Source organism: Physella acuta, unplaced genomic scaffold, assembly GCF_028476545.2.
Source record: "Physella acuta isolate Inbredline_101_S28 unplaced genomic scaffold, ASM2847654v3 ptg000820l, whole genome shotgun sequence".
Taxonomy (NCBI): Eukaryota; Metazoa; Mollusca; class Gastropoda; family Physidae; genus Physella; species Physella acuta.
In genome coordinates, this window is record NW_026732338.1 from 422,364 (window position 1) to 541,168 (window position 118,805).

General features: G+C 35.7%; 4 protein-coding genes across 7 annotated transcripts; 2 read left to right on the top strand and 2 right to left on the bottom strand.

Annotated features, from left to right (window-relative positions):
* Nucleotides 1-1,060: 1,060 nt before the first annotated feature.
* LOC131951679 (mucin-like protein) lies at nt 1,061-56,913 on the bottom strand. Its single transcript, XM_059314035.1, has 33 exons — nt 56,744-56,913; nt 34,997-35,561; nt 33,768-33,878; nt 23,979-24,107; nt 23,269-23,384; nt 21,951-22,100; nt 21,425-21,583; nt 20,868-21,027; nt 20,262-20,407; nt 20,046-20,134; nt 19,443-19,573; nt 18,498-18,588; nt 17,500-17,575; nt 17,109-17,258; nt 16,696-16,893; nt 16,343-16,483; nt 15,935-16,058; nt 15,670-15,816; nt 15,091-15,297; nt 14,831-15,004; nt 14,534-14,650; nt 14,052-14,171; nt 13,788-13,900; nt 8,012-8,097; nt 7,697-7,902; nt 6,204-6,338; nt 5,665-5,790; nt 5,365-5,446; nt 5,144-5,199; nt 4,923-5,019; nt 4,614-4,628; nt 1,947-2,091; nt 1,061-1,521 (listed from the first exon to the last, which is right to left on the bottom strand). Exons 2-33 carry the CDS (start codon nt 35,415-35,417, stop codon nt 1,405-1,407), a joined length of 4,335 nt encoding a protein of 1,444 aa, XP_059170018.1. The 5' UTR covers nt 35,418-35,561; nt 56,744-56,913; the 3' UTR covers nt 1,061-1,404.
* A 4,300-nt stretch (nt 56,914-61,213) lies between these two features.
* LOC131951667 (small ribosomal subunit protein mS27) lies at nt 61,214-65,696 on the top strand. Its single transcript, XM_059314018.1, has 3 exons — nt 61,214-61,410; nt 64,241-64,386; nt 64,586-65,696. The coding sequence occupies exons 1-3, from the start codon at nt 61,246-61,248 to the stop codon at nt 65,676-65,678; spliced, it is 1,404 nt and encodes a 467-aa protein (XP_059170001.1). The 5' UTR covers nt 61,214-61,245; the 3' UTR covers nt 65,679-65,696.
* A 2,577-nt stretch (nt 65,697-68,273) lies between these two features.
* LOC131951681 (signal transducer and activator of transcription 5B) lies at nt 68,274-86,094 on the bottom strand. Of its 2 annotated transcripts, none has more exons than XM_059314040.1 (22): nt 85,949-86,094; nt 79,500-79,648; nt 79,132-79,288; nt 78,527-78,613; nt 77,992-78,096; nt 77,715-77,796; nt 76,698-76,831; nt 76,307-76,461; nt 75,846-76,007; nt 74,990-75,124; nt 74,171-74,306; nt 74,002-74,043; nt 73,727-73,807; nt 73,538-73,630; nt 72,538-72,673; nt 72,368-72,417; nt 72,170-72,264; nt 71,956-72,077; nt 71,485-71,643; nt 70,368-70,422; nt 70,108-70,209; nt 68,274-69,105 (listed from the first exon to the last, which is right to left on the bottom strand). In XM_059314040.1, the coding sequence occupies exons 2-22, from the start codon at nt 79,622-79,624 to the stop codon at nt 68,994-68,996; spliced, it is 2,325 nt and encodes a 774-aa protein (XP_059170023.1). In that variant the 5' UTR covers nt 79,625-79,648; nt 85,949-86,094; the 3' UTR covers nt 68,274-68,993. The 2 variants fall into 2 exon arrangements, with proteins under 2 accessions (XP_059170023.1, XP_059170022.1); XM_059314039.1 differs by lacking the exon at nt 85,949-86,094 and adding an exon at nt 80,725-81,165.
* LOC131951680 (condensin-2 complex subunit G2) lies at nt 81,148-116,011 on the top strand. 3 transcript variants are annotated; one of them, XM_059314037.1, is made up of 18 exons: nt 81,148-81,287; nt 86,245-86,304; nt 107,672-107,803; nt 108,063-108,216; nt 109,755-109,912; nt 110,161-110,295; nt 110,472-110,566; nt 110,740-110,809; nt 111,068-111,160; nt 111,287-111,379; nt 112,199-112,324; nt 112,558-112,653; nt 112,787-112,870; nt 112,984-113,739; nt 113,929-115,148; nt 115,452-115,549; nt 115,655-115,736; nt 115,844-116,011. In XM_059314037.1, exons 3-18 carry the CDS (start codon nt 107,762-107,764, stop codon nt 115,884-115,886), a joined length of 3,345 nt encoding a protein of 1,114 aa, XP_059170020.1. In that variant the 5' UTR covers nt 81,148-81,287; nt 86,245-86,304; nt 107,672-107,761; the 3' UTR covers nt 115,887-116,011. The 3 variants fall into 3 exon arrangements, with proteins under 3 accessions (XP_059170020.1, XP_059170021.1, XP_059170019.1); XM_059314038.1 differs by lacking the exons at nt 81,148-81,287; nt 86,245-86,304 and adding an exon at nt 87,868-87,948; XM_059314036.1 differs by lacking the exons at nt 81,148-81,287; nt 86,245-86,304 and adding an exon at nt 99,746-99,845.
* Nucleotides 116,012-118,805: the final 2,794 nt, after the last annotated feature.

Genomic DNA, 118,805 nt, shown 5'->3' on the forward strand with positions numbered 1-118,805 from the left:
CAACAGTTCCAACTCCCCCCCCCCTCACCTTCCCAATACTGTAATCCTAACCTAAATTTATCTTTAAGAATTACAAAAGTGGGGTATAATCATCACCACCCTATAGTTCATCATTATGACATACAAGTTAGAACCCCCTCAGTGCATGGTGTGCTGTATGAATGATGGAATAATTCTAAATTAATTAATTTGCATTTCCTGCAGCTCTCCCCTGAAAAAAATGTAAAATGTGTATTATAAATATAATATGTCGATTCAAATGTAAGCATATTTTTTGGTTCAGACAATAAAATAATTTTAGAAGTTCAGTAATATTGACTAAATAAGTTTGGATGTTTAGAAATTTTAGCAAAAGGGTAACAAAAAAAAAACAGAATCCTAAAAACTAAAGTACTTGCATCTAATTTTTATATGGACATTTGTTAATATGACTGTTGACATACAAGCAGTTTAAAGTTAATTAATGTGATAGATGAGATTGTTACATCTTAATTTTGTAAAACAATACCACATACACAAATGAAACAAACACAACAAACTAATGTATTTGGTATATGTCACATAAACATAATAATAAAGAATTTTTAAAGTTGTTTTGACTTGATTTTCTTTTTAAATTTAAAAACACGTTTTTTTAAGAAGATGGATGTTTATTTATTTATTGTTTTGCAAAAGTTAAATAAAAACCATTTATTGTGTTTATTTCTTAAGATTTCATTAATAATTAATGGGTTAAAATATATTTTGATTATTTATGCAATCATACAACATTTAAATAAACATTTTGGATTAAGTTTAACAAAAAATCTAAAAGCAGTTAAGAAAGCCAAATTCTACTTAGTTATTAAAAAAATATGTCATCACAACTAGAAATTAATACATGCCATGTTATGGTCATCTTTAAAAATATTTTGTTTAAACAATTAACCTATTAAAAAAGTAGCTTTATAGAACATCCTTCTGTGTTTCTTTTGCTTTGTAATGCACATTTTTTAAAAGAAAATATTTATTTTCATTCACCAATCGATAGTTCAACATAGATAATATAGTAAAACATTAATGAAATTCTCTAGAACTGATGATTTTAATGAGCAGCTGGGCCAGGTTACCTTAAAAAACTTTACATTTTTTTTCAAAAGTATTTAGCACAACAGATTAGGATAATACTTAATTGAATGGCATCTCACATCATTTCTTCAATTAAATTTATAAAAAAACCAATGCTCATTGACAGTCTCTTCAATCTTAAATGCAAATTCATTTATTTTCACCCACCACACATTCACAGTTATTCATCATTTTACAAAAAAACTTTTAACATCTTTTATTTGTAACATTGTACAGTATTTTTTTTTTAATTTACCATCCATACTTGTTTATTCAGAAGCTTCATGCACACTTTTTTTATAGTCTTTCTTGGACAACTTCATTATTTTCATAGGCTTTATTTGTAAAATGTTTGGCTCCCTCCTTATTGCCTGGTGCTGGAGCATGTCGTCCAAATGATGTCCTTTTGTCATCCTAAACAACAGCATAAAAATTGTTGTTTAACTGATACAGCATAGTTTTAATAAAATAATAGGATAAGGATGTTATTTTAAGTAAAAAAAAAATACTTAAATACCTATACAACATAACTTAAATAAAACAAAAGGGTAAGAATGTTATTTTAAGTTTAGAAACTATAATATATAATTTGAATAAAATAATAGGATAAGGACGTTGTTTTATTTTTAAAATATAAAATATTATTTATCCTCAGCAATATAAAACTAGTAAAATGTAGTTTGATTAGGTTATTTAATTTAAATAACCAAAACTAAAAAAAAACAGTTCAAAATTTCATACTTTTTATGTCCATTTTCTATTAATAAATGCAGGCATAATTTAAAGCTGCATAATGAATGCTGAAGATTTTCTACCCACAACTATCAAAAAATACTTACAGAATCCAATGACTCATAATGGTTGCCGTGTCCATTTTCTGCCATTTCAGTCCCGTAAGTTTGGCTAACTCCTTTGACCTTAGGACGTGGCACACTTTCAAAATCCTTGTAGCGACTGTTGGTATAAGTGTGACTATCTAATGTCCTAGTAAATTAGGAGGATAAACTTAGTAAGCATTAGTAAGCGTTTATTAAATATAATAGCAAGCTTTTTAATAGTGGTTACAGAACTTATTAGCTAAGTGTGTATATCATTCAAATCGCACATTAATGAATTAAAACAAATGCAATGTACAACAAACTGTTGAAACTATTTGCAACAGAATGAATAAAACAAATTATGTAAGTCCACTAGTATGTTAATTGCTTATATATAAGACACTAAATTAGCTGCATAAAAGTATTCAATCTAGCTCTAAATAAGAGGATTGAAATAGTAAAGCGAAAATCTACAGCTGTATGCTATGACAGCTGTTACTGGATATTTGTTGTTTACATTTAAGAATTTAAGAGATTTTCTATCTAAAAATTCAGTTTCAAACTACTAATTAAAAAAGACAAACAAAAATGAAAAGAAAACCATTATCATGCATCTCCATTACAGGTAAAAAAAAAATAAAAGAAGAGTATTTAAGTTTTTAAGAAAAAATGTAGCTTTAACTAAAATCGGCAACAAAAATACCATGCATTTAAAAGGGAATATATTCGGAACTAGTGCACTGAACAATATCAATCAGAATTTTTTTGTTTTATTGAAAATATATTAGTACTTTTTAACAAATCTGATGTAAACATAAGCATACAGTAACAACATTTTACAGGAGAAATATTTACAAAGATGTTGGATTTATTTCAAATTTTCATAAATACTGCTCATCATGTATAAAAAAAATAATTATATGTATCAAAATTACATTTATACGTTGAAAGTAGTGGTCATTCTTTTTTGAAATGATAGTGTTGTCAATTTTATCGATTTTTAAAAATAGTTCTGAGCATTGTCTTTTAAGTCAATGAATTTATAGTCAAAGACAAACTTTTGATTTATTATTTGGACATTTTTCTTTTCCTGTTTTTTTTTGCAAAATGAATTTCAAGTTCTCTTATGCTCCATACAGCCTATAAATTACCATATTTAAGTAAAACCCCAAATTCCCTGAGTATTGAGCATTTATTATTGTTTTACATAAGAAAAGATCAATTGATCAACATTACATATATATATATATATATATATATATATATATATATATATATATATATATATATATATATATATATATATATATATATATATATATATATATAGATGGTCCTTATATTCCTAATATTGACTTTTTAACGGAGCACCCCAGAATGCTTTCCTATGTGTAAAGAAAGAAAATTATTTCAAGTATACTTTTGGTTTTTAAAACAGATTTGTTTTAAAATAATCTAGGTGAACATTGAGTTTAATAATCATTTTCTACAATTTACAAAAACAGCTCATAAAAAATGTAAAATAACAACTAAATCTTAGTTTCTAAAATTACTTTTAATGCAAAATTGAGTTATTGCCCAAGGCTAAGGAATAATGTCAAGTAAAAGAAACAGGAAACAGCGTTGGAGATCATTTAATACTGAACATACCCAAGTATAGGATATGATTACTATAGAACAAGACAGACAATCATCTAAGCCCACATTAATGTTTTCAGTCATCACCAAAATATTTTGGTCATCACTAATACAAGACAATTTGTGTACTAGAAATACAGGTTAATACTGCTGACAATTTGTGTACTTGAAATACAGACAGGTCAATACTGCTGACCATTTGTGTACTAAAAATAAAGACAGGTTAATACTGCTGACAATTTGTGTACTAGAAATACTTTTCACCACCTTGTACTGCTCTGGCTGAGTGAAGAGCATGTTGTGACAGGGGAAAGAAAGGTTGTGACAGGAGAAATAGTTGATTGACTTTTGACCTTTGTAACTGAATTAGAGGCTAACCATTTTGTTGCAAATCATTGAAGAATATTAAAAGCAAAAAATTCAAAACAAGCAAAAGACTAATGTTAAATTAAATATTTTACATGAAATTTAAATCAACAAGTTTGTATTAAATACAAATATAACTATACTGGCATTATACTTGCATTCAGTAAATCATTTACAATTGTACAAAGCATTTTTTTAAAATGAAGTGTTAAAAAGTCAATATTTGGACTTTATGATGAAACAATTACTTTGTTAGGAGACTCTAAAATGTAATATTATGTGCGAAAATTTTTATCCAAACTAAGGGGTACTCTGCTTCAATATTTTTAAATTTAAAAAAAAAATGGAATATAAAGACCAACCTTATATATATATATATATATATATATGTCACTTTTTGAGAACTATAGACCTACTACTTATACATTTTCTAAAAAAAACATATAGAACACGACATTGTTCCAATGAAATACTTAGTCTAATTCAAGTACAATACTAAATTTGACAACTAATTTCTTAAGTACAATACTAAATTTGACAACTAATAAGTAGAGGCCAATTTTATTTTAAATTTGAATAATTAATTATTTACATATATTTCATTGAAATAGTTAGTTCTATTAGTAATTTAGATATTACGTTTAGCGTACACTGAACAAAAAAGAATTTTTTTGAAAGTATTACCAATCAGACCCCTTCCTGGAAATGGCATTATTTTAAATAAATAAATAAAATAATTCTTTACATTTTAGTAATAATCACCAATTATTTTTTAAGACGTTCATAAAACAGTAGCATTAAATTACAATTATGAATTTATAGTTTATCTGGAATAAATGCTATTCATAGCTTTAATATAATTTTTTTTCCCCTTACAAAGCATTTTATTATTTAAAATACATAAAATAAAAAGTAATCATATGTGTGTCCCAAGACTAAAAGAAATTATAGTTTATTGCTATTTTAGAAAATAACCAAAATTAAAATTTATACCTTCGATTTCTTACACAAACAACTATCAGGATGATGATAAGACACAGGCACAAAAATCCCAAGATGACACTGATACAAATAACTGCAATCTTCATTTCTGAAATGTAATAAACCAGCATCTTGATGTATTTTGGCATCTAAAAAAAGAAACTTGTTGCACAAAATTAAATAGCCATTTGTTTTCACACACAAAAAAAAAACCACATTAATAAAATACTTACTCCTAGCATCAGTGTTTTCATCACTACAGGTTGGCCCATCCCACTCATATGTACACCTGAAAAATTAAGTCTTTAAAATAAGTAACTTTCATAATAATGTTAGTTTTTTGAAGATATCACAAAGAAATGTTTAGAAGAAATTGCTTAAAATATGTGTATTTTAAATATGTCATGAAAAGATGTTTAGAAGAAATTGCTTAAATATTCCAGCTTGCAAATACCTGCACAAATAACCAGATGTCTCTAGTGATGATGTGTAACAAACTCCATCATGTTGGCATGGGCTAGAGCTGCATTTGTCAGCTATGGATGAAATAATTTATTGCACTTTGTTAGTAGGCCTAATTTGTAAGTAACACTTTGGGAGCATCCATATTTTGACATAAAAATTGACATTTTATATAAGACTGACTTTTTAAAAGATAAATTTACTACTAACTTTGAGATTGACTCAAGCACCAGTTTTAAACTTTACTTATGTGTAGAGATTGACGCAAGCACCAGTTTTAAACTTTACTTACGTGTACACTTGGTTATGGTTTTATCCCACTGAAGACCTGCACTGCAGATACATTCATAACTTCCAAAGTTGTTTGAACAAAACTCTGTCACATTGCAGTTGTTTACACCAGTGCATTCATCAATATCTAATAATTTCAAGATAATTTAATAATAGAATAATTGAAAATATATAATATTTTAAAGATTATCTAATAATATAAATGGAATAATAATATTTAATAATAGAATTAGGGCCTAATAGTTTAAAGATAATCTAATAATGTAGACTGTTTAATAATAGACCTACTATCTGATAATTTTAATAATAGAATTAATATCAATATACAATAATTTAAAGATAATCTAATAATAAAGAGTGATTAATATTAGACCTACAATCTAATAATTTTAATAATAGAATTATTAACAATACCTACAATTTAAAGATAGAGACACGTTTTCATCTAACTGCCATTTGTTCTTGGATATAGCCTAAAATTTCTATTTATAAATGGTGTGTGTTTTGTGGTCACAGCTTAATTCTAGTTCCAGTTTTTACCTTTACATGAGTAGGGGTCAAGATCATCTGCTGAAAATCCTGTTTTGCATGTACATGACATAGTTTGATTTCCTGTCTGGCATGTAGTTGTAAGGGGATCACACTTCTTGTTCATAGGCTGCTGGCACAAATCAGCTATAAAAAAGTTATGGAAATATGTGTGTTTATTCATATTTCATTTTAAAACAAAACTCAGTTTCTGATAAAAATACTGGCAGGAAAATACAGTATGGTAATGTTTCAGCCTGTGTTGTTGCCTGGTTTAAAATTAGGCTAGCAATACCAGAAAACAATGGCCTTAATACCAACTCATTGGTTTTAAACATAGCAAAAATTTAGTAACGATAAAACCACATGAGTATGGTAGTTACCACAAAAAAGATAATTTCGTTTCATAAAATGTATTTTAGAATATTAAAGGGGTTTAATTGCCATGTAAATTCTGATTGCCCAAACAAATATATTTAAAAGTTTTGAATTATTTAAAACTAATTACAAGTATTGAATTATTCCAAACTATTAATTAAAATATATTTAGTTTTTTGAAAATAAATGTAAAATACTTATTTTTAAAATCTGCTATTAAAACACTAAAATATTTTCTCACTTGTTAATTGTATTTCAAGTTTTTTTTTTAACTTTTCAAGACCACTTTTATATTAATGAACTGTAATTTTGTTTTAATTGGGCCAATCTGCTGTAGCCTAGAGGCCTAGAGTATTTCAAATCTTACAATATTTTAATATTTTTAAAAACACCTTCCATCTTTGGCAGAAATGCCTCCCAGGGTATCCAACCTAAGACATGTAGGTTTTATTTAATCAATTAAACATCACTACGTTAAAAGAATATATTTATTAAATATTGCTAGTAGAATTGAGGGGGGGGGGGGTAGATAAAAATTAAAAAGCTAATTTTAAGCTGCAGCATTTAATTATACAGTTAAATTAAAGAAAATTAATGCCTACACCTCAGCATAACTGTGGTCACAAGCTAGATACATCATAAGCCTCACTGTCAGCACAACCATGCAAACAGGTGCAGGGTTGTTTGTTATGAAGTAGCAAAAGTAGAAAATTTTATTATGATTCTTTAAAAAAAATTTGCCGTTTCCTTCTTAATTTTTGCCCAAAAACATGGATTGACAGAAAAACTTTTTGAATTTCTGCCTTTGGGCAATTTGTAAAGATCCAACAGTGTGGTCAGATGGTAGAGTTGACAACTGTTAACTGGAAAGTCTAGTGTTCAAATCCAAGATTGAGGTTGTAAAACAACCTTGAAATCCAACTATTTCTGACTCATGTTAGGGAAATAAATGCAGCCTGCAAAGTGCGGACCACAATTTTTGCTGAGGTTATAATAACAGATTAACTCTACTTCATCTCCCCCATGTATATTGGGCACAAAAGGTAAAAAAAAAAAATGATGATAATGATGATAGACCCTGTGCGTGTAGTTGGTCTATAAAAACAAGTTCAGACAAATCTTCTAACCTGTGGCATTTATTGAAGGTGGTCCTGAGACTATTAAACTAGGTGCAAACAAACAATTCTGTTTGCATGTTCCATCACCATAATATGCTTTACTTAAGGCAGTATTTACATTATCAGGTGGTAGGTAATTAGCTGTGCGGATTTCATAGGTAGCTACAATGTCAGTAGCCGTTGTCTCTCTTTTTCTTCTTCCACCTGATTGTGCCCTAAACATAATAAAACATTCATTATCAAAGTTCTTAGATTTTATTCCATTGGTACTGCAGCTTTACTTTTAAATGTACTAGATGAAAATGTTGTAGTTTATTTACATACCCACTTCCCTTTGTCTCGAATGACAGCACATCAACATAAAATGTATCATTGTTTAATTGTAAACGGCTTGTCAAAGCTTGCTTGACCTAAACATTTTTTTAATTTAAAAAAATTATTTTAAAAAAAGCTAAAAAGATAGGTTTTATCTTCAAGACTTAAATAAATCTACATTGTAAAATTAAAAAGTTAAAAAATTGCTATATGAAAAAAAAATCCATTTTGAAATTCTAAAACAATCTCTCTCTCTCTCTCTCTTTCTCTGAAATTTTATTTTATTAACAACTCTTTATTTGTTTTTATATCTATCATTGAACACCATCAAGTCTGACAAACAAGAAAATAAATGACAGAATTAACAAAATATTTGTCTATTAGTTTATAGTTTGGGAAAACCAAGCTAATGAAAGTAAAAGTCAAAAGTGCTCTCAAGACTTTTGCGAATGGAGCAGAGCTAGAAGTCGAAGGCTTTAAGTACCTCGGCTGCTATATGAGGTAGATTAAGAATTACACAACGGAGACAGAAGCCCTTAACATGTAAACAGCTTTAATTGTTAACCGGCAAGACGGAAGTGACGAGAGACACAAGTAAGGGACATCACTCAAGATAACAATATAAATATAATACCAATACAATTATCTCAATCTATTACATCCCTTTACCCTTAGAACACAATAACACATCTCTCAATAGAACAATTGATAGTATCCTAAAATCACCAATTATATTGTAACATGAACACTATGGTAGATTACATCCTTACAAACAATGCACAATATGCCACAACATAATCAAGATACAAAACAATGATGTCAAAGTCTTTTTGACCCTTAAAATCATAGGTCTAACTTATTTGGGACTTTGATTGTCCTGCTTGACCTTCTCAGTGGCTTTTGATTTGGTGACTCAATATTCTGACCATCTGGATTCTCTATCTCAGGAGGTCTAGGATTTAAATCATTAACTCCAGAATTTACATTTTCTGACTCCAGACAACTTGGTTCACTCATATCAACAGAACTTGGTTGTGAAACAAACTGAGTTGGTGTGAACTGATCAGACTTGGTGGGATTGACAGATTCACACTTATTATCTGCACAAGTTATTTTTAACTGGTCTGCATGTCTACGGACAATAAGTCCATCATTTGTTTTTACTTTATAAGACACAGGTCCTGTACATTGAACAATTTGACCTGGTATCCATTTTTCCTTTCTCCCATAATTTCTTAGATACACATTATCATTAACTGCAAATTCTCTTTCAATGGATGATTTGTCATGATTTACTTTTTGTGTATGTTGATGTTGGGAAACAGACCTTTGAACAGTTGGATGTAGTAGGTCAAGATGAGTTTTAATTTTCCTACCACATAGCAATTCACATGGTGCAACACCTGTTGTTATATGAGGAGTTGTGCGGTATTTGGTTAAGAACCTGTTTACTCTTTCTCTAAGAGAAAACTTGTTACCGGTATTCATTTTTACCATAGCGGTTTTGAATATGCCTACCGCTCTTTCAGCCAAACCATTCCCAGCAGGATGATAGGGGGATGTGGTTATATGCTCAATACCATTTGCCACACAAAACAGTTTAAACTCATGAGCTGTGAAACTAGGCCCATTATCTGAAACAATTTGATCTGGTAATCCATGAGTTGAAAATATTTCCTTAAGTTCTATAATGGTATCATTTGCAGTGATTGTGTTCATGATTTTAACTTCTAACCATTTAGAATGTGAATCAATAACAATTAAGAACATTTTGTTCATGAAAGGTCCTGCGAAATCTATATGTATACGTTTCCATGGTTCAATTGGCCAGTCCCAGTTTTGCAAAGGTGCTGTAGCTGGTTGATTTGAATGTTGTGCACAGCTTGAACAAAGTTTTACATATTTTTCAATATCAGCATCCATATGTGGCCACCAGAACCATGATCTTGCTAGACTCTTCATTTTGGAAGAACCAAGATGAGTATCATGTAAAGTTCTTAAAACTTCTTTTTGTAACATTTTGGGGATAATTACTCTTGACCCCCATAGTATACATCCATCTTCTAGACTTAACTCTGTTTTTCTTATTTTATATGGCTTTAAGTCCTCATTCACTGACTCTTCAGGCCAACCATTCTTACAGTACTCATATACTTTTATTAAGCACTCATCTTTTTGTGTTTCTCTCTTAATATCATTCACCTTTATATTGGAGTTATCCATGATAGTGAAGAGAACAAATACTTCTTCTGGTACATAGCTCAGGCTTTGGTTTTTTAAAGGTAATCTACTCAGACTATCTGCACTATTCTCAGATCCAGGTTTGTATTTCAATTCATAATTGTATGCAGTTAGTGTGATAGCCCATCTTTGAATTCTTGGTGAGGCATGCTCAGGTAGGGTTTTGTTTTCTCCAAATAAACCTAGCAATGGTTTATGATCTGTAAAGATGGTGAACTTCCTACCAAACAGAAACTTATGAAATTTCTTAACACCAAAAATGATGCCTAAGCCTTCCCTATCTAACTGAGAATAATTTTTCTCAGCCTGGTTCAAAGATCTACTGGCAAAAGCAATGGGTCTGTCACCCTTCTCATCCATGTGGGACAAGACTGCTCCTACACCATCTGGTGAAGCATCACATGTTAATATAAGTCTTTTCCCTGGGTCATAGTGAGTTAGTAAGGTGTCAGCAGACAAAGCCTCTTTTGCTGTATTAAAAGCAGCTTCTTGTTGTTTACCCCAGTGCCAAGTTGCATTTTTCTGTAGCAGCTTGTACAGTGGTGATAGTTTACCAGACAGATTTCCTATGAACTTTGCATAGTAATTTATTAAGCCCAAAAAAGCTCTTAGTTGTTGGGTATTTTCAGGTTTGGGTGCTTCTTTAATGGCTTTTGTTTTCTCAGGTTGAGGTCTGATGCCTTGTTTGCTCAATATATAACCAAGAAAACTAATTTCTGTCAACATGAATTGACATTTATCTTTGTTTATCTTTAAACCTTTTTCACCAACAATTTTCAAGACTTTATCAAGTGTTTTAAGATGTTCAGTGTCATTCTTACCAGTTATGTACACATTGTCAAAGTAAACACAAACATTTGGAATATCCTTAAAAATACTGTCCATGACAGCTTGGAAAATTCCAGGGCTAGATGATATGCCAAAACATAGTCTTTCATATTGGTAGAGTCCTTTATGTGTGTTTATTGTCGTATAGACTTTTGAATCTGGATGCAGTTCTAGTTGAGTGTAAGCATGACTAAAGTCTAATTCAGTGAATTTGTCTCCTCCTGCCAAATTCAAAGAGATTTCCTCAATGTTAGGTATAGGGTACCTATTTAGCTCTATTTGCTTATTCAGTGTAGTTTTATAATCTCCACAAATTCTTATAGAACCATCCTTCTTTAACACTGGCACAATGGGTGTCGCCCAATCGGAATAGTCTACCTTCTTTATAATGCCATTAGATTCCAATCTACTTAGCTCATTTTCAATTTTATTCCTCATTGCATAAGGTGGAACTCTAGCTTTGCAGTATCTTGGATTTGTGTCTTTAATGCTTAACTTCACTGTTCTATCATTTAGTAATCCTGGATTACCAAAAACACATTTATTTTCAGATATAACTTTATCTAGTGAAGTAAGACTAGATTCTTTTACATTCTTCAATGAACAAATACTCTCCCAATTTAACTTAAGATCACTTAACCAGTTCCTACCTAGTAATGGCGGTCCATTTCCTTCAACCACAAGAAGAGGAAGTTTAACACTTTGACCATTATAACTTACATGAACCATACACTCTCCTATTACCGGAACATTGTCACCAGTGTATGTTGTTAGACACTTGTGACACGGCTGTAGAGACACTGATCCTCCTATGACAGCGTCAAAATATTTCTTTGTTATGACTGTTAGAGATGCTCCAGTGTCAAGTTGGAAGCTGATGCTCTTACCGTTGATATAAACTGGTACATTGATGGGAGCATGACTTATTGATTTCACAGAGAACAGGTTGAAATCCGGCTGCAAATCAATTTGAGCATTTTCACAGGTAGAGTGGTTCATTGGTTGGGTTAGGTAGTCTTGGTGAGAGTTAACATAGTGCTGCCTTTGGTTGCGGTACTGTCTTGACTGGCTAGATTTAGCAACAGACGAAGACTTTGCAAAGCAGGCCTTGGCAATGTGACCTTGCTTACCGCACTTATAACAAGTTGCAGATTTGAACTTGCACCGATGAGATGCATGGGGACCTTTGCATCGATGACATATTTGATAATTATTACTAGATTTAGATCTAGGATTTGAACGAGCAGGCTGTTTAGCATAAGTTGGAATGCTCTGATGGGGTTGATGTTTATTGACTAACCTGCTGTTTACTGCATGGATCTCTGAAGGTGCTAAAGATCTCGCCGCATCTGATGACTGCTGGAATGACATTGCAAGTTGTATTGCTTTTTCCAATTTTAGATCTGACTCGAGCAGCAACTTTCTTTGAATATCAGGGCTGTTTACACCTGTCACAAACTTTTCACATAATCTGTCAGACAGCGTGTCTCCGAATTCACAAAATTCACTTAAATGACGTAAAGCAGCAACATATTCTGGTATTGACTCGTTTGGTTGACGAGTCCTACTGTCAAATCTAGCTCTACATAGAAACTTTGATGGGGTAGGCGCATGGTGGTCTGTTAGCAATTTGCTCAGCTCGTTAAAGCTCTTGGTATTTAGACTAGCTGGTGCGCATAAGTCTTTTAGTAGCCTAAATTGTTGAGGCCCTATGACTGTTAACAAAACAGCTCTCTTTTTGGCTTCTATCGTCACGTTGTTAGCCTCTAGGTAAAAGCTTAACCTCTCTAGGTAATCTTGAATGATTTCATCATTCGCATCAAATTCTTTTATTTGGCCATACAGCGCCATAATTCTAGAAATAATTAGCTAATAAGCTCTAGCAAACCTCTTTTTTGCGTAAGTAGGTGCTCTTTCTAGTAGATGTTCATCCTCGTCGCCAGTTGAGGTAGATTAAGAATTACACAACGGAGACAGAAGCCCTTAACATGTAAACAGCTTTAATTGTTAACCGGCAAGACGGAAGTGACGAGAGACACAAGTAAGGGACATCACTCAAGATAACAATATAAATATAATACCAATACAATTATCTCAATCTATTACACTATATATCAGCAAATGGCAGCATGGAGAAAGAAATGGCCACCAGAATAGCAATGGCAGCACAAGCTTTCAACAGACTTGCTAAGATCTGGAAATCATCCTCACTGCAGCAGAGAACTAAAATAACGATCTACAAGTCTAATGTACGTTTTGTACTCCTCTATGCTGCAGAGTCATGGAAACTAAACAAGAAAGGAGAGAGCCGACTCAGAGGATTTGAAAGAGCATCCCTCCAACGTATCCTTAGAATAAAGTGGGACGACAAAGTCCCGAACAAGGAAATATGGCGAAGGACAGGATTAAACGACATTGTCTCAGAAGTTCAAATGAGGAGATGGAGATGGCTGGGCCATGTCCTACACATGAGCAAAAGAAGACTCCCCAACATGGCGCTGAAGTGGACTCTGCCTGGAAAGCGAAAGAAAGGAAGACCACTGGGAACATGGAGGAGAGAGATGGAAGAAGAAGTACAGGCTACTGGCAAGACCTGGCATGAACTAAAGTGGATCGCCCAAGACAGAGTGGAATGGCGGAGATTTGTTGCTGCCCTATACTCCACAGGGAGTGATGAGGATTAAGTAAGTAAGTAAGTAATTAGTTTATAACTTACTGCTGTTTTTATTTTATCTGCTAAAGTTGCAAATGTTAAAGAAGATTTTATTGTCAGCTCATTTGTCCATTCTTGTCCTACAATTACAAGTGTACCTAGATATATGTAGGGAGCTGGGGAAAACACATAACACATTTTGTTTTTAATACTTAAAGAACAATTATTCAATCAAATGGTAAATACAATGAAATTTTAGACTAAAAACCCACACATTTCCTTAGAGAGTAGCCTAGGATGAATGCTAGTAACTAGCTAAAATCTGACCTCTGATGCAGTTATCACCAACAAGTCCAGGAAAACAGAGACAGGAATAAGATCCTGGGCTATTGCTGCAGTACTTGTTAGACATTCCACAAACAGTGAGATTTTCACACTCATTCACATCTGCAGTATTAAAAATCAGAATGAACATTAGCAGGTAACCATTAGTGCTTTCAAAATTCAATAATATGCTTAAGTATTTAGTGTGATTATTTGTCATGCAACCATAATATAAATTCTTGAATACATGTTTATCCATTAAGAAATGGAACCACACTTATTTAAAAGCTGGTAGAAAACATTTTATAAACTATTTTTAATAAATACATTTAAATTTGAATTTCTTTCTAGGCACAACATTTTGAGAGATCAGATATTGTTTGTAGTTTATATAGAATGTAGAATGTAATTAATTGTTTTAACAAGCTGAAACTATTGATGTAAACTATTCAATGAACACCAGGTTTGGCAACAACTTTAATTACCTGTACACGTGTTACCATTCTGGAGAAATCCTGCCTTACATCCACACAGAGAGGACCCAGCTAAATTTGTACAGCTTTGCTCACATCCTCCATTGTTGTTAGCACATTCGTTTATATCTTCATGTTTTGAAAGTCATTTTAATTATAAAAATCAACATAACCTTTAAATAAAACTGATTCTTTTCAACAATAATTTGTACATTATGTGCTATTTATTAGAAAGTTTTATTATCACAATTCTGTTTAGATGTTAAATTAAAGTGATAGCAATTTATACATTAGTATTTAAAGATTTACCTGTGCATGTTTTCCCATCACCTTCATAGCCAGTTGGACAAGCAGAGCAATAATCAGCAGCTGTTTGATTACATGCTGATGTGTTGAAACAGTTTTCACAAACATTAGCAGCTATCTCACAGTACTGTCCCTTGGATCTCTCATCACATACACAAGCAACACTGTGTACATTACCTGGCAATAAAAACGGTGGGAAAAGTTTAGTAAAGATTGTGACAGCCTGTTGGCTTGTATGAAAGTGTTTAGCTGAAAGTGTTTACCATTGAAGTCACCAGCTACATCTGTGTAAGGGGAAAGTTCATAGTTACACTGGTTTTCCTTTTCACACAAACAAAGTAGAATACGAGGCTTATATTGTCCTGTATTGTTATTTGCATCTCTGGCTGTAATGGCTAGTGTTTTGGGAAATTTATAATTTCGCAGTGATTCCAACTCTAGACTGATATTCCAAGTGATGGTCGTATTTTCTGAAAGATATATTTTAAAAAGAAAAAGATATGCATTAATAATTTACAATCAATTACTTGTTGAAATTTATAATTCCAGGTTTTAACAAACAAGTAAAGAAACAACTTTAATTTGTAAAAACATACTTCAATTTTATAATGCATTTCTATATCTAGTATGATAACAATATATGAAGATATGAGAGGAAAAAAACTAACTATGATAATACAATTTGTTTCTGGAACTAAAAATTTTAAACAGTTACATGATTAGGAAAGAAGAATAAAAATATTTTTATATTTTCTGTTTAACTCCAATCTTCTTCACTATATATTTTAACCATATAATTTTCAATAAAGTTTAACATACTTTTATAAATTACAAATTTTTACCTAAAACAAGTCCTTTGCTGCTTTCAAACCCATCTTTTGTTAATGTCACTGAAACATTTCCTTGAAACTTCAGTTCCACTGTCAAAGCTTTAGAACCATTTATTCTGTATTCCGTCATGTTATTAGCAAACACTATTGTTTTAATTTCTGTAATGAAAAAACAAAATTACAATACTTTTTTTTTAAATCAAGGCTTTTTAAGATTGGACTTTTACCTTAGCTGCTAAAATTAGCACTTTTCTTTACATAAAGTTAAAAAACTTACCACTCTCCTCCTTAATTGAATCAAGGGCTGCCACTTTATTTTGTGTTTCTAGTGCTGTACTATTGCTATTGAACGCAAAATAATCTTGCAAACAGAAAATTTCTTCTTTGCAAAGTTGACTTGCCTGGCAAGAAAAATGTTTATCACAAGTGAAAACCTGAGTGTAGCAACAGTTATATTAGTATGTTAACATTTATTATATCTTGTTTGTTAGTGATGTTTATTCAGTTCAATATCCAGGATAATACCAATGTTTTCTCACACCAACCTGGCTAGTTAGAGTTTTTATCAAAACAGTCTAAAAACTTTTCTTAAAGGCTATGATTCTGTTTATTGGAACAGGTTTAACTTGTAAAAATACTCTTTTAAAGTTGCACTTTATAATTATATTAATCTATGTGAGGTTACCATTGCTTCTTCATTGCTGTCATTAAACATTTTCAACATATCTTCAGCTGAAGTTGGGAATTCCTCTGGTTCATAATTGACCACAGTTGTTCTTTTTTCAAAAGATGACACATTTATTTTCCCTTTTGAAAAAAAAAACAACTTTGAATTCAAAAGTACAAGTGTTTTTTACTTAATTAATTTTTCATCCTGAATTCCTTCTATAAACTGTAAATTGCTTTGAGTAACAATAAAGTAACATAATTTTTTATATGGCACTTATAGGATAGTTATGTTTATAAAAAGGATTTAATCTTTACTTGTAGGTATAACATGACTTTTTAAATGTTGACAATTTTTTTCTATTACAAAACTTCTTTCTTACATGACTCCACAAATTCATTGATAGTTTTAGTACTCTGCTTTGAAGCTGTGCCAGAAATAGTTGTCCCATTTTGGAATTGAAAATCATTAGAAGCGTTATTGTCAAGAGTGCCTAATAAACCAGATGTGGTCAGGTTGCCATTGTAAACATATACTGTATATGACATAACATTTCCATTCAGAGAGACCTGGAGAAATGTGATGTTTAGATGATTAATCGCAGTGATCTTATTCTTATCCAGTATTTTAAAATTTTGGATTCAGGTAAACAAAGAGACTAAAATCTTGCAATTATAAATAGTTTTCAAAGTTTGAAAACAGAAGAAACAACAAAAAAGAGAAAACATTTGAAAGACATAAAAATCACACATCAATTAATCATTTTTAAAAAAAACCAAATTACCTGTAAGACCCAATTGACTGTTGAGAAATTGACAATGGTATTTGAAACAGGCTGTACATGATACTGAAGCCCATCTGGCAACTGGTTTCCAGCCCACTTTGCTAGCAGTTCTGCATTAACATTGGTATACACAAAACTTGCATTTTTCACCTGAGGGAAATTAATTATTAATTTAAAAAATGGAAGCTAGAACCTAGAATAGTAATGTAACAGAGGACTGTCAAGAAAAACCATAGACCTAAGAGCAATCACATCAGCATGGATTGAAATTGTAGAAGCAGATATGATTGTGCAGGTCAAAGCCCTAAATGGGTAACAGCTGTTTATATTGATGGATAGCTTGATCTGCTTAAAAATTATATTTAAAACAGTCATAAAAGTAATAGCTTACTTTAATTGCAAAAGAAGTAAAGTAAGTTGTATTGACACTTCCATGTTTCTCTGTACGCCCTTGTAGTTCAACATCTCTGTAATGACATTTTTATTCAAATGTTTGATTCAATATTATGTATTATGTTTTTAAAAATTTACAAAATCATCAGAGAAGGATTTTATGGATAAAAGACATGTAGAGCTAAGATTTTAAGCAATATAGAGGAAACTTTTTATCCCTAAGGTTCAAAGTTCAACCTGAAGTGGTGTAGCTGTGACATGCATTAGGTTGTATGATAAGCTGGTAATACAAACTCTCAGTAAGTCCTGGTTGGAGATTATTTTCTCAAAAAAACTAGGTTTAAACTAAGGTTTATGGGAGATGGCAAGAGTGGGAAAAATCAGCCTGTAGGCTGTCAAAGATGATTTAAATTTAGAGCTGTATGTGATGTATAAAATTAACTGTTTAATCCCATAAGTCTAATGCAGGGGTCTCCAAACTATGGCCCGCGGGCCGGATGCGGCCCGCGAAGTCCTCTCATCCAGCTCGCTGAGATCTTTTTGTCCAAGGAAAAATCGTTTGTTGGTGATGGTTGAGGAACTTTGCCCAGAAAAATCAGACATGCCTGGAAGAAACTGGCCCCCGAACTGAAATTTGATGGGTAATGCGGCCCTCGGACTGAAAAGTTTGGAGACCCCTGGTCTAATGTAATGGTCTTTCACTCTCACTAATGTTAAACTATAGAAAATTAAAAAATATTTATTAGACTAATATACTTGTATTTACTTTTTACTACAGTAATGGTAGCTTCTCAAATTGTATAAATAATACAGACCCACATATTACTCTTAATATAATTGTGTCCATATTTAACAATGTCATCATCATTTTTTTCTGGCTCCTAAGAATTATTTTTATCTGTAATCAATTACCCCAGTCCTAGTTTTTAACATTTGATTGTCGTTATAAAGTAACAAAAGATAACAACTGAAATAATACTTAAGGATTAGACTTACCCTAGTTTAAGAACTATAAAATCCCCAATGTCATTCAAGGTATATTTGTTGCCATCAAAAGTTTTTAGATGAGAATATCCATATCCCCAGGCTAGAGATAAAAGTTGTTTTAACACAAAAAATAAAACTTGTTAAAAAGTCTCAAAACTTCTTAAAACATTTTAATAACTCTAAATGACTAACTTTATATGTATAAAATTGTTCTTGTTTTCACAAGAACATCTTCACAGACGTCTCAATACTTTAACTATTTTTTTAGACACAAAGTACAACAGCTCTTCTTAACCCCTTTACCGTGTGTCACGAGTTAACTCGTCATATAAAATCTTGGGCTTAACCGTACATCACGAGTTAACTCGTCTTCAGATAAAAAAGTCGTCTGTGTGCCGTGCGTCCCGAGTTAACTCGTCTTGATACGAAAATAGCATTGGAAATCAATAACAATGTAGAGGGAGGCTAATCTAACAGCCAATTCAACAGCGGATGATAAAAATAGGTCAGGACAACATAACAAATCAAATAATGAAAAAAAAACAATTACACGGTTTCCAAAAAAAAAAAAAAAAAATTTTCCACGGTAAAGGGGTTAAAATGGAACCTTTGAAAACTGAATTTTATACTGCAGAGCTGTATAAAAGGAGTAGTTGAATGGTAGAGCATTTGACTGCTAACCCAAAAATCTAGAGTTCAGATCCCAGGGGCTCGAGTTCATATGACATTGCTGAGCTCTCACTGCTCTGATGGGTACCTGACTCACGTTAGAGAAAGTAAAGGCACTTGGGCTTAGTACTGTGCCACACTATCCCTTCATTTGCTGAGGTCAAAGAAAAAGGTGGACTCTACTCACCTGCTCCATGGACTGTAAGGTTTAAAAGGGTACTTTACTTACTTAGTAGGCTTCAAATGAGACGTAACATTTGTACCTGTGTTTATTTTGAGTTTTACCTGTTTGTAGCTTGTAAGTGCATTCAGGTAACTGAGCCTCTGATGTCAGCCACTTACAGGCTGCAGGTGCATCCTTACAGCACTGAGATAACTTATTATTCAGTTCTGCGCTTTTGAAGAGCTGACCAGATCTTAAACATCAAATAAAAATTATTTTAACATTTTTTTAAGTCTAGGTTTGCTCTTTTATATTGATAGGAATATTTGTTTAGCTCAAATTTATATTCATTTTTGTTTTGTTTAAACTAACATTTGAATCAAGGATTTAAACAACTATATCATCCCATACAGTGATTGTACAACAGAGTGCATAGCTGCTAACATGAAAGTCTAGAGTTCAAATCCCAGTCTGTTTTATGTCCTTGAGTCCACCCAGCTCCGATGGATACCTGACTCACAATAGAATAAATGAAGTTGCTGGCATAGTGTTGATCACAGTATCCTTTCATACACTGAGTTTACAGAAGCAGGTCCTCTACTAAGGACATATAAGGTACAACTACTCCCCAACCATTTCATCCCATGAAAGAATGTTTCATTTGATGTAAACAAAAAATGTCATTATTTCACTAATCACACAAATTGCATCCAGTCATTACTCACGTGTCATAACAACAATGAGCATTTATTGTAGGTACTTGACTGGTATAACAGTTATTTGATCCAGTTGTAAATCTTAAATCCATTTTTGACTGAAATTAATAATAAGAAGTTGTTACTGTCAATAAATTTCAACAAAATGTTGCATTTGAGAGTAGCTCAAGTACTTCCAAGGACATCAAAACTTTATAGAAGATAAGTTTAATCAGATTACTTTACCTGATTCAAGTTACAAGGACATTTGTTCTCAGATGACTGATTGTTGTATTGTGAAATAGATGCCTGTAAATCTTTCACACAGTTCACCACTGAGCTGATGTGTTGTTGTTGATCAAAAGCAAGAACATCAGCACGAGACCAGCTTACTGAAAGAAATAAAGAAGACACAAATGTTACACATTTCTCTCAAGCAGTATACAACATTGCTTGCTACTGATTTTTTTAAATTGGTTTAATAACATAATATACAAAATATTTAAATTAGTGATGCTTTTAGTGGCAAAAAAAAGATTTTTAAATGTAGAACAGAAAATACTTATTTTGTAATCAGAATCTATCATTCTATAAAATATTTCTAGTGTATCTATTAATTTTATCTATGTATTGTACAAGTGAAAGAAAGTATTTTCAATCCATATTTTCAACAAAATATTTTTGTTTACTTTAATACATTTTGGCTTCTAATTTTTGTTTCTGCCTTGTAGTTTTACAAATATTTTTTAAAATATATATTTCTGTTAGTAATGTTAATATTAAAATCTACACTTCCATATAATAAAGTAAAAAAACATTGAATGATTAGTGTTTGATTAAAGTACAACTTACCAGGAACTTTATCTTGTGTCAAAATTGCATTCTTCCATGTATAGGTCTGATACACCAGAGGTCTGCCCACAATATTTATATTGTTCCACAAGGCAGCATAGTTTTTTATTGCAAATGAATTCACCCCGTCGGTAGCAAGGATTAGCTGGAATGTTGCTTTCTGTGATGTAGTGAATTAAAAAGACCTTTTAACTTTTAAAAGCTTTACTTATGTGTAATTATAATCGTAAACATTCATGTAATTATAGACATTTATGAGATTATCAAACTATAAATGTTAAAAAAGGTACTAAATAAGTTTAAAAAATGTAATTACATGCATCTGCATTTTGAATACTAATAATAATTAAGTGTTGTTGATTACATGCCTGTAATAACATAATTACATAGTTAATATTGAGACAGTCTTTAAATATGTGTTTAAATTTTTATTTTGTACCTGCAACTATTTTACAAATAATAATAAAAATTTATGATCAATAAAATGAAGGTAGAACATGTATACTTGCAATCACATTTTAAACTTATACACTTGAAAACTAGGAAAAATTACATACGTCATTAGGGTATTTAGTGGCAGGATACGGCTGAGCACCGTCCCATGTTGCAGCAATAACATACAAAGGTTGAAATGATGAATAAGTTGATGAAAGCACTTTCTTCACAAAAGTTGACAATGAACTGCTTGTATCCAAACTACTAGCATTTGGCTTTTCCTTAAAAGAAGTATGTAATACAATAGACCAAACACTGATTTTGTACATATGCATATATATATATATATATATATATATATATATATATATATATATATATATATACATATATATATATATATATATATATATATATATATATATATATATATATATATATATATATATATATATATATATATATACATATATATATATATAGGTGTGTGTGTGTGTGTATAAGAAGATTAGGTTAAATGAATTAAACCTGTTGGAAATGTTTAATTAATGAATTTTGTCTCTCATTATCATTATGTATTTTAATTGAATCAATCCATTGCCCATAAAAACGCCTTTTTTAATATACAAAAGAAGTTTTATAACATACTTCATAAACGTACAACCAAGTTTGATTCTGTATACTGAGATTTGCCCAGTAAACTCCCAAGTAAATTGGAGACAAGGGCCAATTTGCTTTCAGAGGTGGCTGTTCCAAAAGAAGTCCATTGTCTAAAGATGCATAGCCGTTTTTGTAGATCTGAGGATTTATTTAGTACACATTCATTGTTTGTGAGGGAAAATATTGATTTGTTAACACATTCATTATTTGTGACAAAGTGGATTGGCCTTAATTTTGTATTTTTTGTCACAAGATGCTAAAAATTAAGATTTTAAATAAACCGGGAGTGATCTCCCCTAAACTTTCTCTAATATTCCTATACGAGATAAATCCCCCGTTGAGGGAGAGATACAACGGGCGCTAGGTTGATAATGTTGTCTTATTCTCTAAATCGAAACCAAAAACAAGATTACCACCTCAACTTCAAATTTAACTGGAAACGAAAAATGTCATTGAAAACGGATTTCTGACCAGAATCGGCTTTTTAACGGGAATTAAGCTAGATCTACGCGTAGTTACTGCATATTGATATTAAACATAGTCGAAGTCATATCCGTAAACCTTGCATCTAATCTCAAACACGGCACACACCCTAAACACGTCTACCGTCCCATTCAACGAAATATAATTTTTATAGAAAACAGTGTCCGCCCCCTTCCAAAAAACTTAGTCCACCCTCACACCCGAAAATTTCAAGTACCCCCCACCCCTGAAAGAATCACTGGTCGCATTTGTAGATCATACAAACTAAAGGTAGAGCCTACTTCTATAATAAAGACCTGTTTCCTACTTTTCGCTGATACATTTCACACAGTGTTCGTTTCAGGCTTTTTTCCGGGGGGTAGGGCACTTGAATTTTTTTACACTGGTAAAGTATATATTTTCTATATAAATTATACTAGGTTTTTTTTTGGGGGGGGGGGATTAGACGTTCTATCGTGGGGGGGGGGATTAGTCGTTCTACCAAGGGACGGGGCTGGGGAGGGACTTCGCCCCTAACCGAAAAGATGCATGAAAGAAACTCTTCAAGCAAAACACTTATATCATTAGACACATAATTTAGGCCGTAATGTCAGTATTTTTATTATAAAGAATCGATGACGTGATTTTTTTGCCCGATTAAAATAAGTCCTCTATACTCCAGATATGATGAAGGACTGAGGTGTAAAACGGTGTAAACTGTCAAAATTTCATGTGATTTTTGTACACGATTACAATACTTTCTCTTTACTCTGTGTACGAGACAGTAAAAAGGAAACAGTACAATGTTTAGATAACGTTTATTTCAAAATATGTCAATACTTACAGAGATTTGATTGAAAATTCTCCCATAATAGGAAAATGGAATAGCTGTGCTGATACTGCATACAGTTGTATTACACTGTCTTGTATAGTTTTTGTAGTCTTTCCACAAGGTATCAGCTAAATTACATTTAATATAAAAATATTTAAAAACATATGCTGAAAAACTGATATATTCATAAATTGTGTGTATATATATATATATATATATATATATATATATATATATATATATATATATATATATATATATATATATATATATATATATATATATATATATATGTATATATATATATATGTATATATATATATATGTATATATATATATATATATATATATATATATATATATATATATATATATATATATATATATATATATATATATATGTATATATACATATATATATACATATATATATATATGTGTGTGTGTGTATATATATATATATATATATATATATATATATATATATATATATATATATATATATATATATATATATATATATATATATATATATCCTACATAATAATAGACACATTTATAAGAGAGTGTATATATTAAGCTCATTTTTTTTTACTTCTAAATCTGATCTCCTCTAGACCTACACATTTTTTAATAATTTGATAACTTGTCATTGTTAGCAGTTTATATGAAGTAGGACTGCAGACATTACAAGCACATTAATCTCAAGTAGCCTCCCTTACCTCTACAGACGCCGTCAACATCGAGGTATCCATCAACACACGGACACGTGTAGGAGCCGGCTGTGTTGACACACGTTGAATGCTCACGGCAAGAGACAGGTTGAATTTTATTCGCACACTCATCAATATCTGTTGACACAAGTGATCTATGAAACACTGATAGCATTATAAGAGTTATATCTATTGTATTCTGGCGCCTCTTCCACCCCAATTCAGTGTATCAGTATCAGTCTGTTAAGACAAGCAGCAGTCTATTTTCTTTAACTTCGACTGTGTAGAATGCAGTAATGTTGCTCACAACGAGATATCTTTTTTTTCTAACCCGTTTGACGTCAGAGTTTCTTTCAGGACCACCGCACCCCCGCCAGTTTTTTCTTTCAGACTTTTTTCTCCACGGGGGCACTTGATATTTTCGGGGGGGGGGGGGGCTCAAAGAAATGCCTGGAAGAAACTCTGACCCCGCCTTCCCTCCACCCCTGAACGAAAAAGAATTTATGTAGAAAATATATACTTGTACCAGTGTCCGCCCCCCCCCCCCCCTCGAAAATTTTAAGTCTGGAAGAAAAAAAAATGTCTGGAAGAAAAAAAAATGTCTGGAAGAAAATAATGTCTGGAAGAAACACCGTTTGGCGCCCCCTCGGGACGGCCGCCCCACCTGCCCTCTGTTGCTTACCACAATCCTGCTGCTATTTAGCCTAAATATTCATACACAAAAAACCTTCAGTGGACTAATCGTCAGTGTTAGCTAAGTCACCTGCCTTGTGCACTATCATTTGCCGGAAGGTTTGAACAGCCTAACTCATGGTGTAATGAAATAGCTCTCTCTAGTTTTACTAATACCATATCATAAAGGCTACCATCTTATTTTGTATGTCTTATTTATTGAAGTATAATATAGCTAAGCGTGTGTATTCTGAGCTTTTTATTATATAGCTTTATATAGATTTTGCGTCATTATGACGTCTACACAAACATAACGCAAATCTTTTTTATGCTTCTTACACGCCCTTCTTCAGCCCTCCCCCCCCCCCCCTCTCCTCAAAGAAAAAAAAACAGCCTATATAATTTAGATAGAAAAAATAAAAACTTATAAATATAACTAGTGTCAGTACCCTCCTTCCCCCACCCCCCCCCAGAGGCGTAGCGACCCAAACTTTTCTATTTGTCCCCCCTCGAGATTTCCATTTGCACCCCCCCCTCAAACTTTCGATTTGCACCCCCCCTCGAGATTTCCATTTGCAACCCCCCCCTCAAACTTTCGATTTCCACCCCCCCCCCCCCCCTCGAGATTTCCATTTGCACCCCCCTCAAACTTTCGATTTGCACCCCCCTCAACCTTTCAATTTATTTTTCCAACCCATTTTGGCGCCCCCTAAGGTCGGCGCCCGGGGTCATATGTCCCCCCCCCCCATATCGGAAATTTATGTCCGCCCCTTCCTCCAGCTGAAAATTTCGATCCCCCTCTCCTCCCTCCATTCCGGAGAAAAATGTCTTTAAGAAACCCTCGTCCTTGCGGCATACATTTCAGCGCATGTATGAATTGTGTGAACTAGTTTTGTGCTAATCACAACCCTAAAGCTGAATATGTCAGGGCTATATCACAGTAAAATGTTTACACTAATCACCCAGCTGATACTACTCGATACTAGCGACAGCTAGTCTCTAGTACACTGAAGTGTATATCAAGTCCTTTGATTACTTTTATCTTTCAGACCAAGCGATTTCTGCACTATGTTGTGTAACAAAATTGAGAGAAAATCGGTTGACATTCCCTCACATAAGCATCAATATAGAGTTAGACTTTCAGCTTTAAGGTCGATACAATCGTAATTCTTATCATTGTGTTACTCTAAATTTTCAAACAAGAATCAAAAAGGAATTTATTAGACTAATTAAGTACCTACAACAGTGGCGTAACTAGGATTTTCGGGCCCCTATGCAAAAATTATTATTAGGACCCTTGATTAATTTGTAAATTGTGTATTTTATACGTCCATAGTTGTGTATTTATACGGTATTATTATGTAGTACCCAGTAGCGTAAAATACCTTTGATTTTATTTTACTTTTATGAAAAAGCAAACTAACAAATTAACTGTAACCTTGTAATCTTTAAGTAACCTAACACAGTAGCTAAGCGAGACGGGGGCCTCACAATTTAAGCGTTACACCATGACGAAAACTCGTAAAATTTACTGTCAAAACTATGTTTTATTCAGTTACAATAACACAATATTAAAGAGAGGGGGTAACACTCCAATGGAAATGCAAAAGTGTTTGACGGGGTGGGGGTGACAATCACTAAACGCACAGGGTGATATCAAACCTTATGACGCCACTAACCAAATACACATTTTTAAAAGTTGCTCATGATTTATTTAGATTTGTGTTTTTTTCTTTCTTATAAGTTTGCAAAGTCCATTTTAGGCCAAGTTACTGACCCAAAGGGCATATCTACAATTTGTTTAATAACATCATCATAATGGAGAGACTTGGTGCGCCCAACTGTATATTACTGTCGAGGCGGCTGGAGGACACTTATTTTCTTTAGCCATTGATTATAGTAGCCCTCTGTATCCCTAGGGCATAGCGCTCATTAAAACAAGTATATGTGCCGTAGTGCTCACGGGGGGGGGGGGTAGCCCGGGGCGCCGGCTGGTGCACCTGTGCAGTTTGATCGTTAAATAAAGTAGTAACCCTGACAACTTGTGCAGGACACCCAATCAACTGACCCCAGGTGCTATGAAAACCGATTGGAAACTCTGGGTGGCAAACCGAACCGTCTTACTGTCAAAGGGCCGCTCTCCGAACGAAATTTTTAAAAATGTAATGGCAGAACAATGAGACATACAAAAATCTTTAAGTAGCGGCATATTGATTAGAGATAAATTAGATCAACAAAACCAATTGTGATTAAGGTTAAAACTAGAAAAACAGTTACACATTTTCGACGTAGCTTGTTGTAAAAACACTGTCCACTGCTGTTATTTTAACAAATCGCTCAGTTGTAATCATAGATGGATGGAATTTCGGTGAGGACAGAGAGTTGAGAGGGAGGGGGTGCAGGTTTGTGGCAGAGGGGTAGAGAGTTTTTAGCGATGCGTATATATTTGCTGGTGCCGGATGCCAATCTCACAAAAGAGTCAATGTTCAAGTTTGTTTATAGGCTAATACTCTTAACGGCATGCCAGACAATGCATTGATGCCTATAGTGTTATTAATACCGATGGGCCCTGTCCAAACCCTCCCCTGTAAGAAAGGTTTGGGGGGGGGCCTTTTTTAACTTTTGATTACTTCTACAGTAGAAAAGAAATTGGATTTCTGTTTTCTTTTTAAAATTATCTTTATAAAACAAATATTACAATTCTAATGTACACGTTTTTTTTAATTTTAAGAGGGAAAAGGGCCCCTATTTGCCTTGGGCCCCTATGCCTTGCTTACGCTAGCTTTACGGTAGCTACGCCACTGCCTACATATGTGGCACTTTACCAATGCTTCCCGTATGGTATACGTGTGACAATCATGCTTCAAGTACCGTATACATGTGTGACACTCATACTTCAAGTACCGTATACATGTGTGACACTCATGCTTCAAGTACCGTATACATGTGTGACAATCATGCTTCAAGTACCGTACATGTGTGACACTCATGCTTCAAGTACCGTACATGTGTGACACTCATGCTTCAAGTACCGTATACATGTGTGACACTCATGCTTCAAGTACCGTTCATGTGTGACACTCATGCTTCAAGTACCGTACATGTGTGACACTCATGCTTCAAGTACCGTATACATGTGTGACACTCATGCTTCAAGTACCGTATACATGTGTGACACTCATGCTTCAAGTACCGTACATGTGTGACACTCATGCTTCAAGTACTGTACATGTGTGACACTCATGCTTCAAGTACCGTATACATGTGTGACACTCATGCTTCAAGTACCGTACATGTGTGACACTCATGCTTCAAGTACCGTTCATGTGTGACACTCATGCTTCAAGTACCGTACATGTGTGACACTCATGCTTCAAGTACCGTATACATGTGTGACACTCATGCTTCAAGTACCGTACATGTGTGACACTCATGCTTCAAGTACCGTATACATGTGTGACACTCATGCTTCAAGTACCGTATACATGTGTGACACTCATGCTTCAAGTACCGTACATGTGTGACACTCATGCTTCAAGTACCGTATACATGTGTGACACTCATGCTTCAAGTACCGTACATGTGTGACACTCATGCTTCAAGTACCGTATACATGTGTGACACTCATGCTTCAAGTACCGTTCATGTGTGACACTCATGCTTCAAGTACCGTTCATGTGTGACACTCATACTTCAAGTACCGTAAATGTGTGACACTCATACTTCAAGTACCGTAAATGTGTGACACTCATGATTCAAGTACCGTATATATGTGTGACACTCATGCTTCAAGTACCGTATACATGTGTGACACTCATGCTTCAAGTACCGTACATGTGTGACACTCATGCTTCAAGTACCGTATACATGTGTGACACTCATGCTTCAAGTACCGTATACATGTGTGACACTCATGCTTCAAGTACCGTACATGTGTGACACTCATACTTCAAGTACCGTACATGTGTGACACTCATGCTTCAAGTACCGTATACATGTGTGACACTCATGCTTCAAGTACCGTACATGTGTGACACTCATGCTTCAAGTACCGTATACATGTGTGACACTCATGCTTCAAGTACCGTTCATGTGTGACACTCATGCTTCAAGTACCGTTCATGTGTGACACTCATACTTCAAGTACCGTACATGTGTGACACTCATGATTCAAGTACCGTATACATGTGTGACACTCACGCTTCAAGTACCGTACATGTGTGACACTCATGCTTCAAGTACCGTATACATGTGTGACACTCATGCTTCAAGTACCGTTCATGTGTGACACTCATACTTCAAGTACCGTACATGTGTGACACTCATGATTCAAGTACCGTATACATGTGTGACACTCATGATTCAAGTACCGTATACATGTGTGACACTCATGCTTCAAGTACCGTACATGTGTGACACTCATGCTTCAAGTACCGTTCATGTGTGACACTCATACTTCAAGTACCGTACATGTGTGACACTCATGCTTCAAGTACCGTATACATGTGTGACACTCATGCTTCAAGTACCGTTCATGTGTGACACTCATGCTTCAAGAACCGTTCATGTGTGACACTCATACTTCAAGTACCGTACATGTGTGACACTCATGATTCAAGTACCGTATACATGTGTGACCCTCATGCTTCAAGTACCGTACATGTGTGACACTCATGCTTCAAGTACCGTTCATGTGTGACACTCATGCTTCAAGTACCGTTCATGTGTGAGACTCATGCTTCAAGTACCGTACATGTGTGACACTCATGCTTCAAGTACCGTTCATGTGTGACACTCATGCTTCAAGTACCGTTCATGTGTGACACTCATACTTCAAGTACCGTTCATGTGTGACACTCATACTTCAAGTACCGTATACATGTGTGACACTCGTGCTTCAAGTACCGTACACGTGTGACACTCATCATGCTTCAAGTACCGTATACATGTGTGACACTCATGATTCAAGTACCGTATACATGTGTGACACTCATGCTTCAAGTACCGTTCATGTGTGACACTCATGCTTCAAGTACCGTACATGTGTGACACTCATGATTCAAGTACCGTATACATGTGTGACACTCATGATTCAAGTACCGTATACATGTGTGACACTCATGCTTCAAGTACCGTACATGTGTGACACTCATGCTTCAAGTACCGTTCATGTGTGACACTCATACTTCAAGTACCGTACATGTGTGACACTCATGCTTCAAGTACCGTATACATGTGTGACACTCATGCTTCAAGTACCGTTCATGTGTGACACTCATGCTTCAAGAACCGTTCATGTGTGACACTCATACTTCAAGTACCGTACATGTGTGACACTCATGATTCAAGTACCGTATACATGTGTGACCCTCATGCTTCAAGTACCGTACATGTGTGACACTCATGCTTCAAGTACCGTTCATGTGTGACACTCATGCTTCAAGTACCGTTCATGTGTGAGACTCATGCTTCAAGTACCGTACATGTGTGACACTCATGCTTCAAGTACCGTTCATGTGTGACACTCATGCTTCAAGTACCGTTCATGTGTGACACTCATAAAGTACCGTATACATGTGTGACACTCGTGCTTCAAGTACCGTACACGTGTGACACTCATCATGCTTCAAGTACTGTACATGTGTGACACTCATGCTTCAAGTACCGTACATGTGTGACACTCATGCTTCACGTAACGTATAGTGGTGTAACAATGTTTCAAGTACCTTATCAGTACGAAATTGTATAAACACAAAGCCTATTTAAGCCCCCCCAGCCTGTCGGCACTCGGTAGTTGGACCGTTACACCCACACGGCGGTGTAAACATCCATCGATTTATCTAGTATTGCGTCACGTGCCCCAGTAGGCTCTAGGCTTATCATGTTGATGTTGTTCAGTGGGCTCTAGGCTTATCATGTTGATGTTGTTCAGTAGGCTCTAGGCTTGTCATGTTGATGTTGTTCAGTAGGCTCTAGGCTTATCATGATGTTGTTCAGTAGGCTCTAGGCTTATCATGTTGATGTTATTCAGTAGGCTTTAGGCTTATCATGTTGATGTCGTTCAGTAGGCTTTAGGCTTATCATGTTGATGTTGTTCAGTCAACTAAGCCGTGCTATAAATACATTTGTTCTATTTTTAGGTCGAGGTGCAAATACATTTTTAGTTGCTTTAAAAACTTTGAATGAATATGTAACCAACAAACGGAAGTTAAATTTTGCAATCGCTACTGTCCTGGCTTATTAGCTTTATTTTTTTCTGACTGTATCATTCCGGTTGTTTGTTTTAACTGCATTAACGACGCCCCTCACTATATGGTATAATTTAATTAGGAACGGTTTTAAAGCGGAGGTGGTGTTGATCCGTGACTAACGCATGGCGGCCATTAAAAATAATGTTTACAACTTTGTTTATCGATTTAACTTCTGCGTTGTTTTTTTCGGTCACGTTTCATTATTTCTGCGTGGTCTGACCTCAACTTTTACCTTTGCTTCATTGGGTGTGTGTGTGGGGGGGGGGGGGGGAGGGGTAGTCTGATAATTTTTTAACACAGGCCATAGTGACTGTCTGTGGTCTTGAGCGGCCGCTCCCCCCCCCCCCTGGCCATTTTCAGCAAAGTGGCGCCTTTTTTGGAAACTTTTTAAACTCAAAGTTTTAAACAATGATTTTTGTTAAAAAATTATTTTTGGTCGTCGTCTATGTAAATCACAAGATTTCTTTTCATGCAGCAATTAAGCAGAATAGTACTATTCCAGTATCGTCTACGTTTACAACACATATTAACAGCTGTATCAAGTTTGTCATTCTAAAAATAACCATGTAGATGCATTGCAATTTTAAAAAACCTCTACGGGTAGTACCACTTGGCAAGAGGGGTGTTAATTTTAAGGCAACTGTATAATGTATTTGCTTAAGAGTAATTGATCTTGAAAATAATATACATACATCTTCACACATAATTACTTTATATATACAGTTTGAATCGTGTAATTTTTTTTAAAAAATTACAATACAGAAACAAATACAACTGATGTGGCACCTCTATTTAAATTTACTTATGGGCAAACTGCTTAGTGGTGGGGAAATTTTGACAAGGTCAACAATGTCATCATGATGAAGTAGTAGTATTATGACAGTTGGGCGATAGTGATTACGATTACAAATTATATGAAACAGTTACAAACCCCCTCCCCCCATAGACCCCTCTGTAAAAAAATAGTGTCCTAATACCACTGCTACTTATTTAAATCTATTTCTGAATCAGTATATATGTGTAATTGAATATGTATGTTTAGAACAATCATCTAAAAACTGACGCTATGTTCACTCTGTTAACCACACACACACACACACACACCTCACCACCACAATTGTGTAGAGCGACATTAATGTCACACCCAGGTATACACTGGGTTGGATAATTGACCTAAAGTGACTGGACAGTGGTGAATGAAGTTGAACCCCCCCCCCCCAACCCACCGCGAACTGATCTGTTAAGTACATTTGGGAAAACGCGTAACGATGTACCAAAGTACCATGCCGCCAGAATCATAGCTTTTGAATCAGGTAAAACTCTGTTAATATTGTTTTTGCTATTACCAGTAAACGTGATCTAACCCATACCTGATCACTATGTTAAAAAATGATCTTTAAAGAACACAAAAAGCAGTAGTTAATTAAAAGATGTATGATCTGAACTAAAAGACCGATAATTTAGTTAAATGTAAGCTATTATTCCTGATGTTTTTCTAAAACATTTAAAGCGTGTTTTTATACCAACCCTGATTTAAAAAACTATAATACTTTAGCATTTATGATGACGATATATTTATTAATTCTGATTGTAGAAAAAAAATTGAAAACACGAATACTGTTAAACAACTATATTACATTCTTAAGTAATTATTGATTTGTTTTGACATTTATAATTAAATATGTAGATATATACATATTTATATTAAGAGCGTGATTATTTCCCCTATTTTGCATGTCTTAATTAATGTCCCAGGGTTGTTTTTTTTTTAATTTGTTTTTACAGGAATTACAAAACAGATTGTGTTGCGTTTATTGTTTTTGGTTGTAGTGTATATATGTATTGGTTCTAGTGTATATATATATATATATATATATATATATATATATATATATATATATATATATATATATATATATATATATATATATATATATATATATATATATATATATATATATATATATATATATATATATATATATATATATATATATTGTTTACATTGATACATTTTTTGTTTTGTCGGCCTACATTGTGTGTTTTTTCTTATTTCTTCAAGTGCTACTTACAACTTATTTTACATCATAGCGAAGTAATGACATACGGCTAGTAAATATATATATATATATATATATATATATATATATATATATATATATATATATATATATATATATACGTATATAGAACGTGTTAAAAATCCGGCGCCTTTTTTTGCTCATTTCGCTCCCCCTACAACGAAAACCTGGATACGCCTCTGATAACCAGTGTTTCTTCCAGACTTTTTTTCTCCTGGGGGAGGCATTTTAAATCTTAGGGGGAGGGGGGGGCGGACTAAAATTTCCGGAGGGGAGGGGGGCGGACACTGTAAAAAGTATATATTTTCTAAATAAATTCCATTTCATGGGGGGGGGGGGGGGGGCGGTAGACTTTCTTGCTGTTCTGGTTAACTTTAAGTCGAAACTTTTTATATAAACTTTAAGTCGAAACCTTTTATATAAACTTTAAGTTCACAATGTCTATGTGGGGGTTTCGTGGCAAATCTTTCCAGATACAATTGTCCCCAATGACAATACCAGAATATCTCATTTTTAATATAATTAGATAAGTATTAATCGCTCATAAAATCTCTTGTAACAAATTTTCGTATTTTTAAATTTTCAGATCAATAAAAGCTTCCTTTTTTGTTGTTGCTATTTTGCGTGTTGCTTATTGCATTAATTTATAAACCAGTTTACTTTGCTAGTAGCCAAATGATAAATCACCAGTATCTGATTTGTCACTAATCTAGTCACGGGTTGTCATTAATTTTCCATCAATTGTCTCCCCTTAATTTTTTTAAATCCAGAGTTTTCTCCCTTGAATTGCTCACCTTCCGAACAGTTTCTGCCGGTCCAACCTTCATCACACGTGCACCAGTAGCTGGTTTCGTTGGCGCTACACACTCCGTGCTTACACGGCACACTGGAGCAGGGGCCCAGGGCTACATGGAGGTCATCAAACAGGATTAGACATGGAGGTCAACATGATTAGACATGGAGGTCATCAAACAGGATTAGACATGGAGGTCAACATGATTAGACATGGAGGTCATCAAACAGGATTAGACATGGAGGTCATCAAACATGATTAGACATGAAGGTCATCAAACATGATTAGACATGAAGGTCATCAAACATGATTAGACATGGAGGTCATCATGATTAGACATGAAGGTCATCAAACAGGATTAGACATGGAGGACATCAAACAGGATTAGACATGAAGGTCAACATGATTAGACATGAAGGTCATCAAACAGGATTAGACATGGAGGTCATCAAACATGATTAGACATGAAGGTCATCAAACATGATTAGACATGGAGGTCAACATGATTAGACATGGAGGTCATCAAATATGATTAGACATGAAGGTCATCAAACAGGATTAGACATGAAGGTCATCAAACATGATTAGACATGGAGGTCATCAAACATGATTAGACATGAAGGTCATCAAACAGGATTAGACATGGAGGTCATCAAACAGGATTAGACATGAAGGTCATCAAACATGATTAGACATGAAGGTCAACATGATTAGACATGGAGGTCATCAAACAGGATTAGACATGAAGGTCATCAAACAGGATTAGACATGGAGGTCATCAAACATGATTAGACATGAAGGTCATCAAACAGGATTAGACATGAAGGTCATCAAACATGAATTAGACATGGAGGTCATCAAACATGAATTGAACATAACACAGTTACAAACTGATACAAGCACGATTAGATAAACAGTTACAGATACAAACAAAATTAGATAGAAAACTGATACAAACTCCCTTAATTAGAGTTACGCTGTTAAAAACGTGTGTGGGCGTCGTATGAAGACCATGACAGCATGAATGTTGTCGATGGGGGGGGGGGGGAGAGAGAGAGATGGAGTCATACAAAACATTTTTGATGAGACTATTACATTTTAAACACCCACAAAAGATAAATCAAAATTTCCGTAGGATTCTCCTCTTCACTGGGATGTAGTTTTAATGTTGCCAAATGACTGACTTACCTCAGACAAACACTATCTTCATCTAACGACAAAGTGACTTACGTTTGACTGTAGTAGTCGTGGTGGTTGTGGGCGCTGTAGTAGTCGTGGTGGTTGTGGGCGTTGTGGTAGGCATGATGGTTGTGGGCACTGTTGTTATGGGCGCTGCTGTTGCTGGTGGTGTTGTTGGGGGCGCTGCTGTTGCTGGTGGTGTTGTAGGGGGCGCTGCTGTTGCTGGTGGTGTTGTTATTGGCGCTGCTGTTGCTGGTGGTGTTGTTATTGGCGCTGCTGTTGTCAAACTTGACGATGCTGTGGTAAATGCTGTTGTTGCGTTTACTGCGTCAGTACCGTTGGATGTGGAAGTTCCATTGTCCGCAGACGATGAAGTGTTGGTCTGCTCGGTGCCGGAGGCCTGACTGGTACAGCCTTGTGTCAGCAGCACCAACACCACAAGCACTGACAGAAGATGGGCGCGCGCTGACATTTTTATCTGGCACCGTCTGTCAAATGATGAAAATAGTCCAGAAAACTCCCCAAGTTTGAATCAACAAACACACATCTCCAACTCAACAGTATCGTCTCCTTGTGTGGCTTCAGCCAATCTATGAGAGCGGAATTCTTTGTTTAACTGAAAAGAAAAAGCGTTCATAAGTCAAGTGAAATCGTCGACCTAGATCTAATAAACCTAGCGAAGTTTACTGGACCTAAAATTGTAACATTAAAAAATATTATGGACCGTGTGTGAAGACCACGTTCAGAGGTAGACACCAAAGTTATGGCGAACTGAATGTGGTAGACACCAAAGTTATGGCGAACTGAATGTGGTAGACACCAACGTTATGGCGAACTGAATGTGGTAGACACCAAAGTTATGGTGAACTGAATGTGGTAGACACCAAAGTTATGGTGAACTGAATGTGGTAGACACCAAAGTTATGGTGAACTGAATGTGGTAGACACCAAAGTTATGGCGAACTGAATGTGATAGACACCAAAGTTATGGCGAACTGAATGTGGTAGACACCAAAGTTATGGCGAACTGAATGTGGTAGACACCAAAGTTGTGGCGAACTGAATGTGGTAGACACCAAAGTTATGGCGAACTGAATGTGGTAGACACCAAAGTTATGGCGAACTGAATGTGCTAGACACCAAAGTTATGGCGAACTGAATGTGGTAGACACCAAAGTTATGGCGAACTGAATGTGCTAGACACCAAAGTTATGGCGAACTGAATGTGGTAGACACCAAAGTTATGGCGAACTGAATGTGGTAGACACCAAAGTTATGGCGAACTGAATGTGGTAGACACCAAAGTTATGGCGAACTGAATGTGCTAGACACCAAAGTTATGGCGAACTGAATGTGCTAGACACCAAAGTTATGGCGAACTGGATGTGGTAGACACCAAAGTTATGGCGAACTGAATGTGGTAGACACCAAAGTTATGGCGAACTGGATGTGGTAGACACCAAAGTTATGGCGAACTGAATGTGGTAGACACCAAAGTTGTGGCGAGCTGATTGAAATAACTTCAACCTATTTCTTTAAGTTAGCTCGGTTAACAATTTAAAACATTGAAACAATTAAAAAAATCACTTTTAGCTATCCACTATATCACTTTTACTTAGGCTCTAAAGTTCAATACATCAGTTTTAGCCGCCCAATACATCCCTTTTAGCCGTCCAATACATCACTTTTAGCCGTCCAATACGTCACTTTTAGCCGTCCAATACATCACTTTTAGCCGTCCAATACATCACTTTTAGCCGTCCAATACGTCACTTTTAGCCGTCCAATACATCAGTTTTAGCCGCCCAATACATCCCTTTTAGCCGCCCAATACATCCCTTTTAGCCGTCCAATACATCAATTTTAGCCGTCCAATACATCACTCTTGACCTTAGACTGTCGCAGAATCGTTAATTGCTCGACGCGACATTTGAAAGACAGAGACATACTGACAGACGGCAAAACTCTTATAAGAGAAAACCTACGCTAAAAAACATGACCCACCTTCATATAAAATTATATTCTCCAACACAGAAATACACGATACACTGATCGACCTGGCTAATCAACAACTCTTTTTTTTAAAATAACCTCTTAATCGCATCACAAATCACGCGTAACAAAACAAATCTCACCTTTAGCCAACTTTGTATCTGAGGGGGTGTGCAAATCGAAATCTGAGGGGGGGTGCAAATCGAAAGTCTGAGGGGGGTGCAAATCGAAACTCTGAGGGTGGTGCAAATCGAAAATCTGAGGGGGGGTGCAAATCGAAAGTCTAAGGGGGGTGCAAATCGAAAATCTAAGGGGGGTGCAAATCGAAAATCTGAGGGGGGGTGCAAATCGAAAGTCTGAGGGGGGTGCAAATCGAAACTCTGAGGGTGGTGCAAATCGAAAATCTGAGGGGGGGTGCAAATCGAAAGTCTAAGGGGGGTGTGCAAATCGAAAGTCTAAGGGGGGTGCAAATCGAAAGTTTGTCCCCGGGCGCCGGTAAGGGTGGCTACGCCTCTGCCCCAAACCACAGATAAGAGGTAGAGATATGTGCTATGTCACACAGATAGGAGGTAGAGATATGTGCTATGTCACACAGATAGGAGGTAGAGATATGTGCTATGTCACACAGATAGGAGGTAGAGATATGTGCTATGTCACACAGATAGGAGGTAGAGATATGTGCTATGTCAGACAGATAAGAGGTAGAGATATGTGCTATGTCACACAGATAGGAGGTAGAGATATGTGCTATGTCACACAGATAGGAGGTAGAGATATGTGCTATGTCACAAAAGAGGTAGAGATATGTGCTATGTCACACAGATGGGAGGTAGAGATATGTGCTATGTCACACAGATGGGAGGTAGAGATATGTGCTATGTCACACAGATGGGAGGTAGAGATATGTGCTATGTCACACAGATAGGAGGTAGAGATATGTGCTATGTCACACAGATGGGAGGTAGAGATATGTGCTACGTCACACAGATGGGAGGTAAAGATATATGCTAAGTCACAAATATAAGAGGTAGAGATATGTGCTATGTCACACAGATGGGAGGTAAAGATATATGCTAAGTCACAAATATAAGAGGTAGAGATATGTGCTATGTCACACAGATGGGAGGTAGAGATATGTGCTATGTCACACAGATAGGAGGTAGAGATATGTGCTATGTCACACAGATAGAAGGTAGAGATATGTGCTATGTCACACAGATAGAAGGTAGAGATATGTGCTATGTCACACAGGGGTAGAGATATGTGCTATGTCACACAGATGGGAGGTAGAGATATGTGCTACGTCACACAGATGGGAGGTAGAGATATGTGCTATGTCACACAGATAGGAGGTAGAGATATGTGCTATGTCACAAATATAAGAGGTAGAGATATGTGCTATGTCACACAGATGGGAGGTATAGATATGTGCTATGTCACACAGATGGGAGGTAGAGATATGTGCTATGTCACAAATATAAGAGGTAGAGATATGTGCTATGTCACACAGATGGGAGGTATAGATATGTGCTATGTCACACAGATGGGAGGTAGAGATATATGCTATGTCACAAAGATGGGAGGTATAGATATGTGCTATGTCACACAGATGGGAGGTAAAGATATATGCTGTCACAAATATAAGAGGTAGAGATATGTGCTATGTCACACAGATGGGAGGTATAGATATGTGCTATGTCACACAGATGGGAGGTAGAGATATGTGCTATGTCACACAGATGGGAGGTAGAGATATGTGCTATGTCACACAGGGGTAGAGATATCCGCTATGTCACACAGAGGTATAGATATGTGCTATGTCACACAGATGGGAGGTAGAGATATGTGCTACGTCACACAGATGGGAGGTAGAGATATGTGCTACGTCACACAGATGGGAGGTAGAGATATGTGCTATGTCACACAGATGGGGGGTAGAGATATGTGCTATGTCACACAGATAGGAGGTAGAGATATGTGCTATGTCACACAGATAGGAGGTAGAGATATGTGCTATATCACACAGGGGTAGAGATGTGTGCTATGTCACATCAGACTTGTTGGCCAGCCTCTGATACACATATCTGTAGTCAACAGAGAGGCCGGAAAGAAACTTATCTCTAGTTCATTATCTCCTATCCCAAAGCTTGTCTCGACGGTCAGGCAGGTAACGTACAGCGCTGCTTATGTCATGCCACCACAAGATGGATGACGTAATCACCTTAAGATTGTGTTGACGGGACAACTCAATGTTTACATGGGACAACACCTTGCTCAACTGAACACAAACAATCTGTAGAGTTGGCCTTACATCTCTAATCGTTGACAATTACATTTATATGTATCGCTTCTTCCCGGAAAACTATTATTTCCTAGAGCTCTCTAGTTCTACAAAACACTATTGTTTATTTTTAACCAAACTGTGCGGTTAGCATGTAATATAAACCCTGCTATTTGTTTACCTAATCCAACTGTAACCTAGATCAACAGAGGCGTGTTAAATTAAAGTTTAATTAAAACTATATTGTTAGCATACTAATCAAGTAATATTTTCCCCAACCTGACATCAGAGGTCATAGTTAGTCGCTGATACACCACACCTGCACATTTGTATACCTACTTTTGCTGATATCCATCACCATGAAACCTAAGTCTGTGTATGTACTCCCCTGTGTATGTACTCCCCTGTGTATGTACTCCCCTGTGTATGTACTCCCCTGTGTATGTACTCCCCTGTGTATGTACTCCCCTGTGTATGTACTCCCCTGTGTATGTACTCCCCTGTGTATGTACTCCCCTGTGTATGTACTCCCCTGTGTATGTACTCCCCTGTGTATGTACTCCCCTGTGTATGTACTCCCCTGTGTATGTGCTGTACTCCCCTGTGTATGTGCTGTACTCCCCTGTGTATGTGCTGTACTCCCCTGTGTATGTGCTCCCCTGTGTATGTACTCCCCTGTGTATGTACTCCCCTGTGTATGTACTCCCCTGTGTATGTACTCCCCTGTGTATGTGCTGTACTCCCCTGTGTATGTACTCCCTGTGTATGTACTCCCCTGTGTATGTACTCCCCTGTGTATGTGCTGTACTCCCCTGTGTATGTACTCCCTGTGTATGTACTCCCCTGTGTATGTACTCCCCTGTGTATGTGCTGTACTCCCCTGTGTATGTGCTCCCTTTGTATGTGCTCCCCTGTGTATGTGCTGTACTCCCCTGTGTATGTGCTGTACTCCCCTGTGTATGTGCTGTACTCCCTTGTGTATGTGCTGTACTCCCCTGTGTATGTGCTCCCTGTGTATGTACTCCCCTGTGTATGTGCTCCCCTGTGTATGTACTCCCCTGTGTATGTGCTGTACTCCCCTGTGTATGTGCTCCCCTGTGTATGTACTCCCCTGTGTATGTACTCCCCTGTGTATGTGCTGTACTCCCCTGTGTATGTGCTCCCCTTTGTATGTGCTCCCCTGTGTATGTGCTGTACTCCCCTGTGTATGTACTCCCCTGTGTATGTACTCCCCTGTGTATGTGCTGTACTCCCCTGTGTATGTACTCCCCTGTGTATGTACTCCCCTGTGTATGTGCTGTACTCCCCTGTGTATGTGCTCCCCTTTGTATGTGCTCCCCTGTGTATGTGCTGTACTCCCCTGTGTATGTACTCCCCTGTGTATGTACTCCCCTGTGTATGTGCTGTACTCCCCTGTGTATGTGCTCCCCTTTGTATGTGCTCCCCTGTGTATGTACTCCCCTGTGTATGTACTCCCCTGTGTATGTACTCCCCTGTGTATGTACTCCCCTGTGTATGTGCTGTACTCCCCTGTGTATGTGCTGTACTCCCCTGTGTATGTGCTGTACTCCCCTGTGTATGTGCTGTACTCCCTTGTGTATGTGCTGTACTCCCCTGTGTATGTGCTCCCTGTGTATGTACTCCCCTGTGTATGTGCTCCCTGTGTATGTACTTCCCTGTGTATTTACTCCCCTGTGTATGTGCTGTACTCCCCTGTGTATGTGCTGTACTCCCCTGTGTATGTGCTCCCTGTGTATGTACTCCCCTGTGTAGGTGCTGTACTCCCCTGTGTATGTGCTCCCTGTGTATGTACTCCCCTGTGTATGTACTCCCCTGTGTATGTACTCCCCTGTGTATGTGCTGTACTCCCCTGTGTAGGTGCTGTACTCCCCTGTGTATGTGCTCCCTGTGTATGTACTCCCCTGTGTATGTGCTCCCTGTGTATGTACTTCCCTGTGTATTTACTCCCCTGTGTATGTGCTGTACTCCCCTGTGTAGGTGCTGTACTCCCCTGTGTATGTGCTCCCTGTGTATGTACTCCCCTGTGTATGTGCTCCCTGTGTATGTACTTCCCTGTGTATTTACTCCCCTGTGTATGTGCTGTACTCCCCTGTGTATGTGCTGTACTCCCCTGTGTATGTGCTCCCTGTGTATGTGCTCCCTGTGTATGTGCTGTACTCCCCTGTGTAGGTGCTGTACTCCCCTGTGTATGTACTCCCCTGTGTATGTGCTCCCTGTGTATGTACTCCCCTGTGTATGTGCTGTACTCCCCTGTGTATGTACTCCCCTGTGTATGTGCTCCCCTGTGTATGTGTTCCCCTGACATCCATAAAACCTAAGCCTGTGTATTAGCCCCCAACTCTGAGAATTCAAGAATTTTTTTATAATCTCTGACAACCTGTGGCTAGAGCTAGGTAGCAACAAGAAATTATCGGCACATTTGTTTACCGTAGCACTCCAGATTAGAGTGTAACACTCCACTCCAGACCAGAGTGTCCAAACATTTAATTCCACCACGCCACGCTCACACATTCCTGGCCAGCGTGTACCTTGATAAGACAGACTGGCGTTGATTATGTGTACAAACAAAACCTCAAACTTCCCAATTTACTAATCGATTTCCTCCAGTGAAGAGTGACTACATAAACTAGATGGACTGACCCGGACGTGTGGTAACTTAGTCAATAGGGCCACGATCCTTACGGAGATTGTGTGCGGACGTACACGACAGCAACATTACTTTTTAAGTCGGGGGATAAGATAAGAAGATATTGAAATAGACTGTCAATAGTTCTTATCAATTTGCGTGGCGCTAAAATAGACCAGTAAATACTGTGGGTTAACTTTAGTTGGCAGGTGATTTGTCCGCGTAAATTGAATCGGTTTCAAGAAAACAGCCAAGGTTAAGGAAACAATGGCGTAGACAGGGAGTATGGGGGTTATGGACCCCCCCCCCCCTCATCGACCCCAAATTGAAAGTTGCCTCTTACAGGTAATGGTGACGGTGTACTTTACCTCCCGTCTCCCCCCCCCTCCCCCACCTTTGCACCGTACAGTGTATGATTGTCCTCGGCCCTCGGTAGGCCACTGGATCGTGTAACACGCCCTGACTATCTGGGCTTCCATATATGTAAACAGCCTGTATGTATAGTATCTGTTATGTTATGTATAGCCTACCACCACCTGACCGATGGCTGCTTACAGTCTAAGGAGACGTCAACTAACCCATAGCATAACACTGAACATTTCACGGATCTCCAAAATCTTTTAATTGTGTTGAGACTAGAACAATAGTTAATATATTTTTCTTTATAAATTCCATTTGGTTCGTTGGGGGGGGGGGCATTGCTGGTGGACGTGTTTTGGATAACTGCTCCCCCCCCCGCACCCCCACGGAGATACTTGACACGGTCGTCTTCTGCCCTAACGACAACATCGGGTTGTAGATAGGGCTTATTTCAACATTGGGTGTGTAGATAGGGCTTATTTCAACATCGGGTGTGTAGAAAGGGCTTATTTCAACATCGGGTGTGTAGAAAGGGCTTATTTCAACATCGGGTGTGTAGAAAGGGCTTATTTCAACATTGGGTGTGTAGATAGGGCTTATTTCAACATCGGGTGTGTAGAAAGGGCTTATTTCAACATCGGGTGTGTAGATAGGGCTTATTTCAACAATGGGTGTGAAGTTGTGGTTTATTCTTACATGGGATAATTATTTCACTTTCTCAGCCTAACAAACCTTAATTTACATACGTAAAAAATACCATGGAAGTGTACAGACATCTTTTTTTTAAAAACCCATGGTTTATTTTTAGAATCGAGGATCAGATTACAAGAAAAACTAGACGGATGGGGGGGGGGGGGGGGAGACAATCTCAAGGACATAATCACAATACAACGTAACAGGGAGGTAAGCGCGCCTATACCCTAACAAACTGCGCAATGATTTGCATGTCTGGCGTTCACGTTACAAAGAGGCTTGCGGGAAAATAAAAACATTATAAAACTTCAGCCTATACGAATAAAAAAATTAATTCCGTTGAAATATAACGTGGTATGAGTCTATTTATAAGTAGAAAAAAAGACATGATCTACGGTAGTTTACCACTAATCGTATGTCAAGCAGTAGCAGATAGTGCAGCAACCACGCTAAGTTTTCTAATCGCTACATTTGATAAGAACATCTCGTCTGATACTAAGATTGATTAAAAAGTACAACTTCTGGACCAATAACGAAATTATATGTTGTGCAGTGGCATAGTTTTAACACTTCAATCAAATAGGCAGTGGCATAATTTTAACACGTCAGATAGCCAGTGGCATAATTTTAACACTTCAATCAAATAGCCAGTGGCATAATTTTAACACGTCAGATAGCCAGTGCCATAATTTTAACACATCAGATAGCCAGTTGCATAATTTGAACACTTCAATCAAATATCCAGTGGCATATATTTTTAAGACGTCAAATAGCCAGTAGCATAATTTTAACACGTCAGGTAGCCAGTGGCATAATTTGAACACGTCGTAAAGTCAATGATTGAAGACTCACAAGACTAACGTGTGTAAACGTTGGAAGGTGAAAGGTTACACGTTAACCTCAACTTGAAATATATTTGTACGACATAAAATATGTGAAAGGTTACACGTTAACCTCAACTTGAAATATATTTGTACGACATAAAATATGTGAAAGGTTACACGTTAACCTCAACTTGAAATATATGTGTACGACATAAAATTAAAAAAAAAAATTTTAATCCGTCTGCAGCCATCGTCTTTCAATAAGATAAGTAAAAAAGCGCTAGATAATGTTTGATCAGGATAGAATGTTTTAGCCAAGTTTTTAGAAGTGTCAAAATGTTTTAAGTGTTTTGATGTATGGATAATGTGTAAAGGCAGTTCATTATTTAAAACGTTAAAATTAAAATATTTTTAAAATATCACTACTGTATATAAAAAAAAAATACCTCTATCCCACAGATTGAAGCTCTCAATTAACAACGCATCAAACAAACTTTCCTCTACTTGGCTATACTGTCTGTAACATGGACTCATTAAATCTGACAGATAGGCCGAGCTCAACTATTGGACAGTCAACGTGTTTGGTCCAACTTGAATATAGGCCGTCAAACAAGGCCACGGTATCTGCCGGATGTACTACCTACAGTCTGATTCATTGAAATGTACAACCACGTTTGGTGGTCCAATCACCATTTGTAATATGTGACGTCATTGGCCCACAACTGCGCAGAAAGTCAATACGGACCCAAGACCAAAGAAAACATGCAACAGATTGGTTGAATATTCCTTCAGAGATGGGGGTTAGTGTAATGTTGTTGTATAACTACAATACTGCATTAATGTAATGTTGTTGTATAACTACAATACTGCATTCATGTGATGTTGTATGACTATAACAACATTAATGTCAGATGGTTGTATAACTACAATACAGCAGCAATGTGATGTTGTTATGTGACTATAATAGGCCTGCAACAATTATGTAAGGCTGTTATATGACTATAACAGAAATGTAGATGTAATGTTATATGACTTTAATAGGCCTATTGCATTATTGTAATGTTGTTATATGACTATAGGGGTCATCCATAAATGACGTCATACTCATAAGGGGGAGGGGGTCCGTAATTTTGTCACGGTGTGTGGTGAGGGGGAGGGGGGTTTAGATGGTGTGACGTCACACTTTTTGCATTATAGAAAAGCAATGTTAGAAAACGAGTTTTAGCCGTTATTTCGCGTCTTAGAAAACGGTTTTAATAAATTGTAATAGGAATTCGTCAAAATACTCTATGTTGACAGAGTTCAGACAAGATTTTGGAAAAACATAGATTTTTTTAAGAAAAATTCAACAGCAATTTTGAGGGGGGGTAGGCTGAGGTGTGACGTCATTTTAGGGGGGTCTGGTTTTTTGTGACGACGTGTGATGGAGGGGAGGGGGGAGGTAAAAATCGTCAAAAAAGCGTGACGTCATTTATGGATGACCCCATAATAGGCCTATTGCATTATTGTAATGTTGTTGAATGTTATATGACTATACTAGGCCTATTGCATTATTGTAATGTTGTTGTATGTTATATGACTATACTAGGCCTATTGCATTATTGTAATGTTGTTGTATGTTATATGACTATACTAGGCCTATTGCATTATTGTATTGTTGTTGTATGTTATATGACTATACTAGGCCTATTGCATTATTGTAATGTTGTTGTATGTTATATGACTATACTAGGCCTATTGCATTATTGTAATGTTGTTGTATGTTATATGACTATACTAGGCCTATTGCATTATTGTAATGTTGTTGTATGTTATATGACTATACTAGGCCTATTGCATTATTGTATTGTTGTTGTATGTTATATGACTATACTAGGCCTATTGCATTATTGTAATGTTCTTGTATGTTATAGTAAACACACGGTCTGTGCAGACTCGAGGGTATCTCAATGAGGACGTCAATTAATGGCCACACACTCGTGGGGGTGGGGGTGGCGTTAGTGACGAGTGGGGCCGGGCTTTTCTTTATAGTAGAGCACAATTATACATTTTAAGAAAATCTTTTTTTCCTCCTTTTTAGTGCATAATTATATACAAGCTTGTTATTAAAACGTTTTTTAATGAATTTTTAAAAATTATTACAATTTATTACATGTCGATAAACGACGTCACATTTGGGGAAATGTATTCGAATTTGTATTGAACGTTTGCATTAAAGGATTTAGTCGCAATCTCGCATTGTTGTGAAATTGTAATACAATCAATCAATAATTTTAATTTTGGCCTAGATGTACTAAAGTGTTCAATATTTAATAGTGGCTACTTAGGAAAATCTAACCAAACTATTAAAAGAAAATAAGAGGAACCATTATTTTAGATGATATTTCTTTATTCATGGAAACAGCTCAATTAAAAATATGGAAAGAGAATGAAAAAGAAGTGGCGTGGGGGAGGGAGGAGGAGCTGAATTATTATGGCAATTCTGGCGAGAGAAAGCATGCAAAAATTGGGGGGGGGGAAGCAAAGCAATGCAGCATCTATAAAGGGTTACGTTTTAATTTGTATACAGCGTGAATGCGTGGTATGTTTGTGTGCTTCATTGCTTGAATGCTTGCTTCTTGAAGCAGCTAAATAACTACTCTATACACTTTAGTATATAAACTAAATAACTCGACACTAGTTTACTATATTTAAAACATGAATTTAGGAGAGAAAAAAATGTCTGTTGGCATGCGGTAAACGGCGTTATGGTGATCAGTGCATTGGGCAACATCCGGCATCCGCCTTTGGCATCGTCTGACGTTAGCACTGAATCATTCCACAAACTCGTGCATTTCTTTCTCTCTCTCTTTCTCTCTCTTTCTTTCATTACTCCCCCTCCCCCCACACATAATTTTATTTAATGATGTATCCTTTTATTACGTTAATTCCCAACCCCTATTCCACTTAATATAAAGTTGATCCTGATTTATTTTTATACGGCTGTTTCCGACGTCCTCCACACCGGAAGTCGCACACAATCCATCTAGCGAATCAGATCGAGGGAATCTGACATGTGACTAAAGTATTTAATTTCCGTTGGTCGTGTCATAGTCACAAGGGAGGGGGGGGTCAAAAAACACTGATTGTAATATATATCATATTGTATGTGTGATTAAAACACTCGATAGAGTTGGACACAAAAGACTTCATGTCGTCATAATTTTATCAAGCTGAGTTTGTGATTTTCCCGTTAACAAAAACAAGTCGTTTAATTTGATAGAGATATGCAAAAGTGATAAAATTAGCCCCCCCCCCCCCCCACCACCACCACACCCCTAAGTTTTGGAAAAAAATTGGGCGAAATATAGAAAGCCCATTTAAAAGTTTAAAAAAACCCATTTTGTTTATTTGTACTTTTAAAAATAATTTGCATAAGTTGCCCTGTTCCCAGGGGCGGAACTACAGTGCCGCCAGACCCCGCAATGCGGGGGGGCCCACGCCATTTAGGGGCCCAGAGCCGACCATAATAAAAAATTTTATAGTTAAAAAAAAAGTAAATTTTCTTTCATTTTTAACTTGATGGTTGTTTTGTAAAAAATTACCGTAGCTGCGGTTGGATTATCTTTATTCTATAGACACCACCCCACACTCTTGTATCTTCTTTTTCCCTTTGTTTTTAAACAACTTTGAAAGCCGAGTCTTTCATCTACAATTAAACGTATCAAAGATAAGCAAATGTTCAAACCATGACTTATTTCCCTTTTTAAAAAATAGTCAAATAGGGGTGATCATAAGCACGTTTTAATAGATTTGTACTAAACAAATTAAAAAGCAATTACTTCTCTTAATTATTATTTTTTTAATAAGTAATTACTAAAGAATGATAATGCCTAAAAAGGAAATGTATTGAGATGTATTAAATCAATAATATTTAGAAAATTAATAATATAACTACAAAAAAAACATAAAAATAAACATAACACGAGACACCATTACTTATACAAAGCTTTCATGTCTTATATTATTTTGACCGACAAGTATCTACGAAGGCTTCTATTAAAAATTAATTAATACTGGTTTTTCACAAAACACGCTAATGCACTTGCACACATGACATGATGTTGAACAATTTTTTAATTGATGTTTTTTTTTCAAATTTCGAACAGGACAGCAACGAGTATCCTATGTTCGTATTATGTTATTGTATATATATATATATATATATATATATATATATATATATATATATATATATATATATATATATATATATATATATATATATGGGGGGGGGGCCTAAAAAATTTTTTTGCGGGGTGGCCCTTTTTTTCTAGTTCCGCCACTGCCTGTTCCCATCCAATGTTTCTTCCAGACATTTCGCTCCGTGGGGGCACTTGAAATGGGGGGGGGGGGGGGGGGGAACGGACTGAATTTATTTTATATAAATTCGATTTCGTTTCGGGGGTGGGGGGTCTCTGAAGAGATTTTTGGAAGAAACTCTGTTCCCTTTATTGATTCCTATGTTGTATAGCTACAGGCATATATATGGAAGAGCATGGAGTCCGCCCCCCCCCCAATATATATGACGAAAATAGAAACGTAATTGATATAGAATCAATGACATTGTGATAGAAGTTATAAATCGATACGGAATAAAATAATGATTTTATTGATTTCTCCAGGTAAAAGCATTTCCTTGTAGCATCGTTCCCGTCGCTCACCCCCCCCCCCCCCATCTCTTGCCTCTTTTCTATAAATATGTCACCATTGGTGGGCTGGCCCGCCGCTCTACCGAGGAAAATCTCGGTGGGCCCCCAGGAAAAAATTCTAGTGGGCCCCTAGAAAAAATTTCGGTGGGCCCCCAGGAAAAAAATTCTAGTGGGCCCCTAGAAAAAAATCTCGTTGCAGTAACAGGAACAGTGCAGTAATAGTCGTATTAGTTGGTTTTTTAATTGTTGGCATATTGGTATTTTACTATCCTTAATGCCAAGGCGTAAAAAAAAGACAGACAGACGGTGTTTACAGACAGACAGACAGAAAGACACACACACACACACACACACACAGAGACACCCACAACGACAGAATTGCAAAGTTCAGTTTTTCCGACTCTAAATGTGGATTTAGAATTTTTGCCCGATTAAAATAAGTCCCCTTTACTCCGTATATGATAAAGTACTGAGGTGTAAAACGGTGAAAACTGTCAAAATGTCATGTGATTTTTGTGCACGATTACAATACTTCCTCTATACTCTATACGAGAAAGTAAAAACGCACAATGAAAATTTCAATCTGGGGTTTTAAAATTTTACCGGCCTCTTGAACACCGTCAGTTCACTCCTGTCTGTTATGTATTTAATTTTCCCACCGGCTCCCCTTATTCTTTAAGAAAGTAATCCGTACAATACTTTTCATGTGCGGATGAAAGACTTTATCAGCTAAAAAAGTTAATCCGATTTTTTTTTTAAACACACTACAAAATCACAATCCAAAACACAATGTCATAATATTTTTTTTAAAGAAACAACAAACATTTTAAAGTGCAGGCTATACATTATTCAGAGTCATCCGATTGTAAGGCTTGACATGAACAGATGTTGAGGAATGTCATTTATTGTCAAGCTAATCTGTGGAATCAACCAGGAATAAGGTTATCTTCTTTAGAAGGTAGAGCGTTGTTTGATTCGCTGCGGTAGGGGTGAGGGGGAGGGGGAATCTTGCTAGGGGTCGTTATGTGAGAGGAAGTGTCGCAAATATTTGACAGGGTGGGCGTGATCGGGTTTATATACACCCAAGCCACACCCACCATCTGTATAGACCAGAGCCACACCCATCCCTCGTTATAGTCTCGTGTCACACCCACTCTCCCATACAATTAGGGTGGGCGTGGCTTGGGTCTATAAATAGAGTGGGCGTGGCTTGGATATATAAAGAGAGTGGGTGCAGTAGCGGATTAAGGGAAGGCTAAGAGGGTTGCACCCGTGGCCCCCAATTTTAGGGGCCTCCAAATTTCCTCTTACATATCATAGTAAATTTCACTTTACAGCGTAATTGTTTGTTTTTCTTTAAAAATTAATGCTTACATGTTTGCATCACAAACTTAATACCTTTTTTCAGAATATCAAACAAGGGCACACACTGAACTATAAATACTAGCTGTCATCACCTCCTACCCAGACATTGTTTATGATCACATGCTAGATCACATGCTAAATCACATGCTAGATCACATGCCATTGCTAACGCTTTTGATAATGTAGTCTCACTAAGCCCTTGTCCCCCCATCCCCACCCCCACTCTTTTAATAAGACAAGCATATGTGTTGTTACAAGCAAAAGACAGAAGTAATGAGAATCAACAATAACCAAGAGGCCCCAGTGACAATAGACGGAAGACATGCAAATAATGTGAAAGAGTTTGTCTACCTTCAACACTTGGCAGCAAGATCGGCAAAACGGGAGGCACAGAGGAGGACATACGTGCTAGAATAGAGCCCGCTGCGCTTTCACAGTTCTGCGACCTAGATCTATATGGAAAAATTCTGCCATCTCCATTACCACAAAAATTAGGATACTTAACTCAAATGTCAAGGCAGTTCTGCTGTATGGAGCAGAGACATGGAGAGTCTCCAAAGCAAGCACAGCAAAGATACAGACCTTCATAAACAGATGCCTTAGACAGATTTTGAAATTGAGATGGCAGGACAATGTGCCGAACATAGAATTATGGAGAAAAGCAAGGCTGGGGCCTATGGGTGTGCAAATAAGAAGGAGGAAGTAGCACTGGGTGGGACACACGCTACGAATGGCTCACCCAAATGTTACACACCAAGCGCTTGAGTGTAACCCCCAGAGAAAGCGGAAGAGAGGGCGCCCAAGACAGACCAAGAGGCGGAGTCTTCTTGAAGAACTGAAGCCAACAGGGATGTCTTGGAAGACGGCAAAATTAATAGTCGGGGATCGGAAGAAATGGAAGGAAATGGTTGAGGCTCTATGTTCCATAAGAAGCAAAGAGGACTAAGTCAAGTAAGTCAAGTAAGTCAAGTAAGTCATGTGTTGTTACAAGCAGCTCTGTGGAAACACACGTCACATACTTTAGTCCCCCCCCCCCCCCACTCCTTCAATAAGACAAACACACGTCACATGATTTAGTTTCCCCCCCCCCCCCCACTTATTCAATAAGTCAAACATTAAGCTACAAGAAACTGTTTCTTGTTTTTAGTGAAAGAAGGCTAATTATTTGGTGGTCAAATCGACATGACTCGTCTATCTAGGTCTTATTGTAGGCAGTGAACCGTATCTGGTTGTACGATGGAAGTAAGGGTAGGTCAGCAGATCAACCTTGACCAGCTGGTATCACCACAAGAACATAGGCGGCAGAGAACAGTTGAGGCTATACATTGGGAATCGTTGATTAGAGGTTGAGATAGTTCGTGGAAAAAATTTAAGTCGTTTTTTTTTATTGATTTTTTTTTATGTTAAGCTAGTCCGTATGACTTAACTTATATTTCATTATGCTATAACTGTACATTGCTCAATGTTATTTTCTTAACCTTAAGTGTGGAACCAAAGGCAGGTTATATTTGGGCAAGACCGCCACCTCCTTACACCCCGCCCCCTCCCGTTCCAAGTTATTCTCAAACATAACACCGTTGTGGGGCCGACAGTATTAAGACATTCTCGTTGACGTCTTAGTATTTCAGTCAAAGCCGAACTTGAAGAGGAAGTAGAACAGCAACATTTTCATGCCCCGTGTCAAAAGATGTTTATCTTTTTTTTTCTGACAGCAGATTACACCGTTACACGATCTTGTTTAGGTGACTAATCTTTTCTTGTTGCAACTTTGCTACATCAACTTTGAACTGACTTTCTATAAACACCTCCTACAAACGAGTTCTATTGACTGGGGTGTAACGTTGTTGGATGTGGTTCCTTCGTGACTGCATTATAGTGTTCAACACAGGTTCAGCTGCTAGTGATGCTATTGAAATAGCAGGTCAAATGTACCCAAAAGTAACATTCGCACTTATCTCTAAGAACGTTCGTGTTAAGAATGTCGGAAGGTGTACCACCACGATATATAGCCACTACATAAACATGTGATTGAATATACCAGTAATCCAAAGTACCTTTAATATCAGTTTCAAATCTACCACAGTCTGTACCCCACTCTATCAGTATTAAATCTACCAAAGCCTCCCCCCCACTAGATCAGTATTAAATCTACCACCCCCCCCCCCCCACTATATCATTATTAAATCTACCACCACCCCCACTGTATCAATATTAAATCTACCACCCACCCCACTATATCAGTTTTAAATCTACCACCTCCACCACCCCCACTATATCAGTTTTAAATCTACCACCACCACCCGCCAATATATCAGTATTAAATCTACCAAAGTCCCCCTCCCCCACTATATCAATATTAAATATACCACACCCACCCCACTATATCAATATTAAATCTACCAAAGTCCCCCCCCCCACTATATCAATATTAAATATACCACATCCACCCCACTATATCAATATTAAATCTACCAAAGTCCCCCCCCCCCACTATATCAATATTTAATATACCACACCCACCCCACTATATCAATATTAAATCTACCAAAGTCCCCCCCCCACTATATCAATATTAAATATACCACACCCACCCCACTATATCAATATTAAATCTACCAAAGTCCCCCCCCCCCCACTATATCAATATTAAATCTACCACACCCACCCCACTATATCAATATTAAATCTACCAAAGTCCCCCCCCCACTATATCAATATTAAATCTACCACACCCATCCCCACTATAACAGTATTAAATCTACCACAGTCCCACATAAAACCACAGCCTCCCCACTATATTAATATTATATCCACCCCCACCCCCACATCCACCCACCATATAACCATCGGATAACAACACCACGCACTTCATATATTATCAACATGAGTATACTAACAAAAGTAGCGGGAAGAAATGCGTCATGATTCCTACGAGGTATCTCAGAACATAAAACCAAAGAATACAAAAACACTTAAGAAATAAAAAATGTAAACAATGTAAACTTTTTAAACTAACTCTCCCCCGCTGTGCTCAAACTTATCCTTTGAAATTCCCAGTATCCGGAAGTGTCAAGTTCTTTCCCTCTATCCACCCCAAGTGAAAACAGAAAAAAATGTGGATAAGAAAATGTTTTCAAAACTCTGTCCTTCGAGTCCCATTTCTTCTTGAATCTACACTGTCGCTTTACACCTGTCATGTGCCAGATTTTTACTTCCTTCACTATGAACTTTAAAGTTAGCACCAACAGTTTTTTCTGTGTACACGTGGAAAACGTTGGCAAATAGACATTGCTTTTTCCATCTGAATTTTCTTAGAAAATTTTACTGGGTTTTTATTTTTATTTTTGATGACTCTGATATATCATATTATAATATGTGTGTGTGAGTGTGTGTGCTATCACATAGGTAGTTTGATATAGTGTCACCATCGTGATAACATATTATGTCACCCCATAGAGACCAAATATGTGACACACGTGGAGCCACACAGTCACACAACGACGTGCCTCTACACGGGTTACACGAACTACACGGGTTACACGAACTACACGAACTACACGAACTACACGGGTTACACGAACTACACGAACTACACGGGTTACACGAACTACACGGGTTACACGAACTACACGGGTTACACGAACTACACGGGTTACACGAACTACACGGGTTACACGAACTACACGGGTTACACGAACTACACGGGTTACACGAACTACACGGGTTACACGAACTACACGGGTTACACGAACTACACGGGTTACACGAACTACACGGGTTACACGAACTACACGGGTTACACGAACTACACGGGTTACACGAACTACACGGGTTACACGAACTACACGGGTTACACGAACTACACGGGTTACACGAACTACACGGGTTACACGAACTACACGGGTTACACGAACTACACGGGTTACACGAACTACACGGGTTACACGAACTACACGGGTTACACGAACTACACAGGTTACACGAACTACACGGGTTACACGAACTACACGGGTTACACGAACTACACGGGTTACACGAACTACACGGGTTACACGAACTACACAGGTACACGAACTACACGGGTTACACGAACTACACGGGTTACACGAACTACACGGGTTACACGGGTTACACGAACTACACGGGTCACACGAACTACACGGGTTACACGAACTACACGAACTACACGGGTTACACGAACTACACGGGTTACACGAACTACACGAACTACACGGGTTACACGAACTACACGGGTTACACGGGTTACATGAACTACACGGGTTACATGAACTACACGGGTTACACGAACTACACGGGTTACACGAACTACACGGGTTACACGAACTACACAGGTTACACGAACTACACGGGTTACACGAACTACACAGGTTACACGAACTACACGGGTTACACGAACTACACGGGTTACACGAACTACACGGGTTACACGAACTACACGGGTTACACGAACTACACAGGTACACGAACTACACGGGTTACACGAACTACACGGGTTACACGAACTACACGGGTTACACGGGTTACACGAACTACACGGGTCACACGAACTACACGGGTTACACGAACTACACGAACTACACGGGTTACACGAACTACACGGGTTACACGAACTACACGGGTTACACGAACTACACGGGTTACACGAACTACACGGGTTACACGGGTTACATGAACTACACGGGTTACATGAACTACACGGGTTACACGAACTACACGGGTTACACGAACTACACGGGTTACACGAACTACACGGGTTACACGAAAACTTTGTGTCTGAGCCCCCAGCGTCAGAACAAGTGTGCACTAGAAACTTTTTTTTAGTCCCATCATCGCAATATTTCGTTGGCTCTCAACAATTTTTTTAGTCCCAACATCGCAATATTTCGTTGGCTCTCAACAATTTTTTTAGTCCCATCATCGCAATATTTCGTTGGCTCTCAACAATTTTTTTAGTCCCATCATCGCAATATTTCGTTGACTCTCAACAATTTTTTTAGTCCCATCATCGCAATATTTCGTTGGCTCTCAACAATTTTTTTAGTCCCATCATCGCAATATTTCGTTGACTCTCAACAATTTTTTTAGTCCCATCATCGCAATATTTCGTTGGCTCTCAACAATTTTTTTAGTCCCATCATCGCAATATTTCGTTGGCTCTCAACGATTTTTTTAGTCCCAACATCGCAATATTTCGTTGACTCTCAACAATTTTTTTAGTCCCATCATCGCAATATTTCGTTGACTCTCAACAATTTTTTTAGTCCCATCATCGCAATATTTCGTTGGCTCTCAACAATTTTTTTAGTCCCATCATCGCAATATTTCGTTGGCTCTCAACGATTTCAAAGATTCTCAAGGCGATCCAAAAAAAAATTAAAAGCATGTCTTAAACATGATGGTTAAATTTGGTGACACTTGGTCCGTTCAAGTTAAGCTATTTACAAAATGTGTGGGTTTTTTTTAATCTTGATGAGCTGTGTAAGTATTTAGTAAGAAGCAAATACTAGTGTCTTACAATACATTCGTATGAGATTACCACAAACACAACTAACAATAAATACATTCAAAAATACCACAAACAAACACAATGAACAATAGATCCATTTTAAAACACCACAGACACAACTAAAAATAAATGCATATAAAGATACCACAAACACAACTAACAATTAAAACTTACAAAGACACCACGAATAAACAATTAAGAGTTAAAACATTCAAAACACCACAAACAAAAAACAGTTATCAATGCAATTATCGGTCTACATTTAATGCTACAACAAACAGCTCCTACAGAGGCTGCATCAAACAGCGCGAAAGTAACTTATGAAGTTTCCATTTCACCAGTAAGTGATCTTGTTTAAGACGTAACATACAACTTAGAAATGATTACCCATCAAGGCCATCCCCAACATGATGTTCGCTTATTTGGGTTAATAATTTACGTCCAACCCCCACAAAAACAAACTAGGAAACAGATCTATAAACACAATATATGGTTAATGGGAAACTACTCTAAGCACTAGACTAACGGGAAACAACTGTAAGCACTAGACTAACGGGAAACAACTGTAAGCACTAGACTAATGGGAAACAACTGTAAGCACTAGGCTAACGGGAAACAACTGTAAGCAATAGACTAACGGGAAACAACTGTAAGCACTAGACTAATGGGAAACAACTGTAATCACTAGACTAATGGGAAACAACTATAAGCACTGGACTAATGGAAAACAACTATAAGCACTAGACTAATGGGAAATAACTGTAAGCACTAGACTAATGGGAAACAACTATAAGCACTAGACTAATGGAAAACAACTGTAAGCACTAGACTAACGGGAAACAACTGTAAGCACTAGACTAATGGGAAACAACTGTAAGCACTGGACTAATGGAAAACAACTGTAAGCACTAGACTAATGGGAAATAACTGTAAGCACTAGACTAATGGGAAACAACTATAAGCACTAGACTAATGGAAAACAACTGTAAGCACTAGACTAACGGGAAACAACTGTAAGCACTAGACTAATGGGAAACAACTGTAAGCACTAGACTAATGGGAAACAACTGTAAGCACTAGACTAATTGGAAACAACTATAAGCACAACAGGAAACTAGTTTATCTGTCCATTCTAATAACCTTAACTTGAGCAGCTAAAAATGTATTAATTTTAAACATTTAATTAATATTATTATAACCTTTTATATAGCTAGCCCGTTTATTTTACAGAAATCTAACACTGGTTTTTTTTATGTTAAAACAGCTTCTACCGCCTCTTTTGATGTATGTGAACAATACATTAACCATTTTAAAAATTGTTTTCATCAGTTTTTTATCAAATTAACAATCCAATCGTAAAAATCCATGATATTGTTTGGACATAAAAAGCCGTTTTAAATTGATTAACTTTGACTTACCTTAACGTCTGCCCAACACTGTTTTATTTTACACTAGACTGAGTACAAGTGTTTTTTTGGACTGAGACTTGCCTTACACCAAACTTAACGAATCGTGACAACTTTTTACTGTCGTCTTTCCCAATTCGCGAACCCTACACGAACCTTTGATGCCCCCCCTCCCCCTCTGGTAACCTGGAGGGCTGTAACAGTGGATTACCCCTTACATTTTCCCACCCCGCCCGCGTTTGTCTTCTAATGAATGAAAGCTGCCACTTGGGTCCGTAAAAATACAATCACGCCGTTGGGCTGGTGTATCCGAGAATAAATAGACTGCGCAACCAATGAGTCACCACAAACAAAGATAGAATTACCTCAGTCGACTCAAATCCTATAGAGTCCTATAAGTTGCTAGTCTAAAATGGAACACTTGAAACTCAAAGCTCCGCGTATATTAAACACGTCGTTCCACTCAGTGAAGGAATATTAAAACTAGCCGTACGGCGGATACACGGGCTACCTGCATGTACACACGGAAGTAACCGGATGGATTTTCCTACCCGATCTGTCAACACTGGCACGACTCACCTGCAGCGCGACATCTGGGTCACCTTGACAGTGTGGTTGGCTCACAGGCTCCTGATTGGCTGGACGCTGTACACCTTACCGCGCGCTACATAGTGTCGCTCTCCCTTCACCTGTCGTCAGCCTTTGTTTATCGTTAGTCGATGTTGATGTATGAGAGTAGCGCTCTATACAACCTAGTTAAATACGTGATAAAACGTATAGATTTTTTTTTGAAACTGTAGTCTATGTTCAGCCGCAGGACAGAGGCGTAGCGACCAATTCCGGTGCCCGGGGCGGAATATATATTTTTGCGCCCCTCCCTCCCATTCTATTTATAGTTATTCCTGTCTTTGAAAAGTAAATAAATAAATAAATTGGAAAGGTTTGTGGAGCTTCTTACCCAGTTACTATCCCATTAGATTTTCTATTTCGGTGCCACAAAATTGACATAGAAACAGTTACACCAATGTGAAACGCCTTGAAGTCGTTTATTTTCGTAACTTTGACTATATATAATTTAATACTTCGGCTTAAAATGAGTTTTTCAATTAATTTTTCTACCCCCTTTTGGCGCACCCTTAGGGTCTGCGCCCGGGGCGACCGCCCCACCCGCCCTCCCCTAGTTACGCCCCTGCCGCAGGAAAACAATAAAAGCTTTGGTCGCTCATGATATCGTTTACATGATTTAGCGACAAAAGCTTTAATGAAAGAAAGTAAATTTGTTTTATATTCTTATTTTCAGTGCTATAAACGTTTTTTTTTTAAATATATATTTGTTTAGTTTTATTTTATGTGGAGTAGATATAGAGGAAATATTGAAATCGTGAAAAATAACGTTTTACACCTTGCCAAATGGGGGGGGGGGGGGGGGGGGGAACATAGTTTTGCAATTTAGCCTGTCTCAGCCTCTCTCTCTCTCTGTCTCTCTGTCTCTGTCTCTCTCTATGTGTGCGTGTGTGTTCGCGCGCGTGCGTGCGTGCTTGTACGTATGTGTGCGTATTGTATTAAATATGTAGTTTTCTATCAAATTTTGAGCGATTTCACTAACCGTTTCTCAAAACTATTAGATTGTATAAGCATATTCTATCAGCTTTTGAACGATTTCCGGAAGGGAAATTCTGAGGGAACACGATAACTTGAGTAGGCCTACTGTTTCAGTTCGGTAAATGAAATAGGCCTATATATATGAATGTATGTGTCTGTCTTGTATGCATTTATACACCTTTCATCCGATCGCAGGAAACTATGGTTTGTCGGTGATAGGGTATGGTTTGGCGCCCAGAGTTCCCCATGGCTATCTTAGCACCTGAGATCTGTTGATTGATCGTCCTGCTCAGGGGGTCCGGGGTATTACTTGATTCAACAAACAGCACCAGGCGCATCAGCCGGCGAGTCGGCGGTTGGGTGACCCAAATCACCCCAATCTCCTCCGTAGGAATTAAGGCATCTACGTTCGTTTTAAAGAGAGACACATACTATGAATACATCGGGCTACTAAAATCGTTGACTAAATAGAACCAGACGAGTTCGCCGGCGGTCGGGTGACCTGGCGCACCCCGACTCCCCACTGAACACTATGCAGCCTACATTCGTTTTAGAGCACCCTACAATAGGGACACGGTGGTTCGCTACATTCGATAACTAAACCAAACAAGAGGGCGCAGCCGGCGCCCCTGGGGTAGAAAAACAGGTGGCTCACACGAGTGCAATGCGGTCGCTATTAGGTTTCTACCTCAGTATTATGAATGGTGACTAACGTACACTTTAGGCTTCATACAGCACGCTCAGTGGCGTTTTAGGGGGGGGGGTGACACCAAGACAAAAAAATAGCAAAATATAGAGAGAAAAACTTGAGGGGGGTGCAAATCGAAAGTTTGAGAGGGGGGGGGGGTGCAAATCAAAAACTTGAGGGGGGTGCAAATCGAAAGTTTGAGGGGGGTGCAAATAAAAAAATTTGAAAGTTTGAAAGTTTGTCCCCGGGAAGGGTCGCTACGCCTCTGGGGGGTGACACCATTAAGTGCCGCACCACTGCATGTGGTACATCATTCCGATTTCTCAAAAACCATTAGGATTTGATGATTTTATATCATAAAAACTTTTGGTCTGTAATGTTTTTTGTCGAAAAATAAGCGGCTTTTTCACAGCATTCTATATTTCTAATAACCAATTCCACTGCAAGGTAAAGAACTTCCAATGGATTATAATCTTACTCCGAGAAGCAAAGGGTTGCAACTACACCACTCCACGAGACGGTTTTAGACAGCTCTCTTTAGTTGAGCCCATGTAAGCCACGCAATCCTCGCTTTTCCTTCCACAGTGCTTCTCCAGGATTGTTTACGTTGGCCCTTGTTTTCTCTTCTTTTGACAGTTCCACTCGCGATATTTAATAATAATATCCTTGATGTTTTGTTAACAGTGTTCCTTTCAGACATTTTAATTAGTGTGGAAGGGGGGGATTGAATCTTCTGGGTTTAGGGCGCACTTAAATTCCCGGGAGACAAATACTGGTTAAAGTATTTATTTCCTATATTTTAAAAAGTTGTTTCTATTTCTTTCAATGGGGGTGGGGCGGTGGGGTGCTGTTGGGGGGGGGGGGGTAGTGCTCCCCCTGAAGAGATACAGGAAAGAAACTCTGGTCTTCGGACATCTTTTCTAGCCATCTTATCTTTAGAAATCGCCGTAGACATCTAATTCTGGTGGTCCATAGCCCATAGTTATTTTACCTAGTACCCACCAAGTCTCTCAGCCATATAGCAGTACTGTGTTGACATTTGTATTGAAGATTTGTATCTTGCTTTGTGGTGCTAGTTTTTGCAATCCCACATCGGACATCTGGATTTAGAGGCGCATCTCACATTGTTGATACGATTGTTTATGTCCTCGTAGGCTTCCCGTATTTGTTTATTATGATGCAGAGATCATGGATGATACTGATTCTGACGACCTGTGTGTTTTTTTAAATTGACTTTGAGTCCTGCTTTAGTCGAGGCTTCACATAGTCGGTTTTGTTTGAGCATGTTGCTTCTGAGATAGTAGGCAAACATCATCAGCAAAATCAAGATCCTCCACTTTTTGGTGGTTCCATAACATTTATGTTTAATTGTTTGTAGTTTGTAGTCTTCTGCATTTCCCATTCAATTACCATCATGAAACATTGGCCGTAAGCATACATCCCTGGCTCAGTCATGTCTTCAATATGACGGCCATTAGGGGCAGATAATTTAGCTTTTAAATAATTTGAAAGTAAGGAGCAGAGTTTCTTCCAGGCATCTCTTCGGGGGGGGGGCGAAGCCCCCCCGAAAAATTTTTACCGCCCCCCCCGAACGAAATGAAATTTACATAATTTATATAGAAAATATATACTTTTAGCAGTGTCCGCCCCCCCCCCCCCCGAAGAAAGTTTACCGCCCCCCCGAAGATTTCAAGTGCCCCCCCGGAGAAAAAAGTCTGGAAGAAACACTGGTAAGGAGAGGTAAGAAGTTCTGCTTGATCTTTTCATGGTCGTCTGTAAACTGTCGTCACAGACGGCTGCTTTCACCGGGGGAGGAGGGGGGGTGCGGGGGGGGGGGGGGGGTAAAGAGAGGGCAGTGTCGAATTCACAATTTATGAATTACTGAAAAGTAGAAAAAAAACAACTAAATAGCAGCGTATGCTTACGGCGCGGGTCAGCTCGTAGTATATAAAACAGCTAAGCAAAATCAGACTAGAAATACAATGCAGAGCACTTTGAATTCCGTATTTAGTATTTACCCTAGTGTCATAGGTAGCTATTTATAAGATTTTAGTTCTAGACTGCTCCAGTCTCTTTTTGTTTATTGCAAGCTTTCAACACCTCTGTTAATCTTAGAAGCCGAGTACAGCTTAATCTAGCTCTAAATATTAAAGTCTCATACAAGTTGGTTAGTAATCAGTAGTGTACGCTCTTTTTGGTTTTTAGAATTACCGTTTAATTCAAAATGGCGGCGTCCTTAAGACTTTTGTGTAAAGTTACCAATCGGTTCCAGATAAATTGGAAAAGTTCTTTTTCTTTATTAAAATCTACAAAGCGGTATTTTTTATCAGAAACATACTCTTGTAACGATGCGTGGAACAAATACCTACAGGATCCAACTTTGAAAAAGGTGTGAATTTCAACCCGGTAACTTCTTTATAGTTTTTCTTGCTACGCGCTACTCCTAGTCCTGGACTAGTGGACTAGTCCACTCCTTGTTTGTACTTGTCTGGTCCCTCACTCTTGTCGCTAACTGAGTACTGAGTAAAATATGTATTTATTTACACTTTGGCCTAAATAAGGCATGTGAATAAATATAAATTATAAAGTAAACTATCAGTGGGCGATATTTTGAGTCGACCCTTTGAATCCTGGACAGATGTAGCCTGGCCTCAACCAACCACTGGGCGTGTTGTATTAAATTTTATTAATTAATATAAACTCAAATCATTAGGCTAATATAAACAATCTCCTTTTAGTCAGTCAGGCCACGTACCACGCATGCACAAAACAAACTCCCCATTATAGTAGGGTTGTCGGCATCCGCCGAGTTCGCGGTAAAAACATGACCCGAAATCGCCCATTACTTTCTGATACCGGACCCACGAGATTTGGTTTTGCATACTAATAAGTTTTTAATTTATGGTAATTAATTAAGTTTAAAAGGTCATTTCCTAAGGTTAATTAAAAAGAAGAGTTGTTATCCCTTAGTTTTAATGGCTTTGCGACCTGATTGCATGCTGTCTCTGCTTTGGTCTTCCCTCTGTATCAAGGTTAGTTTCAAATACGTTGGAATCTTGATTTTTTAAAAGATTCCTCTAGATGAGAGTAGATTACTGATCAGACATATCTTAAGTAATTGGAAATGAAATTTGTTTTTGGATATTTTGACTCCGACATTAGTTATACCCCTCCGAACGTAGTCACTGTATGTAGGTCACGCTGCCACCATTGTTATATTTTTTCATCCCGATCTTCCTGCCTTTAAGTTTGATCAACTAATAACAGCATTCTTATGGCATGTGCAAACAAATCTAATTTTTTATTTCAAAATATATTTACATACCCATCTTTCATTTTTTCAGCTCTAGTTCTAGTTTTGCAGAATATGTTTTTCCTAAAAATCCAATTTTGTCAGACTAGACTCTAGACTGACGAGAGTCAGACCTAGATCTAGGTTACCTGTCTGTTGCTATACACTAGCATTGTGCTAACTGTAATTTTAAGTATTCAAGTTCTACTTACCCTTAGATATAGTTATATGCTGAAAATCAGAATCCATACACAATTCACACATAAAAACATTGATCTGATAACTTCATTTCACTTATTACAAAATGGCTTTTATATGGACTCTACTTCACCTGCCCAAAATAACAAGGCAGTTATAGACACATTACAGTGTTCAAGTCATTTACTTTAGATTTCTGACTATGGAGTTCTTTCATTCACTGTATTTATATAAAATATTGCTTTAGAAACATTTTCATATTTGCGCAGCAGTTTTATAACAAAATGGCTTAAAGATGGACTCTACTTCACCTGCCCAAAATAATGAGGCAATTATATGCACATAACAGTGTTCAAGTCATTTACTTTAGATTTCTAACTTTGTAGTTATTTCATTTGCTGTATTTATATAAAATATGGCTTTAGAAACATTTTCATATTTGCGCAGCACACAGTTTTTTGGGGTTATGGGAGGAAGCCAACACAAAAATATAAGTTCTGTATTATTTTTATTAATTTCAACAGCATTTACAAGTTCTATATATCATTCTAGTTAAACTCTGCAAATATGAACAAAATACAACTGCAAGTAAAATAACTATGCTCAATTTATTCAGGTATACCATGACTTGTCACAATTGGCCAATGCTAAAGCAAGGGGATTCCACCCCTCACAAAAAAATTCGCAAAAAAAAAACTATTTGAGCTAGACAAAAAATCTTTTTTGTTTTGTTTTCATTTTGTTGAGCTCTACAAGAATATGTAATTTTTATTTTTATATGATGATTAGTGTTTTTTTACCTAAATCCCTAATTATAGTAGGGTTGTCGGTATCGGCCGAGATCGCGGTAAAAACATGACTCGAAATCTCCCATTTCTTTCTGATACCGGGCGCACGAGATTTGGTTTTGCATACTAATAAGTTTTTAATTTATGGTAATTAATTAAGTTTAAAAGGTCATTTCCTAATGTTAAATGAAAAGTAGAATGGTTTTCCCATTGTTTTGATAGCTTAGCCATCTGATTGCATGCTGTCTCTGCTTTGGTCTTCCCCCTGTATGAAGGCTAGTTTCAAATACGTTGGAATCACGATTTTTTAAAAGGTTATTCTAGATGAGTGAAGATTACTGAGCAGACATATCTTATATATGTGGAAATGATATTTGTTTTTGATATTTTGATTCTGACATTAGATATACTCGTTTAGAGGTAGTCACTGTATGTAGGTCGCGTTGCCACTATTGTTATATTTTTTCATCCCGATCTGCCCATTTTGAAAAACATGGCTTTTACTTTTACTGCCCTTAGTTAGTTATAGGCTAAGGATAGAGTTAGCCAGTAAATGTTTTTAATGGAATAAGCATATCCTGCATTTTGCTAGTTATCTTACAAGATGCCTAGATATGTAATTAGTATGAAATGCAATTTATTTTTTCAGGAAATATCATGAATTATTAGTATTTTCACTGAGGGGTTAATTAAAAGTAATGAATTCTTAAATTCAAGCACAAAATGCAACTGTTTACACATTTAATTTTAGTCTATATGATAAAACAAAGGTTAAACAGAATCTAAGGTAGTTAATTCTTGGCTGTTAATTATCAAAATTCATGCTTTTTTGTTGCTTCTAAAACAATTGGACAATCATAATCCATTATTTACTTTCTATTATTCATGCCACACTACAATACATTCCAGCTAATGAGAGTACCGATTCCTTTTTTATCCAGATTTCTTTAAGTGACTTTGCTTACCAAATACAAGAGCAGCTACAGAAAGATGGTATGGTTTCAGCTGTTGATATTAATGTTCTAGCTCACCAGCTTCAACAGCTAGATGAAGATGAAGCTGAATTTATGGAGGATATTCTTGCAAAGTAAGTAAAACTTGTATAAGTATTACACTTTTGGTTTGTTGCATATATTAGTACTTTTACACTGTATATTATTTAGTTAATTTTTAAATAATTATGTTTTAAATTTTGTTTTCAGCTTTTTTTTTTAAATTGTATTTTTTGTCTTACATTTTAGTTTTGTTTGGCTTTATAATGATGTGCACAACTTGACAACTTTCAGGTTCAGCTTGTGCCAAAATAGTTTACCCCGCTGTGACGCGACATACCATGCCATTGTTTATGGATATTTGGCTGCTGGACTTTCAGATCGCCTTCCTCCCCTCCTAACAGATCGTTTAACCTATGGTATTTTCCCCAACCATTACACATTGAATTTGCTATTAGATTACTTCATCAAACATGAGCAAATAGCTTCTGCTGCCAAAATGTCCTATTTATCAATGTTGCAAGAAGATTTTACTAATCCTATAACAACGCTGCTATCCTTGTATGCAACTGTCAATCATCTTCTTACATCTAATATTGATGACTTAGCTTTACCACCTGTACAGCCAGTGGAAGGTGAAGAAGAAAAATGGATTAAAGTCAAGTACATTAAATTTCCTCATTATGATGATCACTTTGACATTAAGGATGAGCGTTTCCTTTTGGGTAAAACTCTGCTTTATCTGGCTAAGTCACAGAGCGTTAGCATTCCCAAAGAGCTTTGCAACTCATTGAAGGTCATTGGTAGTGGCCTCTACCACAAGTTCACAAAGGGATTGGAATATTTAGAAAGTATAGCTAATTCTCCTGATGGCGTCATTTCACAACACGCTCTAAACTATTTTACCCAGTCTTTAGAAAAAGTGGAAGCCCGTGATCCTAATGAGCCAGAAGTAGAAATAGGCTTAAGAACAATTGATGACGTCATTCATAGATTGTTACCCACCACTGATGAGAAGCTTGAGTACCAGACTGTGTTATCAAAAGTAGAAGAGAGATTAAAAACGTCTGGAAAGGTTGTTGCTGATTATGATTTAGGTCAAGTTGTAAAGGAACTAGTTGTGTCAAATTTGGCACAGCTTGAGCCAGCAGACATATCAGCACAGCTAAAATTGTTTGATACATGGACACAAAATCGTAAAGAAGAACTGGAAAAGCAAGTGTTTGAATATGAAAAGAATTTAAGAATAGAAGAGATGAAAGTACAAATTAAAGAATTAAAAGAAAAGGAAGAGATTTTAACATATTTTGATAATGAAGAAAAGCTACGGTTAAAGTTTTTAGAGGAAGACTTGGCAAAAGATAAAAATTTGACAATTTCTCAATAAAGTAACTGAATTACCAACCTACGCATTGTACAACTACGCATTGATTTATTTTTTTACACAAGTTTCAGTATAATAAACTGAATATTGTATGTACTATTAGTGAATGTCTTTTGATTACTTTTTATTAGTGTAAGCTCTATTGAATCTACATAATTTTTCAAATCTCAGCTAAATCCGCCTAGCTATAGCCTTCATTTTTTAATACAACTGGCCTAAACAATGTTTATAAATCAAACTAAAACCTAATATATGAGCCTAACATTTTACCCATCTTTCACAAGAAGCTGTGTAAGGCCATTGTGACATTTTGAGGAGATTCAAGATGTTCAGTTTTTTTAATTGTTGGACAAGTGAACAATGGTTCATTGATTTAGCACTGTGCTTAGTACTAAAATAATGTTAATATTTAAACATAACCATATTAATTGTAGTTATCACATTTTGTTGCTTCAGAGAACAAAAAGATAAATTCCATTTGATATTTTACCTCTTTGAAGTCAGTAGTCTGGAAAATATAGTTTGAAAAAAAAAATTTGCCCACACCTAAAATGCTGATTGTGCTCTAGTCTGTCGTCTAGGAGTCCACCCAGTACTGATTGGTAACTCACTCAAAACATTAATGATGTTACACTTTTTCAAACAATTTTTGCCTCCTCACAGTCACATAATGTCAGGCCCCTCCACCTAACATGATGGAACGCCTAAGTTTGCTTACCACCGACTACCGACCCAAAATTGCTATGTTTATTATAATGCGATTTTTTTATGATAAAGTATTGACTGAGCTCTGACAACACTGAGCATATTGATCAATATTTATTACAATTTAAAAAGAAAGGTTTTAATTTTAATCATGCAAACTCATTTTCTAACATTACTTTTTAAAATGCAACACCACCGCCACACATTCAGTCTTTTTCAGTTAAGTGTGATGTCATTTATGGATTAACCCTCCAGGAAAGTAAAGTTTGTATTGACTTCTCAAGTCTGGAATGGTATTTCTTTAATTAGTTAAAGGACATGCCATAGTAATTGTTGACCTCCAAAGCATCTCAGGAAATTGTGGATCCAACATCAGCACATTCTCAGAACAATGTATACATCAGGAGGAAAAAAGAAATTAAAATTTCTTCATCTACTGTGATAGAGTCTGGTGAGAAATATTTTCTTAAAAACAATGTAAATATTTAATAACCTGATTTTAAGTTGTACCGAAGACAGCTATTCAATAAAGCTCATAGCTATCTTCAAACCTATAAGTAGGAAAATAGCAGTGGTTTTACCTCATTCCAACAAATAACAAAACTCAGTTCAAAATTATTATTTTTAAATATTAGGTAAAATATGGTTGCTGATGTGTACTTAGTATATTAGTATTACGGTATAACCACAATTGAACTCTTATGATGGAAATACAAATTAGATCTTATATATTTTTAAAATACACAGGGACAAGTTTATAGCTAATTAAATGCTGACAAGTTAAAAAATAATGCGTCTATTTCAGTGAACTATAAGTTCTTTTTAACAAATGTAAAGTGAATTAACAAAGCCACTAGATAACAATATGGCGGGGTAAATAACATTTAGTTTATTTCTGCTTGATTAAATGTAATTCAAAGTATGATACAAGAATGGAGTATGTAACTTAACAGTTGCAGCAATCACTCTAAAAGATTAGACAAAAAAATATTTACAAAAGTTGCCACTCAAAGCAGCAATCAAACAAGACGTTCATCACTACAAATTCTTCAGAAATCAAAGTGCAGCATAACTTTACACAAAAAAGAATGTACATACATCAACATAAGTGAGAATAGAAATAATATCTCTTATCTTCATAAGGAAAATGCAAGAATTACAGGCTGTTGGTTAAAAAAAAAGCATGTCCTACCCAGACCTTAGACACATTAGTTAAAATTTGGCAAGCAATCTAAGTTCTAAATTATAAGCAAAAAGGCACATCAACTATATCACATTACATATCAATAAGATTACACATTTTTTACAGTGACAAACTAAAACAACCCAAGTGGTGAGACATTTGATTTTGGCTAGAGCTGACTATAGCTTAGGAAGAAAGGTTTCAAACATCCCCTCCCATGAAAAAATTGCACAGACTACAATTTAGTACAATGTAAACGAAGATAGCTTCAACAAGTGACCACTTCACATTTAAAACCAGGTCAAGGGAAGTTGGAGATCTGGCCTAGATTATGGAAAGCCTTTGTGCAGGAATTAGATTATCATCAGCTACTCTCTTTAAATCCTTTCTTTTCTAGAATAACTGATCGTAATTAATGGGCAGAATTTTTTAAATAACCAGCCTAATTATGCAGCTGTTCAAACACTGAAATTCCTATTAGAAGGATTGAAAACATTATTGAATTGATCGTTATGAAACAACACAATGCTTATTACAGTATATCACAAAATTATAATGCCCCACACACACACAAAAACAGTCACTGAAATTTTTAAAATCCTTTTTCAAAGATTTTATTTTTTAGCAATAATCTTTTTTACTAAACAAAGTTAAGCATAAGTGATAATGATAGTATAATTATTTTTTTTAAATTTATATAAAATAAATATACATTTTTAAATAGCTGGAATTTACAAAACTAAAAGGTAAATTTAAGTTAAGACATACATGTTTGCAGGATGGATTACCTACAAAAAGTCAATGTCCCTGAACTACCTATAGAAAGCCCAATGAGACATGAGCAATGGCTATTACTCTATACTAAAGAATGGATGATAACACAGATTGTGGATTAATAAAGCTAAATATAAAGTCCGTAAAAATAATACTGCTTGTTTTAAATTTAAAAGTGTGCCCTTTTTATTTGTAGCCACATACATTAAAATTACTGTGTTGTTTTGAATTACACTTGTTTATACTAATGTTTTTCAGTGAAGTTTTTTTACATTTCTGACAGAGCTAAGTGAAAAATAGAACGTTTACAGCCAGAGAGCCTTTCTTTCTTTGTACAAAAAATAATACTGCCCTCATCGTACATTATGGAAATCTAACCATCAACAATCAAATGGAAAAAAAATTATGTACAGCTTTTTAACACGTTGGCTTAAAGAGTTCACAAGTCATCACACAATTTAAAACTGCCCATTAATGATGGTTAAAAATTATGTGCAGTACAGGCTGAAACACATGTGTATGGCAATAATAAATTAAAATCATTAATGGCAAACTGTGTTGCATAGCTCCATACCAGTTGCACAAAGTATGTTAAACCTGAAAATGAGAAGGATAACTTCTGACTCTGAAGATTAGAAAGTCCCAACTCATGAGAGTTAAAAATTAAACTGTTGACTTTCCAGTAATTGCTGGACATCTGTTTCTACAATATCATCAGGCATGTAATCAGTCAGCTGCTGGAGGTTTATGGCATACATTTGGGCTCCACTGTAAATAAATAATAAGAACAGTATGATTTCTTAAATCATTTTTTTACTAGCATAAATACTTTCAAAAACAGAGATTAAATATTTAAAATATCTTGAGGAGTGTAGTTTAACCATATACGCCTCAGAATTTCGTAAGTGATACAGTCTAATGAGTCTGTTCTTGAACTATGCATGGTTCATTTATTTACTTGTAAGAACGCACGTCTTGCTGGTAATAGAATTTTGAAGATACAGAAGGAAGCGGAAAATAAACATTTTATGCAAGTTTTCTTCTTGCTCTATCACTAGTGGTTCATTTTCAATTAATTTTATAGTTAAGTAATTTTTTTTTTTTCGAAATTACAGGCAATGTAACACAGTGAAATTGAAAAAATTAAGTAGTTCCAGTGACTACGTTAAATTTTGTTTAGGATTTGAAAAAAATTTGGATTGAAATAACCTTTTAACTTAATAATATTAATATTGTGTTTTGTTTACATATTTTTGGGATTAATTTTATTTTATTAGTTAAAAATCATTAAGCTATTTAACCGCATACATAATTAACTTTTTGTCCATTTTCCAATACAATGCTTTGTTTTTCTTTATTTAACTTATATGGATATTTTAAAAAATAAATTTTTTAAAGGGGCTGTGGTTGAAAATTGCATCATCTTTACGCTTGGCCCCACAGGAATCTTTATATGCGCAGACTACTTTAAAGGGTAAAACACTAGATAAATAAATTTTATAGGTTAGGAAAACTGGTTTTAGTATGTTTTTTTTTTACATATTCTACTATTACTACTATTTGTAACTAAACAAATTTCGCCTTTTGTTTGATGATGTAACAAGCTAAGCTTAAACAAAGAAATACAAAAATATATCTCACCATAATTGAGTTAAGAATGAATATTCTAGTTACGTTTTGGAAGTGATACAACTGAAGAAAATTGAGTGCATCCTAAAAAGTTACATTATGAAATACAAACATGTTTAGAGAATAATATGGAAAACATACTCATCTAATTCATCCGAACTGAGCACTGAGTTTGCATTTGATTCATATTCAGCCTCAGGTGAGAAAGGTTGTCTCATGTCAGGATCACCAGAGTTATATTGACTACAGAAGAAATACTTGGTATAAGGAAAATATGCTTTCCAGAAAGTTTAATTTAGTTGAATGCCACTGACAATATAATTAATTTTCATCTGATGAATTACTGTGGGGTGGGTTATTGCTCATTAACAATTTTGTGAATAAAACAAAATTACACTTACTCAGGAATCGTTGTTTTAAGATGAGGCCTGATATAGCCATCATTATTAACATTCTCTGTGAAAATAGGGTAAATTGTATCAGATATGAAATTTCCCAATGAAGATAGAGCTACACTAGTTTGGTGAGTTATAGCCATCCAATCAGGCTGCTTACTGACTGGACAAGATAGGGCTAAACATGAAGTTAGGTTAGTTTGTAGTCCCACTGTCATAACCACTGGCTTGGGCACCTTGACTGAGCTCATTTTTAACACGTTTTTCTTAACTCAGCTTCGCGTTTGTGGATTTGTTTGTTTGTTGTTAAAATTGACATCGAAAATTAGCCCACTTCTGATTGCTCTACAGATCTGAAATTTGGCATACAGGCTACTTTCGCCTAACAATTTCAGATGCAATCATAAAAACTAGCAATTAGAGACCGTAATTAACTTAATTTAATTACGCCCCAAGGACCATAAAATTGAGGACATGATTTCTAAAGATACCGACAAGACTGGAGGCTTATAGACACAGTTACTTCGGCCCCAATCGATGTGAGCGCGCTGGCCGTGATCGTATAGTGGTTAGTACTTCGCGTTGTGGCCGCGACAACCCAGGTTCGAATCCTGGTCGCTCAAGATTTTTTTAGTCCGTGTATTTATAAACACTTAGTCAAGTCATACTTAATCAAGTCATTAGATAAAGTAGAAAATAAACTATATAAACAACTTTTTTAAAAACCACGTTTTTCATGTGTAGCAACGGACTAAAAAGGAGAAAATAAAATACTTAAAAAAAACTTTTTAAAAAACCACGTTTTTCTTGTGGACTAAAAAGTAGAAAATAAATTTTTCTTTTGTGCTTCCTCGAGCTGTGCAGGTTCTTGTGATGACTGACAAAAAACGTGGGTCGGGCAGATGGGTCGGGAAATTTGATGGTGAACGTACCCACGTTTTTTGTCAGTCATCACAAGAACCTGCACAGCTCGAGGAAGCACAAAAGAAAAATTTATTTTCTACTTTTTAGTCCACAAGAAAAACGTGGTTTTTTAAAAAGTTTTTTTTAAGTATTTTATTCCATATGCCTATTTTTATCTTATAGTTTATCTTAAGAACTGCAAATACAAAAGCCAACTGACCTGCAGTGGTTGTGTAATACTTAGAGAAGACAGAGTCCTTGGGTTTATTTGGAAAAAGGGTGACGAGACTATTTAAATCTTTAACCCGATCAGCAAGACCCCGAATATTAAAGTCTTTTGTAGTAAATGGGGCCAGATTCCAGACCTCTGACCTCTCCCCTGCAACACAATCAGGCAACATTATCAAAAGACAATCAGGCAACATTATCAAAAGACAATCAGGCAACATTATCAAAAGACAATCAGGCAACATTATCAATATAATTACCTTTGAAATGCATTTTCACTAATGTAATCAAAACAGTTAAAATGAATATTTTTCTTCAATTTTTTCAAAGATTTTTATCAGGATTAAATATAAATCTTTTTTTTATTTAAAAAGTTGCTAGAAACTCAACAAAAATGTTTCAAGTTTTTTTTTTCTAATTTTGTATTGCCCAATATGAAAGGTGTGCATTAGACAACACTCACCTGTCCAAGCTATGGTTATACCACCAATTTCAGAATCACTGAAGCGTAAAAGGAATGTACCACTTTGTTTGTTGCTAAGCCAGTCTTGGGCCTGGTTCTTGCTGACAAACCCAATGATTGCCCTGCAACCAATTTCAGATCATTGTTTTTTTTACACTTAAGTTGAAGCGTTGGTATTTTTTTCACCATTTTATTTCATGAAATAAAAACTTACTCATCTGTCCACAAATCCTTTAAGTGTTCTTTTGTCAGTTTTTGAATAGCATAAAACCATTCCCAAAATGTAAATGATCTACCAGGTAATGTATCCTAAAAAATCAATTCATTAAATCATTAAGAAATACATGCTCAATAGGACAAAAGGAGAAAAAAAAACATAAAACAAAATATCAAGTGCTAAAATTGCCATTACCTTATTAAACTGAGCCCAAGTTACAAAAGAGGAATTAGGATCTTTATTATCTGCAAGTAAAGGCATTTTTTTTAAATAAAAATTTAGATTTCTTAAAATACTAATAAAAAATTTTTAAATGTTTTCTGATTGATTTATTATTACATAGTTATTCCTACAACAATACTCACTAAACAGTTTAGAGGCTATGTAAGAAAGATTTGTTTCACTCAGACCCTTGCCAGTGTGGGACATAAACTTCATGTTTAGCTGATCTGCAAGTAATCGCCATTCAACTTGATCTGGTACAGTAAATGGCACCCGACCCTGAGAGAAAATATTGTTAACAATTCAACAAACTGAACACTAAATTTGTATCTCCATAAGACATTTTGTAAAAATTTAAATATATGGTAATTTAAAGATGAGATGTTTAATTTATTATAATTAGCAGGGGTTTAGAGTTTTTAATATTACAGTGGTATTTTGATATACAAGTACCTTGAATAATAAGATTTTTTAGATACAAGCTATCTAGTAAAAGTTGGGATACATGTAACTTTGGACACGTTTATGATTAAAAAGCTTGAAGGTGAAAATGATGAAAGTTGTGAAAAAAACTATTGAAGAGAAGAGCAGAGACTAAAATTAGGCAAAAGTAACAAAATATTGCACAGTGGCATTTAAAGTTAAATGAAGTTTAGTTATCTTCATCTAAGTTTTAAAATCAAGTATAGGATTAACAGTGCAATGAGTATAATGAATTAACATTATTGAAAGAGTTAAGCAATGAAACAAGTAGGTGAACAAATTAAGTTCCTTCTCCCATATCCTCCATCTTGACCAGCATCTTAAGTCAGCTGGTCTCCAAGGTAGATATACATTATTTAACTAGTTTATTTCTTAACTATGTCTTTTTGCATTTTTATACTAAACCTATACTATTTTTTAAATTCACAAACGTAACATAAACAACTGGGGTGGGATTTTGGTGTATGTAACAGACTAATGGTATTTAGAGAAACTTGCCCTGAGGTAAAAGCAACTTGACATATACAAGCTTAAGGAACAAATTAAATTCCTATCTCAAGGTACCACTGTATTTGTAATAGAAAGTTAATTAAATATTATTAAATGATACACTATGGTAGCAGTTAGTCGTGTTATAATATTTGTTTGAGTATCACTCACAGGTTCAGCAAATGCATTATCCCATAACACGGTGGCTGTAGCATTACACTCCTGGTTGCCATGGACTGTTACAACAACAGGTAGAGACAAGGTCTGAAAGGTTTTCAAGTATCAAATTTAATTTTATGAGTCTATAGTGTTTATTGAATGACAGATATCAAGCATAATTTTTATACTGTGAACACTGACCCAAACTTGAAAGACTAATTCATTTCCACCAACACTGAACTCTGACTGGAATAGGATGCAGAATTTCTCCTCTGTCACTGCCTGTATGAACATTTTAGACTTTAAGGTTAGAGAGTACCAGAAAAATGTGTTTTCTCAACATTATATTTATATACTAAGACTATGACTATAAAAAGCTAAGTAGTTATTGTAAACTTCAAAGCATGACCAAAAATATTAAATGGATGAAACAAGTCAAATAGAAAAATAGAAAAAAAAATAGATCTATAACCCACCTCAGATCCTTTTTTATCAGCTCTTTTTATTTTTTTCAATTGCTAAAACAAGATAGACATGCATCAATAAGTAAATTTTTTTAAACCAATCAATTAAGAATAAAAGCATTGCTTAAAAAAACTGTTTCTAGCCAAGTGTTGTTTAAGTGCTTAAAAAATTTAGAGATACCATATTTCTAAAGCTGATGCTGAGCTGGCCATTGCTAGGTTGATACTCCATGATGCCAGTGTTGTTCAAGATGTCACCACTTGTATCACTTTTTGCTTTCACATCATTGCGTAACAAGTCTTTGGCTTGACTTTCACTGTAGGCGTTAAAAAGCAGTGATTATATAAAAGATGCTTCAACAACAGCAGTAGCACAAAAAATTATAATTGCAGGGTTTATAGGTCCTATTAGGGTAAAATACACTTTTACAAATACTTTTTTCAGTATTTAGTCAAGAGTTAAATCTACCTGAGGATTGTAGCTTTAACTTGCAGAGGATTCATGTGAACATTGTGAACTATATCTACCTGATAATTGTAGCTTTAACTTGCGGAGGATTCATGTGAACATTGTGAACTATATCTACCTGATAATTGTGGCTTTAACTTGCGGAGGATTCATGTGAACATTGTGAACTATATCTACCTGATAATTGTGGCTTTAACTTGCGGAGGATTCATGTGAACATTGTGAACTATATCTACCTGATAATTGTGGCTTTAACTTGCGGAGGATTCATGTGAACATTGTGAACTATATCTACCTGATAATTGTGGCTTTAACTTGCGGAGGATTCATGTGAACATTGTGAACTATATCTACCTGATAATTGTGGCTTTAACTTGCGGAGGATTCATGTGAACATTGTGAACTATATCTACCTGATAATTGTGGCTTTAACTTGCGGAGGATTCATGTGAACATTGTGAACTATATCTACCTGATAATTGTGGCTTTAACTTGCGGAGGATTCATGTGAACATTGTGAACTATATCTACCTGATAATTGTGGCTTTAACTTGCGGAGGATTCATGTGAACATTGAGCTTCCCTCCAACCAATAAACGCACCACAGCACCAAATCTAGCATCTTTCTTCAACACCTGGGGTGGCTGGTGCTCAACAATAAATGTACTGCAAAAAAAATTGGAAACTAAAAGTTTATTTCCATTTTACCAAGATTTATATCTTAGAACACTAACATTTTCTGAAGTTAGAATTATTGACAGTGCAATATTTTCATTTGTATAATTAACTCTTTGTCTCCTGAACTGTTGCCTTGTTGATTTTTTTTTTGCTTGTTTTTTTGTCTACTACCATGTCATCTATAAACTATGATCTTTTATAATGAAGTAGAATGCTTGCTCAATCTTCAATAAACAAATTGTTTTAATAACAATGACATAAATATAGGTGAATTTAGTTTATTGAAAACATTTTTTTTTAAATCACTTAAAGTCTTACAAACTAATGTTCATTTAGCAAAATCTAAGATTATGTTGGGGGACGGCATGGCCTAGCGGTGCAGCGCTAAACTGCTTACCAGAGAGTCTCAGGTCTCATAGTGCCAACCATACTATCCCTTCATACGCCCAGGTCACAGAAACAGGTGAACTCGAACTTTATTTTGCCCCATGGTTCAAAAATGGAACTTTATTTTTTAAGAATATATTGTACATTTCAAAAGTACATCCACATTGGTTGATTATAAAAACATACTGTGCTTAAAAGAACTTCATCAATTTTTCCAAGCCATCCTACACTAACCTTTCCTGATCATAATACTCATCTACAATGAAACTTAAGGGTATTTGATACACTAATTAATGAAGTGAATGTTGAAAGAAACTCTTACCTAGTCACCAGAGAAGACAGTAACCCAGTTATTGTGTCATTTAGACGAGGCAGTATATCCTCTTCTCCGTCTGGAAACTTAATGGGCAACTGTTGCTGTAGTTGTGTGGATTTCTTTATTTGTTGTCTGTTTTGCCAAATCAGATCCGCAAGAGATTCACACCTATGATTTAATTAAGTTTAAATTATATGTGGTTAACGTATTTAGAAAACCTATTTTACCAAGTACCTTCTAAGATTAAAAAAATTAGCAGGTCAAGGAAATTGTACACAAATATTTCAGAAACTGACAAATAGAAGATACATCTATTTTGATTCTCCTCCCCCCCCCCCCCCCCGCCCCTCCCCCAGTTTAGTCGTTCCCTTAATTTAACTTAATTAAAATTAAAATGATTTTAATGCATAATGTACATTGATTTCTGTTCAACTAGCATAAGTATTTTTTGTAAATTAAAGAATTACCATTGTTGCAAAGTCTCTATGCTAGAATTGTCCATCAAAAGACCATTGCCTGCTAGCTGCTGGCGCCTTTTCCATGAAATTAATTCATTATCAAGAATTTCTTTCTGAAGTTCTTGAAGACTGTGTATTGTTTGCTCATATTTTCTGGACAATTCCTAAATTAAACATGTTGAGTTGCTTTTTTATATCAGTTTGCTTTTTGTATCAGTCAGTAAACAAGATCAAACAATAACTTTTAAATAGAAAACATTATCCCATAATGGAATAATGGTCACAATAATCTTTAAACATTTAACACTTTGTATGAAACTAAACAAATTAAAGGAGACTCCTTGCAGAATGTTATCAATCTGTGGAAAGTTACTAAAATGTATAAAAGTGAAGCTGTTACCATTCTAAGATGCAGAAGTTCTTGTGCTAATCCACTAAGCTGATTGTCAATTTGATCCTTCTGAGTCCTCAACTGTATTTCCTTAGCTATTTTTTCTTTTGTGTTAGGTAGTTGGGCTATTTGCTGAAGTTGACCTAAAGTTTAGAATGTAAGTTTATCAATGGGGCTATTTGCTGAAGTTGACCTAAAGTTTAGAATATAAGTTTATCAATGGGGCTATTTGCTGAAGTTGACCTAAAGTTTAGAATATAAGTTTATCAATACAAGTTGTGGTATCCCTGTATGCTGGTGTAGGGTGCATTAACAGAAAATTCATTCATCAAAATCTGTTTTTCCAAAAGCTTACTAAATTTAATGCATTCTCAAACCAAAACAATGTTAATAAATAAGAATGTACATCATGCATTGTTGTTTTTTTAAACACAACAGCATCTGAAGTGCTGGCATGTTATAATATGTCCTCTACATAGAACAACATCTTTTCTGACAAAGTTACAAAGCTTATGTAATAAAAGGCATATGTACAACTTTTTTAAATGAACAAAATTCACTGTATCTAATTACTAACTTAGTTCAGAATCTCTTTCATTGATGTCATTATCTGATTTATTAATTGAAATTAAAAACTTTGAAAAATGCTGATAGAACCTTTTACTCAAAAATTCTAATTTGGATAAAATGATAATCAAATCAGCTCCCACATTCTAGTACTATATTAAGTAAAGTGATGGGTAATAATTCTGTTGGTTGCATTCAATCACAATAGTAGTAATAAATTATGCAAGACTTATTTTTACATTTTTTGTTAATGCTTGGTTATGGAGATCAAGATGTATAAACTGCTTGAAATTTAAATTTAACTGTTACAAAATTTAATAGAATCGATGTGACCGATGAGAAAATGCTAAGAGAAATGGGAATGTTCGGCGGTTCTACAAAAATGTACTGCGCTGACTAGATAACTGAGGTCAAAATAAGAGGGTTAGACTGTAGTAAAATAAAGTATTGAAAGTCTACCTGTTACTTTTTGACAGTCACTGAAGCGAATAATAAATGATTCTTGCTTGTGTTGTAAATTTTTTGAATCAGCTTCTGTGATCTACAAGAAGGAGATCAACTTTCTATGTCACTTAGTTACAAAACAAACCACATCAGGCAAGAAATAAAATGAATGTACCTAGATTTTTTATTTTTGTCTTTTAGCTATCAAAAATAAAATTTATGCCCTACATGACTTCTGTAGGTAGTTTTTAAAAAAGATAGATGCTATTGTAAAAGACAGTTCTAAATGTACCTTTGTTCTTTGAGTCAGGCTCTGTATCTCTGTCATTATTTTTTCACTAATATTCTGTTGATCGTCCATGAATTCTTCCATTTTCTGTGGCTGCTTAGATGATTGCTGAAAATAATGATTCCCTTAATTTTATTGGCTTGCTAAAGTAAGTCTTACAAAATTAAATGCATGCATATAAATTTAAATATTGTTTCAGTTATTTTAAATTTTAAAATTACTAGCATAATTTTACTGCATCACTGTTTTTAATTACTAAATGTAAGTTTTTATTTTATTGTCTGTTTCAAATTTTAAATTACCCAAACACAAATTAACATGAGTCTAATATCCTTCATATTTAAAATTGAACCGTCATTCAAATCGAGCATAGTTTTAAGAATTATTAAATAATCTAACAACAATCAACAACGGAGTGACCCAAACAAATTCACCAATAGTTTTGAAGTTTCTAGAGTTTATATTGCCCTGTTTAATTTCAAAAAATGACTAACATCTTGCACAATTTAAAACTTTTGAATTAGTTAAAAATTCTTACCTCTGCTTGTTCAATAACTCTCTGCTCCATTGATAAGCAATTTTTAATTATCTGAACCAGTTCCAGTGGGTTTCTTTTCAATGCAACCTTCAGAGATATTAAATGTAGACATTTTTGTAAACTGACATTAGCTTTTTGAATAAAACATGAAAAGACAACTTAAAATGTATGTCGGAACAAGTTGTCTAAAAACTTGTAATATAGAAAGTAAAATTCACTCCTAGAAATATTGTAATATGTAATACAACACTTTGTATTTCCACCATTGGTGGCTGTTTTGTAAAATAATGCATATATTAAATAAAAATAAATAATAATTTTCTTAGTAATTAATACAAATTTAGTGCGTTAACATAGGTAAGTGTAATCTTTGTACAACTATTAGCCAGTTTTGAGAGACAGATAGAATGTAACTATTAAAAAAACATCGCATCAGTATAATTAGCCTCCTAATTTGAAGAGGTTGGCTCTGCTGGATATCAAATCTGTTATCATGTGCCATGACTTCATGTAGTTTTACACACTAATTTAAAAAAAGGCTAAATTGTTGTATGTTGTGTAATTCTACTAAATACTTGTAATGCACAAGTGTAACTATTACTTACGTCGATTCTCTGAACAGACTCTTCAAGTTTTATTCTTATTATAAAAAATTCTTGGCTGGTCAATTCTTCAGCCTTTTGTCTAAGCAGATCCAACATTTCCATCAAAATTTTCTCAGCAATAGGAACAAAACTAGGATTATTTTCATCTATCTGATCCCTATGGAAGTCAACAAAGCAATTTAAAAATACAATTAATACTGTATTTATTTACTTTCATAAATTTAAAAAACTTCAAAGCTGACTTTTTATTCACCAAATTATCTTTCAGCGTTTAATTAAATTAAATGTTGGCATGTTTTAACCGTACAACATAAATATTTTTTGTTTATTTATAATAAATTTCAAGTTTCAAAAAAAGATGATCTTACCACTGCTGTTCTTCTATCCACTGACAGAGAAAATATCTCACCTCCATTGGAAAACATGGAGGATAGTAAGTTTGCATCTGTCGAAATATGGCAGGGCTTTGCTGGACCTTGGCCCACTGAGACATATTGGGATATCTTGGCAGGTATCTCTAAATTTTAAAAAATTGTGATTTAATTTAGCTTACCTGATAAATAATGGCTAACTACAATTTTCATGAACCATTAGCCATATCTAATGTTAGCTTAATTTTTATTTTTAACATCTAATTGATAATGATGAAAAAAATAATATTGTATTCAAGCCAAAGTGTTAATCCTAACAGCCATGACAGTGATGGTTTAAGCAACATCTTAATATAACAGTGCATATTTGCTGGCACAGCTCAAAGATAAGAACAAAGCTTTTATTGTTGTAGCTAAAATTATATCAAAATAACCAAAGAATTATTTTAGGTTTTTGATAAAAAGTGACATTTTTCAGCACTTTTCATTTTATCTGGTTTTATAAATACTTCTGTTTTGGGCTAATACTTTGAATCATAAAACATCAATACAGAAAATTGCCACATTTTAATTTACAAAATCAGGAATAATAGTATTTTGAAAACAGTACAATGAGCAAATGATTTTTAACATCTACGATTTAATGATGGTAATACATATTTAAATGACTACATCAGTGAACAATGTTCTCTTAACAAGCAATATACAAAATAACGGATACATACAAATGCTAAATATAATTTACTGTTTAATGACACATACCTTATTTACAATTGTTGGGACCTTTGATAATTATTAAAAATAAATGACTGCTTTTGTCTTTAACTTATCACTGTTATCACATATCTCTCTAGCTTTCTATTAGTGATCAAGCATTATAATCATATATGGCATGGATATGTATTGAATGAATTTTAGACAACACATTTTTAGATATAAAGCACTTTTAGAAAAAATATTTAGTACAAATTAGATGTCTGAAATAAAGGTATCCATGGAAGACAAATCAACTTTAAAGTGATTACTATTTAAAAAATGATCTAAAAATTTTACATTCAATCTTTAAGTCATCTATTTATACAAGTTATATGTCTTCATTTGGATTTTATTTATTTGTAAAGATTTGTAAACAGAAAAATGCACTGGACTTTAGTGAATACACTAAATAATATTTTTTTTAATTGTTAAAAGAAAATTTATTAATATGAAATGACCAACTTACTTGTTCAATCTTTTCGACATTGTTAGGCATGTCCCCATTAACAATAGGGACTGACATATTTTAAATTACAAATTCAAAAAGTCTTAATCTTCAAATTGATGATCAACTACTTATAAGCTAGACAACATAACTTGGTTGTTTTTCTTAATAAGAAAAGTATCCTTTATTTTGTGACTATATTAACACTAGTAATGCCATCTATTACAATCCATCATTGTGTACTCACAATGGTCTACTATAAGAATAAAACTGTTAAAAATAGTGTAGTTCCTGAAAATATATGAGATTGGTTTAGGTTTTCCCACACAAATTTTAAAACTTTATCTACCACTATAAAGGACAGTATTAATACAGTGACACACATTTACTTTCAATATCCTTGAGCCACTCCTCAGTTCTAAGAACTTGTTTGGCCTTAGCCTGCTTTATGATTCCTAGAAATGAATGGCCTTCCTATATGGTAAAATGGTTCCTGTACAGTAGAAGCCTTAACTTCAAACTGGTTTGTAGGATCATTATGACAGGTAATAAAGAAACTAAACAATACTACTTGGATTTATAAGGTGAGTAAATACCATAGCACCTATTTTAACTTGAAACCAACACATATTTGCTCTTTTATTTCAATATATCAACTTAACTACTGTAGTTTTATGTTTGAAGATAGCTCTACTAAACAACTAAAAATATAGATCTAGATTCTACTAGATAGATCAAGTATACATGGGTAACCACATGTTAAAACAGTGCACATTTAATTTTTTATTTACATTAAAACACTTATTTTTTCCTATTAACATCATACATTTATTACCTAAAATAAACTCATGAAACACAATTTTCAATACAGGCATATCTATTGGATAAAAACTAAATGGCCTACACCTAGAGAGAGATTAACAATTAAAAGAAACCACATAGCAACCACTTTTAACCTCCTCTAGCTTAGCAAAATATCTCATGGTTTTACATTTTTTTTAAATAACCTTAGTAAAGTTATGATGTATTACTGTGTCACCACACATACATTATATTCTGTAACAGTCTTTATTTGTCTTAACTTAAAGAAACTAAATGGCTGTTCACAACCAGGTTATGAAAATCTGGACATTCATTTTATTACTGATAAATACATTGAAAAATCAATATCCTAATTTTGAGCTAGACGTTTTAGATTATGTTAGATATATTTAATGGGAACCCTTATGTAAACATTAGAGAGAGGTTAGAGTATATCTACCCAAAGGATTTGATACATGTTATTTATAAACAGTCCACTTTTCACTTTCTCGTATTTGCAGTATTGAGGAAGTATAGTAATCATGCAAAAAAATCGCAATTGAGATTTTTACAAATCTAGACATTTTACACCTCCCTGAGTAGGAAAAAATTATAATAATGTTAGGGTTGTGTGTGCTATTGTCCAGCTAATGCCAAGTTGTGTGTGCTATTGTCCAGCTACTTACAAGGTGTGTGTGCTATTGTCCATCTAATGCCAAGTTGTGTGTGCTATTGTCCAGCTAATGCCAAGTTGTGTGTGCTATTGTCCAGCTACTTACAAGTTGGGTGTGCTATTGTCCAGCTACTTACAAGGTGTGTGTGCTATTGTCCATCTAATGCCAAGGTGTGTGTGCTATTGTCCAGCTACTTACAAGGTGTGTGTGCTATTGTCCAGCTAATGCCAGGTTGTGTGTGCTAATGTCCAGCTACTTACAAGGTGTGTGTGCTATTGTCCAGCTACTTACAAGGTGTGTGTGCTATTGTCCAGCTAAAGCCAGGTTGCGTGTGCTATTGTACTAGTCAACAGGTTTAAAATCAAATGTGCAATCCACAATTTTTTTAAACCCTAAAGAGACTGAATGGAATGAGTTTACAAGTTGTGTTGACACAGAAGCAAAACTAAAGAAATATTTTTTTGCAAACAGTTTAATCATCAGCAATAGTTGATCACAAAAATTAAAATAGTAACATATAATTTTTGGTCAAATTTGTTCACGGGTGATAATATACTCTAGGTGAACTAGTCAAAACATTGGGTATAAAAAATTTTATAGGTGTGCATGTGACTGGGGTACACAGAAATGAGAGAAAAAATATTTAAAGCTACATTTTATTATTTTACAGTTTCATACAGGCATCATAATATATAAAAGCTCCCATACACACTTCTCTCTCTCTCTCTCTCTATGTCCACAACATTTGTGAGGCTATGTGATCAGTATGTTCAGCCATATATGGAGAACTTAAAGATACAGAGTTTTGTTGAAAATAATATGTTGGATGTTTAAATGTATAAACTAAATTTTATTTAAGAAGGAAAATAAAAATAAAGGCATATTCAAATGTAGAAACTCATTTTTAATTATGCAACCGGAATAGTGATAATTGTTATGACAATAACACAAAAGAATATGATAATAACTACGGGAAGTACACAAAACTAATGGCGTCATCTTCCAATTTTAGAATACGAAGAAATGAACCATTTCATTCAAATTTTATTTAGATCTATAGATCTACTTATCAAGACTAAGGCTACGTTACAAAATGTATACAATTTTCTCAGCCAAAAAACAACATAAATACCATTGAACAGCCAGGTTTTAAAAGGAATCATTTAAGTCTCTTAATCAGTGTGTGCATTTAATATGGTGTTAGGTTGACTAATAATGTATTATAATTTGGTTTTCTAATAGGTAATGGTAGCCTATGTTATTTTAAATGTGTCGATTAGCTATTTAGTTATTTCTTTGCTTTGTCACTAATATCACTCAACTTGTAGTTAAGCACATTGCATTTTGACCAATAACTATTTTATAATATATTTATCTCAAACAAGTATAACATTAAAATATAGGTTCCTATAATTCATGTGTAACGGGTACCAACATCAAGTAGGTATATTAAAGCAAAATTTAACAGATATTTTAAAATGTGCATGGCATGTTCTGATAAAAGATAATATTAAATTAAATTCACTAAAAAGAGGAAAAATGTACATGAAATTGAAATTTGTATACCTGCAATTGTTTTATTTTATTAATTGCCTGAAATTCAATTTTTTATATGTTGTGTAAAAGAAAGATAGGTTAAGCATGCAAGTGGCTTAAAGAATCACCACACAATTATGATGGTGTGATGGCATAGATTTGCTACTAAAGTATGGTTGACTGTACACAATACTAGACTAAAAATAGATAATGACAGACAGATGATTTAAGCTTGTTTTAAAGCTAGATAATAATAACGGAAGACACTGTAAATGTAAAAGTAAAGTTCCCTTTTCAAACCTGACAGTCTATAGGGCAAGTGAAGTAGAGTTCACTTGTTTCTGTGACCTCAGCATATGAAAAGATAGTGTGGTCAGCACTATGCCCAGCCACTTAACTTTCCCTAACGTGAGTTAGTAACCCATCAGAGCTGGGTGGACTAAGGGACAGTCTGCTGACTTAAACCTGGATTCGAACTTGAGACTTATGGGTTAGCAGTCCAGCTCTCTACCGCTAGACCACTCGGTCCCTAACTGTAAATGGGTTAGACGGTATTTGCTATTGTTTTGTTTGTTGTGATAGAATATATGCAGTGTGAGTGTGCTATTGTTTTGTTTTGTTGTGATACAGTGTGCTATTGTTTTGTTTGTTGTGATAGAATATGTGTAGTGTGAGTGTACTATTGTTTTGTTTGTTGTGATAGAATATATCTAGTGTGAGTGTGCTATTGTTTTGTTTGTTGTGATAGAATATGTTAGTGTGAGTATGATGCAGCAAGAGCAGAATGATGAAGTAGACAAGGTGGGGAGACGGTCCATAGGCAAGGATAAGATAGGAAGTATTGGAGATAGTTGATCCTTAGACAAGGATAGGAAGCATTAGTCTTAGTTTAGGACAGAATTCTAGAAGGGAAGAAAGATTAGTTTGTCTAATATATTCCCAATAAATCTTGTGTGTAGAATAGTCTTCAATGTGTTATTATGAATGCACAGAACTAAGTACTACACCACCATCATCAGTTGTAGCAATATAGGCCAGTTGCAGAGATTATTATTTTAATATATAGAACAAGTTTATGGTAGAAAAATAGTGAAGCAAAAATTCAAATGAATTTTTTATCCCTTGTTATTCATAATTTAATACTACCACATGATATGAGTCTACAAAAAAATATTATTTGATGTTTATATTATTTTTGGTAACTAAACAATTATAGAGTTAAAAACAATTTGATTTTTTCAATTTATCACTGAAAATTTAATTAAACATGGCATAACTAGGTCATGAGGTTTTAAAAGTATAGGCCCCTAATTTTTTTTATTTTATTGGCAAGGTTTTGAGTACAAATTGCTACAAAGTGTGGTTTTCAAAAGATCAATCATGGTGTTTCTTTCTGTACAGCCAATCAATGTTTATCTTACAAGAGAAGTGAAACAGGTTATAATTTAGGGTTAATTAAAAATAAATAGTCCTATGCCTAGATAAATGTAGCCTTAAACACAAAAAATTATTTTCAAGTCCTCTGCATTTGCAACTTTTAATTCATATCATTGATTCTTAAAATATTAACTATCTGAAATTATTTCAAGCTTAAGGTTTTTTAATTATTAATTTTTTCAATCGCTAATGTGTGTTTCGGTTGTGTTTATAATAAAATAAGCTCAACAGAGGTGAACGTTAAGGGGCGAATAAAATATGCTAAACTGGAGTTTTACCGATCTAGATTCTTATTCTACTATGATGGATACTCGTCAGTATGATGATAGTTAAATAAAATAAATAGTAGGCCTATTATTATTAAATCTAGACTTCTAACTAGAATAGATTGAGATTCTAGATCAAGAATCTAGATTAGATCTTGTACTCAGTACTGTCACTGTGCTGTGGTAGTGGTGTCAGTAAAAACTGACTGATAAACAGCTCACATACTACATAGTATAGTACATAGTCAGAGTACATAGTACATATAATTAGGATTTGGACAGGACCTGTCTAGCGGCTAGACTCTAGACTCTACTACGATCTAGATAGACTATATCTAGTACTAGCAGCACTTTAGGCGCTAGACTGCGACTAGACTCAGAGTCAGAGTGCTGAGTCTGAGTGAGTGAGTAGTCCGAGTTCTAGATCTACATTATACAACTTTTAGTCCGTCCTGAACCTTTTCTATTTTTCTAAAAGCTCCATTTATTTTTGTTAGACTCTATGCCTAGTTGCTTGCAAGCTGCACTTACCCTAGATTATCGTAATAATAGCTGGTAAAACACGTTTCCAAAAAAAATTAAGAACTGAAAGTTTGTTTCCGAGAAACTCTTCCTAGTCTATATTTATCGAAGTAACATGGTGTTTCATATTTTCTGTAATTTGATTGGGCGATAATTTGAGGAAATCCTATTTGTCGTCCAGTGTATTTTGGTACAAAAAAACAGAGCTAAGAGTAAGAGTTTCAGTTTCGCAAACAACAATATTTAAAAGATTCGTTCTCTTTTTTTAAATAAGTATTAATCACTATTTTTTATATTTTGTATAGAGTACATCAGTCTATGCCGTCGCCATTTTCATCTAAGAGTCTAAGAAGGATTGCTGTGAGGTCAGAGCCGGCGTTAGGGGGTGGCGAACGGGGCGGTCGCCATAGGCCCCGCGCTTGAAGGGGCCCCGCGCTTCAGCACTGTCACTGTTATCTGAATTAGTTTGTAAACTTAAAAAAAAATTGTTGCTGAATTCAATTGGGAAAAACTAAATGGTCGAATGCCGACGTTGTTGATTGTTATAACTAAGGCCACGGTTGATGTTGGTGAGTCCCACCTGAACTGGGACAGGCCGTAATTCGATACAAAAATAGTGTCACACCTACCCTTTGTGTAGGGTACGGTCGCCTGGCATTTGACCTGAGCTGACTGGAGATGGCGGTCGAGAATTAGCCCACGACGTAAAGAGATACCCTATTGTATGCGGACCCATGAAGACGTCTTTTTAGTGAGCAGACGGGATGTCTGTAGTAGACAGTTAGTGACCTGATGAACTCTAGTCCTGACTTTCTTGTTGTAGATGTCGTATATGTACAATGTTTCTTCCAGACTTTTTTCTCGGGGGGGGGGGGGGGAGGAGGAGGGGCACTTGAATTTTTCGGGGGGGGGGGGGGTAGATTTTCTTCGGGGGGGGGGGGGCGGACACTGTTAAAAGTATATATTTTCTATATATATTATATAAATTATAAATTATATAAATTTCATTTCGTTTTCGTGGGGGGGGGGCCTTGCCCCCGAAGAGATGCCTGGAAGAAACTCTATATGTAGGCCTACTTGTCTTGGTATAACAAAATTAACATTCAGTTGCGTGCAGGGGGGTGGGAGGAGAGCGACGAGGGGGGGGGGCGGGGGGGGGGAGGCCCTTAGGATCTATATCAGGCGGCATTAAACAGAGTGATTTATTATTAGTTTTTAGAAGAAAGTTAAAACTGTTGTTATGTTGTGTCACCTTAAGGATTCACCCGTTCAATAATTAAGACAATGTTTTTGGTTTTAAAATATTCAATGAATTCTAAACAAATTTTGAAGTCTATACTGTTTTGATACATCAGGCCGAGTTCGCTGTATTGTAAACTTTATTTTCCTAATTATTTGGCAAGTGATTAGATTTTCTTAAGTGATTTGGTATGAATTACATAACTGTCAAAAGTGATTTAATATCTTAGCAAAGGAAAAAAAACTACGAACATTGGGTTAATACATGAGAGAGATAAACATCTGTTATTATAGTGGAAAGTTTGACATTAGCTTATAAACTCCAAAACATTTGTGTTATTATGTGTACATCACATTATATAGGCCTTTATATATATATATATATATATATATATATATATATATATATATGTATATATATATATATATATATGTATATATATATATATATATATATATGTATATATATATATATATATGTATATATATATATATATATATATATATATATATATATATATATATATGTATATAATGGAAAGGCCCCGCGCGGATGGTTGGCCCTAGGCCCCGCGTATTCCTAACGCCGGCTCTGTGTGAGGTAACATCATGCCCAGCCTGCTTGGTGGACTAGAATCCTCAAGAAATTCAAGTCATTCGGGCTAGCATGCACTTCATCACTATTCATCAGAACCACTCTGTTGTAACGTCACTTGTGGTTATATGCTGTTAATTCTCGATAATGAGAGTTTCTTTCGGATATTTTTCCGGTGGGGGGGGGCGCACTAAAATTTCTCCAAAGCCGAGAAATACATAACTATGTTGATCAGGGTGGTCGCCAATTAAGGCTTCGTGCTGCTACGATTTCACCCCCGCCCCCATTATTATTATCATATTACGCCACAATCAGCCCCCCCCTCCAGGGGCGGAACTACAGTGCCGCCAGACCCCGCAATGCGGGGGGGGGGGGGGGGGCACGCCATTTAGGGGCCCAGAGCCGACCATAAAAAAAAATTTTATAGTTAAAAAAAAAAGTAAATTTTCTTTCATTTTTGACTTGATGGTTGTTTTGTATAATAGATTGACGACAGAAGCCTGTGGTTGTATATAACACATTTAATGGGTCTAACTACATCACGATGGTAACACACCGAGAGGACGAGAGGACGGAAGGAAGTACACAAGGGACATCACTCAAGATAACAATATTATAAATATAACTAATACAGAAGAGTGAGTTCCCTTGACCTCACAATTATTTCAATCTATTACATCCCTTTACCCTTAGAACACAATAACACATCTCTCAATAGAACAATTGATAGTATCCTAAAATCACCAATTATATTGTAACATGAACACTATGGTAGATTACATCCTTACAAACAATGCACAATATGCTACAACATAATCAAAATACAAAACAATAATGTCAAAGTCCTTTTGACCTTTAGAATCATAGGTCTAACTTATTTGGGACTTTGATTGTCCTGCTTGACCTTCTCAGTGGCTTCTGATTTGGTGACTCAAGATTCTGACCATCTGGATTCTCTATCTCAGGAGGTCTAGGATTTAAATCATTAACTCCAGAATTTACATTTTCTGACTCCAGAAAACTTGGTTCACTCATATCAACAGAACTTGGTTGTGGAACAAACTGAGTTGGTGTGAACTGATCAGACTTGGTGGGATTGACAGATTCACACTTATTATCTGCACAAGTTATTTTTAACTGGTCTGCATGTCTACGGACAATAAGTCCATCATTTGTTTTTACTTTATAAGACACAGGTCCTGTACATTGAACAATTTGACCTGGTATCCATTTTTCCTTTCTCCCATAATTTCTTAGATACACATTCTTATTAACACCAAATTCTCTTTCAATGCATGCGTTGTCATGATTTAATGGAACTATATTTGAATTGGCATCTGAAAGTATTAAATGGCAAAAATCTTTTTTTTTTTTTTCTTTTGATGTTACCCTTTTAGTTTCTGTAAGTGCTAATGATGTTAGCAAAGTTGTTTGATGATCACATTCCTTCTTACTAATGTATTTTCTTTAAACATTTGAAATTGCCATATCACCATAATCATTTATTAAGTTACAAATACTTTGTTTAGGCAACTCTGACTGATAATGGACTGTATCTTCTCCATCTTTTATATTATCTTCACAAAGGGTTTTAATTTCTTATTTTATATGGCCTTAAGTCATCATTCACAGACTCTTCAGGCCAACCATTCTTACAGTACTCATATACTTTTATTAAGCACTCATCTTTTTGTGTTTCTCTTTAATATCATTCACATTTATATTGGAGTTATCCATGATAGTGAAGAGAACAAATACATCTTCTGGTACATAGCTCAGGCTTTGGTTTTTTAAAGGTAGTCTACTAAGACTATCTGCACTATTATCAGATCCAGGTTTGTATTTCAATTCATAATTGTATGCAGTTAGTGTGATAGCCCATCTTTGAATTCTTGGTGAGGCATGCTCAGGTAGGGTTTTGTTTTCTCCAAATAAACCTAGCAATGGTTTATGATCTGTAAAGATGGTGAACTTCCTACCAAACAGAAACTTATGAAATTTCTTAACACCAAAAATGATGCCTAAGCCTTCCCTATCTAACTGAGAATAATTTTTCTCAGCCTGGTTCAAAGATCTACTGGCAAAAGCAATGGGTCTGTCACCCTTCTCATCCATGTGGGACAAGACTGCTCCTACACCATCTGGTGAAGCATCACATGTTAATATAAGTCTTTTCCCTGGGTCATAGTGAGTTAGTAAGGTGTCAGAAGACAAAGCCTCTTTTGCTGTATTAAAAGCAGCTTCTTGTTGTTTACCCCAGTGCCAAGTTGCATTTTTCTGTAGCAGCTTGTACAGTGGTGATAGTTTACCAGACAGATTTCCTATGAACTTTGCATAGTAATTTATCAAGCCCAAAAAAGCTCTTAGTTGTTGGGTATTTTCAGGTTTGGGTGCTTCTTTAATGGCTTTTGTTTTCTCAGGTTGAGGTCTGATACCTTGCTTGCTTAATATATAACCAAGAAAACTAATTTCTGTCAGCATGTATTGACATTTATCTTTGTTTATCTTTAAACCTTTTTCACCAACAATTTTCAAGACTTTATCAAGTGTTTTAAGATGTTCAGTGTCATTCTTACCAGTTATGTACACATTGTCAAAGTACACACAAACATTTGGAATGTCCTTAAAAATACTGTCCATGACAGCTTGGAAAATTCCAGGGCTGGATGATATGCCAAAACATAGTCTTTCATATTGGTAGAGTCCTTTATGTGTGTTTATTGTCGTATAGACTTTTGAATCTGGATGCAGTTCTAGTTGAGTGTAAGCATGACTAAGGTCTAATTCAGTGAATTTGTCTCCTCCTGCCAAATTCAAAGAAATTTCCTCAATGTTAGGTATAGGGTACCTATTTAGCTCTATTTGCTTATTCAGTGTAGTTTTGTAATCTCCACAAATTCTTATAGAACCATCCTTCTTTAACACTGGCACAATGGGCGTTGCCCAATCAGAATAGTCTACCTTCTTTATAATGCCATTAGATTCTAATCTGCTTAGCTCATTTTCAATTTTATTCCTCATTGCATAAGGTGGAACTCTAGCTTTGCAGTATCTTGGATTTGTATCTTTAATGCTTAACTTCACTGTTCTATCATTTAGTAATCCAGAGTTACCAAAAACACATTTATTTTCAGATATTACTTTATCTAGTGAAGTAAGACTAGATTCTTTTACATTCTTCAATGAACAAATACTCTCCCAATTTAACTTAAGATCACTTAACCAGTTCCTACCTAGTAATGGCGGTCCATTTCCTTCAACCACAAGAAGAGGAAGTTTAACACTTTGACCATTATAACTTACATGAACCATACACTCTCCTATTACCGGAACATTGTCACCAGTGTATGTTGTTAGACACTTGTGACATGGCTGTAGAGGCACTGATCCTCCTGTGACAGCGTCAAAATCTTTCTTTGTTATGACTGTTAGAGATGCTCCAGTGTCAAGTTGGAAGCTGATGCTCTTACCGTTGATATTAACTGGTACATTGATGGGAGCATGACTTATTGATTTTACAGAGAACAGGCTGAAATCCGGCTGCGAATCAGTTTGAGCATTTTCACAGGTAGAGTGGTTCATTGGTTGGGTTAGGTAGTCTTGGTGAGAGTTAACATAGTGCTGCTTTTGGTTGCGGTACTGTCTTGACTGGCTAGATTTAGCAACAGACGAAGACTTTGCAAAGCAGGCCTTGGCAATGTGACCTTGCTTACTGCACTTATAACAAGTTGCAGACTTGAACTTGCACCGATGAGATGCATGGGGACCTTTGCATCGATGACATTTTTGATAATTATTACTAGATTTAGATCTAGGATTTGAACGAGCAGGGTGTTTAGCATAAGTTGGAATGCTCTGATGGGGTTGATGTTTATTGACTAACCTGCTGTTTACTGCATGGATCCCTGAAGGCGTTAGAGATTTCGCCGCATCTGATGACTGCTGGATTGAAGTTGCAAGTTGTATTGCTTTTTCTAATGTTAGATCTGACTCGAGCAGCAACTTTCTTTGAATATTAGGGATGTTTACACCTGTCACAAACTTTTCACATAGTCTGTCAGACAGCGTTTCTCCAAATTCACAGAATCTACTTAAATGACGTAAAGCAGCAACATATTCTGATATCGACTCGTTTGGTTGACGAGTCCTACTGTCAAATCTAGCTCTACATAGAAACTTTGATGGCGTAGGCGCATGGTGGTCTGTTAGCAATTTGCTCAGCTCGTTAAAGCTCTTGGTATCTGGACTAGCTGGTGCGCATAAGTCCTTTAGTAGCCTGAATTGTTGAGGCCCTATGACTGTTAACAAAACAGCTCTCTTTTTGGCTTCTATCGTCACGTTGTTTGCTTCTAGGTAAAAGCTTAACCTCTCTAGGTAATCTTGAATGATTTCATCATTCGCATCAAATTCTTTTATTTGGCCATACAGCGCCATAATTCTAGAAATAATTAGCTAATAAGCTCTAGCAAACCTCTTTTTTGCGTAAGTAGGTGCTCTTTCTAGTAGATGTTTATCCTTCGTCGCCAGTTATAATAGATTGACGACAGAAGCCTGTGGTTGTATATAACACATTTAATGGGTCTAACTACATCACGATGGTAACACACCGAGAGGACGAGAGGACGGAAGGAAGTACACAAGGGACATCACTCAAGATAACAATATTATAAATATAACTAATACAGAAGAGTGAGTTCCCTTGACCTCACAATTATTTCAATCTATTACATTTTGTAGAAAATTACCGTAGCTGCGGTTGGATTATCTTTATTCTATAGACACCACCCCACGCTCTTGTATCTTCTTTTTCCCTTTGTTTTTAAACAACTTTGATAGCCGAGTCTTTCATCTACAATTAAACGTATCAAAGATAAGCAAATGTTCAAACCATGACTTATTTCCCTTTTTAAAAAAATAGTCAAATAATGGTGATCATAAGCACCTTTTAATAGATTTGTACTAAACAAATTAAAAAGCAATTACTTCTCTTAATTATTATTTTTTTATAAGTAATTACTAAAGAATGAAAAAAGTTTACCGCCCCCCCCCCCCCCCGAACGAAATGAAATTTATATAGAAAATATATACTTTTAACAGTGTCCGCCCCCCCCCCCCCCCCCGAAAATTTCAAGTGCCCCCCCACCCCCCGGAGAAAAAAAGTCTGGAAGAAACACTGGTTGAAATTTTTTTAAATTGATGTTTTTTCAAATTTCGAACAGGACAGCAGCGAGTATCCTATGTTCGTATTATGTTTATATATATATATATATATATATATATATATATATATATATATATATATATATATATATATATATATATATATATATATATATATATATATATATATATATATATATATATATATATATGGGGGGGCCTAAAAAAATTTTGCGGGGTGGCCCTTCTTTTCTAGTTCCGCCACTGCCCCCCCCCCCCCTCACCTAAAATAACACAATTCAATGATTAGCCTAGCGCCATATTCACAAATTGCTACTTTCCCTTATTAATTATAATATGCAATTGTTCTTTCTACGATAGCCTTCTATACGATGTATAGATCGTTTCTTTCGCTGCCACCAAATGTAACGTTTTTACTGCTCTCAAAATATGCTGTTCTATTGTAATATTCTTGCTTCTATCAAATGTAACGTTCTTCTTCTCTTCTATTTCTCACTCTCAGTCACAGTCACAGACGATCAAGAATGAAGAATAAGCCGTCTTCTGCAAATCTTTATTTGACTATCTTTCTTGAGCGGGAATTGTCTGTGTAGCGCGCATTTAACAAGACTATAGCGTCAATACGTGTGCTGCATAAATTACTGGCTAGGGCCGTCGTTTCTCCATCCCCTCTAAGGCTAACCCACCGGTTTATATACCCCACCCGCGAGCGTCTCGGATGACACCTTGCTCTTAGCACGAATTCTAACGCTTACCTGTGAAAATTTCCCCCGCTTTTGTGCTAACCGACCCCAATTAACCCTTTATATAAACTTAACGCGATCTCCTAAAATTCTAATAAGCTTATCCTCTGAAACCACAGACAATTCCCTTTACACTGATACAAATTACAATTAACATCAATAAGTTGTTCTTCAACAATAATACTTCAAACATGCAAATATTGTAAAAATATCATCAAATACACCTAATTAAAGTAGATTTACATAATATCGGCTTGCTCCTAACTAACACTAAGATATTCTAATTAAAGATCAAGCTTGGCCTAATAGTTCTTCCAATTTTCATGCTATAATAACAACTATTTATTAAGATATGAATTTTTCTTCTTGCCCTACTAAGCACAATTGACTGATTTCTAACAAATTCACTACATTATGTATTTTATCAAAATTAAGTAGGCTGTCATTCGCTTATGACTCCCAAAATTTGTTATTTTTAGACCCCTCCACCTGATCACACCTCCGCTTAAGGGCGCAAAAAATTTACAGACGTCTCCAAAGGTATTACGAATAACATTGGTGCACTGATTGTAGCCTATACAACACAATGATAACCATTTAGTCCTATAAATCTTCATAGACCTACTGATTTATTTTCGTCGGAAATATCTATTGTTTTAAAAAAATATGTTCATCTGTCTAAAATGTGCTGAGAAAGATTAATAAAAGGTCATGAAGTATAAACAGCCTTTGTGGTGAATTTTATTTATATTTTATAGTTATTATTATGCAGTGGCGTAACGAGGTCGGGTGTCACCCCCCCCCCCCCAGAGGCGCAGCGACCCTTCCCGGGTACAAATTTTCGATTTGCACCCCCCCCCCCCCCCTCAAACTTTCGATTTGCACACCCCCCCCCCTCAAACTTTCGATTTGCACCCCCCCCCTCAAAGTTTTCTCTATATATTTTGCTATTTTTTTACTTGGTGTCACCCCCTTAAATGGGGTCACCCGGTGCGATCCGCCCCCCTCGCTACGCCTCTGTTATTATGTATTATTTTATAATGGGTTTTTATCATATATTGAAAAAAAATTGACTGATTGCAGTGGTACAGGGCAAAGATTATTTATTTTGTGCAGGAAAAGAAATTTTTTTTGTATTGGTCGTACGGCAGCATTCTAATACTAAAGTAATAATGATTACGGTAACACCCAGTGTTTCTTTCAGACATTTTTTTTATATATAGCTTATAGTGTCTGGTATGTAGTGCGTCGGGATGGGCATCTGACCGGGCGTAAATCATAATGATTGGCACTGGGTGGGGCAAATAGAAACTTAGGCTAATAGAGCCAGGAACCTACGGTAGACAGTCAAGAAAAAATTAAATAAATAAAGGACCGATTTTCTAATTCGTATAGATCTAATAGGTTTTTAATATGTGTATGTTTTTACTAATTCAAACAAATTGAAATTCATTTTAATGAACACGTGAGTGGAAGAAGAAAATTGAATACTACTTCATTTAAACCTTTTATTGATTCATTTGTGTATATCTAAGTTAGGGTACTTAAAGGAAAATATGGTTTCCATGGCAACGGCGACCATCTTGAAAAAAACATCATTTTCTGGAGTTCTAAAATTTCATAAACTAATATATATTACGGCTATATAACTATTGATCCTTCTTGTACTAACACCAATAGAGTCAGCTGGCTAGTTTTTGTAAAAGAAAAAATCTAAAAATATATTTTTTTTAATTTTCAAAATTTGGTGTGCCGAAATTCCATTGAAATTATTAATGCTAAATTCAATGAAATTTCACCATAATTTATTTTTTTTTTGAAAATTTGAAAAAAAATATTTCTAGCGGACTCTATTGGTGTTAGTACAAAAATGATCAATTATTATATGGGCGGTTTATATGTTTCCATGGCAACCAGATTTTCAGAAGAGTCTCTGGTACATGCAAATATTTTCCCTTAAGTACTCTCACTTATACAAACACAAATAAATGAAAAATGATTATTAATTAAAAAGTTTTTTCACCCGTTTTTTTCTGGAGCCTACCCCTTGATTTCTATACAAACAAAAGTAAACTGCATTTTTTAAACATGGTACTAATTTAAAAAAAAAAATCATAAAAAACGTTTTAATAACAAGCTTTTATGTAACAATGCACTAAAAAGTAGAAAATAAATTATAGACTACTATTTAAATAACTATAAAGAAAAGCGTGGGTCACTTTAGTATCTATTGGATACCTTTACTAATGTTAAGGAAGACACCCACGCTTTTCTTTATAGTTATTTAAATAGTAGTCTATAATTTATTTTCTACTTTTTAGTGCATTGTTACATAAAAGCTTGTTATTAAAACGTTTTTTATGAATTTTTTTTTCAGTACTTTATATGTTTTATTTACAATAGAGTTACATGACTAAAAACCATTGCGCGCCTACTGAACATCACGTTCAGTAGGCGCGCAATGGTTTTTGAACGCAGCCATTACGTGATGGCGCAGCTATTGAAGGTGATGACGCGTGTGGTGTGGTTGGCTAGACATGCCTACTAATTCGGTCCAAATTTTAATTAATTCATTAAAAATTAATTAGGCATCCAATTAAGTCAAATTTAGTTTCAGATTGCATTGTCTTCATGTCTTGACCCACGTGCCAAATGTGAATCGTATCGGTCAAGTAGAAGTTTCCGAATTTTCACTCCTGCGTTTCCGTCTAGACTGACGACAGAGGAAGCAAGTTAAATAAAAGCTTGTAAAAAAAAACATTTCTCTCCAAGTATATTGTACTACACTTGTCACAGAAATTTCCATATATTTGGTTTATATGTTTAAAAAGTGGTTGACCCCCACAACACAGACCGAAAGACAAAAAAATTTTTAAAAAATAATTACATTTCAGCTAAGATGTTCATTTAGTTAGGCTAATAAAATTCATAAATTCGTTGCCTTTATATATATATGGTCGTACATTAGGCCAGTGGCGTAGCGAGGGGGGGGGGGGTGCGGACCGCACCGGGTGACACCATTTAGGGGGGTGACACCAAGGCAAAAAAAAATGACAAAACATATAGAGAAAAATGATAATTCCACTTAATTAAGTGATTAATTCGAGTGTTAACTAGTCTTTTAACAGGAAATTTGACAAATCCCGACAAGAGTGGAGGGGGGGGGGGGTGTAAATCGAAAGTTTGAGAGGGGTTCACATCGAAAGTTTGAGGGGGCTGCAAATCGAAACGCCGGGAAGGGTCGCTACGCCTCTGGGGGGGGGGGGGGGTGACACCATTTAGTGCCGCACCGGGTGTCACCCGACCTCGCTACGCCACTGCAGTAGGCCTATAGAATTATATCAGTGTGCGTATCACATTAAAATCACTCAGGATCATAGGAAAATAGTATCCCTTGTTCTACCATCACTACTTCAGCCACGGTTAAATCCTCCCACGAATGAACACACGGTAGTCCTTAGGATGGTAGGACACCAGACCACGGCTACAAGATGGTAGGACACCAGACCACGGCTACAAGATGGTAGGACACCAGACCACGGCTACAAGGTGGTACGACACCAGACCACGGCTACAAGATGGTAGGACACCAGACCACGGCTACAAGATGGTAGGACACCAGACCACGGCTACAAGGTGGTACGACACCAGACCACGGCTACAAGATGGTAGGACACCAGACCACGGCTACAAGATGGTACGACACCAGACCACGGCTACAGAATGGCAGGACACCAGACCGCGGCTACAAGATGGTAGGACACCAGACCACGGCTACAAGATGGTAGGACACCAGACCACGGCTACAGAATGGCAGGACACCAGACCACGGCTACAAGATGGTACGACACCAGGTCACGGCTACAGAATGGCAGGACACCAGACCACGGCTACAAGATGACAGGACACCAGACCACGGCTACAGGATGGTAGGACACCATACCTCACCAACAGCCTTCCAAACTGAAGCTAGCCCAAGTTTCCGTGTTGGTGTCTATCGTGTCCCCCCCCCCCCCCCCAGAGGCGTAGCGACCCTTCCCGGCGACCGGGGACAAACTTTCAATTTTCGATTTGCACCCCCCTCCCTCAAACTTTCGATTTGCACCCCCCCCTCCACCCTTGTCGGGATTTGTAAAATTTGCTCTTAAAAGACTTTTTAACACTCCAATTAATCACTTAGTTAAGTGGAATTAACATTTTCTCTATATATTTCGCTATTTTTTGCCTTGGTGTCACCCACCTAAATGGTGTCACCCGGTGCGGTCCGCACCCCACCCTCGCTACGCCACTGAGTGTAAACTACTCAGAATCACAGGAAAATATTATCAAGAAAATGAATTCTTTATATAGAGGCATATACCAAACTTGCAAAGGTTACATGACAACGGGCAGCTAAAATTAAAAAAAAGTGGTTTAAATAAACTTAATTTCCCTGGTATGACTAAAACATATTCTAATCTTCCAAAAAAAAAAAATGGGTTTGCTCAAGCACGGATCCCGCTTCTGACACCAAAAAATGTAAGGGGAGTCCGAGAGTGATAGTAGTCACTCATGCTTACAACCTACTTGTCCCAACGATTATGTACGGATTATGACTACAATCAACTCTCGGTACCCCCCTTAGATGTGGATGTGAAAAGTTTGAACTAAAATATATTACCCTGTCAATAATATATTTAATCCTAGCGTGCCTATTCCCCGCGCTTTGCTGCGGTCTCACGAGAAAGGCTGATGCAGTATTTCAAGAAGATTTTCATCAATGCTTACCGATACAGTATTTTTAAACGCGTGACCTTGTTTTGAGCAAACCAATTTCTTGGAAGATTAGAATATGTTATTTAAATGTAAACAAAGCAGGTGCTTTGATCACAGTTGTTTGTCCAGATTACCGCCCAAAAGCCCCAGAGTGTGAAGGCCTAAAGTATACGTTAATCGCCCTCCGCAGCAGTGAAGTAGAACACACCCTGACTCGGTTTAATTATCGTGTGCTACCGTGTTCCCATTGTAATTGTAGGGTGCTCTTTAAATCGCCCCTGTCGATATAGTCAACGATTATTGTTGCCCATCGTGTCCTTTGTGTATAGCCTTTTTTAAAACAAAAATATGCGCCATAGTGCTCACGGGGAGCCTGGGGCGATTCGGGTAACTCAATTGCCGGCGCGTCGGTGGATGCGTATGGTGCAGTTTTACCGCTTAATCAAATAGTAGCCCTGACCTACTATGCAGGACGCTTAATCAACGGAAACCAAGTAGGAAATGTCGGCGCCAACCCGTATATTGAGATAATTCGTACCCCCCCCCCCGCCTCTCCCCCCAAGGGGGGGGGGGGGGAGACGGCTCTTGCGAAGTTAATACTTTTTGCAGAAACCTCCCCTGGAGTATTCTCATCAGCTTACCAAAGTTTCATGGCGATCCGATGAAAAGTGCAGTATATATATATATATATATATATATATATATATATATATATATATATATATATATATATATATATATATATGTATATGTATTTTTAAAAAAACAATTGCTATTACACATTGTTGCCCCCCCCCCCCATAGATAGATCCCTAGCTTACCGCCTAGATCGCCTTAGCCTTAGGTAGGGCCGGCACTAGATTTCATGCTGGAAAAAAAAGAATGAAGATATTATTTGGCATATTAATAATAATAAATAATATAGTTAAATATAGTGATCTCGAATTAAGTCTAGGCCCAGAGCTGAAAACAACAAAGATAGCAGAACATTTAGTCACTTAATACAAATAAAACAAATCGTGTTTGGTGACCCTAAATCGGAGCAATGAATTAAATATGTAAAAAGCAGAAATAATCTATGCACGATAGACTCCGAATAATTACAATAATGAGTTTTAACAAAAAAAAGGGCGAACTAGTTATACAACAAATGGTCACTCATTTGCCAAGGAAGCAGGAAATGCGCGGTACGGCAATTTAAATAAAGGCCGGGCAATTCATGTCCGATCTAATAGACTAGAATCTTCAATCTAGCTATTATAAAAATCTAGATCTACAGATCTAGATTCTAGTCTGGTCTAGATTTAGAAAAAATATGGAAATCAATCGAATAGAGCTGCTTTCTTCTATCACTAAAAAAGATGTACACACTTTTACCAAACTCACGAGACAGGTAATCTAGGCCCTAAAAGAAAAGTGTAAAAAGTAAAAAGTTTAAAAAAGGCTTAAAAAAGGGCCTAAGGCCAAAGATCGGTAAAATCTTAGTTTAGCGTCGTAAATTCCAACGTAGCTAGTAATGTGCGATGAAGGTAACTAATGAATATTTCTTTCATTTGGCCATATTTATGTCATATTTTACATAATATAACAGATAATTGAATAACAATGAAATCACAATCCAAGACCAAACCAGTCATAAATATCCTGGAATAAACTTTAAACTACCCCGTTCGAGACAACAATGAGTAAATACTAAATACAAGCAGCGGCCATGTTTTAAAAACAATAAATTGTCTATTCGCATGTCTTTTGTGTTGATTTTGTGGTTTAATATGATTGTTTTGTATTGTTTTAAATGCCGGGGGTCGTCCATAAATGACATCACACTCGTAGGGGGGAGGGGGTCCGTAAATTTGTGACGGTGTGTGATGAGGGGGAGGGGTTCAGATGGTGCAACGTCACACTTTTGCATTTTAAAAAAGCAATGTTACAAAACGAATTTTAGACGTTATTTTGCGTTTTAAAAAAACTGTTTTAATACATTGTAATAACAATTGATTAAAATACTCTATTTTGACAGAGTTCAGACAAGATTTTGGAAAAATATAGCTGTTTTAAAAAAATTCAACTGCAATTTTAAGGGGGGGGGTTTGTAGGCTGAGGTGTGACGTCATTTTAGGGGGGGGTCTGGCTTTTTGTGACGACGTGTGACGGAGGGGGGGGGGGGGGGGGGTAAAAATCGTCAAAAAAAGCGTGACATCATATGGATGACCCCCTGTATAGCAATTTTTCTTTTTTTTAATATAGTTGACATGAATGACTAATAGACCTTATCAGACTTAATAGTGTGCATCCAAGACCACAACAATTGTTGGGAGGTCGAACTTTTGAACACTTTATTTGCAGTTAGCAAATCAATATTAGATCGCTCATAAATGACATCGCTCTTAAGATAGTAATGACAGCGTGCATTATTACAGAACAAACATATGAACATATTGTTTCAGATAGAAATTGTGATTTGTGGTGGGGAGAGCTTGAGTAGAACTCAGCGATGTGATTTTGGAGACGGGTCAGGTTTTTTTTTTTCTCGTGAAAACGGGATGGTTGTGGGGGAAAGACCAGCTGTAGAAGTATGACGCGTCATTTATTGGTGATCCATTTTCTCAGTGGGGACGAAAGAACTATTAAGAAGGATCAAAAAAGGTAAAAAGCTTGCCGAGTCGCATTTCTTGAACCCCACCTTTTTCATTTCCCCACTTAGCACATCGTCACCGAGTTAACGCTCGCACGTGACGTCATGTAGCGGTACCGCCGACCGTTAGGCTAATTTTATAGAAAAAAAAAAAACAAGCACTGCCTTTTTGACGCTTTTGCGACGTTAAGTTGGTGTTCATTAAACAGCCCCTAACACATCTATCACTCGTCCATTTAAACGTACGTAGTTATTTCTGCAAGCTTGCTGTCTTGATACTTTCGGCCCTTTAAAAATGTATTAAGCTCACACCGTATAGAACTAGACTACCCATATTAAGCTCCAAAAGAAGCTTGGTGAAAACAGGATGGCCGTCCGATTTTGTAGCTGCTCTGCGCTTTATAAAAACCACAATAAACGATAAGATGACACTTATATTAAAGTAAATTATAGTTCTGAATCTTTATACATTAAAAGTGATATTCGGAAATTAAGAGCAAGACAGTCAACATGATATTTCAATTTAAGTCCAAGAAAATAAATGTCCTCAAACGATGGAACATTACTAAATTTTCGCGCAGTTTAGCGAAATTGAATTTAAGTATTTACGTCGTCTTACAAAGCGCGATAGCCTACTGGTGCTCTAACGCGGCCCATGCTAATGGCCGTATTCCTAACGCCCCGCATTAGACGCGGCTTATTCGTCTGCAGGCATTTGGTGGCAAGCCTTTTTGACGGGGATAATGTGTTGCGGCCGGTTTGCCGAATGTCTTAAACTAGCAGGCTTGAAACATTTGTGATGATTCGTTTTAAGCAAGGTATACATATACTCAGGGGCGTAGCGAGGGGGGGGGGGCGAGGGGTGCGGACCGCACCGGGTGACACCATTTAGGGGGGTGACACCAAGGCAAAAAATAGCAAAATATATAGAGAAAAACTCGAGGGGGGGGGGTGCGCAAATCGAAAACTCGAGGGGGGGGGTGCAAATCGAAAGTTTGAGGGGGGGGGGTGCAAATCGAAAATTTGAAAGTTTGTCCCTGGGAAGGGTCTCTATGCCTCTGGGGGGGTGACACCATTAAGTGCCGCACCGGGTGACACCCGACCTCGCTACGCCACTGCATATACTAATGCTTATTTATCGTTATTTTGATTGAACAAAGCATTATAGAGGTTCTCCATCAACCACCTAGGTATTTTACCCGTTCACCTCCTTTCTTGAGACCGACACGTCATAAATTGCAAAGCCGCCTGAGTTGACGTCACAAATCTTCACTCACTCCCGTAGCAAATCATATGTGACATCATTTATGGACAACCCCATATCACTCACTTGGGTACTTGATATTGACAATTTGACAACAAAGGATAACCAAAATGTGTCTGGCAGGTGGAGACTTGCGATCGACCATAATGACAACACGCACTTGAGGGGTGGACTGGCTCATTGTTTTAGATGATGTTTTACGAGGGAAGCTGGTGGATAATACATTTTGTCTCTCTGTATATATAAATGATGACAAACATTTAATGTTGTCAAAATTATGGTTAGAGATCTTAGATAAGGCAGAGTGAAGCGTAATTTTTTACATTATGACTTGATGTGACATTGACGACAAAAATATGACGGAGGTTGGGGTTTAATTAAGGTAAAGAGAAGTAAAAAAAAATGTCATAAGTTACGATAGAATTACTAATAATTATTATTGATGAAAAGAAAAAGCTGAAACTGAAATGAAAATAGTGAACATTAAAACAATAAGAAAAAACTCACAACTATTTAGTAATAGTAAGATCAAATAAACATTAGTTTTAAAAAAAACGTGATTTAATACTTGGATACAAGTTGCATCTCACAATGCTTCTAGAATTAATAAAGTTGTTTGTTAGAAAATTCACATTTTAAAAAAAAATGCTTTGTAATATGGACTATACAACAAGACGATCATATTTAAATACATTTTCATATGAATAGAAATGAAAGGGAAGCTACTCTCAATAACATTTTCTTAAGATGGCTGCTGTTTTTAATAGCAAATTTACTATCTCGAACAGGGTTGATAAAAATTAATTTCAGGATATTTAAATTGATTTAACCATCAATGGTGATCTATTATTCAATTATCTATAATACTTTATCAAAATATACGAAAATATACTCATATTTCATGACATATTCATTAATTCACTCTCTCCTACATTACTAGTTTTGGCCGAATTTACGACGCTAAACTAAGATTTTACCCAAAGATCTATCTAATATTTATATTATAATTATAGGACTACTATATTATATTTCTAGATAAATTACAAAAATTAATTAATTTCTGACTTGGAAAATGCGAGAGTGACAAGTCAAGAGAAAAACTCCAACCGAATTCAGAGCTCAGTAGCTGAGTAGAGTGTGTCAGTGCGAGTCAGTGAGACTGAGCCTTGAGTGAGACATTTTTAATTTTTGGTAATCTATCGTTTTGGGTACGTAAAATCGCCAGCGACTAGTGATGTGAAAGACAGGTGACTCCTTAAATTAAAATTATTTCACATTTTGAGGAGGATTTATGTTTTGAAAAATACAAAAATGTTTCGGGTAAAGGAGGGCTTTAAGAGCCACACTTTTTAGCACCTGTACATTTTTAAAGATTTCTACTAATCTAAGAATTTTTTAGTATTGAAAATATGGCAAAATTATTCTAACATATCTTACACAATATAAAAATAATAACAAAGTCTATTAAATATACTTTAAAATGGGTTTAATTGAACATTTATTGTCATGCCCCCGAAATCAGCATTTGGGGTGAAAGGAGCCGGGCAATGGGGCAATAAGCATTATCTCCTAGTTTAGACTAACTCCTCAATAAAAATAATTTCTAACCCCAAAATAGTTAATGGTGTGTACACACACTTTAACTGATACTAGCTATCACTAGGCCCCAATGGGCCCAGTCTACAATTGATACAATTACAGGTGTACATAGGGCCTAAAGTCAAGTAGTTTACAGTAGGCACATTAGTATGCCTAGTGTGTAGCTAGTATACTAGTGTGTAGCTGTCCAGAGTTAACATTCTTGTATGTAAAAAGGGTTGGTACTAACTAATCTGCCTTAATGCTTTCCCCTGATAAGCCATGTGTGCTATACATTACATAACATGACATGGAGGTGAGAAATGTTGAGGGGAGAGCAGTGGTACTGGTTTCCCCTTTGTTCTCCTTGCTGGACCCTGAGGGCCATAAATTACATAAGGAGATGCTATCTCTGGTTGGCTGAGATCTAAGAACTAAGTCCATGCTACCTACAAAGAGATAAGTTTTATGGTGGGTTAGATACAGGTGGGGGCTGGGTATCATGGGGGTGAGAAATTGTGAGGGGAGAGCAGTGGTACTGGTTTCCCCTTTTTTTCTCCTTGCTGGACCCTGAGGGCCATAAATTACATAAGGAGATGCTATCTCTGGTTGGCTGAGATCTAAGAACTTAGTCCATGTTACCTACAAAGAGATGAAGTTTAATGGTGGGTTAGATCATGGAGGTGAGAAATTGTGAGGGGAGAGCAGTGGTACTGATTCCTCTTTGGTCTCCACCCTGCTAGACCATGAAGGTCATATGTTACATAACATGCCACCACAGATTGTCTGAGATCTGTAACTGTAATCCATGTTACCTACAAAGAGATGAAGTTTTATGGTGGGCCAGAAACTGGTGGGGGCTGGGTATCATGGGGGTAAGAAATTGTAAGGGGGAGCAGTGGTATTAATGTGTCTGTTTACTTCCATGCTGGACCATGAGGGTCATAAATTACATAACATACCACCCCAGATTGGCTGAGACCTAAGAACATTTATTCCTGTTACCTACAAAGAGATTAGAAGTTTTATGGTTGGTTAGAAACAGGTGGGGGCTGAGTCGGCTGTATTGCCCCTTAGGGGTAATAAGTACTCATACCATTTAAAAATTACCTTGCTAACATGAGATGACTGAATTTTTACTTTTTAGCAGGTTAGAATAGTATTTCTATCATTTAGACACAAGTCTGTTTAACAATTAATACATTTTGTGTTAACTATTCCTATACCAGTGTCATATTCAGTGGTCTAATAAATGAGAAACTTGCACATAGGGTTTCAAGAGCCACATAACAGTATCTGTTATAACTTTTCTAAACAGGCAAGCTAGTGAACAAAATGAATGTATTCAAATAGATTTAGTTATTATCTAACAAATAAAACCATTATGGTAATGATCAGTCAAGTTTTACTCTGATAATGATAAAAACTTTATAGCATGGTAAAATGGGACTAATGTCGGCCATTTTGTTTTGGCACCAATAATCACTGTGCAAAAAAAAATTCACCAAAATAAAACTTTTCTAGCCATAGCTATAAAAATAGTGTTAAAATGTACAACAACCAATACTCTAATACAGGAACAAAGAATGGGCTTGAAAAACTCATTTGGTTTATTACAAAGTGAAGTTTCCCAAGTTATGTCTATTTGGAAAAAAAGTTCACAAAATGGTTTTATGGAGATGAGAAATTTAGGGAAAGAGCAGTGGAATTAAATCTTGTCTCATCCTCTCCCTATTGGACCAAGTGGGTCATAAATTACATAAAATGAATCCTCTGCTTCTCTGTTATCAAAGAACAGCAGTGGTTGTTACCTCAGAAGTAGATTAGCAGTGTTATTGGGGGTTTTGTGGGGGTGGGGTGTTGATTGGGGCTTAATACCACACGGCTCTTAACGCCCTCCTTTACCCTCCTTGTTTCATTTATGTACCTGTTTTCAAACAATGGACACCAGCGAGAAAAGTCTCAAAGGTATTTGAGAGGTGTATGAATTAATTTAAAAATCTTGCACAGCGTAGTTAAAATTAATTAATATGGTTATAAAATCCTGTATGTCTGGTTTTTTTCGGACTTTACTAAAGATTGGATGTATTTGATGTTTATAGGCCTAATATTTTCGGTAACTAAATAAAAATTAAAAAAAAAGCAAAAACAATTTGGTTTTCACGTGTAATGGCGACATAAACAATGGCATCCTGCTATTGGATAGGCCGCCATTGATTTTATTGTACACATTGTAAGCTAAAAATAGAAAACTAGGTCATGGGGTTTTTAATTTGCATTGTTATTTAAAAACTTGATCTGCAAAGTTTTGTAAACAAATAGTTATCGATCACTAAGTTACTGTACAGCCAATCAATATTTGTCTTACGAAAGTGATACATCCGGTTATAACTTAGGCTTGATGAAAATAAATAGAGATGTAGCCTTAAACTCAACAAATTATTTTCAAGTTCTCTGGATTTTCAACTTTTATAGCATTTATTCTAAAAATATAAAATTTCTAAATTAATTTTAGGCTTAAGTTTTTATTTTTTTATTTTTTTTTACGGTCTAAATCTAAAAAGCACGTTTTTATTCCATGTCAACAACATTATGGAAGGAATCTCGTCAACTCGCTCGCCTCCATTGAATTAAAACTTTTCAATAATAAATGAAGACTAGCGATGTTTCCAACAGATGCAAGCATTCTCATTTACTATAGATCTAGATCTAGCAGCCATCTTGTTTATGGCTGCTGTATAGTCTATAGCCCACTATATGAAATCCTGCTCGCAAACACTGCTGTTTAAAGTTAATTTCTTGCCTATATTGATATATTTAGCTATTGATTTAGGTTTATTATTCATTTATCTATAATATTTGACACAAATATATCAAAATATACATCTATTAAAGCCTTGACAATGAGGTAACTTTTTCGTACATTAGAAGCCGCGGGCGATTTTACGTACCCAAAACGATAGATTACCACATTTTTTAATATTTTGTTTTAATTTAGGCACGACACACAACACTGTGCGTGCCTGGTATGTGGCCTGACCTACTGAAAGGAGATTGTTTATATTATTGTTTTGAGTTTATATTTAACTCAATGCAACGAGCCCGCCGGTTGGTTGAGGCCACGACGGGGGGGGGGGGGGGGACGTTCTGACCGGGATTCAAAGGGACGACTCGAAATATCATCCGATATTTAGTATTATTTAGGCTTATATTGAATTGTATAATACTTAGGCCTATATGCCATATGCAAAGGGTTTGCTAAGCCTTGAGAGGCATACATTTCCTCCGCAACAACCCTATAACTATAATTATAATAGAAAAGGTGAGTACGTAGCGGAAGTTTGAAAGATGCAGGCTACACCATTGACATAAGGTGGACAAAGGCAGAAATAAAAAAAAAATTACAACAGGTAGGCCTAAAGCTTCAACCAATTAAGAATTTGTAGGGCTCTGGGTACTGAGGTAACTGTAACAGTTGAACTCTACTTCACCTACCTACCAGGTCCGAAAGGGCATTTCTTACTTTACTCTAGGAACCTACAACTATCACTGTCTGTTAAGTTACTAGATTTAGTGTTATTAGTTAATACTTGCCCATAGGCCTAAAATAAACTTATTTTAGTAGGACTGATATTTTTTTAATTCAAATGTATGCAGGTAATTTACTGCACCTGGCCTATATATCAAATACTAATGCTGTAATGTAATTGTGGATTTAATAAAAATTATTATTTTTAAACAGTTATCTCTAGATGGAAGTCTCATCGATAGTTTGATACATCTGAGCAAAAAGCAATTGGATGAATTATGGGATGGTGTTCTTAATCTCAGCATGTCTCGGCTCTTAAACAAAGAACTTGAAACAAATGGAGCTGTATGTATAAATAAGTTTTACATTTTTAAATGACTTTACATATAACACCAATTATAGTTATCATTAAGCCTATATATGATACAAATAATAAGTTGCTCAAATATTTTAGTTTCCAAAATTAGTGCTTGAAAAATTAATTGTAAGTTTTATTCATTTTCATTTAGTGTATTTATTCTCACTAAATTCAACAATTTTTTTTTTAATTGTTTCCATGTAAAATATTATAGTAACATTGCTTTGTTTTTTTTTTACATCTTAGGAACTTGATGAAATGTATGAAATTATGCATTGCATAACAGTTCTTGCATCATCAACTATTAAAGCTATGATACAAAGTGGAAAAGATGGAAATAACAATAAAGAAGACCTTGTAGTACCACAGTCACTTCAAGAGATAGCTATTATTCTTCATGGTAATTTCAAATTTTTATATCCTAGATGCATACTTATAATTACTTTTCTGTAATTGTATGATTTATACACACTGGTTATGGATTTTATGGTTCTGTTAAAACAATTGCAGCTTTGCTCTCTGGAAAAAAAAATCTCTTTAAAAGAATAGAAACATTTAGTTTTTTAAAAAAAAAATTGCTTTTTAAACATTAAAATTTTAATCAACTTACTATCAGCTTTTTTTGTAGTAACTCATCTCCTGGTTCAGTGAATAACATTCAGCTAATCAAATTTCAACTACAATGTCCAGTACTTGTTTAGGTTAATCTCAAAACACACCCCTACCTGTCTCACTATGTTACAGTGAGTGGATATAGCTTTTATTGTGCATTGTTACATATAGAAACATTTATTTAAAACCACTTTTTTTGTAAACCTATTTGAACATTGCAAGCGCTCTCTATATTCCATACAATTACAAGCTTTTATTTAGTTTGCAATGTCTGATTGTTTGTTGGTTTGTGGCAAATCTTTTAACTCCATTTTGATCCACTTTTAATGCAGTGATTTCATTTAAACTTTCTAGGTACATTCCACTTCAATGACAATATATGTCATCTATTTTTAATTAAATTAGATTTTTAATTAGTCATTGAAAATTAAGTGGTTTCAAAACTAAGAGAAGATACAAATAAAATCACTTGAATCATAGATTACTATATTCAATATCAGAAGGGGAAATAACTTATTAACTAGCTGGATGCGATCACCCTAACAGTTTGGTAAGCTGTGGTTCACAAGAATGTTTACAATCGTAGAGCCGGTCGATCTTGAAAAAGTCTGACAAAATATATAAGGAGCGTTTCATCAATGCGTTACCAATCCTATATCCTTAGACGTGTGATCATGTTTTCTAAAACTGAGCTATTTAAATGTAAACAATGCCTGCGTTTTGATTATATTTATGGGGCACAGGTTTACATACACAACCGCCAAGCATGCCCTGTGGCGTGTGGTGTGAAAGCCTTGAGTGTACATTAATCACTCACTGTTATATTGAGGTAGAACACTCTTCTGCGACCGCCCAAGTGTTAGGGATGTAGAGGGGCGCTCCAGGGAGTCCCAGATTACACTACCATAGGGGCGTCACATACGGCTCCTGGCTCAGTTGAATTAATGAATGTTGTATGCCACTGTGTCAATATTGTAAGGTGCTCTTTAAAACTAACGTAGGTGCCATAGTGCTCGATGGATAGCAAATTGTACTCTACTGGGGTACCGGCAAACACGCCTGATTCAATTTATTAAATTACCATAACATCCCATCTTATGATTAGTCTATTGCACTGTCTAAAACAGACATAGGCGCAATAGCGATCACGGGGAAAGCCCTGGACGCCTAATTGCACCCTTCTGAGGCTCCACCCATGCAAAAAAAATTTTTTTTTCATAGAAACCTCACCATGGGTATTCTTTCCAAAGTTTCATCCTAATCCGATGAAAATATTTTATATTTAAAATTTATTACATGTACAAACATTTCTTTACTTTCCTGTAGGAATTCTGCCTACACTTACACAATATGAAAGCAAGCTAAAAGATGAATTGTCCCATTTGTTCGAGCTGTGTTGGATAAATCAAATACCAGGCAGGGAAGAATTAATGGCCAATACTATTATTTATCTGCTCTCTAAAAGCACACATGCCAAGTCTACTGTAAGTTTTTTATCGTTGTTATATTTTAACTTTCACTAAATAGAAAAAGGCCAACTATTAAATAAAATATTTGGAAATAATTAATAAGCCAATTTTCTTAAAACTTAAGCAGTACCTGTTAATATTAATAATTTTAGAACATTGGTTAGAGGCAGTTCAGCTTTCAGCTGACAGAAATGTATTATTCAATAGCCAGGTAAATATTAAAATATTTGTATTTCATGAATGAAGTATTTTCTTTTATTCAGCAATCTGATGTATCTCGTGTTTATGGAGTTCACCAAGTTCTGTCAGCTGTTGACTTATGTAGTGAAAATGCATCTGTTTTGTCTGCATTACTTTTGCAGTGCATTTATCACCCTCAGTTTGTTACTTCATCAGTGGTAATTATTATTTTACTTCAGTCAGTGTTTTCTTTTTTTAAAATCCACCCAACCTATTAATAGTGAAATATTAACTGGCTTATTTGATGACTTCTTGTTTTTTTTTTTTTGAATGAGTAGAAAGAATTGAGCTTGAACATTGTTTTAAAACATGGTTTGCCTTTTTTGTATTTCAGGGAATAAAGTTTTTATCCTTTCTGTTCACCCTGAATTTAGAATTCACAGAGAAATTGCATCAGAGCATCAAGAATCATTTACCCAATACTCCAAGGTTAGTTAATTATCTGTATGATGTATTCGTGTCTTGTAAGGTGTAAACTATTTCCAAACTTTTTAGAAAAACCAATTTTTAATCAAGATTGCAAAGGGAGTTAATTAATTAAATGAATGCAGTAATTCAATGTTTTTTTAATTTTAAAATGTTATGCAAATTTTATGTTAAAGAACATGGCACCCAAAGTTTGGGGAAATCTACTTTAGAGCATGGCAAAGAACTTCTGATCTTTTTCGTGAGGTAAATATTTTGTTACTGATGTTTTCACCAGGAAGTACCTATAGCATTCAACACATCCTCTATTCAATATAAATAGCTCTTAATAAAATAATAAAAAATATCTATAAAACAATACTTCTCTAGCTGCCATTTATTATATTTATTTATAGGCGTATAGCTTACAATTTAAACAGGATTAGATTTTTCTTATAAGCTATACAATAATATAAAGTGTTTTAATACTGTATTGTTTAGAATTAATTTAAAAAAATGTAACAGAAAATAGAAGTGTATTGCATTCAAGACTTGATGTACAGAACAGTGCATTCACAAAGAGGACATAACAGCCCAATTTTCAACACTCTTTTCAAGGTAAATGTTTACTCTTAAGCAGGAAAGTGTCTGTCTTTACATTTTAACAAGGTATTATTACGTTTTGCTACATATTCTTTAACTTTATTTATAACAGGAAGAAAAATATTTTTCAATTCTGTTTAGGTACTAAGTTTCATCCATAAAGAAAAAACACAGAGGGGTGTAGAGGCTATGTTAACTAAGTTGTATGAACCTATACTTTGGAGATCCCTACTGGTAAATTAAGATTTTAACATTTAATTTAAAAAAAATTAATTTAATTATTTTAAGGAGTAATAATAAAAAGCTAAAAAAAAATTTTTACCTTTAATTTCAAATCCAACTCAATTATCAATCTAAATTGCAGCCTAGACAATGCCTTTTTTTTTTTAAAATGCTTTACGGTTGGGTAAGTAAAGCCCATTGTTGCCAAACCAAAAAGTTCAGACTTGGGCTGATGAGGCTTTATAGCTGAGGACTGTTACCCATCTAGGATTGAGAACTCAGTAGTTTTTTCTAGGATGGTTAACACCTTTAGAAGCAAATGCAAAAAGAAAAGCTGGCTAAAAATGGAGTCAATAGCCTATTTGGCATATAACAAGTTGACATGTAATACTTAATTGTGTAGTAGGAAATCCCGTCCAACATTACAATTAAGAAGAAAGAATAGGGCTGTGTTTATTATTAAATGGCTAAACTTAAAAATCTTTATTCCTTAGTAATGCTCAGCCTTTTGGTGTTTTTTAGGTTTCTGTTTTTCAATAGTATATCTGCTGCATTTTCTTCAGTTCACTTATGCAAAAATTATTTTTCCATTTATGCGTTGTTGAAATTGCCATAAGTAAATAAATGAAAATGAGACTTGGCCAATTTATGCAGACATTTTCATCATAGCGACTAGTTTTCTTTATTAAATTATAAAATACAAATTATATAGCAAGTTAAATTCATTTTTAAAATCAGTAGTTTTAATTAATTGTATCAACACATTTTAATTCTTATTCTAAAATAATATAATCAATTGATTTTCATTCCCACATTTTGTGTGTAAACAAGGTTACTAACAGTGATGTAAGAGCAAATGCTGCAGCTCTTATGTTTGATGTTTTCCCTCTACAAGATCCAGCATTACACAATGAACAGGCAGATACAGCCTTACAGAGGCAGTTTGATTTAATGCACGTAGGTATCTTGCTAAATCTGTTCATTGGAAAGTTTATTAGAGCACAAATGGTAAAAAAATATTTTTAGTTGGTTTTTATTTTCTTTTCCACTTGCATTTTGGGACTTATAAAATTTATCCCCATACATAAATAACCGATGTTCACAGCTCAAGTGCTACTGAGAAAATTTATAAAATTGTTTTAACTAAAATGATTCCTGTACCTTGTATTTTTTTTTTTTTTTTTTTAAAGAGTCTGTTAGCAGATCCTGTAGCAGAAATTCGTCTGATAGCAGTCAAAGGTGTTGGTCAGGTTCTGAAAATCTATTGGGAACTAATCCCTGCCCAGGTAGTAATGAGCAAATGTTTGATGGCTTATTTTTTTAATGCAATGAAATTATAAAATCAAAATACTTAATTTAAGTGAAACTATTTTATTTTGCAATATGAAATACCACTATGTGTATAATTACTCCATTCAGGTTATCCAGTGTCTTATTACAACTTTAGTGCAGGATCTTGCTTATGATTGTTCATCTCCTCTAATCAGGGAAGCTGTCATTAAGGTAGTAATTATTTTCACCCTTTGTAAAAATTTTAATTGAAAATTATTACAATCTATTTCCTAAAGTAAAATGAATAACTGAAAATGGTTTTGTTTCTTGTTTACATTTCACAGGTTCTGCTTCACCTATGTGACAATCATTTGTGCATTCCTCTATTAAAGACCATCCTTCCAGAACTTGGCAACTTTGTGCATGATGTATCTGAGAAAGTGAGGATAGCCATGTTTGATATCTTGCTGAAGATCAAAGGTCTAAGAGCTATCAAGTTTTGGAATGTCGTATCACTGGAGCATATTTTAAGCAGACTTGAAACTGATACTGCACCAGTTGTAAAACGAATCATGAAGTTAATTGGCCCCTCTTTCTTGCCAGTGGATTGCACACCAGCTGAACAAGTAGAGAGATGCATTACTCTGATCAAAACCAACCAGGGTGCAGCCAGACAATTTTTCATGCATGTTTCTCAATTCTTCAGTCTAGAAGATGTTGTCAAGTACATTGTTATATTATGCCGCTATATTTTAGAAAGTGCACGCCAAATTAAAGGAACCAATAGTGCTAGTAGAAATGAAGAAAATGAAAACATTAATGATAAAGAAGAAGCAACAAGCAATAAAAAGGCAAAAAAAGATACACGATCAAAAAGCACAAACAAGTGCAAAGAGTCAGAGAAAGATAAAGATAGTTCTACTGAAGATGCCAGTCTGGAGAGCAATGACAGCCAAGTTTTTTGTGGAATGGTTGAAGCTATTTATTTAATGTTCATCTCTATCTCAGAAGAGATCAGCTCAGCTGAAAACCAACAAATGAAAGAAAGTCTGGCGAAGAAACTGAGTGTTACTGTAAGAGAACTAATGGCAGTGTCACAGGTAAATTAAAGTCAGAATTTTATTTTTTACTCTTAAAGTTTTTTTATGGCTCTTAAATATTTGCATGAACTTTAAATGTGCACCAGTTGAAGGCAATAGCTTTTGATGCTTGAAAAGTTTCTAAAGTTTGTGTTGTTTTCAAGTCATTGGGTTAAACATTTCAACCTGTACATCTTTTCTTTTTTCCAGGATCCTGATCTAGACACAGCCTTGATAGCTCTGGCCGGTCACCTGCCACCTAAAGCCTTGCCTCTTGTCAGCCAGAACCTGCTCAATAGACTTCGAAGAGGCTGTCAGTCAGGAAAGATGTTAGACACAGCTTCAATCATTAAAACACTTGTGCTGTGGGGGAAAACAGACTGTGTGATTGAACTGATTAAAGAATCATTGGAGAACACTTTGAATGTTAATCAAGATGATTTAAATAAGAATTTTAAAAAGCCCAAGAAGAAAAGAACTGTTACTTTCACTGCTGAAGAGGATTCTGTGATTGCCTTGGATCTGGCTATGGATTTGATATTGAAATTAATGAGCCAGGCTGATTGCAGATTGTTGTTGTTAAGTAAACATAGAGCTGGACTTTATTTACTGTTGGATTCCATGAGTCCTGTTACACAGAAGCTGCAGAGTTTCTTAACTTCGGCTACAGTAGTTGAATGTGAGGTAGCGGGCCTTGTCAAACTGTATGCAACTTACCTCCGCCTTGCTGCATTTACTTGCACCCACACACAGCAAGACAACCTGAATCTCTCAGATAACCAAATGGATGATGAGAACAATGTTAATGGTGGCATCAAAGCAATGCAACTGGCCGTTTCCTGGACTAACAGCTGTGTCGTGCCTATTCTTCACGTGAATACTACACAAGAAAAACAAAACTACTGTATCCAGACAATAGAATATACATTAAAAGTTTGCAGGGGTCTGTTGATGATTGGAGGGTGTGAAGGTCCACTACTAGATGAAGTTATTCTGCTATGCAAGACACTGTTGCAATCCCCATTGTCCTTTGTGACGCTGACATCTGATTCACTAGCATGTGTCTACCAGTTTTGTCTGTTCCGTAAACAAGAAGTGCAGGAAAGCTTAAATGGCTCTGTTCATTTATGTGTTAGTCAATTTTTAAATTCTCTTTCAAAAAGTTTAACTGAAGAAAATTCAGAGGAATTTCAAGCATTGGGCCAATTAAGTGAGACATTTGCATCATGGAGCTGTACCATCATTGATATTATACTAGAGCTGGTCAGACAAGGTAGATTTATGTCATCAGTGGATAAAGTAATGGCTAGTATTCTTTCATCTACCTTAATTGAAACTGCCTGGATGTCAAAGAACAAAAATACAGATAAAAAGCCTGGGTTCACTAGGTTTTTGATCCCCCTTTTTAAAAAAAGGATACCAATAAAGAAGTAGGTTGCCATTAGATTTCTATTTCAATTTTTCATTATTCTCTAAACACATCCAAACAATAGTTTCACAGGTACATTAATCAACAGTTTAATTATTTGATTTTGTGATACAATTAGCCATTTTGGCACACATAATGAAATTAAGTAAAAGAACATATATTGCTCATTAAGCTATCTACTACCCAATGGGCTAATAAACTTGCTCAATATGTTATCACTCAATGAAAAATAAGAGAATGGCATAAGCATGAACATTAAATCAAATTTGTCCTGTTAGATAATACTAGTTTATTACCTCTACAGAATGTTTCTCAAGCATTTCCAAGAGTATTGCAGTACTGATATATCAGACATTGATCAACTCTCTATTGTCGTCAACATCATTGCACTATTGGAGTCAGGTTAATAAAAGTTTATTTACATTTTTTATGTAGGTGGGAAAAAGCTGGATATCATTCTAATGTACATTATAGCAGTCTATTATATCTATTATTATCTCTAAGCAGGTGATGTTGAAACCCTGAGAAGATCCATTGAAAACATCCAGTCTGCTGGTTTGGACAAAGATGCTAATGATGAAGCTTTAAGGTATTTGCCTTACATTTTAATTTTTAAACTTAAATCTGGTCATCTTTCCATATTTCAATAGTTTTTATTTGTCAGTGATGTATTGTATAATTTTTTTTTTCTTCTAGAGAATTGAAGCAAAATATAGAAGGTGTAATTAGCAAACTGTGAAGGGCAACTAATCAAACCAAGCAAGTTATTATTTTATTTACATGTTATGCTTTGTTCATTCAAAACAAACTTTTATTTACAAATGAAATTATATATAAAATATTTTTGTTGGAAAATAAAAATTGACAGAAAGAACTAATTTATTCCTGTTTAAATTTTTTATTAAAGACATTTATTCATTTAATTCAACAATTATAAACAATAATTTTACCATACACAAACAATAAACAAGTGTGTCACAGGATTTATGGCAACTATCAGTCAATTTGTAATAATGGAGTGGATAGCAATAAATAATAGTTTTAAGGTATTTGGGGAAGGGTGGCCAGGGAAAATCTCAGCATAATTTCTTTGTGGGGAAAAAATGTGTAGGTTTTTTTTTCTGGTGTTTAGACTACAGTACTGTGGTCACATCAGTACCCGGAAAAATCTTCTGCAGTCTTATTACAAAGAAAGAGGAAAGGAATTGATGAGATCGCCAACAGGTCATGTAATGACCAAATATTTGTCTTGTGCACTATAGTGGAACAGTCCCTGGAGTAGAATTCGTCTCTCTACATCAACTACATAGATTTCGAGAAAGCATTTGATAGCATCCACCATCCATCATTATGGAAGATACTAGAGCTATATGGCTTTCCAGGAAAAGTCATAAACATACTTAAGGACATGTACTATGACAACCAATGCTGTGTGTGACATGAAAATCAGCAAAGTGAATGGTTCAAGGTAAAAACAGGAGTCAGACCGGGCTGTGTCATCTCACCTGCCATCTTTTTGGTGGTAATAGACTGGATTATGAGAAGGACCACTGAGGATAAGCCAAGAGGAATTGTTTGGGAACTTACCAACCACCTAGAGGACTGTGACTTTGCTGATGACTTGGCTTTACTCTCACATGCCCAAAAAGACATCCAAGCAAAAAAGCACAAAAATAGAGCAAATTGCTTTAAGCGTTGGGCTAAAGATAAACTCCGGAAAAACCAAGCTAATGAAAATAAAAACCAAAAGTGCTCTCAAGACCTTTGCGAATGGAGCAGAGCTAGAAGAGGTCGAAGGCTTTAAGTACCTCGGCAGCTATATATCAGCAAATGGCAGCATGGAGAAAGAAATGGCCACCAGAATAGCAATGGCAGCACAAGCTTTCAACAGACTCGCTAAGATCTGGAAATCATCCTCACTGCAGCAGAGAACCAAAATAAGGATCTACAAGTCTAATGTACGTTCTGTACTCCTCTATGCTAAACAAGAAAGGAGAGAGCCGACTCAGAGGATTTGAAAGAAGATCCCTCCAACGCATCCTCAGAATAAAGTGGGACGACAAAGTCCCGAACAAGGAAATATGGCGAAGGACAGGATTAAACGATCTTGTTTCAGAAGTTTGAATGAGGAGATGGAGATGGCTGGGCCATGTCCTACGGATAAGCAAAAGAAGGCTCCCCAACATGGCGCTGAGGTGGACGCCGTCTGGAAAGCGAAAGAGAGGAAGACCACTGGGAACATGGAGGAGAGAGATGGAAGAAGAAGTGCAAGCTGCTGGCAAGACCTGGCATGAACTAAAGTGGCTCGCCCAAGACAGAGTGGAATGGTGGAGATTTGTTGTTGCCCAATACTCCACAGGGAGTGATGAGGATTAAGCTAAGCAACTGTGGTCACATCATGTTACCCCTCCCCAGTGACTTGATAAGCCAGAACTCCCTTAAAATGGTGTAACAACTCAGCAGCTTGAGAGGGGTGGGGGTGTGTTGTAGGCTAAGTTGTTTTTAAAACCTATTTATTTAAAAAATATTTTAAATTGCAATTTACAACAAAATAACATAGTTGTAAAAAATGGTGAAAATTCAGTTTCCAACATTTTTTTAATGCAAAAGTGTTGTCAGACTTACTGAATCTGCTCTTCACAGGTCATAAAAGTCTGAGCCACCTTCCCCAGTAGTGTCGCGTTGTTTATGAACAACCACTAAGATAGCCTAATGGTATTTATGGCGTTCAAAAACAGCCTTGTAGTTGTAGCTTAATATAATTTGTCGCTATATGAACCTAGTTAGAAGTTGGAATTGACAGGACATTAAAGTTGGCCAGTTTCAAGAGAGTGACATATTGTTAAAGGATCAATCAAATAAAAGCAAAGTTTCAACTTAATATTTTCATGCCAAGTTAAGCACCAGGAAAGGACAAGACACCAATCTGTCAATTGTAGCAAATGTACTTTGTTTCCTGGCCTGCAAGATATGAGCCCATCTTCAAATCTTAACCTTTGCCTTTGGTAAGTTTTAGCCTTTGCTTGAGGTGTTAGTATCGTTCAATTTCCACCTTTTTAATAGGTTGCCTACTCTTCCTATCTTTTGTAAGATCCAGTCTAGTGACGAAATTAAACGTTTATAAGTTTGAAAGTTAGCAGATTTAGGACAACCTTCTAAGGCCGTTATTTGGGATTTTAGTAAGATTTTCTTGCTATTCATCAAAGTCTCTATTCCAGTCCCTAAATAATTAATAATTCTATGAACAGCTCTATAGATGTCCACATGTATTTTTAAGTCAAATGAAAGGGATTGTTTTGCCTATCCTTGCTATTGATGTTATTGAGAAAGTACTCTCTATAACGTTGGCTGGTTCAGGAGAACTGGTGGAACCTTATCTTTTGTCACCAGATCCAAGCTGGTGAGCCTCTTTGAGCTTCAGTCAAAGGCAAAAAAAAAATTAAAAAGGCTAAAAGTAACATCAAACTAAGCTTTATACTTGAAGATATTTGTCAACTTACTTTCAAATTCGGTTCAATATATAGCAATATGCAATAGTATATTAAACATAATGCACATTTTACTTTCTAGGAGTAAAAGTATAAGAACTGTTTTAACAAAAAAAATTGTACAAAAAAAATTGTACTACAAAAATTGTAGTTGAGATTTTGACAAGTGG

Bases quoted from the DNA above. Each gene is read 5' to 3' on its own strand.
- LOC131951680 (XM_059314036.1), top strand. From the start codon at position 99,768: ATGGAAATCAATCGAATAGAGCTGCTTTCTTCTATCACTAAAAAAGAT. The intron at 110,567-110,739 runs GTTAGTTAATTA...TTTATGTTAAAG, and splicing joins CATTTACCCAATACTCCAAG to AACATGGCACCCAAAGTTTG. The intron at 115,149-115,451 runs GTAGGTTGCCAT...TTACCTCTACAG, and splicing joins AAAAGGATACCAATAAAGAA to AATGTTTCTCAAGCATTTCC.
- LOC131951679 (XM_059314035.1), bottom strand. From the start codon at position 35,417: ATGTCAGCGCGCGCCCATCTTCTGTCAGTGCTTGTGGTGTTGGTGCTG. The intron at 19,574-20,045 runs GTGAGTAATGAC...TTGATGTTTAAG, and splicing joins GCTCATTGTTGTTATGACAC to ATCTGGTCAGCTCTTCAAAA. The intron at 5,447-5,664 runs GTAAGTAAAGTT...TTTCATCCATAG, and splicing joins AACCATAACCAAGTGTACAC to CTGACAAATGCAGCTCTAGC.
- LOC131951681 (XM_059314039.1), bottom strand. From the start codon at position 80,781: ATGTCAGTCCCTATTGTTAATGGGGACATGCCTAACAATGTCGAAAAG. The intron at 71,644-71,955 runs GTGAGTGTTGTC...ATTGTGTTGCAG, and splicing joins TATAACCATAGCTTGGACAG to GGGAGAGGTCAGAGGTCTGG. The intron at 70,423-71,484 runs GTCAGTTGGCTT...CTATTTTCACAG, and splicing joins GTATTACACAACCACTGCAG to AGAATGTTAATAATGATGGC.
- LOC131951667 (XM_059314018.1), top strand. From the start codon at position 61,246: ATGGCGGCGTCCTTAAGACTTTTGTGTAAAGTTACCAATCGGTTCCAG. The intron at 61,411-64,240 runs GTGTGAATTTCA...TTTTTTATCCAG, and splicing joins AGGATCCAACTTTGAAAAAG to ATTTCTTTAAGTGACTTTGC. The intron at 64,387-64,585 runs GTAAGTAAAACT...GACAACTTTCAG, and splicing joins ATGGAGGATATTCTTGCAAA to GTTCAGCTTGTGCCAAAATA.